Source organism: Amblyomma mixtum, chromosome 3, assembly GCF_055824585.1.
Source record: "Amblyomma mixtum isolate Tamu chromosome 3, ASM5582458v1, whole genome shotgun sequence".
Classification (NCBI taxonomy): Eukaryota; Metazoa; Arthropoda; class Arachnida; order Ixodida; family Ixodidae; genus Amblyomma; species Amblyomma mixtum.
This window is the reverse complement of record NC_143014.1, coordinates 245,623,990-245,757,257: the sequence shown is the minus strand read 5'-3', so window position 1 is coordinate 245,757,257 and position 133,268 is coordinate 245,623,990. Positions and strand designations below refer to the sequence as shown.

Here is a 133,268-nt window from a genome sequence, read left to right as displayed (position 1 = left end):
AGCGCATTTATCTTTCCGGCCGCAAAAAGAAATGCGTTCACAGGTGTGCAGGGAACCTTATCTTGCAGTAACAACAGTCGATACTCGTCTCAGGCAAGAAACTACAGTTGCGCAAATCAGAGAAAATCGAAGAAAAATTCTCTCGGCTTAACCGCGCGTTTGTTTGGGCTCAAATTTTGCACAGAGGTTGCATTTGGTGGTCAGTTTTGTTTTATACTACATTTAGGTGGGGTACTTGCCTGATTCAGTCAGAATTTTTTGGAAATCCCCATCGTATGTGGCGACGACGATCCAAAACTGAAAGACATCGCAGCAATGGTACCCGTAGCGCCATCTCGCACCCACCGGAGAAACCCAGCTGTGCTAAGTGGAGAGCTCGTTTCTCCGATGGCTGCGAGATGGCGCCACGCGTACCATTGCTGCGAAGTCTTTCGATTTTGGTTCTCCGTCGCCACAGACGATGGGGATTTCCAAATAATTCTGCTCGAATCAGGCAAGTACCCCACCTAAATGTAGTATAAAACAAAACTGACCACTAAATGCAACCTCTGTGCGAAATTTGAGCCCGAACAAACGCGCGGTTAAGCCGAGAGAATTTTTCTTCGATTTTCTCTGATTTGCGCAACTGTCTGTAGTTTGAATAAACTGAGAAAGAATGCGAACAGCCGATTACGCTCCGAAGAGTGAGACGTCCATCTTGGTAGCGTTGTTTATGAAAGCGTTTTCTTATCACGTCAACAGATGGCGCTAGAGTGCAAACGCATTTTGTTATAAAACCGACAGGTGGCGCCACAGGGCATCATATTTTGTGATATTATGGTATGCCAACTTTTTGAATTTGTTCACAACAAAGCGCAGATTTTTCTCGGAACGTTTAAAAGCGTAAACCCCCCATGCGTGCGTGCCGCGCCTGAACAGGTATGAAAGGTTGTAACAAGTGCATTCCATGTCGTACATAGGATAAAAATACATGTCAACATAAATTGATTTTCAGCATCATGCATCACTTCTGGCTTTCCACAAGATATAATTGGCAAAATTAAGCTAGTATCTGGACTACACCAGGTCCTGTCTTGTCCGCATGACCGTCCAACGAGGTTTAATAAATGTTTTACTGAATGACGCAGCCATGTATTGCAAAATTAGGACCCCACAGCACTGAGCAGTGTGAAATTCCTCTCTTCATAATGTTCCTGTCACTCAGTGCAGCAGTTCCTCACCATTCATTGCGCTTTGCAGCTGCAGGCTGAAGTGCAATGCGCAGACGAGTAAAAATAATGGTAACCATTAGCAACGAACAGTGCTGTATAAGAAGCATTGTACTGCTGTCACTTTTAACACATTTCTGGAAGTATGCACTAGTTTCAGCCAGAAGTCGCACAGCAATGGGCCTTTGGTAATGTATTTAACAGCAGCTCCCATGTTAACTTTTCACATTTTTACAAGTAAGTAATGCCTTTTGCAACAGCTGTAAGGAACACAAAGCAGCCTTGTCTGTAGTTGCTCACAGCTAGCATACCACTGCAGTGGCTAATCACTGAGGAGTCTACAAAGTATCTCAAAGTCAGAACTGTTCATTTTCCAACTCTATGTAGCTCGGTTCCCCAGAAGCTGACAGATGTCAATAGCTCAGGGGCACCAGAAGGATTGCATGAAAATCAGCACAAAACACTGCCAGGACCTTGCATATGTGGTGAATGGATACCATTACAAATGGTAAGACCACAGCACAGAGCAGAAAAGTAAAAAAAACTGCAACAAAACATGTAGCTAGCAGTAAATTAAAATGAAAGGCACCTGGCAACAGTACTGGGAGATGTGTAGTGATGGAAAAGTCAGCAAGGACCACGGCTTCACAACACAAAACCAGTCATGATTTCTTCATTACTACACACATTGACATTTTCCACATCTCTACCTTTCAAATTCATTAAAGCACAAAAATCTAGGGCCTTTGGGCACAATGAACATGCCATTTTGATGCTGAATTATCATACACAATAAAAGATGATGATGATAGTGAATTTTTATGGTGCAAGGGCATCTGCAGCCAAAGAGCACCATGGCACAAGGTATTTTTCATTTGCTCAAGGTGGGGTCAAAGACTCATTTCCCAAGCATTTCACCTTGAATAAGCTGAGCACCAGGCCAGGGGAAAGCTTGTGCCCATTGTACTACTGGTGGGTGTCCGGCAGCACAGGGGATCGAACCCTGCACCTCCCACATGTGAGGTGGATGCTGAACCACTAGGCCACTGCTGTGGTACAATAAAAGAATCATAACTATGTAAATGCATCACTAGTAGTGCAGTTACAGACTTGGAAGCATATGTATGCAAGATGTGCATGGGTGTAATCCCCATGTGGCAGAGGTCAAGACCCTGAAAAAGTGACTAGTTTCTCGATGTTGTCGATTCAGCTACTTTCACAAGGCATACTTGCCAACGGCACTGTAAATGCATACTAAGTGCTTGCCAATTCTGACTTGGGTGCCGACGTCACAGATGTAATAGGGGGATTTTGTTTTGAAACCGGAAGGCCTCAAGACAGACGAAGGACTCAAAGGGTGAACAGAGGGAACAGAGGAAATTTGCTCTACATACATAGAGCAAATTCTATGCAACTAATTACGTCTAAAGAAAAATGGTTGTCACAGATGTTCAGGTCGTGAAAGCTCGAAGGACTCCCCTATTGGGACAGGAGTTCTGGTAGTTAAAGCGCTGGTCATCACGCACTTTTTGGTCATCACACACAAAGACAACAATGCAAAAATGTTCCCAGGACTGCCTAGGAACTATGTGTGGAAAGTATACCGGTTCGTTTGAAAAGAAGGTGACCTCATGCAGAGTTTTGTTCCCCATGGGGCCAGCAATTGATAAAGAACTCCACTGCCTCAGAGCTCGGCGCTTATTATAAAAGCAGACAGCCATACATAATGGTGCGCACCCATGCAAAAGCCACCAGAAGACATGTGGCTCTGCATAAACCTGACCAAACTAAACCAGTCAATTCAAAGAGAATTACACGTCCTTCATTCAAGTTGCCAAGAATCTCTCCAAGCTTGATGCCAACTTTGGTTTCTACCAGATAAAGTTAAGTTCTGACAGCCAGAAGTTTACTTTAAGACCATGTCCATGCCTTCTATACCAACAGAATGGGCTGACATATCAGAGACTGCTGGTTAGGTGTCAATGGACCCGAAGCCAATTTGCAATCCTTTTTAACTTGAGAAGCAACAACTGCACAGAATCAAGGTCAACACCCTTGCAACTGCCATGAACATGTGCATGTGCCTTTAGCAGCACTGCATCTACTGTTTTCATATTTCTTCCCTGTATAAATTAACTTGACAGAACTCTTGACCATTAAACTTGACAGAACTCTTCACCATTACTGAGACCAGTCATGCAGAAGGCATCAATTGAACACTCTTAAAGGGGTCATGATAAGGTCTACCAACAAGTCATGCTTTTACATTGCACCTACTAGCCATGACATTATTATGCATACTTAAAAAAGAAGCAGGGCCCTACGTACAAGGTTGCACATGGAGTGATCTGCAGGCAAACTGATGTTGACTTTATTCTCGGTGCACAAGGGCTTGATATTAGAACAACACATGCCTAGAGGAGGCAGTGCGTCAAAATGTGCCAAGCCAGAGTGATGTCATAAACTGACAGCACCGTCATCTGCTGTAAAACTGCTGTGCACACGGTCAGTGAGGTGAGATGCTGCTCGCTTCTTGTGCAGTGGCTTCTTGTTCCATCTAAAAACTGTTTCTCGTCATTGTACTCTCTGTTGCACTCTCGCATGTCCGTGCAATCCTGAGGTCCACCAGAAGGTGCTCAATTACTGGAGAGCATAGCCAAGAGCAGTGCAATAGGAAACAATTCTTCAGTGCCACTGAAAAGCCACTGCACAACAGATGAGTTACAGCTCGTACTTTCTGAAATGAGGATGAGATGGTGAGTTCTTCTCCATCTCAAAAGAATAAGGAGAGACAACAATGACTACTGCATGCCAGGCAATGCCATCAGGGAGGCCAAATTCACTTACAAGGTTCAGGTTAGGATTCAGGTTAGGATTCAATGAACTGTTAGAACAGTTCACTGAAACAGTTCAAAGCACTGTTAGAACCCAAATCTGAATCCTTCACATTTGGTGTCCCTTGCCCCGACATAAAACACAAAACGGTGCTTGAAACCGGGCTGCAGCTTCCTCAGTCCTGTCACGATGCTCAGAACCAAAGAGGGCAGCCACTCCCCGGCTCAAAACAAATGCCAGTGCTTGTATGCCGCGAACACGACACACATAGTACCGGTCCACAGAAAGCACCTCCAGGTTTAGCTCTCACTGAGCTGTCAGGAAGAGGTGCTAGAAAAATAGGCACAATTTTGATCAGGTGGGCTGTACACGCCATTACCATTCATTCAACACCAGTACCATTACATCTATTTTGTAAGAGCTATGTAATTTTTTAAGGAAACAGGCACACAGAAAAATGGCAAGGTTTTTCAGGCCACTGGCATGCACCTGTCATGCATCAGTAGCCGGAGACAAAGCAGGCGCAGTTTCATCACATGCAGATGAAAAGAAAAAGTTCATTGAAAGAAATATTCCAAATAGTAACTGCGTGGGTGCAAAACTAGAGGGCGCAATCTTTCACCCATACAATGAGACTGCTGATGCATACAGCTGCAGACATGAGAATGTGAACAGAGTTGAAAAGAACACCAAGGTCAAAGTGAAGTATGCCTATATCGACTGATTACTATGTTCTAATAACAAAAACAGCAACTCTGACAGAATAGAGCTTTCATTAGTTGGAAATGGCAAAGAAACTAAATACAGCTGTCACTGCCACAGGCCATTTCCACCAGCCAACTGCAATGATATCGATCCTTCTTTTTTATATCTTCTTCAGGCACTGTGTCCCATATGCAAACGTGACCGCAACGCTATCAAATCTTGCCTATACAAGCAAAAATTTCCACAAACACGGAGGATGTAATTAAATGTGCTTAGATCATTTGCGTAGAGAGATACCACGACTTGTATACGAAACAAATGTCGGAATTCATTTATTTTGTTAATGGATGCCTCTGGTTACAGTAGCCCTGCGGCTTTTCTGGCGAGTGGCAATTTTAGTTTGCTGGTTTTGAAAGCATAATAGCTATAACATGCCTAAAATGCATCAATTTGTTTACATAATCACAGCTGGGTTTACTTCTAATCTATGTGAAAGCAAGAAAGCATGGAGTGGTGCCACAGCACATTCACAAAACCAACAAGGTTGCACATGGAGTGATCTGCAGGCAAACTGATGTTGACTTTATTCTCGGTACACAAGGGCTTGATATTAGAACAACACATGCCTATAGGAGGCAGTGCGTCAAAATGTGTAAAGCGTAATGAGGTCCCACAACAACAAAGGTTACTCAGGAATGCATGAACGATGCTAACCGATTTGAAATAATAATTTTTCCTCACAATATATAGGCACTTGGTAAGAACAAGCAAAAAAAAACTTAAAAGAGGGCTGTGTTGAGTACTAGCAATGTAATTATTTTAGTACCTTGATTAAACCTTCTGTAAAAGAAATTTAAAAATCCAGCTCCAGCTTACCACTGAATGCACCTCATATCTTTTTTTTTATTATTTGAGCTGTTTGCCATTAGGCATAATGAAAAAAGAAAGGAAGTTATAAAAAGGAGTGCAAACAAGCCTCGCTTAAAAAGCGGCAAAAGTTAGCGATAAAGCGGTTATCTTGAGTCCACTTGCGATAGTCGTCTGCAACATCCCATCGCAGGCCAACCTTTCTTAGGAAGTGTCGTCTCACGGAAGCTGTAGCCGGGCAAGTCCACAGCAAGTGTTTTTCGTCACACTGGTCGGGCGCATCTGCGTGCACAAAGGAAGCGAAAGTGTCAGAAGTGCTCCTGGAAATGAAGGTTAGGTACGCAATACTGCCGAGAAGAAGCAGAGGTATGTAAAAATGATGACATGTATAGAGACTAGAATCGAGTGGCTATCAGACAAGCAACATAAAACAAAAACGACAAGAACAACTCTGCAAAAGTCATGCAAGCTGTCCAGCTTCATTGCTGCCTGCTGGCAGTACACTGCATTGGTAGATCTGCAACACTGCTTTGAGAACAACATGAACCACCCTAGGCTATACATAGCTTGGACATGACGTCACGTTATTGAGATCGCTGCTACGACAGCCATGTTTACGAACCACTTGGCTGCCACGCATGCTTCAAGACGCAGATAAACATATGCGTTTTGTGCTGTAACCAGCTCCTTTGCTCTCTGTGCGTGGAATGCCTTCTCTTCTGAATGCACAGTCCTTTCACAAGGGCTAAAAATGGCAACTGATCGCTTCAGTGCACGTTCAATGTGAGGAAAAGGTTCGACAGTGCAAGAAAACTGGCCCCTCATGACTGGAAGCAGAGAAGAGTGCAGGTGTTAGCCTGTTTGCAAACATTAAATACACAAAGTCAGCAACTTTGCGACTGTCGATTGAAAGTACACAAATCACCGTAATCGCACAATTCCTATGTTAGTGCGCAGGTGAGAGCTTGTCAGCAATGCAAGCTCAAGGAAGGCGAAGTTCTACTTTAGAGGTCAGTGGAAAACTTTTACTTTTAGGCTCTTTGAGCTGGGTTAACTCATCTCGAGGCAATAATGTTGCACTGCCAGTAAATGTTAGTTCCTTTTTTGCTGCAAAAAAAAGACAGTTCACAAAAACATGTATTTCTGCTGTCAGCTGTGGGCGGGATGAAAAAAGATCAGCGCATGGCTAGGGTGCCTCGATATTGTTGCGGGAAAGACTATAATTACAGTTATTTACACAAGCGAAGGGAACAGCTCCGAGCGGCGCCAAGCGCACAGCCAGAACTTCGTTGTTGTCATCATCTCCTTCCACTTGTTCAATCACTCATTGTCATCGTCTACCTGCTTCAATATGGAACGATGCATCAAGGCACCCTACGCACGGCTTAATCGGCGTCCCTGCTATGTTGGCCTTTGCATGCTGTTTTTGCATGGGCCTCAGCTTGCCTCTTCTCACTGTGTATTGTCTCACTGTGTGCTGGCATTGTGCGAAATCTTCATGCTTGGCACCAAGCATGAAGCGATGAGGCCCAGTCAAGCTTTGTCTCCTCGAGCTACTTGGGTGGTGTAGTGCCGGCGCCCACATTTCGCTGGCGGGCCTGTCTAAACCAGCGCTGCGCGCCCGCCGGCGCTCAAAGCAGGCCCAGACTCTCGGACATGTCGCGACGTGCAGCGTGACTCATCCCGCTACACCGGCGCCGACACGGACCCTTCCTCCTTCCCTCCTCTCCGTCAGTGTGGGCTCCTCCGGCGCGTCGCCGGCCGGCGCCTCTCGACCATTGGTCTAATTTGAACGGTGGCCAGTGCTGTGACCTGATTGGAGGATTTGAACTGCTGGCTGCCGCAACCGTCAGCGGGTGGCTATAAAAATGGAGCCGCGCTGAGCCCGAGCAGCAGACGGGCAGCAGAAGAGCCATCACGCCGGAGCTACGCTCGCCGCCGGGGCCGCTCCTCTTCTTTGTGCTAGCCCGTGGTGCTCTTTACCCTTGTATCATGTAAAAGCCCTTGTACATACTGTACATAAAAGTCATTTTACTCACCGTCGCCTCGACCGTTTCCTGGCTCGGACTCCCAGTCTCAACAGTGGTCATCATTTCAACAAAAAACATCCGGTTAACCACTGGTGCTTTCCTTGCTTCACCATTGTCACATACTCGGCAGTTGAAATTGCGAATTTACCTGTTATGAAGAATGCACCCCATACTTGATGGTAGCTGTTCTTGTGGTCATAGTTGGCACGTTAAATGTGCACCACATGCAACCTCTATCACTCTGTTCAGTGCGCCTTCGTTCACTCACACAGCGAGAATATTTCTGTTCGTCGGGTGTTTCCTACCGCAGCTACTGCTGTGCTTGGACTGCCGAAATATAGCATGCCACCGTGCTGAAATGATGTGGAATGCATACTGCAGGAGCTAGTGGTTCATCAACATGGTGGAAGCATATCCTAGGATTCCTTTCACTGACATCAGTGCAAGCTATGAATAAGTAGTACAGGACAAAATGTAAAACACGCTTACGTCAACATTGAGAATTGTGGCACCTAGCCTGGAAAGGTGCCGTACCAGAAGCCTGTTCAGGTGAAGGCGGTCAGCCTCCTCCTCATGCCTCAGTTCATCCCCTCGGGGCACTATCTTGTAGGCGAAAATGTGGCTTGCGTGCTGCTTCACTTCTGCCAAAATCTCCTGCAGAGAAAATATTGGATCATGAGCAATGAACAACAATGCTTTGTTTTTGCAAGACCATTTTTACATCGGGAATGTAGAAGAATGCAAAGTGCAAGCACGTGTTTTCCACATCTGCCTCTTGAGCACTTTCAGACTGACAGCTCCCAGCTTTATTTGAAAGTTCTATACAGAGCGAGACCTACAGTTTTAAAGACAAGTACGACACCAAGCTGCACTTCCACAGCATTGCGAAAGCAAGCTCCCGCATTGTGGGTCACCAAACAACACAAGCATACGTGAAAAATGAACTGCTCCAGAAGGAAAAAGGATAGCCCTATCTGCACACTGTAGCAACTAGTAAACCAAGTACAATCGCGGACATAATGTGTACTTTGCTTTAAGGAATTTTATCCCCTGTCGTCGATTTTGAACAGCAAAGCAGCATGCCCCTAAACACAAAACAGATCCCACGCACTACCTAGTGCTTCACTTCCAGACAACAAAACGCGGCGTACCAAGACGAACATCAGTAACAGTGGCTTACCTCAAGGCGTGCAACGATCGTTGACACTGTATTGCTGTTTCGAACGTACAAATCGTTTCCGCCGACGTAAGCACCAATGAAATCTAATTGAGGCCGAAGGCGAAGTCCCCGGACAAGACCCGGCAGCGTCTCCGTCGTGGCTCCACCGAAGCTAAAGGTGACGGCGTTTACCGTGCTCTGCAGCGGGATTCGGACTCGCTCCAGAAACTTCACCTGGCTGTCGCCAATGGCAACACCGCGCACGCTGCCCGACATGTTGATCTTCCCGCTGTGCTGACGACAAAGGCAAAAGTGCCAAAAGAAAAATCTCTGCCTCTCCCGTAACCGAGAGTAGAGTAAGCATGAAATGTTTACGGGCATAACACATTGCTTGTAGACGGTACTAGTCAAAATCTTGAAATGGGTCTAGTGTTCGTTGTCGGCAGGGCAGGGCGAGCAGTCTTCTTCTGTGGCGTATCACTCGCAAAGCGATCGCTTTCCGCAAGACGCTTCCTACCTCTCGTTTTATCAGGCTCCATTGCTCGGCTTAAGCAGCTGTGACGGTGGCGGCATTGACATGCAGGATACAGAAGCGTACGCAGACACGACGAAACGCAGGCCTGACAAGAATGTATATGCAGCGCGTTCGAATACTCCACGAGCGTGTATATATCTGCCTGCCAGAGTGGGAAATGGCATGAGCTGAAGGCCCAACGGCCGGTCTTTTACATGCGCGAGTGTAGGACCGTAGCGCCATTCTTGGGGAGGGCGCGAAAGCAGTTTTCCGCCGAAAGCCCTTATCGCCCTGGAGCTCCCCTCTTTCTCTAAGCGGCCTTCTCTCAAAGCCCCTAACAGATCAAGTATGACAACGAAGTGTATCGTGGTATGTATGTGCTTTTTGCACGCGTTATTAGAAATCGGAAATTATAAATCCGTGCATTATCAAATGCGCAGCTCGAGTGATATCTTGATGAACATTGAGAAGACACTGGCAGCAGTTATTTTTTGTGACTCGTTTGGAGAGCAACCGGTGCTTGTATGCTGGTCCCGTAGGAGGGCCTAGAGAGTCTCGTTAAATCTCGTACAGTGCCCGGATGTTGGCTCTCGGCGTGACGTCACCGCACTGCCGACAACGGGAGCTAAAAGCATTTCATGCTTAAAAATCCTGGTGACAGGTTAGACCTAACTAGGGACATCTTCGTCTTCTTTTAGGTACTTTCAAAACACATGGAGTTCAATGCAATTAGGGAAACCTAGGGACAACCTCACATTCTTCTTGCCGGCGGATTTTAGTCTCGTGCTCCGTCCGTACGTCCATCCATCTGCAGTGCCCCCCTGCGAAGCTGCGGTCCCCTATTAGTCTCGTGTATGGCAGAGAGGCTGCTCTCGTTACGTTGATGCAAGGAAAATGGCAACCTTCCTACCAGACAGCACTTAACGACCACGGCACTGATAGACCACCGGTCACGTGTATGCATGCTCCACCCCAGCGTACTACTCACATTACGAGCACTAGACCACGTGTCCTGCGTGCCACGCTTACGAGCTGTTAAAATATTGCGCACTATAGCGTCGCATGGTACGAACACACTGGCGGTAAGCCGCTTGCCGCGAAACCTACCGCGGCGGCGTGATCTGCCGCGCAGCGAATGGGTCGAGGAGCCATTTTCGGCGGCTTGCCGCATGCCGCGAAGCGGGGAGACCAATGAGGGGCGCTCGGCTTTGTCACGTGGAGAGCGTCTGTGTCGCCACCTCTTGGCTCCTACTAAAGTTACATGCCAGTGCCGCGCGCGCTCCTGCAGAGGCATGGAGGGAGCTTTGCGCGGCGGCGCTTTCCCGCGTATCCCTTGCCGCCGGTGTGGCCGTCCCTTTCGCGGCGGGGGTGGCGCCGCCAGCGGCATGCCGCGCGTTTTTCCGCTAGTGTGTTCGTACCTTAGCACCGAGCTAGACACTCCAACTACAGGCATACAGTACAGTTGGTGCGCGGGTTGGCTTCGCCATACCTCTTGCAAGTTGTACACGAGGGATTGGTCAAGCACATGCAATAGGGGACCGCACCTTCGCAGGGGGGCGCTGCGGACGTCAGTGAAAAGCGCCCTCTCCGGCCGACTCCGCACTTTTGACCGGGAAAACTGCACGAGCGGCGCGCTTTCTCCTGAAAAAAAAAGGCAGTTCCGCACGTACTTCGCACGTGTTGGCCAGCCTGCAAATCTCTTTGTGCCGTCGCGAGCTTTCGTTTCATTTTGGCAAGAGGAGAAGTTGGCTTGTATCGACAGAATACCTGCTCCTGATTACAAAAACGCCACTCATGCTGACAACAAAGCTCTTGTAACGTAGAAAAGAGCAAGAACCAAAATACAGGTATCGCCGCCACAGGCCAAACTCGCAAGTACAAGCGTGATGACGTAATAGGACAAAACAGTGTTGCTAGAACCAATGGTTCTAGCAACACTAGACCACTAAAATCCACGAATCACTGAGGCGCAGCCAATGCCGTGGCCTCCGCGATCGCAGCTCGGCGTGCGCCGCCGCCGTAGGAGATCGCGGCGGCCACGCCAACGCATGCGCAAATCACGTCATGTTTCACGTCACTTAGTCCTGTGTCGTCACAGGAGAATCCCAAGTTTGAATCAGAGCGGCGGGAAAAACTTTTTCAACTTCGAAACCAAATTTCTTAGAAATAAATGCATCTTTCGCTACGGCCAAGTGGCAACAAAGCAATGACATGCCGAACTATCGGATTTTGCTATAAAAAAAATATTAATAGTGCTCTCCTCACTGTCCCTTTAAGGCGACACGCGAGGCAGAAGAGAAAAAATTGCTGAGGCTCAGCTTGGCTAAGCCTGGGGAATGCGAAGCATATTAGTGGCTAGGCTTGGTAATACATGGCTTTCCTTGGTTGAATACTTGGTCATTTTAATACAACCACTAGAAGCCTTCGTCGTGGGGGAAGACAACGGCATGGCTACAGCGGAACGCCGACTAACCTCGAGACGCGCGTTGGGTGAGCGCCTGGATTGCCACGGAAGCCGCGTCTGCCTGCCCGGTGGAGCGAGCGTTTCACCTACACCGAGTGTGAACGCGCGTTCGAAATGCGCGGGAATGTGTGACGGCTAGGGGTCCCACGGCGACGGCGCGAGGTGGAGGCCGGCTCTCTCATCCGATGTCACGTGGTGTGACGTCACTGTGTCACGTGGGGGTCCCACGGCGACGGGGTGAGTGGTAGCTCTAGCAATATGCTTCGCATAAAACGAAAACGCACGAAATGCGCCTACCAGCTGCTTGCTATATACGGCCAAGAGAAAAAATGCTCTAGTTTGGTCAATCGCTACAACGGAGATAAGCGGTTGGTATATTTATTTTAATGCCGATTACAGCGCACGCGCATCCCCAAAAACAATTTATTTGCAGAGCCATCGCTCATATGCAAACGCTCATTCATGTGCAAGCAAACATTTGGATTATTTTTATTTTTAGAAATTTTTACATGTAAAGCAACTTCGAAAATTGAGCCAGGCGTCACAAGTCGGAAGATTGAAGCGATCACTGACCTTACCTCACACGCGTCTGCATAACGCCGCAAGCTGTTGTTGTCAGCCTCCAAAATAAAAAAAAAATGACAAAAAAAATGTTTCGTTAGCGCGAGCTTTACTAAACACTGCATGCTTAGTGAATTACAGCAAAAACTGTTCAGAAATAATATTACGCGTGCAACATACCAAACGTGTTTAGCAACAGAAAAACTTCACCCTGCCCACAGCAGTTATCGAGGCCTGCCGTTTCTCGTTCTCATCCATTTCATACCCAACAATTCCGTACAAAAATATATTTGAACAGGAAAGGAACGCATTTTTTTCATATACTGGAAGATTTCACATAGCAATCTCCCATCGATAGGGTTGCGGCTTTTTTTTCGTACTAACGTTTTTCCTATCGTCAACTGCTCGATACGAGCGATGAAAATTTTTTAAGATTATGGGACCATTACCTTAAATATTTCCATTACTGTACGTTACAATTTTCCAATAATTTTTTTTCCCCCAAGAATATAGGCCGTCCAGGAAATCTGTAGATTTCCACGGGCAGTCCTTGGCCGTTGATGTTCAGAGAACTATTGTGGCTGGAATTCCGCGACGTTCTAAGAGCGGAGAAACTTGTGTAAGGGGCTGTCCCTGACACAAGTTTCTCCGCTCTTAGGACGTCGCGGAATTCCAGCCATGACTCACAGCGAGCAGCAACACCACTTTTGTGCGTCCGCGAGCAGCACGGCGCGAGCTCACAATTAAAGAGTGTGCCAGCGGCGCGAGCAGCACGCGCGTACCTGTCAGGCTGCTGCTCAATGCGGTCCGCCGGCGACGTGCCCGGACATAAACGCCAAAATGACCGGCAGGGGAGAAGTGGCGCTGGTGCAGTGGGAACAATCTTCAGGTGCGCTTCCCTATGGACGCTGCATTTCTACACGCGACCAGCAGTAACTAAAAGCACTATTTTCAAGATGCACAAACACATAGCCACATATCAGTCCTTTATTTGGAATTTGTGGCAGCTCAGCGAGTGGTGCCAACAGACACCTGCCAGACCCTGATCAGGTTGTCCGTGTAGCCAGCAAACAGAGTCTGGCCATCAGCCGACCATGCCATGGAGATGCACTGGGGCAGCTCTGCCTTGGCATTGGTTGTCATCACTTCAGGTCGCAGCTCATCCACCAGGCTCTTGCCTTCCAGATCCTGTGTGATTAACAAAAGCAGCATATGACATAAGCAGTCAGTTACTAAAACAGCACAGTGCAAGGTTTGACACTGAGGCAACAGATTGGACATGCACACGTCACATGGCCACATTAAGTTTAATGCTTTTGCGTGCAAGGTCAACGGTGCAACCCTCATATTTGCAGGACACAATGGTCAGCAGGGGCCTCCAGGAGGCTGTCAGTCAGTATCATAATCACAGGGCACACCTTAAGTCTTTTGGAATGTAACAAAAATCCAGCAGGTTGATAAACAACAGACTACAAGACTAACTTGGCTGCATAGTTAGGACAGCAGCCACAGGTTCGAGCCACCAATTATGAAGTCACAGATGCCAAAACCAACGTCAACCAGCTGACAAACTCACCCAGATACGGATCGCAGCACCAGTGGCCACACACAGCCAGTAGCGGTTGGGGCTGAAGCAGAGGTCATTAATGATGTCCTGGTGATCCAGCGTGTAGAGGCGCTTGCTCTCATTTAGGTCCCAGAGCATTGCCTGGCAATCCTACACATACCAGAAACGACTCTTTAGAGGAACACTGTGTACCACTCCAAAGCAAAGGTTCTGTTGACAGCACAGCCCTCATATTTGCAGGACACTATGGTCATCAAAAGCCTCCAAAAAGGCATTCAGTCAGTGTAATAATCATAGGGCTTGGATGTGCACAGCAGATAGAGCTCAGAATGAAACAGCGGCCATTCAACAATTGTCATACCTTAGATTCTGCTTCATGATGGAACCTTGATATATTGCTAGCTAAAAACCCAACAGCTTCTTTGAGACTCTTAGTCAGTGCTTCAACATACATATCATGGCAACGAATACAAATCTCGCACTTGAATGCTCTTCTTTAGTGTCACAGATCAATACCACATATTCAACAGCCTTGCCAGAAACGGGCGGTAGCCAATATGTATGATTATATCATCAGGCAATCCATATGCTGTTTCAGCTGCCTTTGTATTCAGCGCATACGCAAGCACACACATCAGTACAAAGGAAAAGGATCTCAAGCAGTTGTACCAAGGGCAATTTTCATGCTTTGTTGCAGGACTGAACCAGGCAAATATGGAAACAAAAAAAAAGGAGGCGGGGGGGGGGGGGGGGGGGGCACTATTACAGACAAACCTAAGTATCATCATACCTTCCCACCAGAGGCACACAGTGAGCCATCGGGTGACACAGTCACGGTGTTCAAGTAGCCCTTGTGGTCTTCATCATGTGCTTTCTTCAGCTTGCAGTTTGTCAGGTTCCACACCTTCACTTCAGAGTCCCAGCCACAAGAGACAATGATGGGGTTGCTGTTGTTGGGCGAGAAGCGCACACAAGACACCCAATCGCTGTGAGCATTCTCCTGCAAAAAAAGGCAAAAATGCATGAAAAGTTCAGCACGATGAACGAGTCGTCAACAAGTCATTCTCTATTATGCTTTGTCAATCCTTTCACATGCAGTCCACTGCTCAACCCAGCCTCACTGCTCTTGTCAAACACTCTGCCAGTCTAACCCAAAATTATTCAATAAGGCATCCTCTAAACCACTTCGTGCACTTCTAACCTCAACCAGGGCATGAGTGAATAACATGCAATAATTGAACTCTACAATGCAAAGTATGGCTTCTAGCAGCACTTTAAAAGACAGCCCACATCAAAACTTCCCCCATGTACTTCCAAACTGGTGCGGATACAGCCAGCTGTATGCATAGATAGAACAGAATTCTAAAGCGAATGAATCAAATCAGCTCATACACAAAAGCTTCGCGTTCAGCTCCACATAAGCATTATGAAGTGCATGGCAAGTGCAAGATCACCATAGCAACAAAAGAAACAGGACGGCACATGAGCACTTTGGCAAGCACTCATGTGCCATCCTCTTTGTTCCCACGGTTGCCGCTTTGCACAGATCACACAGTTCCAAGAAGACCAACAAGCCGAGCAAATGGCCACAGCTGTGGAAGTGTCAAGAAAGCAGTAAATTAAGCCCAGAAAAAGCTTCACATCAGCCGAAAGTAACCAATGCAGCCTCTCAATGCTAAACCTATCAGACATTAAATGCCACACCATCCACAGCACAGGAACACACAAGGAATACACCGAAGTGTTATATAAATAAAAGTGGATAGGCTATGAGAATTTTAAACACTCCAGCTGTAGTGTATTCAAATGCTATTCCACCAGAGTTACACCAGAAAAGCACAGGCCCACAACAACCACAATGTGAATACACCACCAAATAGCGGCATTGCAGCTTGCAGCACTATACTGCAGGTAGCCATGCTTGTAATGCATGTAGCAGGCGAACACTGGCACTGTCAGCCTGCTTTTTTTGCAAGTTGCATTTTCACTGCATGAAGCTGCAACGGTTAGATGTGCCATTTTTATTGCTGCTTAAGAAAGTGCACAGCCTAGAATTTGCCGCTGTTTGGGATCTTCTCAATCCAAATCCAAGGCTTGAACAGCAGTCCAAAACAGTGGTGCTTTTGCTGAAGCAGAGAGTAGCACGGTTGCAAGGAAAAACTACTTTTCAACTTCCTGCTGCATCTGCAGTCCACACTGCATAACAGGTGAATTAACAAAAACCACTTATTCATGCCTGTTAAGATCTGGTGGGGGCACACTGCACACCAGAGAAGCCTTGCTACCAGATCAGACAAAGCACGATGCCTGGTTGCCAATCCAGCTTGTGAATTTGGAGCACTGCGCTGTCACAGACCTAGACTGCATCGTCCAGGATGCGGTGAAAGGAAAGAGGGGGGGGGGGGGGGCAGGTCATCCAGGGAGCTTCTGCCTAATTAGCCACCACTCTACCAGGAAGTAAAGTGGATGTGCAAAGTGGTCACCCTACACGCAGTCAAGATGCAACTCATCCAAAAAGTATGCAGGCTGCCTCAAACCTAATATTTGTCCTACCATGTACAATCTCATGTACATAGCGCAGCTCAAGAATGAGGAGGAGGAGGACAACAAGGAGAAGCAACGGCAGGCAGGTTCCATAGAGATATCCATCTACCAGGTATGCAGCGCGCACTATGAATGCAGCAGCAATCCACCAAGTCACCACAGTCCGCGAGTGCAAAGTAACCATGCCACTCTTCTCTTTGAGCATCTTCCTACAGTTAAATTTTTGCAACTTCTTCAGCAAATTTCACAACCAGCTGGAGTGGCCATAAACAATGCAACAGTGTTTGTTTACAATTAATGCTGTTGTGCATACACAAGATGTGTTGTCCATACCTCAACCTGCCATATAAATGCAACTTGCAAAGGAAGCATGCAGACAATGCCACAGCTTGCCTGCCACATACACAAGCAATGCAGCCAGTCCGGGAGAAACCAATTCCAGGACCACTCCACAGTTTTGTAGCATAGACTAATAGAAATCAGTATGAAAATTATAGCCTTCAATCAATACACATCTCGAACAAATTTAGCCTTGTATCCACACTGATATGGCCGTTTCATTACCCATGCCAAATGCAAAAAAAAAAAAAAAAAACAACTAGGTACCGCATTTACTCGCATAATAGGCGCACCCCTAGTTTGGTCGCGAAAAATCAGATTTTTTTATTTCCGCGCACAACAGGCGCACCCCGAACTTGGCACTGTGATCAATACTGTATTTACACGATTGTAAGCAGACGCCCCCCCCCCCCCCCCCCCCCCCCCTTTCCCACAATCATTATTTTAACAAAGTTTTTGCTGAACTGACTACTAGTCCTCACTAGTGCTGCTGCCGTCACAGCTGCTGCGGAGCCACAGCACGTACGACATCACGCAGAACAGCTGCACACAGTTTTCAGGGATGCTCACTTAAAAAAGTCTGTTTGGAAAGCTTCATCTCCGGCCGGAAACGTTCCCGACTTAGGCCCATGAAAACCTCGGCGCTTGGAGTCGCTTACGAAAATTTAGGCACGCCGCACTTCTCGGCCACGTCGAATTTCCGACCTGCCGCAAGCTTGCCGTGTTCAAGAGCAAACTCCCAGCCGTGTAGCTATTAAGGTGCTTCGAGCTAAAACAGCAACGCTTGGCAGCAGAGCCACAACCATGATGAACTAACGCGCTACCGCAGATCCCAGCACTTGACAGCAACAAAAAAACTGGAGCTGGTGATGCTGATGGCGAAAGCTCGCAGCGGAGGAAAACGATGATGATAAGGAGCTTGGGCCCGGGCGCCCTTCGTGGGCGGCGTCTGGAAGCTCCTGTGCACGCGTGTGGCCTCCGCGATCAAGCGCTCGTTACGCGCAGCCAGAGCTGATCGCGGAGGCCTCGGCGCATGCATTTCGAAGGCTATTCCCACGTGAGTCGTGGAAAGTTTTGGTGCGGCCCTTACACGAATCTTTTTAAAAAAATATTTTCTTCGGGAAAATGAAGTGCGGCCCGTAACGAGTGCGTTTATGCGGTATGTTCAATTTTGCGAGTCGAAAAATTTCCGGAAATTTTACCCCGCGTAACAGGCGCACCCTGAACTTGGAGCTAGATTTTCTGGAAAAAAAAGTAGCCTATTATGCGAGTAAATACGGTAAATCACAGGTCTTGGGCTCAACAGACATCACAGTACAAAAAATTTGTATTATGTAAAGGCATGAAAGGAAGAAAAGGCACCAAATATTTCGCACACTGCAGAAACTAACAATCTTCAGCAAGCCAAAAGCTTCTAACACAGATGCAAAAATAATGCAGCAGAATCGTGCTTTTATATCAGCTGCATATGTGCATCAGTTTACGTGAACAAACAACTGCAAGTCAGCAGTAAGTGGTTCAAGGATCCCTTATTTATCCCTTAATTTCTTGTTGCCCCCATGACATTCCAGTAGAGCAACTGTTGGAAACAACCCGCCAGCAGCGGGTTGTTTCCGGAAATTTCCGGAAATTTTACCCCGCGTAACAGGCGCACCCTGAACTTGGAGCTAGATTTTCTGGAAAAAAAAGTAGCCTATTATGCGAGTAAATACGGTAAATCACAGGTCTTGGGCTCAACAGACATCACAGTACAAAAAATTTGTATTATGTAAAGGCATGAAAGGAAGAAAAGGCACCAAATATTTCGCACACTGCAGAAACTAACAATCTTCAGCAAGCCAAAAGCTTCTAACACAGATGCAAAAATAATGCAGCAGAATCGTGCTTTTATATCAGCTGCATATGTGCATCAGTTTACGTGAACAAACAACTGCAAGTCAGCAGTAAGTGGTTCAAGGATCCCTTATTTATCCCTTAATTTCTTGTTGCCCCCATGACATTCCAGTAGAGCAACTGTTGGAAACAACCCGCCAGCAGCGGGCACAGCTAACGAAAAGAACATAAGCAAGCATGCTCCAATGCCTAAAACAATTACCTTTCTGACCCAATTCTTGCAGTGTACGAAATTATCAGCAATTAAAAACTACTGCGAAAAGCCAATTATGATTAAGTGTAGGCATGAAGTGTGCAGCCAATAGTAACGGGAATTGCACCTGGCATTGGATAGGTGACAGACTAACACACTATACAGACCACAAGCAAGACTCTCAAGGGCTTGCACTGACATCATAGTGGCTCCCATGCTGCAGACCAAGGGCATGGCAAAAACCTGCACTTTACAAACCACCCCTAGCCCCGAACTGCGCTATGCAAGCTATGCTTGATGCACCATTAAGCCACCCATGACGTCACATGGAAGCACTTTTTTCCAATAGTACAACTACCACTACAGTCTCTATAGCAGCCATGACATTTTCTTCTAGCAGTGACAAAGAATGCTACCATGCTAACTGTGAAACTGCCTTAACAAATTAAGTTGGTCATGGACACATGAAATAACGATAAACACTGCCGACTACTCTCTGCAACCACATACCACCAGTCTAATGGCCCATGTTCTAACACAGCAGCCATTTTAAAACTATGTAACCACAAACAATGGTTAAAAAAGAAAAATGCACTGCTGTATGTCTGTTCACAATAAAAAGAATGACAAAGCTCAATTTTTGTTTCTCCAGTATGACCGAACAGAAGACTGGAGTCGATGCAAAACGAGCACAGACTGCCTCCTTTAACATAAAATTGAGACCATCAAACACAAATGGGTCAGACATTAATAGAGAATGTAGTGCCACTGCTCAATCATGGGCTCTTCCAACCCAAAATAAACACTGTTAACCTTATAACAAGGGCCATTTGCAACAGGATGAAGTGTGGCAGGTTTCTTGCTCAGTGCACTCGATGTACTGAAGTCACTTCTTTCGTAATTAGCAGTTTTCAAGCACACGAAACCATAACTGAAAAGAACAGTGCAAAATATGAGCACTATTCTTCACAGCTACATAAATCTAGTATACCACAAAACGCATCACGTACAATGGTGTACTTGCACTGTGCCAGCGTGTTCCACAGCTTGATGGTCTTGTCCCGAGAGCCTGAAACAATCTGGCGGTTGTCAGCAGAGAACGCCACACTCAGGACATCCTTGTGGTGGTCTTCAAAGCGGCGAGTTGTGCGTCCACTGCAAAGAATTCCATGCCTTTCAGAGGCGCCTAGCAGCAGCCGTAAAACAGCAAATGAACCTTTCATACTGCTCTCATTCAAATGCTGATATCACTGCCAGTCATCAGCTAATACATGCATAATCACAGAGCAGTGGACACACACATGCAATGTATACAGGGAAAGCCCACGAGAGGGCCGTAAGAAGTGTTTGGATGCACTTTGTCCCCATGCTCATTTCCAGGCGGTAGTAGTAGTATAAAACTTTATTCCGCAAAATGGGACGGGGTTGGGGTCTTGAGTGTGGTGTGCAGGTGGGTAACATCGCAAAAAAAGGGCCACTGCTGTCTCGACCATATGAACTTGGCACCATCAGCTATTCTAGCGACTATTTTACGTAGTCATGCAGTCACTGTACCAAACAAGGAGCGTGGCTGCTGCATGCTCCTGTGCATGAGACACCATTGAACAAATGGCATTTCTGTCGCTGTTCGAGTGTTCTCAAAGAACGCTTCAGGTAAAGTTGAGGACAGAACACTGATGACCATGCTTCCATGTTCAAAATTTTATCTCGTGTTTCATAACAGGAATAGAGGGGTTTGCTGCCTTTATCCACATCTGCACAAGCAGCATTTACTAGTGGAATATTAAACAATCATTCATCCTTGCTAAGTAACATGCTAGAAAAGTGACCACCGAAGCGTGATCCAATGACACTGTCCGCAACTGTACATGCAGCGTAGGCATCAACCCTCTCTGCCTGCAGCATTTCGTAGCACTTGCGAATACAGTTTCGAATGTGGCATGCGCTCTATACTGCACTCTGCCGTACATTGCAAGACCAGAAATAGGAGGTATTCAGATGACGTCACGGGCGCCATTTTCCAATGCCCAGCTTCAGCTGTGTAGGCCAGAGGTGGGGGAATAAGCCCAATTAGACACACACTATAGCCTTACTGGATCAACGCCAAAATGGCGACCACCATGGCTTGTCTCCTATAGTCTGATACAACTCGAACGCAGCAGCAACTGCCCCTCAAGGAGAGCTCTCCAGCCAATGGTGTCTACTGATTGTCATGCACCGCAGTTAATCCAATCACATGTGCCAGCCACCTGCAAAGTCGCAGTGGCAAGTGCAAGAGGACCAACTACAGTAGCAGGGATTAACCATGACGGCCAGCAGACTCAGTTAGCTGGAAGGCTAACGCATGCTCATGATTACACAAGTAAAGCTGCCAAAGCAAGCAACATCTCTAGAGTGCAAAACACAACTACACTGAAAACACACCGCTTTTAGTGTAGTTCTGCTCTGCACTTATTTAAATTTGAATGCCAACCAACTCGCCAGCTTTCTACCCCAGTACCTCAATATTAAGGCTAAGGAAAACATGCAAACACTGGTGTGAGAAAACGAAATTGCCCAAAAACAAATCGGGAGCAATACGGGGGTTCCAAGTCAACTCAGGCTCGCGCACTGCAGCGCCAGATGGCCCTCTAGTGTTATACCGAAGTATGCACCTCGTGTCCCGTGCCGGGCGCCATGGCAAGCGGCAGCGACGGCCCCGCTCGTCGCTCACTTGCTCTTGCGCGTGCTCACAAGGCATAAATGGCGGCGAATTCCTACTATTCCGCGCAGTCGAATCCCTCGGCGCAAAACGACTCAACATCGCACAATCACAGATGCGCGCTCGGGACGAGCATGAAGCCCTCCAACGACAGACGTTGTTACAGAACAGCCCGGAAACTGTGAACACCGTGACATGAAACGCTGAGGCACACTAGTCCACATTCCGAGGGTAAAACCTATGCACTTACACGATCAAATCCCACAGCCGCAGCGTCTTGTCCCACGAACACGACAAAGCATACTGGCCGTCCGACGACATCACGACATCGGTCACAAAGTGACCGTGTCCCTTGAGGCGCCTCTTCGGAATACCGTAGCTCGTCTCATCTTTGGTGAGCTCCCACAGAATAAGGGTCTTGTCTGCGAACACGTTGCAATCGTTACGCACTATCTCAGTTTTTGTTGTCTGCAACCAACAAGCAAATCGATCACAAATACATTACCGCGATCAATTTGAAGCAAACATGTTCTTATTGCTTTGCTTCAAAATTTTCAAAAAAAGTGGGGGGGGCTATTCCCTTAAAGGTTGCAACCATATCATGCAGCACAGGCACCTCAACAAATGGCATGGCGTCATACGTACCCCGCGACGCGGACAGGACCGTCTCAGGAAATTTCGGGTTCGTTGCAATTCGAGTTACCCATCCATTGTGACCCCTAAGGGCTCCCTTCAACTCCAACTGCTCAGACATTTTTAAAAAGTTGCTCCCGTACGGCGATGATGACAGATTTCAGAACCCCAGAAAGAAGTTCCTACTCCTCGGCTTCCACCACAGAGCCAGAAAGGACCGCACACCCGGAATCACGACTCAAATATAGCAAAATAAATTTATTATTTCACTATGCAAAAAAAATATTTTATATTTTTTTAATATTATATCTGAAGTTTTTTTTCTGAACTTTAATATATAATTCTTTTTTCAGAAGCTGCAGCTCTCTTGTTTTTCTTGTTTCGACAGCCATTTTGAAGCGGTCCTGGCCGGTGGTGTAGGATAATTAATAATTGTGTGTTAGTCTCTGATCGTTTACGGAAAAACGACGAAAACGCATAGCATATAGTGGTTCAATTTCAGGTATATTTTCAAAATGTCTATAGAAGATAAGGCAGCGTTAAAGGAGCTGGACGCGTGGATTGAACAGCTCAATGAGTGCAAACAGTTGACAGAAAACCAAGTAAAGACGCTGTGTGATAAGGTAAGTTGACGCAGTGTATTGAAATCAGTTTCGTTTATGACCCTGGAGATTTAGTGGGAGGTTTCTGCTGTATGGTCGGAATGTGAGCAGCGTGTCTGTTGTGCTCGTCGTAGTGAGCTTGCCTGCTCTCGTGCATCTTATGATTGCCCTACGCTGGGCGAAGAGACGCTAAGTCCGGCTTTCTTTGTGTCTTGTTGGAAGTAAGTTCTTGTATGACCTTTAGAGATGACAAGGCACTTTTAAATGTCCTCCTCTTAGGTGGTGCTGTTAGGGAATGCGGCCGATCTTGGAAAACGAGCTGTGCCAAAATGATAGGCCTAAGCGAGGCGGAAGGGACGGGCTGCGTGTGGCTTGTTTGCTGTAGGTGTAGGGTGTAGTTGTCCTTTACACCTCCTTTGGCTGCCGTTCGAGTCGGAATTTTACTATCAGTGCTTGACGTCAGCACTGCGTGCCTTGTGTAGTACGGGTGCAGTGAGCCTTCGTACGGTGTCTTGCCACCGATTTAGTTGGGGGGGCATTGATGTTACGCGGAGACTGGTGAGTTGCGGATGTTAGGCGATCCTGCGTGTGCGTCGCAGCGCTGCTTGCGTTGGGGACGAAAGCTGATGCTGGCTTCCTAAACTGACTGTTGACGTTCTTCTCGGCCCGGCGAGAATCGTCGGTAACCGGGCGTTGTAATAAAGTTTTAACATCTTCGTCCTCTTCGCCGGGACTGGAAGCCGACGTTCCATGGCCGCTCCAAGTGTTGCCCTTGCACGCGTCGGATGCCGAATGCTCTCGCGCCCCTGTGGTCGCACTTCATGGAGCGCGTTTTACTTTGAAAAATGAGTATTTTGTGAGGCGCGTGTGCGAATAAAGTCGAGGTGATGGTGCATGTAGGTACTGCACTGTGGTGTCATGGTTCGAGGATGGCATGAATGAATTTGAGCATTCATGAATGGGCCAAGTTGACATTTCAGTGTTGCCTAATCAAATAGTTAAATTTCTGTCCAAAAGTAGCTGACACATAAGGGTGCCGAGAGTAACCAGTGTCTCGAGGCCGTTTGGTGTGTGTTTAGACCGTTCGTAATGTTTCTTGTATTTTAAATCTTTCCGGCGAGTTTCTTCTTTTTTTTTCTTTTTTTTTTGTGCGGGGCCACGAAAGTCATGCACACTGAAGTGAGACTTTGCTTTTTGTGGTCGTGGGCTGCAGTAGATAAGTGTGTGCTGTGAGTACCTGTCGACTTAAGTTGCTTTTCCATTTTTCTATTTATGGCCTCTGTTAACAAGTTTGCGTCGAGTGCTGATCATGCTAGTCCGCTGACCTGTTTTAGTGCAAATGGGGTGCCCTGCTCCCGCATTTCATTGGAGTGTTTACGTACGGTCAGGGCCCGTGCCGTTTATCTTGGGCCCTTGGATGAAGGCTGTCATAGTGGTCAGTGTGAAATAAGTTGCAGGCCTTCATGCATTCGTTTTCTCTTACCCATGGAAATTAGTAAATAGTGTAAAATGAATGGTAAACGTGTATTCCTTGTAGTAACATGTAACAGCCTACAGTGCCCCTCGTGAGGTTTGTCACACCAGGCTGGATGATTTGGGCATGGTGGCCACAATTTGAACCTTGCCTCGTGAGAATTTCACCTCTTTGTGCACAATTAGCAAAGCTGTACCACAGTGGGATACAACTTTTAAAAAGGGAGGCAGTTGGCAGCAGCTCTTGGCCCGCATAGTGCTGTATTACCCTGCTAACCAATCACCACAGTAAACAGAATTAAAATTCTTGTACTGAGTATTTGGTCTTGTGATTAGCTTTTCGTTTTAGTAAGAAAAGCTGCAACAGGCTTTCCTTGTCATGAAGAAAGTGTGTGTAGTCATGGTTGTGGGCAGAGCTTCAGTGCAGACCTTGCTTATGTCTAATTACAGGTTAAAAATTACCTTCCTGTCATGTCTCAGCTTTCCTCCTCAACTTGTACATTGGGAATGTACTGTGCTTTGCAGCTTTTCCCCGTCAGAGGACCCCCTTCCTGCTAGTGGTGTCGGCCGATTCTCATGACCTTGCTAGGGTGACAAAGTAGGGAGTGGTAGATGAAAGCAAAGGGTATAATCCCTTCCCTCTATGGTTGGGGATAGACTCTTCTCCCTGCATTGTCATGCTAGCAGGGTCCTTTGATGGAGAAAAGCTGCTGTGTTCATGAGTTGTATCTGACACCAAGTTGTATCTGCAAGCACACCACATTATCGCATGATGCAAGTGTTGCCAACTTCCAGCTTAGTGAAGGCAAGTGCTGAACCAGGTGATTGACAAATTGGCTCCTGCAAAACTTCGCTCTGTGCAAGCGCATTGGCTGAAGACCTGCTCGATTCTGACAGGACTGTCATATGTAGTACCTAACCATCAACCCAGAACTAAAGCTTGACCACATAGTATTAGTGGGCTTTCAGCTGTTCATTGACTCATGACTTATCGCAATTGTGCTCAGCACTTACCGAGAAAACAGTGGTTTTCCAGGCAGATGAATCCGTCTTGCAGCCAACATCACAGCAAGGGTGGGTCTTTAGGGGAGTGCAGCCACAGGAGCGAACAGTGCATGTAACACCCCTCTGAACCTTCTGTAAAACCTCTGCCCAGCGGCATTTGAGAACTAAATAAATAAAATTTTGTGAGCGGGCTGGTTTGGTCCTCTGGCTGCAGGGGTTACCATTAAGATACTTGTTATTAATCTTTGTCTGAATGTATTTTTAATTTCGAAAAAATATGTCGATGCCACTTGGGCAAGCCCATGATGCCTCATGGCTAGCAGCAGCTGAAAGTAGGGGAGTTGCCTTAATCAGCTGAGCACTGTAATTTTCATGAAAGAATTGTAAACTATTGAACTCACGCAGAGCTCTTAAACTTGACACGAATACTCAGTTGCCTCACATGCAGATTCAGTGTGTTGAAGACACCTTTCCAAAAATTGGCTGGGGCTTAGCTAAGGTTAAGCCTGGATATCTCGAAGCGAAAAGCTGCGGTGATGCTTATGGTTATGCTTTATGATTTAGCCTATGGATGTGCTTCTCTGGCAAGCGGTTATATAGCCGGCCTCTGCGATAAACGCGCTTGCGGCGAGCGTCAAACGATGAGGCATAGCGCGCGGCAGCGTGCGCCTGTTCTATAGGCAAGCGCCTTATATACCGCTCCTTTCAAATGTGCACGGCTGTGGCGAAAGGTCAAACGGTGGCGAGGAGGAGAAGCGGCGGCGCACATGCGCAGTAGCCTGCGCCATGCGTGACGTCACTCGTACTCCGACATACACCGGCTCACGCGAAGCGCGGTGTTGACTAGCGTAGTGAAGCCTTTTGCTTCAAAAGAGGTCGATGGGGGCCATCATGTTGGGCAGTGGGCTGCGCTTATAGTACAGGAAAGAGTTTAGGGTTAAAGGGCAACTCCGGCGATTTTTCAGCCATTTTAAGTTAATGGCTGTTTCGGGTTCCTAGGAACCTCCTGTAATGTTTACGGTACAAGGTTTTCAAAAGCAACCGTAAAATAATTTTTAAACATCAAAAAACGCAAAACTCGAAACCGAAACCGCAAAACCGAAACCGGGGAGGGGCCTTCGTGCGGTATTGACTCTGACGTCACGAGCGGGTTCGCCGCGCTGTGAAGCCCCCGAAGATATCACAACTACCCTGAGCCGCGCTGTCGACATGACTGAAAGCGCGGAGGACAGCTTTTCCGAGACCAGCGAGTCTTTATAAGACGACTCATTCGACGATTTTGGACTGGACGAGTCGCCTTTTAGGTACGATCCACCGCCGAGCGAGCCAGCCGAGTCACACCACAGGCCGCGTCACCTGCAGCACGGAGACGGTCTGAACTCGGAGAATTGACTACTTGAGTCATTTCTCGTGCATGCATTTGTGACAGAGTCGTCAGGACGAAAGTTAATGAGATGCACCCGCCGACAGCTGTTCGTGTGGCCAGTGCCGGCCGACCCAGCCTGATGAAAGAATCTGCTGCCGGAACGTTGCCGCGGTGCACAACGTCCTTACAGGGGCATGCATCACCAACAGTCCTCTCTGCGAAGCTTTATCTCGACGGCGAGCTTTTCGAAGTGAGTTCACGCCAGCTACAGTTCTACAATCCAACATACCGCTTCTTGACGGCCGCGCTTCGTTCAGCTGGCCGCTGCGATAGACGGTTGTACTAGAATAACGTTGGCACAGAATATGCCTTCAAGCGCCAGTTGAACGAAGCCTTAGCGAGTCCAAAGCTCTCTTTGAAGTACACGCTGTCTTCATAGCAATCTGGCGCGAGCACAAGCGGGTATGCTTCCTCGGAGACCAGTTTACACGGCGAACAGCTCTCACCAACTTATCGCGAAGGTTCTTATCGCTAGGAAACCTACGCTAGATCACGCCCGTTGTCACAGATCAAGAATTCGTGCACCCCACAGCACAACAGAAGTTGCCGTGACCCATCTCTCTGGCGTACACATCACATCAAGCACGTTGAGATGGCGCGAAATTGCACAGGTGGTCGAAATAATTCCGGAGAACTCCACTACGGACCTCTTTCTTCCTTTCTTCTTTCACTCCTCCCTTACGTCGCGGTTCGGGTGTCCATTGCTGCGTCATTTACTTTCCTCAAAACCAATTTTCAGTTTTCCCCTGCACTGCCTGCGCCAGCGCGCGCCCAACCAGCTTGACACGCCGCCCCGCCAGTGACGTCACAGAACAGGGTGGCCTGTAGAAGTTGCTCGATCAGTGGGTGCCGCTCGCGTCGAGGAGCGCTTGTCTTCAAAATTTGCTTGCGGAAAAACTACGCCGGTTTCAGGTGCGAAATTTTACATGAGGCATCAGACTATCATAAAGCATACAGACTTAAAATTTCATTTCAATCGATGCACATCGAAAAATCGCCGGAGTTGCCCTTTAAGCTCCCCCTCATTCTCCCCACAGCCCAGAAAACCAGTTTTCCCTAGGGTCTTGAAAAGGTCTGTATGTCCATTAAAATTGGTTGAGGGTCTGTTTAAGCTGGCCACTACCATTTTAATGGACCAAGTTTCATAAAACTTATTGTTGGGCTAGTTGGTGACACATACTTGAATAAAAAGGTAGTGCAAAAAAAGACGACCTCAGGAGGAAGACACCGGAAGGAAAGGTTTGTGTTTGTGGTGTCTTCCTCCTGTGGTCATCTTTTTTCATTAGATCACTGTTGTTGTTTTGCACCTGTGGTGTGCACTGTGAAAATTGTGCATTTCATGCACGATTTAGGAAGCACTATTCAAGGTAGCCACACCCTTGGAAGCATGTATCCACAAAAAGGAAGCAGGAATTGCTTGAATTTTGGCTAGTGGCTGTTGAAACAGCAGCCCTAGCTATTTTGTTGACAAAGTTTGAGAGTATATATCACTCGTGAACATGTACAGAGATGGTGATTAAACAGTAGTGCAACGGTGGCTTGCTCATATCTCTTAATGTACTAGCATTAGGAACTCCGTTTTGAGCACCCGCCGGTGTTGGTGTATGTACGGTTGTGTACGCGGAGGAGCCACGGTTGGCAGGTGTCAAGGTGGAGAGAGGGAAATCAGCCTCTCCTTTAGTAGGGCAGAGGCTGGGAAGAACACCCTCCACCCCCCTTAAAAAAAGATATGCTGCAACCAGAACTGAGACCCCCCTTTGTGGTACTGCTCTGCAAGTTCATGCAAACACCACATCTGATATGATGTCCGTGCATTATTTATTGCATGTGTTGGTGGAGCTGAACTTTTTGTAAAAAGCTCTTTGCTGTCATGTGAATAAAAATATGAAGATGTTTTGCTATTAAAATGCAGGAATTGCACAAAGATGCTTGGAAAGAGCCTAGTGCATTTTAGCATGGCTGCTTGCATTGTTTCCCTATTGAATGCCACCTTTACATTTTAATGGTGTTGTTTTTCATGGACAGTTACCATCTCGTAGCACCTGCAGCCATGGCATTAACAGTCACCTTTCTACACTTGCTGATATCTTCCATTTGTTACATTTTAAAGTAGCTGCATGCCTTTGCTGCGGTTTTTTGCCAGGAAGTTTTGAGTGTTCGGGACCATCTTAAAGCGTGCACCTAAAGCCTGATTATGGAGCAGTGAGCATAGCGCAAGGTTTTACAGGGGCTGTGGTATTGGTTTTTAGCTAAGCTTACGTTGATATTATTATTTGCCATTAGTTGATTTAAAATCTTATTTCACTAATGCTTCCTGCTGTATGGCGAGAAGAGGAATTACTTGCTCACATGAGCATAATTCTTGGAACCCGTCACAGGACAGAGCTGTCAGCACCAAATGTTTATGGTACAAGCAAGCATAGGCTGAACCCCTGTGGCAGCATTGCACACCTGCTCTTGGTTCACACATAGGAAGAACCTCTTATGATGTTTGCTCACATCATACAAGCACACGCAGACACAGCTGTGTCGAACCACACATGTGGCTTGAGAATATGGTAGCACTTTTTGTTTGACTGTCCTGTGCAGATGAGGGAGTCTGTCATTCATTCTGGACGTCAAATCCATGGGTATGAAATGCGGATGGCAGCTAATGAGTGGTGCAGATATGGTTTCGCTGGAATATTTGTACTGCCAAACTAGTTGCCCTGTGAGATGCTTTGTAGTTTTGTGAGCAGTTCCATGCTGGCACATGGTACTGCCGGTGATTGTTTTGCAGGTCGCCTTTTCATTGGTACATTGTGGTTACTTGCAATGAATGCCACCAGGAATAAGGGATCACTCTAATAGCTGTACATTTTGATGGGTGAGGAGGGTCAGCTCTTATTGTCAAATAGTATTTTGTGACATTATCGTCGGTTGGTCGTGGCAGTGGCCGAGAGGACTGTGTGTAAAGCACCTGCTGCAGCATATCAGTGGTGATTCCAGTGCCTCGCTGTGCTAAAAACGTCAGAATAGATGCCCATAGTGTATTTGATAGCTTGAACTACATTTTTTGTCGGGTGCTTCTGCTGATGCAGGCAAAGGAGATCCTTGCCAAGGAGTCCAATGTCCAGGAGGTAAAATGCCCTGTAACAGTGTGTGGAGATGTGCACGGCCAGTTCCACGACCTTATGGAGCTGTTCCGCATTGGGGGCAAATCTCCGGATACCAACTACCTGTTCATGGGGGACTATGTGGACCGGGGCTACTATTCAGTTGAGACAGTTTCCCTACTGGTTGCACTCAAGGTGAGCATCATGTTGGTACTTTGATCAGAGATCTTTTATCAGTGGCTACGATGCTTACGATGCTGCTGCATCTGCTTAAATGCAGCAGCATTGTACTTTATATATACTTTTTGTGCGTGCACTTGGTGCTTAGTGTGTCGCTGTCCTTATTTTGGTTGCTTGCACACTGCCTGTTGTGTCACTAACTAGGTGCGGTACCGGGAACGAATCACCATCTTGCGGGGCAACCACGAAAGTCGGCAGATCACGCAAGTGTACGGCTTCTATGATGAGTGCTTGCGCAAGTATGGCAATGCCAACGTGTGGAAGTACTTCACGGACCTCTTTGACTACCTGCCACTGACAGCGCTGGTTGACGGCCAGATCTTCTGCCTCCATGGAGGCCTCTCCCCTTCCATCGACACCTTGGACCACATCCGGGCATTGGACAGGCTGCAAGAGGTCCCCCATGAGGTGAGGTCCCACCTCTGGGCCCTATGTTACTGTAGTGGGGAATGCGGGCTTTTATCCTCTGGTAGCTAGAAAGTTTAAATATTCTGTGATGACTGAAGACATCTGAATAAGTGCAAATTACTGCCAATTTGCTCTTTCTGAGCATTGGTAATGGGAAGGCCAAGGTACCAATTAGAAAGGTATACTGAATAAAAAAATTTTTAGATTGAGAACTTTTATCAGAGCACACCAAAGTGTTAATGCTTATTTTTTGCCAGATCACAGGCATTGTGGTCAGGCCTTTAGTCACACTTTCTGGAGTGCTGTAGGACATCAGGCACCCTTGCTGCTGTTGGCAAGCCTTTCAAGATATAGCTTTCATTTTTAAAGAATTTATTTGTACTTTCAGCCAAATTCTTCAGTATCCTCTTGGGATGAGCTCTGAGCTAGAGCTTTTGCTGTGTGTGCTGTCTCTTGGCCTTTTTGCATATCCCTGTTTGTGTTCACTATCATTGCAATGTACAGAAAATGCAAGGAGTGCATATTAGTATTTACCTAGGTTGAGGTTAGATGCCTATGTCAGTGTAGTTTGGGTGGCATAGAAATCAATTTGTGAATTTATGGTAAAAGTTCATTAATTCACACTTTCTTGTTTCGAGTTTTTGAATAATTCAAAGTGCTGCAGTGCTGCCAGGTCACACAGAGCTCCATGTGTAAAAAAACAAACTGCACATCGCTTCAGCCACTTCATGGTGGAAGAGGGCCTTTAGAAAAAAATAATTTATTAATGAAACCAGAATTATGAAATCTTCAGTAAACGTATTTCTGCATGCTGATTCAAAACATGTAATATGTTGGGTAACTTTTTGCCGAGAGCTTTCAAGAAATTTTGGTCGGGCGAACTTGCTAAAATAAGTGCCATTGGTTTCTTTTGGCGTCAAGGAATGCAATAAGGGTGAAATTATTACCTTTCCTATCATAGAAGTTGGTTTAAAGAGTTCTTAAGTGATAAACAGGAATACAGATTTTTCTTCCCATTTCTGTAGTAGCAACTTCAATACCTTTTAACTCAACTTCTATGATAAGGTGATAATTTCACCCTTATTACATTCCTTGGTGTCAAGAGAAACCAATGGCACTTCCCTGCAAGTTCTCTGCTGCAAAACTTTGTGAACGCTTCTGGCAAAAAGTTACTTAACACATTACATAAGTACGCAGGACTTGTTTTACCTGAATTTCATTTATATATTTGGGATCAGCATCGAAAAATAATGTTCCCTGAAGATTTCATAACTATGACTTCATTAATGAAAATTTTTTTTTTTTTTCTAAGACCCTCTTCCCCCTTTAATTGGCTTGTGCTGGCAGCAGCTGCCTTTTCAACCGAGTGGTAGTTGGTGCAGGTTCTAACTTCCAGATAATGCATCGCACCGGAATCTGAAGCTGCCAGGCCGTTGGCAGCTCGGTGCCTTTGTTTGCCACTCGCCAGTCTAGTTGCTCTGGACTGCAGAGCACACAAGTGTAGGAGAGGCATTGTTTTATCATCTTTGATGTCCGTTCGTCTTCGGCTGTTGACCTTGTGGTTACATAGCTAAGTCTCTGTTGCTTTGAGATGTCCTATCCCGCTTGCATAATACCACAGTGTCATCACCCAGCCTGGAGTACCTCATCAGACCTCAAAGTTAAAGAAAAGTTGGGGACTGTGTGGGAGGTAGATGAAGGGGAAAGTGGGCAAGCAGGGAAATCATTTGGGGTATGAGAGCCCCTTCGTAGCTCTAAAGGGGCTCTCTCTCTCCCAAGGCATTTGGAGGGCTAGGAGTGCTGTAACGAGCCACGTTGCAGTCGGTAAGAACAAACTGGTGACCTGGCGATTTTTGGAAAGCAAAGTATGTGAACTCTCATTTGGTGCAGTTGCGAATCAGAGTGCACATTAGACACTTCTAGTTGGGTATGCACAGTAAGCTTGCTTATGCACTCATCGCTTACTGCATTGTGTAGGGGGGGGGTAGAACATAATACATCCTACTTAAGTGAGGCAGCATGCCATATTCTCGCAAAATTTGCACATCGTCAGCCTGGCAAGGTTTGAATTCTGGTCAGTGCCTTTTCTGCATCAGTGCACATTTCTGCCTCACACGAATGCAAACAAAGCATGCCTTGAGATTAGCAGGCCAATTGGATAGTTCTCAGTTGTTGATTGCAATCGCATGCATGCCTTCTGTATCCATTGTGCTGAGACACCGTGAGGGCAGGCTACTGGGCTCCTTACTTGGCACCAAGCAGGCAAAGGTTCCTTTTAGTTACAGCCAAGATGCCACAAAGTTTATATGCACAGAACTCTTTGTTTTATGCCTATAGCACTTTATTTTTGTCAGGACGCTGTCATTATTGAAGTGTCCAGTGCAGTTTGCATAGTGTTTTCTATGCTGGCAACTTGCTATTGAATCAGGGAGCACTTACCTGAAGTGTCAGCATGTCTACCTTCAGGGCAAGCATGCTAATGCTTTATTTTTGAGTGTTCTGTGATACAGTAGCAGTTATCACCACAGAAGATGCTCCATGCCATCCAGGTTTAGCATAGCCTTAACCAGTTCTTAACTAAAAAGTTTGGAACGTTCCACTTGCATCGGTGCTTGTACAGTTGCATCTGTAGCAGTCCAAAAGGCAGCCAGTGGTTGCTGTATGGGGGCAGAAAAATGGCCATTTGGTGTTGGACGTAATTACTCTTTCACTCTTGGTTAAGAGGCGAGTAGGTTTCGGTTATATTTGGCAAACAAGGTGCTTAAAGCTGTTTTAGCTGCAGAGTAACTCATTTTGCTATAAAGAAATTAGTTTCAGGCTTTTTGTGTAGCAGACTTTTTCGCTCAAGGTGAGAGATGTCTTATCTTGCTGATTGGTTGACACGTGATACTGTCACTTTTGTTATGAGCTGCCAAAAAAAGTTTGGTGTACACATAAGCTCCGCCTTACGGGTATGGGATATGACGTGATTGCGTTACTGGCTTCTTTCAGCACTCTGGGGTCGTTTTTGGGTATCACTTCACAGACACGGATGCTGTTCCTTCTTTCACCAGCATGTAACGCTTAACCTCCTCTCATTGTACTCATCATCATGATTATGGTGATGATAAGAGTGCAGTACGATAGCATCAGATTCCTCCTGTGCAGGCATTCCTTCAGTCACCTAGGATCTGCCTGCATATCCATGTATACAGAATTGGTCATTCTTTATTTTGCATTCATAGCTCACAAAGAGTCCTCACACCACTGCTGGTGCAATGGTGCAACGTTTAAGCGATGCGCCACTGCCCCAGAAGCTGGCTATTTCAAACAGCCGCTGGTGGGGCATGTGAGACCCACGTGGCTCTTCTTGGGCAACCTCTCGCGACCAAACATTAATTTAGCTGCCACTTGCCACAGTGGGCCACTGCTGTTTTTTGTTCGCAACTGCGGATTTTCTGTGGAACAGGAGGCTTAATGCCATCTACAAGGGGAGGTGCGGGTCTTGAAGATAAAAAAATTTTGTTAGAGATATCATAGTGAAATTAGTTGTTGGTTGGTTTATTGGGGTTTAATGTCCCAAAGCAACTCAGGCTATGAGGGACGCCGTACTGAAGGGTCGAAATTTCCGGAGCCCTTCAGTACGGCGTTTCTCATAGCCTGAGTTGCTTTGGGACGTTAAGGGGGGACGAGGGTCTTAAAACTCACCTTTTTATTTGTGACTAGAATCTCGTGAACTTTTGCACACAGCTGTGTTTTTCTCTTCCGATTCCAAAAATGTAATCATAACTGAGCTGGTTGTCTTAGATCAAAAGTTATCTTGAATTATAGAGTGTAAGTAGGTAATTTTTTACGCAGCCTTAATGAACTTTCTCATTGCATTTTGTTGCTTTTAATTACATGAATTGATAGCCAGCAAATTCCCATACCCGATGACATTCTTACTTTTTTTGTTTAGGCCACGTATAAATAGCAATTTACAATTAGCTTAATGAGTTGCAGTGTCAAATACTGCGACCTTTTACTCTTGACACAGTATATCAGGATGACATGCCTTTAGAGAAAAACGAAGAATGTCACTGGGTATGGGAACTCTCTGGCTATCAATTCATGTAATTAAAAGCAACAAAATGCAATGAGAAAGTTCACTAAAGCTGCGTAAGAAATGACCTATTACATTCTAGACTTTTCAAGATTTAAGACCACCAGCTCAATTATAATTACATATTTGGAATCACAAGAGAAAAACACATCTGCGTGCAAAATTTCATGAGATTCTAGCCATAAATAAACAAGTTAGTTTTAAGACCCTCATCCCCCCTTAAACTCCAATAAACCAACCAACAACTAATTTCATTATGATATCTCTAACAAAGTTTTTATCTTCAAGACCCACACCTCCCCTTAAAGCAATGTGTATACCATATTTACTGTAGTAATTTGTGCACTCTTTTTCTTGAAATTAGGGCTTCTAAAAAGGGGGTGCACAAATTACGTGGAGATTTCATAAATACGTCCAAAAAAACACTACAGGGTCGTAATGCACAATATATACCCTCTATATGTATACCCCCCCCCCCCCCCCCCCCCCCCAACTCGCACCCCTCGCTGACAAGAAAAAAAGTTGACTCAAAATATAGAACACCTACCCCCTCCCACGCCCCACCCCACGTTACGTGGCTCCCCTTGGGATGGCATTAGGCTGCGTGTGTAGCTCCAAGCAATAAACGGGCAACAGTGCAGTCGCAGAGCCAGCAGCCACATGCAAATGGAGATAACAGGCACTAAACCAGCGCCTTTGTAAAATATGCGAGTAAAAGTTTTTAAAAAAGGTGATAAATTAGGGGTGCACAAATTATGCGCGGGTGCAAATTACCCGAGGTTGATTCCACAAAAGATCAAACGGCCTAAATATTTCAAGTTTTTGATGTTCTTGATTATTTATACAGGGTGTCCAGGCTAACTTTAGCCAAGGATTAAAAGATAAAATATTTGAGGAAGGCCAGGGAAGCCACTTACATACACCTACAACCGGCTTGCGCATCATAGGCAATTTTTTGTTTTGCAAGTAATTAATTAGTAATTAAGATAATTTTTCTAAATGCCTAAATATTGACTTCGGACAGCAAATGTGAATAGCAAAGTTGGAGAGCACCTTCAGAAACCCCCATTCCATTTATTTGCGATACAGAAAGCCTCACGTGTATCATTTTTCCGAGCTCCAAAGAAAGTCTGCGAAATACAAAAAACTCACGTGACTAGCGCATTCGCGTGCCATGATTGTGCTGCTCTCAATCTTAGCTTGAGTGAATGAATAAGCTGCTGGCAAGGCGCGACGACCTCATTGCTGCAGCAAGCCGATATGTCGACGGTGCAACTTGCAACTTGCACCGTCACGCTTGCAGACTGGCTCACGCGGGCAACCCTTGGCTAAAGTTAGCCTGGACACCCTGTATGTTATGCACACATTATTCAGTACAGGCGAAAAAAATTATAAAAGATGTCGTGGCAGATGCAGAGGTCAAGTGAACAGCTCAATTCTGCAACTTTGCAATGATGTAAGAATAGAGAGATTAAAGCCATGATGGATTTATTTTACGTGCTAAAAGTACATGTGAGAAAGAACATGAGAGGCTTACTTCTGCCATTTTTAGGAAGTTTCCGCTTCCTAAAAAGTTTCAAAAACTGCAGAAGGCTCAAATGAGGCAATTTTAAAGAATTTCTCCACAAATGTCAGTTCACGTTAAACAACCCCAGGTGGCAGAATTTTCCAGAGCCCTTCACTACGGTGTCCCTTATAGCCTGAGTTGCTTTGGGACGTGAAACCCCATAAATCATAAACCACAAATGTAGTGCACATCTCCTTCAGATTTGCATATTAGGCAAGTATCTAGGTTCTAAAAAAATGTGCTCACTTTCATTGTTGTATAATATAGGGAAGCACAAGTAAGATTGCCTTAAATCTAGAGTTTTCTAAAGATACAGTAGTGTTTTTCAAAAATGAAATGGAAAAAAAATCCATCAATAATTTTTCAACTTCAGAAACAAGTCTCTAGGAGGAGGAGAAAAAGAATATGAAAAAAAAAAATGCTTCATTATATTGTTTCCAACAATGTTATCCAAAATGTGGGTGTCTAAATGTGGGTGCAGAAGCAGCAAACACTCTCTTCGCTGCTATAAATTTCCCCAAATCCCAGGACAGACCTTTTCCGTGAAGAAAGAGCGTACCTAACTACATTTTTATGGCCAAACACTGATCTGTGACGTAAGCAGGATTAGGTGGTGCCGCTATTGACAGGTGCGGGTAACAAGTGGGTGTGCATGGAAATGCATGGAAACAAAAGTTTTTAAAGGGATACTGAGCCTAATTTTTGGAGCTGCTCTTTTACATGTAAACAAGAGCTTGACTGCTAAAATTGATAAATGCGACAAGTATTTTAGCGCAGAAAGGCGGATAGCACGTTTTTTTCGCGATTTATTGACGTATCGTTGCACCCGGCGGCCGCCTGTGGAAGCTGCGACTAGACATCATAACACCCGTGCGCCCACTGTTCCCGCAGGAGCATGATTGCTGTCGCTACTCGCGAGTTTTGCCAGTTTTGCGTCGGCAGTGTCGGAGGTTAGGAGCCTTATCGCTTGGTCTACCCAAACTGCAGTGCAACATCGCGTGTGATGCGACCGGTTGCCTCTCGGACAAGGGTGACATGACATAACGCTCTTCACCTCGTGCCGGCCGGCAGGGCTTGGCACGCGCTCATAAAACATCGAAAATAAAACCATCCACTGCAAAATATGCGAAGTGACGATTAGATTTCGGTGTAATCACATTCCGAGAACCTATCTGCAGTGTTTTTGTTCAATTTTAAGATTTTGCTTCAGTATCCCTTTAATATAATTCTCTGACTGCACAGTGCATCTGTGGTGCTGTGCGTGACCCCAGGCCCTCACTTGGTCGTTCCACTCTATATATGATTTGTTTCGATGCCTGGTCGCCGCCATTTTGCTGGTGGCACCCCGTGTAAGCCAAGCCTAAAAGCCAGCACTGGCGCCATCTTGGGCGTTGCATACGGAGGTGATGCAGCAGCTACCGCGTGGTGCTTGTGAAAGGCTTCCCGGCAGCTCGGTATTTCGCGGCATTCCTGAACTGTGAATACGGCTGGTTTTGTTTAAGTGAGGCCACAAACCACATGATTCGATTAAGAGATTGTTAGAGCTGCACGTGGAAGCGGTTGTAAGCAGCTGTAGCGGCCAGAGTGACGCCGGAGGGCTGCGCTCCGCTAACTACCGAGATGCCTATGATTTATCTTTTGTGGAGCCCACATTTTGAGTCATGAATTGTAACTGTAATTGCAACTGTGCACTCAAGCGTACAGTGAAGAAACCGCATGCACAGCTACTGATCGTGCGATGCAGATGTACTGCGGCTCACCACAGTAAGCTTGCATCGTGCACTGATCACCGCACAGTGTGGCCTGTTTCATGTATATATCTTCCGATGGTGCCTGTTACGACTTAAAGGTGAGCTACCTTCATATCGCATGAAGGAATTTTAAGTTAAGCAGGGCAGGTTACATTCGTATCGTTTAATGTTTGAGGTTCGCCACTCTGTCCCGTTGCAAGTAAAATCATATGTCCTGCCTTTTACCTCCTAAGCTATAGACCGTTTTCGGCGCGAGGAGGAAAATAGCCTCGAACCGGCGCGCGCGCGCCGCCGCTTCTCCTCCTCCTGGTATGCGCGTGCGGCGAGGTACGCGTTGAGTGACGTTCGTGTCCTGCTGTCTTTTGCGCGAGAAAACAGCTTTTACGTGTTTTGACGCTGACTGTGAACATGAATCGTGAGCCGAGGACATCAGGATACCACTGCGCGGTTTTGGCTGCACCAATAACTATCGCAAGCGGAAAAAACTAGCCGCAGAGCCATGTGCACAGCATCAACAGCCGCGGCGTCAGTGCGGCTGCGACCTGTTCCACCTGTATCGCTTTCCGTCAGATGTAGACGAGCGATGTCTTTGCCTAGCTAGCGTTAACAGAGAGGATTTTGTGCCTCCTTGATGTCACATGCTTTCTTCTCTAGCAAATAAAAAATCATGTGTGGCATCCGGACGTTTGGCCACTTCAGTCAGTGACAACACTGGGATGCCTGTACAGCTAGTGACCTGCAGACAAGTATGAAGGTCACAAAATCATCGCAATGGAACTCAGATAAGCAGAAAAAAGACCTCTCTAAAGTTTTTGTCGCATGCTAAATATGACAGCAAATGATATGCGATATTACAGCACTGCCGAGTAAGCAATGTTGTTGCAGCAGTGTTGTTACCGCGTACAACGGGCCTTGGAAGAAGCAGAGCGTGCTCACTGCACCAGTCGTCAAGATACCAAAGTCTGCAAAACTTGTGGGAAGACGCGTAGCGTGCTTAACGACGACCGCAAACGCGCTTGCTCACCAAAGCACAATCGAGCTGTGGGTGGCGTGGCGAATTTCTACTGCCGCGTGGCAAATACTCATGTAACCTCTCACCTTTCTGTCTTTAGTGCGGACATTTATTTAGGGCCGCAACACTTTTCTTTCGACGAGTGAAGAGTGTACACGTACGCGAAAAAAAGTGGCGAGGCAGCGAGAACGACCATTGCTCGCGCTCGCTCGGTGGCCGAGGCCATCACTAAACCAAACGGCGGCAGTCTTGCTCGAAAACCTTTTCCCGTCACCCAGGCGCTTTTCTAGCGCGCACGCGCGCACACACACACGCACACGCACACGCGCACACACACACACAAAAAATCAGAAGCTCCGAAGCGCCACTTTGCGACGCCGCCGTACTACACCGTGGGCGCAGCACAAATGCGCGCGCGCATACCAGCATGGCGCTAGGGACAAGAACAGAACATAGACGGCGCCACCTCCCCAAAATGGCGGCGCCCTAGATGAAATGGTCTATACACCTTTCCAACCTGAGCGCTGCCATATTGTTCCCTGGACTGCAGTGGGCACTGCGCTAGCACGGTGAAAGCGGCGGCGGAACCGGTTTCCAGCAGTCGAGAGAGGAGGCGTTTCGCCGCTTCCACGATGCTAGCGCAAGGTGCCCACTGCAGTCCAGGGAACAATATGGCAGCGCCTAGGGAGCCCTTTTTGGAAAGGTCTATACTGCAGCACTGGGCTGCTGATTTTCCTCGTCCATCTCGAGATGCTGAATGTACGCTGACGGGCATTTTTGCATCTCATCCCGATCTAAGTGAGTAATTGCGGTGAGAATCAGCAGCAGAAGTCTTCCATTTAACGATGTTGATGAGCAACTATCTGAGCATTGAGATCTTGTACTCAAGTCAGGTTATGAACGTTTCAGTGTACTATGGGAATGATCACTAGTGCTGAGATGTGACATGTGTTTTACAGACGGCTCATCTATACACACATCCACTGAAAGTTGTCGAATTGGTGGATAACATCAAGGAGTGACCAGAAATTTGCAGTGCCCATGTTGCTATTGCAATGTACAAACCGAGGTCGCGTTTGCGGACCTGCACACGCATGCGTTAAAAAGTCTTGGCACGGCACTGTGAAGGTCAAACATAACACAAAACAGAGGTAAATTTACCATTGCTGTTACGACATGGTCTCAATTTTTTCACGGTGATGAAAACAATTTGTTAAACAATGCGCGATGCATTAAAAGTAGAAAAATTGCTTGCTCTGCGCTTGTATCCCAGGTTCAACACCAGTACCGGACTATTTCCCATGCGCCTACCATCCACGAAATGGGTTGAACATATCCGAGAGTTCGTAATTGGGGCTAAGACTTTCCTATGCAATCTACTCCATGCAATCGACTGGCAATTCAATTTCAGGTCGGCGGGAAAGGGGGGTAGAGTAGACATGTCACAGCCGCATCCGGACTGTCTTTGCATGCTTCCCGCATGTGCTCTTGGCAATGCGCTTCCAATTTCTTGGATTATCTGTGCAGTCCACGATTCTGCAGTCCTGTCCCAACCACCTTGCAACTAAGAAAGGAATTCATGAAGGAATAAAAATCTTTAAAACGGCAAAGTCTGATGAAAAGGGCTGCTCTGCAATGCATAAAGTGCGCAAGGGCACAGCCCGCTCGAGACTGGCAACAACGGACCGACGGAAACTGAAATGGCTGTGGACGGCCAATGCATGGGGTTAGAGAGTATTTTCCTCCTCCCCGGCTTGCGTTCAGTAAAACGGTTTACAGGCATATAGTGGCTAACTTTCTTTTCTAATTCGCGCTTGATTTCAAAATGCGTTTCTTTTTTAGCCGCTGTTCATTTAATTTGACCGTTTATGCTGGTTATACAGGTATGCTGGATTGGTTATAGTTATGCTGGAGTAAACATTTCCTCAACTTATGTACAATTTTCTTAAAGGTTTTGCCTATCGCAGAGACTCCAAAATGAGTAAATGAGGCCCTCCTTCTTTAATAAAAGACTATATAATGATACAGAATGTGCGTTTGGAAAACGTCTCTGGCAAACACATCACGATGTTTTGAAAAAACATTGGCTTTGAAATGACGCTGTATGCTTCCATTTTCCTTTCTATGATGTAGTCTGCTTTTTTTTTTAAAATGAAAGACAACTTTATAGGTGCACTGTGCAGTCACAAAACTACATTGAGAGGTTTTGTTTGCGTTCATTTCTATGGGCCGCACTCCCAATTGTTACCCGCACTCGGCGATAGCGGCGCCACCGAATCCTGCTTATGTCACAGATAAGTGTTTGTTCATAAATATGTAATTACTCATGTTCTCGTTTGATGGAAAAGGTCTCCGTTTTGGGATTTGGGGAGAAATTAGAGCAGCGGAGCGAGTGTTTGCTGCTTCCGTTCCTTCATTTAGGCGCTCCTGCCGATGCTCAGGAAGAAGAAGAAAATTGTTGGAAACAAAATAATGCAGCATGTTCTTTTGTCTTCTTTTTCACCTCCTTCTGGAGACTTGTTTCAGGAGTTTAAAAATTTAGGGAAGGGGTTTTTTCTTCTTTTTTTTTTTTTGACAAAACACTACTATATTCAAAAATGCCTGATTGAGGGCAGTCTTTCTTGCACTTCCCTATATTACACTAAAGTGAAAGTTGGTACACTTCTTTAGAACCTAGATGCTTACCAAATCTACAAATTTGAAGATGTGTTCTGTATTTGCGGAGAATAATTCTTGAAAATTGCCTCATTTGAGACTTGGGGCATTTTCGAAAAATTTTTAGGAAATGGCAACTTCCTCACAGTGGCAGAAATAAGCCTCACGTATTGTTTCTCACATAAACTTTTAGCATGCAGAATGCATCCATCATGGATGTAATCTTTCATTCCCACGGAAAAAATTACTGATCTTGATAGGCCTCGGACATAATTTTTTCCTGGAAAATATGTGAGGTGTAAAAATGCTAAACTTATACGAACATGATAGAAATAGAATCTACTTTCAGGAGACATTTTTTCCAACACAAATACTTTGTGTGGATAATGTGAAAAAAATTGGCACACACAAAGTTGAATATTTTGAAAAAAATATATATAAAGAGAATATGTCTAGGAGGAAAAATATAAAAAACATTCTGGAATGTTCAAAAAGTTTCCAATTTATTTAGTTAGTAGCCACCAAAAGTTTGAGTTGATAACACAAAAAATTTTCCAGCTAGAAATTTTTTTTACTTTACATGAAGAAAAAAAGCTGTTTTCAAAGTGTGTTTGATATAAATTTTTCACAGCGAGTAAAAAGTTTTCAAAGTAAAATGTGATGTATTAAATGTACCTTGATAAACTTATTTTTCTACATTATTAGCTAGAGCTAAAAATGTTTCTAAAAAAGCAGAAAAAAAATTGCAGAAGCACAGAAAGTATATCTGCCATACCATTTCTGACAATCTACTCACATGAGAATTACAAAAGACAATACAGTGGTACCTTTTTATAGTGATTGATTAAAATGATCTGACATAGCCAAAATTTTTACTTAAAACTTCTGAAAACCGACACTTGAGAAGCAAAATTTAATCAGCCAAACAGTAACTGGGAGACACTTTTCCATAGTTTTGAAGCTGCTCGCGGTGACTGCAGAGGCCACATAAAACAAAGTGGCAAAGGGTGGTCTAAGTTGGCTTGCGTGGCAGGTCGAACGCCAGATAGGGTGGCTTCCCTGCATTGCAGTGGTAATGCGTTGTAAAAAATAGACACAAGTTATAGCCTTTGTCACTACCTCTGCTCCTTGACAGTCGACATGAGCATAGGATGGCTGCTGGAAATCTACGAGAACCTACCTTGTCGCTGGTTCCGAGGTACTCAAGTGCGAGAGACGCAAATGGGTGCTGACCACCTCGCTACCAGTTGTTTTCGCTATTATATCTCTTGTGACACTGTTGGCAAAAGTGAGAAGGGAAAGCCTGCCACCCTATCGAGCACTTGGCGTTTGGCAGTTCAATATATCCATTTTATGGCAAACCGCATTTAATATATAAAGAAATACATATGTTTGTTGAAAATGCTTAGGAACACTTTGATATAGCCAATAAATTCATAATATCCGTGTTTGCTATAAAGAGGCAGATATTTCAGATGATTTAGGACCAGTCTGAAGACATCCACAGCTTTCGCGAACAGCTTTTGGCTATTACAAAGCATTAATCCGAGGTCAGTACCCTGATTTATGGTGGGTCTGGAGTCTATTCTTTTTTTTTTTTTTGGCCAGGCGAAAGCAAATCTTACCCATATGATATTGATACATTACAGAAACCAGAGAGATCATTCATTACTTCAGTGCAATTCGTAAACTGGCTCCATGAGCAAAAAAGCAGAACAGAAACGGAAAATGAAGCCTACGAGTGAACAGGGGCCCACGTTTCATGCTGAGGTTGCGCAGTTTCTTCATCAGAGTAAAAAATTCTGGCATTGTAATTTCATCAGAGTCACTGCTGCAGATGCAACAGAATCGCGTAAAGCGGGATTTTTCTGAGCACGCTTTCCCTGCGGCTGACGCCGTCCCACGAGCGCGCTACTCCAGAGCTTCAACTTCAAAGGCGTCTCAAAAATCGCCACCTTGAAGGAAAAATACAAACTGTGCAGGAGACTGAAGTAGAGTGTCTAGACAACAAACTAGATAGCGCAAAAAATCCTCAAGGGCCTAGGCAGCGCTGAAATCTCTTCGAATCCGTCGATCACCGGTGATCGATGCGTAATGGTGTCGTAACAAAAGAGTTGTGAAATTGAGCTGTGCGCTAAAACTGCCTCAGTCATGACGTCGTTTATAATTTTTTTTCTCCTGAAGTATCAGCATTTTCACAGAATTAAACTCACTATTGCCCTACTGAATAAGTTTGCATAATATATAAAATAAGTGATAAAATTAAAAATCTGAATTATTTAGGCAGTTTCTCTCGTGGAATCATCCGCGAGTAAAAATTGTATGTATTTCCTCATCCTGCTTTCAAAAATTCAATTAGTTCCAATATTGTAAGAAAATAAGCCTACTTAAATAATTTCTTACGGGTCATTAAGGGAGGACGTGGCTTTTGGCTTTTCAAATCGCTAAAATCTTGTAAAAATTTGAATTTTTTAAAACTCCAGGTTTCATATATGTAATACCCCTCTCACACGGGCAAGTTTAGTGACACTTTAACGAAGTGCACTTCTCCAGAACGAGTGACACTTTCGGGGTGTGCTGCTACACGGAAAAATAAAGTGTCATTCGGAATTGATGGTGGTGACGATGGCTTTTCAAGTAAGGCACAAAAAATATTACTTTTCGCGCTTCAAAGCTTTAATGTACAGTTAATGTACAGTAGATTGCAAACTGCAAGCACTTTTTTATGATTATCAAGGAGCTTTGTGCAATATTGTGACTGTTGCACCATCACACCGAAACGGTTGCAGATGGTTGCTACCATGGTTGCTACGGTCGCCATGCTAGCCGCCATAGCCATACCGCTGCGGCTGCCTAAAAAATTATTGCAGCTGAAAACAAGAATGTCGGAATATGTGCAGTATATATATTTAATGGCAACGCAAATAAGTTTGCATGAACAAGAGGGCAAAAAAAAAATTAGCTGCGTTCAATAAAATGCCATTTTTATTGCCGACGTTGTATTCTAATTTCGAAACGCTGCTACCGAGGCTATACACTTCGCCCCTCGGGAAAAGTGAAGTGAGTTCCCCAAACTCACTTCTTGCCGAGTGCGTTCAGCAGCGAGTGTCATTAAAGTTCATCGTGTGACACGATGCGAATGACACTACAGGCGAGTGTCACTCGTTGAAAATGACACTAAACTTGCTCGTCTGATAGGGGTATAAGTCCTTTTTTGTTATATCGTAAAATTTTTCCCCGAAAAGAGCCCAGAAGCTACCTTAAAATAAGTTTTTGTAAGCGTAGTTAGCCTAAAACTGGATGAAATCTCCATGAAGTGCCAGGTTTGTTCGAATGTTTCTAAAGCGAAGCGAATAGTTCGAATTCAAAATGTAGTACTAAAAGGGGGGGGGGGGGGGGGGGGCTCATTAAAGCTTGATAGCATATGTCAGAAGACATGGTTTGCAGAATTTATTAAGGCGAATTAAGTAAAAAGAATGAAACAAAATAAAAATAATTGCTTTCAAACTTGCATTAGGCAATGATCGAACAGCAGCAAGCCATAGTTGTGGGGTTTAAAATTGAGGAGATAAATCCGTTCTCCCCGTTTAACCGCGGCTGACACAGTTCAAGACCACGCGGACCTCACCCTGTAGTCGCGAGCGCACGGCGACCACGGCGGGCCTTGCTCTGCGGGAACAAAGGAATGACACACTGGTTGACACAAACAAGGCATTTATTGCTATAACAACAATAACGCCAGCTAGCAACAAAATACACTGAGGAATCGAGGATGTCCGACTCACCAGCACGGTTACGAGCGAACGTTTGCCCACGCTAGTGCAAGGGAAAAGCTCCGAGGCCGGACGGGACGGGTTGGTGGGAGCATGTTGCGACCATGAGGTGCCCGCGGCGAAGAGCGGAGCGGCCCGCGAAACGTCCGCATGCTTCCCTGGTCCCGAGCAGAAGAGAACCGGCTATCCCCCGCACGCACGCTGCAAAACGCCATTCGTGGCACTGGTGTCACTGCGACGCGAGCGCCCTCCCCTGTTAAAGTAACACAACTAAGAGGAGTGCGTTTCGGGGGAGCTAACCACAGGGAACTAGTGCATTGCGGGAAAGCGAACTCAGGGGACGAAGGCGTCCCCACAAAGTGCACTAAGTATCATAGCCTCAAGCCCGTACCATGCAGTTTTTTACATGCTGCTGATTTTAAATATAAAGGTTTCTGACACATTTCTGGATGCGTCGCATCTGATGATGCAGCTTCTCCTACCTGATACTTCACGCATGTGATTGAGCGGTAGAACAGCTGCCGGAGAAGGCTATGGTCTGAGTTATTCGTTATGCGAAAGATCTCGGCGAAAGTAGTGCGCACACGCCGGAATCTGCATGCAACACGCCACCGTACGCCAATCAGAGGACGCTGTACCCACGAGTTCTGTGATGGGTCCTTCCGTAAAGCAACCTTGTAGCCATGCTCACAGCAATGTGCGTTGTGCTGCTCCGGACAGAGGCGCGTTGTCAGCATTGCCCAGCACGAAGTGTAAGGAGGTGCGAGCACACGGTCTCACACCGCTGCATTAAGTCGCGAGTGCACGTATATTTAGTGAGCAGGTTTAAATAGAAATTTTTACAAGGCGAGTACCATCGACTGCTTCATCCAGCAGCTTATTTTCCTGAATTCTAGAACTTCAAAATACTTAAAAATATCCTGGGTTTCTGAATATTGCTATTCGTTTTGAAGACTGAGTGGAATATTGCATCAGTCACTTCGATATTCGAAACGTTCGGATATTCGCACAACCTTAGTTTTTTTACCTGACGGCCCTACTTGCAGAAACCATAGCACAACAGTGGCTTCACGAATTTGCATGCAAATTGTAGCATTGTATTCTCTGATAAATTTTTCATGCAGTGAAGTTCCTGTATTTTTGAATTACATGCTCATTTTTTGTTCCGTCACTAATTTCACATGACTATAATGAATGTATTATGCAAGCATTGATATGACATTCTGTGTAGGTAAACTTATGCCACTAAAAATATTTGGAAACATTCACTGCATCAATCATTCCTTTGGGTAAAACTTAAAAGTAATGGCAGATTGAAGCCTGAAGGGCGGCCGGATTTTAATCGGCGATTACTTCACTATTTCAAGTGCTAGCCCAAAAAGACTTCGCATGTTTACCTGCAAGTTTCACACATTCGACCCTCTTAAGCTCGTTGATTTCTAAAATCTGCAGTTTCCCTTTAACTCTCTTGCCACTGCACCCTAGGCCATCTGTCATATAAAACCGACGTCTTAAACCTGCTGCCAAGAATTCAAGTCGGTGCTGCTGGACAATCTGCGCCATCTAGTTTGCTTCTGTAAGACCAACTGTTTGGTTTCAGTTTTTTTTTTTTTTTTCCCATTTTCTAGCGAAGGGAGGCGACGTAAAAAATTAAATTTTGGCCTGATGTAGTCAGACGGTCAACGATCATGGCGTCAGTTTTGCCGTGTGCTTCTCAAAGGCGAAGGGCTGCATCGAGCTCTTTAGTTGGTCCTGATGAAGTTTTTTTTTTTTCTAGAGCAGCAGTGGTGAGTTAGACAACAACTTGAAATTATCGTGTTTCAGTTCTGATAGCAAGACATTGTCTCAGGGGCCTTGGACATCGGCACGTGTTCTTTTACTGTTCACGGTCTGTTTTACGTAGTGCACTTGATGAGTGGTTTTATTTAGTGTTTTAGAGCCTTCGCAATTTACTGCAAAGACATTTTACCGGTTTGCGCCAGCAGAATTTTCGTTATGATGTCGAAGAAGACCATGCCCCCTTTTCACCCATAGAACCCATTCTCTACCAACTGAAAAAAAAAAGGGAACTGCAAGCCCTGCTACAAACGGCAACAATAGCACTCACAACAAGCGTAATGTGCAACACATTCCAGATCTATCTCCACTTCAAGACCTTGCGCAACTGCTTTCTCTTGTGGCACAGCAGTCATATTTTCCAACTTGAAAGGCCACGGAAAGTGCGGTGCATTATGTATGCAGCTGAAAAATGACGAGAATGGTAGCTAAGAACATGTGCAGTGTTTTGTATATTTCTTTTTTGTGTGTGTGTGATTGACTTCTAGCTCACTGCAGCGGCTTATTTTTGTTTTGCTTGTATTGTTTCTTGTTATCAGCATATATAACCAGTTATTTTTCCAAAAGTTTTGCATACACAGCTGGCATTCCCTTTTTTTTTTCGTTTGGAAGTATAATTATGTGCAGTGCATTCGACTCTCCTTGAATAAATAATTTTCAATTTAAAGCACTCAAAATCTTATCATTTTTTTGCAGCAGGGATCATTTTTTTGCAGCAGGGGAAGAGTTTATGTAGGCTGCCTCCTCTTGAAGTTTATCACTGTTGGAGTTTTGAGAATTTGCAACTGCGATCAAGACAATGGCCGAGTGACGAGTTTCTGTATGCATGCTTAAAACACCTGTGTGTTTTCACATCTGCAGTCATTCATTCTTCTGAAACTTTGTGTCAGTACACGAATGGACATTGAAATCATTATGTTGCTTTTATTTTCACTTAGTATTCATTAATTCGGGCTCCACTTCTTTTAAAATTAAGTTCTACAAGAAACCTTGGCTCTACTTGCAAGCAGAATTTTGCTTGAAATTGAAACCACTGAAAGGCGAGTCAGTGCAGAAGTGGTATCTTTTACTCATTGGAAAATGACTTTATCTTGTGTGCGAAGGGTCTCATGGTGCTAATGGATGTGTTATACAATTTCAGGGACCCATGTGTGACCTGCTGTGGTCGGATCCGGACGACCGTGGTGGCTGGGGGATCTCCCCCCGAGGTGCTGGTTACACCTTCGGGCAGGATATCTCTGAGACCTTCAACCACAGTAATGGTCTCACCCTGGTGGCCCGAGCACATCAACTTGTCATGGAGGTGAAAACTCTTCACGTGCTGAGCTGCTCACTGACTGGTTCTGTGATTGGGATATGCTTCAGCAGCAGACGCACACAGGCAACGATGGGGAAATAGAACAAAATCTCCAGCAGGCGATCGATATTGTTCCTAGAATACGCGGAATGGGCAGGGTTAAAATGCTCTCCAAGCAAATCCGAACTTCTGGTGATCCGTGGGGTGAGCAAGCGCGATCCCAATGCAGGAGACATTCTCATACAGGTAAATGAGACACCAGTAACCAGAGTTGACAAAATCAGGGTCCTAGGCCTTATAATGCAGGACAGTAAAACACAGAGGCAGTAAACAGACTTAAGTCGACATTTAACATGACAACCAGGCTCATAAGGCGAACAGATAACGGAAGACAGGGAGTCAAAGATCTCTGCCAAATTGTTCAGGCTTTTGTGATAAGCACAATAGTTTGTGCCATCCCCACTTCAAGCTAGGGCTGGTGGAACAGAACAAAATAGACAGGATCATTAGGCAGGCATATAAAGCAGCCTTGGGGCTGCCCCACTGCATTGTAATCACATTCCGAGAATTTATTTTCAGTGCATTTGTCCAGTTTTAAGATTCTCCTTCAGTATCCCTTTAAGGAGGCTTGCAACCTCCCGGGGAGTAAGATCCTGAGCGACCTAGGACTACATGATAGAATCCCGGGAAGAAACACACTGGCAAAATTATTGACTGAAGTGAGGAAATTATTCACTATTAAACCAATTCCAAAAACCATGCACCCTGCTTTTCACGAAGGCAGGAGGAGAGCCAGAGCAAAGGCCCTTGAAGCCAAGCTAGAGAGCTCGGAATACACAGCCTATGTAGACGCAGCGGAATACGAAGGAGGCGACTCCTTTGTGGTCGAGGGCGTGAACGACTCGAGTGAAACATTAACGGCCGGTTTGGCTAAAACAAAACTGGGACAGTGGAGGAGGCAGCTGTTGCCATGGCAGTGGCCAGCACCGAAGCAGTCACCATAATTAGCGACTCCAAGGTGGCTATAAACAATTTCGCATGGAGTATGATCTCCCAGGAGGCAGAACGAATCCCAAGACATCAAGACTGGAGCCAAAAAGAGGTGGAACTAATATGGGTGCTGTCACACTCGGGGGAACATGGGAAACGAGTTGGCTCACAGTATAGCTCGAGGTTATGTCAGCCGAGCAGTGAGCCGGGTTGAGTCCCCAAATTTCACAAGAGATGCATTCATATCCTTTCACGACTACACCAATCAGTTTAAACTGGAAAGGAGGCTCTATCCGCCACCAGACAAAAAGCTCAACAAAAGCCAGGAGGTAGCGTGGTGTCGGCTCCAGACGCAAGCCTTCTTTAGTCCTTCGAGACTAGCACACATGTATCCAATGCAATACAATCCGATTTGCAAATAATGCAGCGAGATAGCCGGATACGACCACATTCTGTGGAGCTGCAAAAAGGCGCCACCACCGGCGGACCTACTACCAGTCCCTTCTCTAGAGCGGTGGGAGGCTATACTGGCCAGCTCAGACCTGTTGACGCAAGTCCAGGCCACTGAGTGGGCTCACGAAGTCGCCGAGAGCCACGGGCTCGAAGCCATCTAGTATAGTGCCCACTAGGGCTCAGTGCTGGCAATAAACGTTTTCCAATCCAAATGTGAGCATTGCACCCTTATGCATGAACAGTTTCCATTGTTGCTTCATTTTCTTTTTTTAAGCTGTGCCTGCTCATAAAGCAAAAGAGTACTGAATCTTCCCAAGATCATATTACAAGCTGAGAGCAGATCATATGACATTCAGAGCTTCACACAGGGTGAGGAGCTAAAATGTTTATTGAATAGTCATAGGATAGAATATAAAGGGTGAAGTGACAATCTGCCCCCTCTCTCGTTGCTACAACGCATTCATGTGACCCCATTGCAAACTCCTTGCAACCTACAGAGGCATTGGATGCCTGCTAGACAGCGTCACAGCATTGTTATGACCTTTTGGCAGTGTTTATGCCCACAGTAAGACGTTGACCAGCCTTAGCACTTTCATTGAGCAGTGACCCCACTCTTACGCCAAACTGGTACGAACTCACTAATTTTTGATTTTGGCGGTGCCATGCGCTGGCTATCCAGGCGGATATAACCGTAGTTCTCGGCGTCATTTCAAAATGTTGAGGCCTGTTGACGCCCATTTATAACAAACATGACTGTCACTCGTCATCCGTTCCTTATGTCCCGAATTTTGCAGCTAATGGGGGGGGGGGATTGGACGCCGCAACACGGGCTTCCATGGTGTACCTGTTACGCCATATATGCGCGAGCCACCTTCGGTCCGGCGAAGTTTTGGCAAGCGTTTTTCAGTCGCTGCCAGTTTCTCTTTTACTTGCAAAACACGAGCAGCAGACACGTTAAGGGGACTGGGTAAGCCCCATCTTTCCCGTGTATTTTGGGGCATATTGTGGTGCACTTTTCTCGGCTACTAAAAAATAAAGCGGCAAGATATTTACATCATTTTCTTGGGAATTTCATCTTCTAGCTGCTGTACCAAAGTTATTTTGGTATACGAGAAATGAAATTATTAGTGATTTTTTACTTTCTAGACACTAATTTTGACCAAATTTTGTACATTTTTATTTTAAAATAAACAATGTTAATCGCACGCTGATAATTTTGGTGTAGTAAATTGCCACATATATGTACTGTATGCACAGAAAAAATCTGCTTGATATCTATTGTCATTTCGAAAATAATGGTACCGACATAACAAAAAATCTTGTTTTGAGAAAACAGTTTGTAAACAAAACCTTCGATCCCAAGATTTCAACTTAGCCAACTTATTTTGACCACTTTATTCAGTAGGCACCAGCTGCATAGTCATCGTCTAGGTCAGCTTGACGCTTCTTTTCCTGCCGTTTAGCTTCTCGTGCCTGTTTTGTCACTTGCTGCGTAGCTCGATCAGAGAAGTAAACTCTGCTTCAGCCAACGGACAGTGTTGCTGCCCGGTCTAAGTCCGCGTGCCTCAAGAATCTTAGTTCTTGCGATGGCACCATCATTGAAGGTCAGAACAGCATCTGATGTAGCAATCTTCAATGTCTTTAGGCCCACAAAGACATTTTTTGGAGCACACTCCCATACGACGTTGTTGAAGGAGTCGTTTGGGTTCTGGGTTCGTCCTTGCAGGCACTTCGATAGAAGCTCTGGCTGTGAAAGCTGCCGATAGATGGGTTTTAGGGCCTCCCAGACAGGTGAAGGAAGACTGTCTTTGTGCACAAAAGGTTTGCCTTCATGCACACATTTGTTATATGCACACCAGGTGCCAGGCCCCTTTGGACATAATCCGTGGCAAGGGTCCTTGTGAGATGATGAAATGTGAAAATATGTTGCCCAAACGGCCTTCCGCATTTCTTCCAAGTTGCCGATATTTCTTCTTATGGCCAAGCCATAGTAAGTTTGAAGCTTGTCTATGACTGCGTCTGTTAGTCTTCCTCGGCCGGCGAGTGTTTTCCCATCAGATAACTTTTCTGTCATCTTCTCTTTTTTTACTCGTCTCAATCTCGTGCCCATTCTCTTTTGCACCTGTCCCGTGCATTCTAGCTTAGTAATTTCAATGGTTTCTCCATATGGCTTTGCTGCCTTCTCCGCCAGAAACGCTTTACTGTCACCGTCTCCGAGATACTTGACGTATCGCACTCCACGGCGTTCTTCACTGCTGCCGAAAATTTTCACTGCATCTGAAACTTCCATGCCACCGCTGGTTCCTTGGTAGATACGCTGGCAAGCTTTTTCGTGGTGTGGATCACTACATCCCTTCATCGAGTTGCACAAACGACGGTGTTTTGCCATGACTGCCTCATCAATAACATGTCTGGAGTCAACGCTAGTTGCCGAAACAATGCCATTGTTGGAAGTGTGACCTCGTTTTTTCCAACTTCCATCTAAGGTAACTGCGATGTTGTCTTTGTCATTCAACTGCACAGCCTCTTTGGCAGCACGTTGCGTCAGATCCTTAGCTGCAGCTTCAATATGGACTACGAGCTCTTCATTGTATCTTGAAAACTTCGTTGGCGGCTTTGGGAGATTCAGCATAGCACATAGCACACTTCCAGCAGCTGCTCCTTTGCCAGTGCATCTCAAGGCATCATCATCATCAGACTGACTACGCCCACTGCAGGGCAAAGGCCTCTCCCATGTCTCTCCTATTAACCCTGTCCTTCGCCAGCCGCGGCCACCATATTCCCGCAAATTTCTTAATCTCATCCGCCCACCTAAATTTCTGCCACCCCCTGCTACGCTTGCCTTCTCTCGGAATCCGCTCCGTTACCCTTAAGGACCAGCGGTTATCCTGCCTACGCATTACATGCCGTGCCCAAGTCCACTTCTTCCTCTTGATTTCAACTAGGATATCATTAACGCGCGTCTGTTCTCTCACCCACTCCGCCCGCTTCCGATCTCTTAACATTACACCAATCATTTTTCTTTCCATAGCTCACTGCGTTGTCCTTAACTTAAGCTGAACCCTCTTTGTTAGCCTCCACGTTTCTGCCCCATAGGTGAGTACCGATAAGATACACCTGTTGTATACTTTTCTCTTGAGGGATATTGGTAAACTGCCATTCATGATCTGAGATAACCTGCCATATGCGCTCCACCCCATTCTTATTCTTCTAGCTATTTCCCCCTCATGATCTGGATCAGCTGTCACTACCTGCCCTAAATAGACATTCTCTTACTACTTCCAGCACCTGGCTACCAATTGCAAACTGGAGTTCCCTTGCTAGGCTGTTGAACGTTACTTTGGTTTTCTGAATGTTAATTTTTAGCCCCACCGTTCTGCTCTGCCTGTCTAATTCATTGATCATGCTTTGCAGTTCATGTCCTGAGTGACTTAGCAAGGCAATGTCATCAGCAAATCGCAAATTACTTAGGTATTCTCCATTAACTCTTATCCCCAACTGTTTCAATTTCAGGCCCCGGAATACCTCCTGTAAACAGGCAGTGATTAGCATAGGTGAGATCGTGTCTCCCTGCCTGACATCTTTCTTTATTGGAATTTTATTACTGACTTTATGGAGAACTATGGTAGCTGTGCAATCGTTATAAATATCTTCTAATATTTTCACATAGCACTCTTCTACACCCTGATTCCGCAATGCCTGCATGACTGCTGAGGTTTCTACTGAGTCGAATGCTTTCTCATAATCAATGAACGCTATATATAGGGGCTGGTTATATTCTGCGCATTTCTCTATCACCTGATTGATTGCGTTAATATGGTCCATTGTCGAATATCCTTTACGAAAGCCTGCCTGGTCCTTTGGTTAATTGAAGTCTAAGGTTGTCCTGACCCTATTAGCGATTACCTTAGTAAATACCTTGTAGGCAACAGACAGTAAGCTGATCGGTCTGTAATTCTTCAAGTCTCCTTTCTTATGAATTAAGATAATGTTAGCGTTTTTCCAAGCTCTAGGTACACTCGAGGTCACAAGGCATTGCGTATACAGGGTGGCTAGTTTTTCTCGCACAATCTCTCCTCAGTCCTTCAACAAATCTGCTGTTACCTGATCCTCACCAGCTGCTTTCCCCCTCTGCATTGCTCCCAAGGCTTTCTTTACTTCCTCCTTCGTTATTGGTGGGATGTCCCATTGCTGTGTTCTACTGCCTCTCTCAGTAACATTCTGATTGCAATCGCTACTGTATAGATTTGTGTAAAACTCTTTGACTGCTTTAACTATCTTATCCATATTGCTAATGACATTGCCCTCTTTGTCTCTTATCGCATGCATCTGGTTTTTACCTATGCCTAGTTTTCTCTTCGCTGCTTTTAGGCTACCTCCGCTCTTTAGAGCATGCTTGATTTTCTCCATGTTAAACTTCCTGATGTCGGCTACCTTGCGCTTATTTATTAACTTCGACAGCTCTACTAGCTCTATTCTATCTATGGAGTTAGATGTCCTCATGCTTTGCCGTTTCTTAATCAGATCCTTAGTCTCCTGAGATAGCTTCCCGGTATCCTGTTGAACCATCCTACCGCCTACTTCTACGGCACACTCCATTGTGATATCTGTGAGACGATTGTTCATTGTTTCACCATTACGGTCATCATCTTCAGTTAAAGCGGAAAATCTGTTGTGCAGCAAAATCCTGAATTCCTCTACTTTCCCTCTTAATGCTAACTCGTTAATAGACTTCTGCTTCACTAATTTCCTGCGCTCCCTTCTAAAATCTAAGCTAATGTGAGACCTTACCATTCTGTGGTCGCTACAATGGACCTTTCCGAGGACCTCCACATCCTCTACGATGCCAGGCTGAGCGCACAGTATGAAGTCTATTTCATTTTTAGTCTCACCATTGGGGCTCTTCCACGTCCACTTCCTGTTGGCTCGTTTGCGGAAGAAGGTATTCATGGTTTGGTTTGGTTTATGGAGTTTAACGTCCCAAAGCGACTAAGGCTATGAGCGACGCCGTAGTGGAGGGCTCCGGAAATTTCGACCACCTGGGGTTCTTTAACGTGCACTGACATCGCACGGTACACGGGCCTCTAGAATTTCTCCTCCAAAGAAATTCAACCACCGCGGCCGGGTTCGAACCCGCATCTTTCGGGTCAGCAGCCGAGCACCATAACCACTGAGCCACCGCGGCGGCAGAAGGTATTCATGATCCGTTAATTATTTCTATCTGCGAACTCTACAAATAACTCTCCCCTGCTATTCCTAGAACCTATGCCATAGTCACCTACCGCCTGGTCTCCAGCTTGCTTCTTGCCTACCTTCGTATTGAAGTCGCTTATCAGTATAGTGTACTGTGATTTTACTGCGGCCATTGCCAATTCCACGTCTTCGTAGAAGGGTTTCAACGATCTGGTCATCATGGCTCGATGTGGGCGCGTAGGCCTGAACCACCTTCAGCTTATACCTCTTATTAAGCCTAATTACAATAGCTGCCACCCTCTCGTTAATGCTATAAAACTCCTCTATGTTGCCAGCTATATCCTGATTGATGAGGAATCCCATGCCTAGTTGTCGTCTATCTGCTAATCCACAATAGCACAGTACGTGCCCGCCCTTTCAGAAGTATGGAACTTATGTGAGGCTGCACTGGCTAAACAGTTCAACCTGTAGGCATTGACAACACCCACACGTTCGGCAGCGTTCTCCTCAAGTTGCATGTCTCCGCCACATAATTTGCACGCAGAACTTTGTGCAATTATGCTGAAAAATATGTTCATGTCCACAACAGCATAGCCGGCATCACACACACTTGACGTTTCTTCTTGCAGCGATGCACCAATCTTTGATCTCGAGGAGCTGATTGGGTTCGCTGTTGGCATTCCAGTGCCTTGCGAAGAACTCCTTTGTTGACCTTCTGAAGTACACGCGGAAACGGCGCTTTTGAAATACCGTCGGTCTACCCGTCTTTTACCAGAGGTGGTTACCAGATGTACCACAAAACTCAAACACGGGCAATTACTGTTCCTTGTCGCAGAAGACGCCGCACATAAACGCAACCGAACGCTCAGCATATACTCAGAACAGCACCGCATGGCAAGATTTTTGTGCCGTGATGTAACGTTTCATCTTAATTCGAAGACATTTGCGGTCGAAGCATGCAGCTCGGGCAATATGCCATGGTACTTGAACAATGCGTTCTAACGCAGAATGATATCGCGTCACTTCACATGGGTGGATTGAGGCGCGATAAGACCTTTTATTGGCCACTGTGAAATAGAACATCTGTTTCTCTGTTTAAGGCCAGGGGCATAAGGAAAGACAGCAAGCGTTGACGCATTAGCATACGTCGCTCCTCTCAGATTCCCGAGATTCACTCTTAAAGACTGTTTCTCATGCAAGTGACTGAGTGCCGCGGCAAGGCGAAAAATTTTCATCTTGTTGGAACCTTATCGCTTTGCCCTCTCGATGGCCGTCACGGCCGCTCGAAATTTCTTTGCACCTGGCGGCAGAATTTGCCAACATTTGTTCGTGCAAGGCAGGACAATGCAGGGCTCGCGTGGAGGATTTCTTTGTGTGCTTTCTGTCGCATACATGTATCACCCATCATTTTCAGGTTATATGCAGAAAATTTTTGGCGCTTATTTAGAGCATTTGCGATGAAGATCGGGGCTGTGTGGCGCGTTCTCGCACTCTGGCTTCTGGACTTTGCATTCAGTGCAACCCAGCACTGCTTCCGGGCACGTTCGACCCATCCGAAACCCAATGCCATAGCCATAATGCGCATTTTACTGCCGCATCGACCTCATTCGTACTCGGTCAGTGGTTATTATAAATGGGTGACCCTGGTGCTCCGTCATTTGTAAAAAAAAAAAGAAATGAAATGCCATACATGGTGCAGGGTTAGTGTGATGCTTCAGCGAGCAGAGGAACTGATCGTGACTGGCCTGGCTCTCAGGGATATGGAAGCGATACGTCTTACTGCTTTTGACTAAGGAAAGCACAAGTGCCAAAGAAAATGTGGCAGGACTGGCTCACATTACTAAACTGGAAAAGTTTTAATGTGGAACAAATGTGGAACAGTGAAGCCTGCCTCCTACCATTAGAGTGGGCCCCACTTGGGACCGCCCGCCGCGGTGGCTGAGTGGTTATGGCGCTCGGCTGCCAGCCCGAAAGACGCGGGTTCGATCCCGGCCGCGGCGGCTGAATTTCAATGGAGGCGAAATTCTAGAGGCCCGTGTACTGTGCGTTGTCAGTGCACGTTAAAAAGAACCCCAGGTGGTCGAAATTACCGGAGCCCTCCACTACGGCATCCCTCATAGCCTGAGTCGCTTTGGGACGTTAAACCCCAATAAACAAACCAAACCACCTGGGACCGGGAAGTTTGAAATTGCCTTTTTTGTGTCCAACTACAGTTAGCTGAAGTAAAAGTTGCATGTGTTTGGACTTTGAAAGAGTGCAGTTTAGCCATTCAAGTAGCCGACTGATTTTTCGGACTCTCTGAAGACTGTGCAAAAAACGGAAGCATCTAGTAGTCTGAAAAATTGAATTTCGCCACAAAAACCACTTTACGTCAGCTGGAGGAAGGGGTCAGTAGTTCTGTGCACATTCTGAAGCTTCACAAGACTAAATCTCATTGCGCGTAGTTTACATAGAAGACTGGCAGCGACTGATTTACGAGCTCTTTACTCGATGGCTACTGCTGTTTGCATGTCATGGACGAATGCATGGGTTGGGATGAAGTTCAGATGCGAAAGTGAACCCGTCACTGGTAGAACTGCGCTGGACCTGCTGTACGGAGGGCTGGAAATGAAATGTCGAAGATTGCAATAAAGATAAAAGAAAACCAACCAACAGCCGAGGCAAGCGCTCTGTCAGTGTCTGCCATTGTAATTAGGCTTAGTGACTAGAGACAAAAACAAATCTTTGAACCAGCAATATTTTCTTTATGCTCTCTGTGGTGGCTTTCATATGAGGAGTGTTTTGCCTGTACTCAAACTGCCAGTGTTTTTACGGTGTTGCAACAGAACAGACCGGGGTTGCGGTGCGGTTTATTGTGGGTAATTGTGCCTTGCTTTGAAAAGCATCAACATTTTCTTCCACTCATTACCTTTGTGACGACGTATGCCTCGCTCGCGCTTTGCTGCTGCCTGTTCGCATAGTCGGTGTAAAAAGGACTCAACACAGATGAGTTCAGAACTCAAGTATGTGCTGTGGATGGCATCTGAGAACAGTATGAGCTCACAACCATGCAAAGAATATCAACCTTGACGTTTAAGAGTCTTAACTTTTGCTTGAATTCTGCATTATTTGGCTAAATTTTTGATCCTCCGTGAAGTCCGATTAACAAAGTACGTACTATGTACTAGGGCCGTGCGAACAGTGAAATTTTCTAATTCAAATCGAATATAAATATGAGGGAAAAATGGCTTCGACTGTCAAATATCTGTTGAGTAAGGAAAAAATATTTCAGAAACAAGATAAGCAGACAAATGTTGTTGCCCTTATTGTATTTTTTAAAATAGTGTATGGTCTTTGAAACTGAACAAAAACGACTGACCGAGCACCGTATAAAAAAAGATGTGCACAGAAATTTATACTACTTGATTGGACAGCGTAACAGTATGCAACCTGTAATTTGTCATGCGAAATGAAATCCATGAAATGACACGACTGGCAAATAAAAATAACATGATGGCTAGTAAAACCTTATTATTTTGGATTTCAAGGCACCAGAAGATAAGCTCGATTTATCCGAAGGTTGGTTTATAAAGGGGCCCAGAAACACAATCTTAGTTGACTGTACTGCCTGTTGATCGCATACAGTGAGTTACAATAGTGTTATTAGCGTTGGTAATACCGCATATATTCCGTTTTTTAATAGTTTAATGTCCTCCCAAAAACAAATTCATGGCTCTGATGATGTCCCCACACAGTGGCGGGTTTTAGCAGCGGATGTGACATCACCTGGCATGAGCTTGATGATTGGACAAACAGTTAATATACTGCAAATTGCGTGAATAAATAGAGACACATTTTGTCACCTGTCGGTGTTTTATACTAGATCAGCAAAAACAACTTGTTTGTCTAAGATAAAAGCCCTGCAAAGCAAGTAAAATAAAAATACACCACCAGGGGCTCTGGCATGGAAACAACGCTGCCAATCTCAGCAAGAACGAGTTACAGAGAGCAGGCAACCATGGAGTGCAAACTTCCGCGACGTGCTCTGGCAGGCTGTTTTGATTGGTTGCGCCAGGTGCCGTCATTGGGAGAGCGAAATAGGAAACAACGCTGCCAATCTCAGCAAGAACGAGCTACAGAGAGCAGGCAGCCATGGAGTGCAAACTTCCGCGACGTGCTCTGGCAGGCTGTTTTGATTGGTTGTGCCAGGTGCCGTCATTGGGAGAGCGAAATAGGAGTGGGAAGCCCGGCCAAAATCGAGTTGAGGGCAGCGTTTTGTTTGCTTGTATTTTGACATTTCTTCATTGAATAACTCCCGTTCCTGTGCATCGATTCCTGTAATTCTTTTTAAGTCAGCATCTGTGTGACATAAAGAATCCACCTGAAGTATAGCCGGTATCCCCCCAAGCAGTGTTTCGCAGCCCCTTTAAAAAATGAAAAAATGCGGAGGAGCCTTATGACGAGGCTCCATCACACTAACACCAGAAACGCTGTGACGAGCGCACAGTTTCGCTGTGCTGGAAGATCAGGGGGTACATAAGTGAGGGGAACGCACATTGGCGTCGTAACGGTGAGACCGCTTCTACAAAGGAAAAGGAAATGACCAACGACACAGCAGTCACCACTGGAAACCGGCGTAGAGCTGGGTTCGGACAGGCGGCGAATGCGAAAAAAATTCCTGTTTCGAAAAAAATTACTGTTTGCTTTGGATAACAAAATCCACTATTCACACCAGCTTACTTGCTCATCTTCCAAGCTCAACTGGATAACGCTTTATTGCTATCCAGGTCAGGTGAAGCCTCTATTCTTGGGTGGATGATAATTTTACAGACACAGAAATGAAAATGATAACGGTAATGCATTCATGCATTAAAACTGCAGTTCAGAATGTAGTCATCTATTACAGTTAGCTTTCGGTTGCTAATGGATGTAGGCGTCGCTTCTCAGCTCTGGCTATTGGTGGCACCTTACAGCTTTGGAGGATGCTGGGAGAAGTGCAGGTAGATATAGCACAGTTTAAGATGTGTGCGGGCCCAATTGTCTTGCAAAACACAGTGGCACGGGCTGGGGCACTTTTTCTTTTATTAGTCTCACCATAGTATTAGTCTTCCTCAACAGCAGTGCTAAAGCATTGGTTATTGTTCAGTCTAGGTAAAGGTTACCGCTTGGCAGCCCAACAGTTTCATGCTGTTTCTGTGTAGTCTCATTGCATGGTGATGCATTGGGTGATTGAAAACACCTTATCTTTTAGGTGTGTTTTGCTCGTGCAAGTCTGGAATTGCCAGTGAATCTGTTGGTAGCTGGTAACTGTGAAACAGTACAAATCTCTTGTATTTGCTAGTTCATCTTGAGAATGTACAGTCGGGGACAAAAGTCTCTGGACCACGCGTTCCTCAAACGAAGCTTATAGCTCTACTCTCAGACAACGGCTGGAGACCGCAGTTGTGGAGATGAAAGAACAAAAATTAAACTTTTACCTCCACAAGTGTGGTCTCCAGCAGCCGACTAATAGCAGAGCTATCAGCTTCTTTAGAGGAACACGTGGTCCGGAGGCGTTTGTCCCAGACTGTACACCCTCTTTTGGCCTTGAAAGGTGGATGCATGGTGGTCTGCATTGTATGGCTACTTGTGTAGTTGTAGCTCTGTTGTTCATTTCTTGTGTAAATTGTTTGTGCAGGGTTACAACTGGTGCCATGATCGAAATGTGGTGACCATCTTTAGTGCTCCTAACTACTGCTACCGCTGCGGCAACCAGGCAGCCATTATGGAGCTGGATGACCAACTCAAGTACTCTTTGTAAGACCAAGCTGCATGTTTTTTCCTCTCAGAAGCATTGACATATTATTTATTTAGGTATTTTTGACCCTTTACTTGATGCTCATAATTAGCATAATCACAATTGGAAAAAAAGGGCTGGTTATCGACTTTTTGCTGTTTTTTTTTTCTTGGTGTATGCAACCGATTCCTTAGATAAACCTTTACAAGGCAGTGAGCAATAAAACTGGTGCATGGCGACTTCCATGTGTAATTTTCCCCGATACTTGTATTTATGAAAATTTGAAAGTAACATTTAGATATGGTTTTGATGTACAAAAAAAATTGCAACATGGCTGCTTTAGTAACCTGTGTTTCTTTATTTATTTGAAGTAAGGCAGTTTTTCTTTTCAAGGTCTAACTAATGGAAGCACATAAATCAATTTGCTGGTTTTTTTGTTTTTGTTTTTTGTATTGCCTCTTGAGCATGTAGGGATGTGAATTTCGTGCATCATGGAGAAGTCGCGGCATGTATAACATGTCCTTCACTTGGCTTAGGAACATTTCTGGTCTGTCTCAGCTCAGTGCTGTAATGAAGTTTTATGCAGGGTAAAAATTGTGTTTTCATATCGTAACTTATTTTTACACTTGAAATTCTTGTAGATTCTCACAAAGTTCTTGCTACAGAAAACTTGGCTTTAAAAAGTGCACGTATTGCACATTTATTATTGCAGAGCACAGGAGGGCTTACCTTTTGTTTTGCTATTTTGTAGCTGAGCCTCAACAATCCTTTTTTTTTTTCTTCTTCTTCCTCCAGCCTCCAGTTTGACCCAGCGCCCCGAAGAGGAGAGCCACATGTGACCCGCCGCACACCCGACTACTTCCTCTAAGCCCCGTATTGCGCCTCTAGATCTTTAACAAGTGTTTTGCTTGTGCGCCGGCCTCTCCCACCCTTCTGCTATTGCTACCTCCCTTCATAAGCACTGTCCTTTTGATTTCAGTCAGGCAACTTTGTCACTTTCTGTCAGTGATTTAATTACCTGCTGCAGATACGCCCATTCTCTAGCAAGCCAACTTCTCTTGCTTCCCTAGTGGCTGCTGTTTTTTGCAGTCACTTGAGGTCTGAAGCAAGCTACCGAAATACGGTGTCTCCCTTGACGAACCAGTGCAAAGGGGTGGGGGATTACTTCCATTCATCCCTCTTCCAGGTCATATTTTTTGTTGTTCTCGCATTGTTTTCCTGTCTTTTTTTTTTTTTTTCCCCGTAACACTCGGCAGCATTTTTAACTATAGTAGTGTTATGATGTGTTTTCCTTAGTACTGTATAAGAATGAACTTTTGGGGACTCCTGCATGCCGTTTCCCATGAGCCCTTCCCACCATGCCACCACCACCACCACCACCACCCTGCCTCATCATGTTTATTTGTTCTGCCTGTCTCTCATGAAAGTGTGGGAGCACATGCTGGAAAATTGAAGATGTGAGTAGTGGAGGTGGATCGTGTGCTGAAGCAAGACGGTGCAGTTAGAGAACTGCTATTCATGGAAAAAGGACAGCAGGTGGGATCTGTCCTTTTGTGGGAAGCATTTTGACTGTGCATGATTGTGTAAAAGTTGTTCTCACATTGTTTTCCTGTCTTTTTTTTGCATAACACTCTGCAGCATTTTAGCTGTAGTAGTGTTATGCTGTGTTTTCCTTAGTACTGTATAAGAATGAACTTTTGGGGACTCCTGCACGTGGTCCCCCATGAGCCCTTCCCACCATGCCACCACCACCACCCTGCCTCATCATGTTTATTTGTTCTGCCTATCTCTCATCAAAGTGTGGGAGCACATGCTGGAAAATTGAAGATGTGAGGAGTAGAGGTGATAGTGTGTTAATTGAAGATGTGAAGAGTGGAGGTGATAATGTGTTGAAACAAGACGGTGCAGTTAGAGAGCTGCTATTCATGTAAAAGGAACAGTGGGTGGGGTCTGTCCTTTTGTGGGAAGCATTCTTGACTGTGCGTGATTGTGTACAAGATTCCTCCAGGGGCCCAATGGAGAAGGTTAGCTGCTTTGTGAGGCAAACTTTTGTTTGCTATTTTCTCGCATTCAGTGGAACTGACATAACCAATGGTTAAACACTACAATCTTGCTGTAATAGGCAAAATGACTGCTGGTGGCATAGCTTCTTGTCATATACATTGTAGGAGTGCCATTAATGGATTGTTTACTGCGGGAGAAGCCTTTTTATTCTTTTTTTTTTCTTTTTAGCAGAAAGTGCCTGGGATTATTTAGATTGTTTTCAAGTTATTTATAAAGATAGGCGTAATATTTTGCTAAGCATTTTCACATTTTTGTGAATCGGAGCTGTATTAGTATTTACCTTTTCTTAGTTTGAACTCTCATTTACCCTTCAAAAGCCAGCAACCGTGCGGGATTAAAAGGCAATAAGTGTGTAATTTTGGTGTTTTGTTTGTCATGCACCTACATGCTGCTGACTTCAGAAAATAAAGGTAGGATTTGTTAAATGTTTTTTGTTTGTGTTATGGCACAGCAGAATTGTATACATTACATTGTTGACAGTTGCGTAGGATGGTGCACTTTTGTGTGTGTGAGCGTGTGTGTGATTATAAAGTAGGCTGTAAAAAATGCAGCTGTGACCTGTCTATAAAAAAAAATGAACTTAAGTGATCTTTGCACTGAAATGTACCGACACCGTAATAATCGTGAAAATGAAGGTGGTGTAATATTTTGGCTGTGCAAGTAGATATCCTGGCTGTTCAGGTACTTGTTAGAGATGGGCTTTTCTTATTTTTTTTTTCTAATGCTTCTGGAACAACATTATGAAGCATTGTAATAAAGGAAATAAAATTGACCCCTCATCTGTCCCTATATTCGTTGTTCTGATTACTTCAAGCATGTCAAACAACATTGGGGGAAAAAGTCCAGTGCGGTGGCTCAGTGCTCGGCTGCTAACCCGGAAGACGCGGGTTCGATCCCGGCCGCGGCGGCTGAATTTCTTTGGAGGAGAAATTCCAGAGGCCCGTGTACTGTGCGATGTCAGTGGACGTTAAAGAACCCCAGGTGGTCGAAATTTCCGGAGCCCTTTACTGCAGCGTGTCTCAAAGCCTGAGTCGCTTTGGGACGTTAAACCCCATAAACCAAACCAAGATATCGGTAGCGGGGAATGATAGCTGCAGGTCATGGAGGATCTGTGGCTGCCTCCGTATGGGCAGCCTGGGAGCAGTTGATACCCCGAGTCAACACATGTCAAGTGCGTGAATCTTGAGATGACTAATCCAGGAGATTATGGCAGGGCTACCCGAGAGCCACATGAGACACGCTGGTCTCCTAGGCATGTGTATTAACAGAAAAGGGACAAACAACTATGCTGGAGAAGCACAAAGTGTAAGCTGAACTTGTCGTCAGAGCCTTCAGAGAGGTATCTAGAAGGGGGGAAGGACTCCCAAAGTCCAGCAAACTAAGACTCACGCAGGCCTTCATCGAAATAAAAACCGAAGAAAAGGCATTAGATTCAATCATCAAAAAATGTGTAAACGAGCGCTAGGGCTGCCCATTTCCACGTCCAATGATACTGGAGAAAATGGGCCTGCATAACAATATTGGAGAGAACTGACTGAAGCGGTTAGAACATCGCAAATCGAAAGGCTAACATCCACACCCGCAGGCAGGAAATACCTACAGCTAGCGAAATGGGTAATCGTAGATAACACAGTGAACACTAGAACAGATCTGGGAAGAGAAATAAGCGAGCACCTTATTATCGCTTCCATAACCAGAAACATGCATCCCATCCACGACACAGGCAGAAGGAAAAGCAGGGTCGCACAGCTGGCTGCTAAGCTATAGGCCATTGGGAACCGTGGCCTACACAAGCTGCAATTAGAAATTACAGCAAGGGACGCATCCACGAAATGGCGACTAAATATCTGAAAGACTTCATCCCAGTCCACAATATTCTAATCACCTGGACCCCAGCCCTCTCGGGTCTGGTTGGAAACGAGGCCGCCCACAGGCTCGCCCGCTCCTCTTTACGCCGGGGAGCCGTGGACACCTCATACGAATTCAGCACTAAAGAGGAAACCAATACCTTTAATAGCATCACAGACAATCAGAAAAAGAGCAAAAGGATCTATCCTCCTTCGGCTAGATCGCTTAGCTCGGCTGATGCCTATGACTGGAGAAGACTCCAGGCTAGAAACTTCGCGTCCCCGCTCTGGAGGAGCTGATAGGCGACACGAGGGAGGATATGCGGAGGTCTGCGAGTTCTGCGGGCATACCGCTACACTCGAACACATATTATGGAGATGCCCGAGTGCCCCAGGATATGGCAGAATTAATAATGCAGAGGAATGGAAGACCAGACTCAGAAGTGCCGACCTTAGCATACAACGATACGCTACCCGCCTGGCAGCAGATTGCTAGTCTTCCAGCTGCGACGCTGCCCCTCCCCGGACGCCTGCGTGCGGACCCGAAGGGGCACGGGTCTTCTTATGGCGGAAATAAAGTTTCTTCACCTTCACCTGCGCGTAGGCTTCTCGCAAACCGCTGCGTGAGCGCGTGAGAGCTGCTGCGCGTGTCGCGCTGGGGCCGACCACGGCTGTGCTCGTTTCGGTGGCGGTGAGCCGTTGGTCGGGCCTTGTGCCCCGAGATATGGTTTTTGGTCCGGACGTGGTGTCAACATTGGCCCTGTTCACGCTTCTTCTCAAGGTCGGTTTGCTACTCTTGCAGTTGTTCGCAAATAGAGGTGAGAGCTTGTAGAGCAGACGCATTACGGCGCGACAAGACGCGTGACGCTGTTTTTGTCTTCCCCCACCGCGCACGGCATCAGGTAGGCCATACACAGCTGCTGAGACGGAGGAAATCCTCGGCGGGCTTATCCGAGCGTTGATCCTGCTTATGTGCTACAGTAAGCAGTTTGTTTTGTCGCCGTCTACATCTGGTGCCGCTGTGCCGTTTTCGTTTTATTAATCTCCGTACTGACTGTTCCTTCAACTAACATTGCTAGGTCTGGTAAACCATCTGAGGCTGCTGTCTGAAGGGCCCATTGCTGGGCGAAAACTCGTTTCGGCAAGGTAGTACCTCCCGCTCCGCGCGGTTTTGTTTCTACTGTTTGCTAGTCACTTGGCCCTTGTGGCAGTAATCGATAATTCTGTCTTATTGCATTTCTACTGCAGCTGAGAAGATGTACATAGAAGACAGCACAATAGGAGTGTTTGCAATTGCAGCTATCATGCTCAGGATACAATCCAATCTCTGCTTAACTTATGGCAATTTAGGTTAGTGGCATTATCAGAGGCAAGTATAACCTCTAGTACTCAAATGTACTAGGGAATCGAAACATGCGCACTGCAAAAACCATAGCAAACCTCTCTTTACACTTTGCCACAGATGAAGAAGAACGTAAGCGATATATCCATCTCCACACGCTTGCTGGCACGCTGTGCGAGTTTTTTGGATTAGTGTACCTACTTGGTGAGCATTAGTGTCCAATTATTTTCTGAAGCAGGCATTTTACTCAACTGATCTGTCATTAATGTTGCTCAATCCTATTCCAGACTTTATAACAGCCAGGCAGACTGCATCCATGAGGTAATACCATTTATGTAATATTTTGACTATGTATGGCACTCAGAAATGCAAATTGCGCATGGAAATAATGTTTGACCACTTGCCATATTCTTCTGCCGACTTTTTCATTTTGATGCAGCATTCTGCAGTGTGCAGCACCCCGAATGACCTCTGCCCACCCTGCTAAACCAAGTGTAGCACCCTCGACCAGCCCAACTGCTAGCTATTAGCTGCTGTAGTTACGGCAGCACCAATGTTCATCGATGACAACATCATCTACAGATGTTTCAAGTGGTCCCTAGTAGCGAACTTTGTGCTGCTCATATTCACAGCCGTGCTTTGCCGGTCACATAGTAAGTAAAGTAGTTTTGTATTTAACCCGAGACTTGTGCGATTTACAAAACGGGCAGGTAGAACGAAAGCTCTTGGTTAGCTTGGTGGCTGCCATGTCCAACTCCACACCTTGGCCATACCTCAGTTATTGCGTTATCCTGCAGCTGCACTATGGCAAAATATATTAACTTCACTCAGTTAATTTCAGTAATGTGGTTTGCCTGCTGCAGGTTCCCATCTAGCATCAAACTTTGAGCTAGGAAAATGAAATTTGCTCACTGATAGCTTAACATCTCTAGTCTTGGGAGGCATTGGTGGGCATACCTTGGAGCCATGACGGGTGGCTCAATCACACTCACATCCACTCACTCGCACTTGCACTCACAACCACTCGCTCACATTCACACTCATGTCCACTCACTACATTAATGTTCACTAAGCCCTAGCATAGCCTAGGTCGCACGGATGGGGTGGTGACGTGCTTGGTGCACGGTCAGTCTCTTTGGCCAATTTTCACAGTTTCGATGCTCGAAGGAAGTGGTCACTTATCACGCATCTTCCATGTCCCGAACCAATGTTACACACACGTGCTTCCATGCTTGCTGCTGAGATGATAAGTGCCTGTTTAGAATCAGCTAAGATGCTTAGACACGTCTTTACGTGTCCGTGAGTATGCATGAACACCTTGGAGGTAAGTGGCGACTGTGAATACTTCCCGCAGTGTGGGAAATCGGATGTGTTTTTCAAAACCTCGAGCGAGTTCTTCATGCAAAGGAAAATGGCTGGAATGGGCCCCAAATACACATTTGCCCTGTGGAAAAAGGATCGAAAGGGGAATGGCCATTTTCAACCTCTTTACAACAGCCTTTTGAGTTAACATTAGGTCATAGTTAAGAGCAGGGCTGGCTTCGTCTAGCCAGAGCAGGTATGCATGACCAATATCTGGACACGCCTGCATTACAGTTTGTTGTCTGCGGTGCACATAATCCCTGTCTGAAGGAGGCTTGGGAAACCAGCGCAGTGTCCTCGCTTGAGGATGGCGAGCGCGGGTACCACGAGCTCATCTGCGTAGGTATAGGGAGTGCGCTAACGCTGCACCTAGTTATTCTCCCGTAGTCTGCTGCGTTGTTGATCGAGGAAATGTCGTTTGTCGAAGAATACATATGGAGCTAACTTGTGAGCCATTTTGCAGTGCATGCCTTTCTGAAACTGACGTTACCGAGAAAAAACCTTATCCAGAAGTTTTTGAAGGAAATCGTATACTATCCAGTTCAAAGGATTTCTCATGGTGTTCAGATATCAGTGGGGGTAGCATTGCTGAAATATGAGTGCGCAAACAAAAGTTATTCCACTTACAGTATTGAAAACTTCAAAATAAACAGAATCTCATTTCACACGACCATTTTACTCTCCCAGCGCCGAATATTGGGCCCCACAAAAAAGAAACACGCCTTGCACACATGCAGCGAAAGCTTGTATGCATTTTTTTACTTGGCAGGGCAGCCTGCATTCCGCGTGCATGATGCAGATGGGAGCATTGTCATGACCCTAAAAAACTTTTTTCTACTCTGGGGGAGAGCATGGGGGAGCTTAATCCTCAACTCTTCCCTGTTCAATGAGTAGTCCATTGTCCAAATGCCAGCGCCCTTCGACCTATTTATGAAAAGTTCCCCTGTGCCCCCCTCCTGCAGCCCCTTTCTACCCCTCGCCCCACCCTCCTGTTCTCTTTTCATCACATTTTTGGCTATGGTGTCCGTCGGTTTTTCTTTGCTGCCTTCTCGGTATCGGCAGTTTGAACAGCAGCACTGACTTGCAGGATACTTTTAGGCGAAACAAAAAGTGTCGCCCCTAGCTTGATTCTCATTAGCTCTAATTCGCTTGTACTGCTTTCCTTTTGTAGTCTTCTTTCGACCAAAATTTGACAATACTGACAGACATTATATTTTAGATTCCTTTCCCGAGTAAAGAAAAATTAAATTCGAACTATACGTCCATTCAATCGAAAAGGTTTGGTTCATGGGGGTTTTACACCCCAAAGCGACTCAGGCTACGAGGGACTAAAAAGGTGCGGCCAATTTGATGGCCACCACATATCCACTACCGAAAATCACCGTAACGTTTCGTCACCATCGGCACGAAACAAGCATTTCTGGAGCAGACTATAACACCAGATATTACCACTTCGGCTCTCTCCTCAGCATCAAGGCATCACATTGACTGACGATATGCATACAAGAAATAAAAACCACATGCTTCATTTGCGACAGAGGGCTCCTTCAAGTACATGAACCTCTGATGTTACCTAAAATGTCGCTTGGTTCTCACATCATTTCTGGGCTTCAGCTGCACTTGTGCAGTTCAAGAGCCGGTCCAAGTAGGTCAGGTTCTTCGCATCGGCAATGGAAGGCTCTGCCGGTTCCGCATCCGGTCCAATAAAAAAAATTACGACCAAAGCAGAGCTCTACAATGCACACACCCAGGCACATAAAAAACCTACGTATCCACTGCAGTGCTCAAGATACCACTTTACGCTAGTTATTGCTGAGAAGCGGGCAGTCATGTTTTCAGCATCAAGTATTGGAACTCTGCGTAGGTGAGCTTGACCCGTGCAGGAGATGTGACAAGAGACATCTACCTTGCTAGTAATGGCAATGCAAAATTCGATCAAAGAATCTGGCACAACCCGTAGCGGCTTATTGCACCAGCGAAAATCTTGGACCATTCCAATGGTGAACTAGTGAGGCAAACAGCAACTAAAGATTCCCACACCAGCGGAATCCTCTGCTTTGGACGTCCAAAGACACTGGCAAGATGTCATATGCTGTCTCAAGTGCACTCAGCAGTGAATATTTGCTTGGCTCAATGGTCAACATGAAAATAGCTAAGCAAATACCATCATCACGAAACACAAGTGGCAAACTTCAGTGTCGCGTCCACCCCCCCTCACCACTCACATCCATTCACTCGCACTCACACTCATGACCACCAGCACTCAATCCACTCACTCGCACTCACGTCCATGACCACCAGCACTCAATCCACTCACTCGCACTCACGTCCATGAGTGCGAGTGAGGTGATATAAGTGCACTCATGAGTGAGTGTGCAGACCTATGTTGGAGGGTGTGGATGAATACTACTTGTTATCTTGCTTCCATTACTTCCTCAGCTATAATTATTAAATAAGCAGCTCTGACTGAACTAATGCTATGTAACTTCCTTTTCAGCCTTTAAAATGTTATGCAGCTTTACAAACAGGGTATCAGTCTACCTGATCCTGCTTGCAATTTGTGGTAGGTGCTTTTTTTTTTCTTATAGTTGGTTCTTAGCCACATTCTTTGCCCAAGAAAAGTTTCTTGAACTCGGTGCACAAGCTTTCTTATTATTTCTGACTTGGCAGGTTTTAGTCCAGTGGTGTTCAGAGAAAAGAGGCCAACTTGCATGAGACGTGATACATGTGCATCACAGCATACACCAGACATGTGCACAAACTGTTGAGAATAGCACTCGCTTTAATGTTTTCTGCCAACTGTGCTAAAAGGAAACATTACGAGATAAAGTAATCAACTTTGTAGTGAGGTTACAAATGACAAGAAAAAAGAAAAAGCTTGACCTGAAACATTCCACTGTGTGCAGCTAGCTTAGCTGCTTGGTGCAGGCAAATTGTACACACAGCTTGTAATATTACTAAGTCACTTTTTTTTTCTGCATTCACATCTGACATTAGTGGAGTTCAGCAAAGAGCTTGAAGAGATGGGAGTGCATGAAGTGTGTCAACTGCCAGCAGCATAACTTTGGTAAGTTGGATAAATGGTGAGATGCTAGATATCTTGTAGATAATGAAGTGTGCTAGATCATCAGTTTCTACTACACAAGCTCACTTCAATGGCAACTGCACATTGCCATTGTCATATTTAGCCATGCAACTGTTTCACAAAGTGCAAACAGCATTTCGTTATCATGGAAGTTCAATAATTTGTGAAAACTGCCTTGAGCTCCAGGTGTTCCAACAAATGATGTGAATGTTGTATCAAATGGCATGTCAATTTATAAACAGAATGAGCCGCTGAGGAAAAAAAGATAGAAATATAGAGGCCCGTGTACTGTGCGATGTCAGTGCACGTTAAAGAACCCCAGGTGGTCGAAATTTCCGGAGCCCTTCACTACGGCGTCCTTCATAGCCAGAGTCGTTTAGGGACGCTAAACCCCCATAAACCCTAAACCATAGAGGCTAGTAAAAGCAAGCTACTATTTGTTTTGCAGTATGAATTTGTAACACTGTTGCTGGCACTCATCATTTGAAAATTTGGACTTTCCACTAGGGTTAAGAAATGTACAAGATAAATCTAAACATCATGTTTGACTCCAGGATCCAGAGACTTTAGTCAAAATGATACTTTGGGTCTTCCATTTTGTCTGTTATGCTGCTGGAACTACAGCAGTGTGATCCACCCGCTGCAGGCATTAATGCCTGGTGGCAACCCGTTGTAAAGGGCATGGCCACCATCACCATCTGGTATGCTTGTGAAATCACTGCAAAAGTTGCAGTTTGCCTGCAGTAGCATTCACAGACCTCTTTCTCGCTTGCAAACGTGATGTCAAGGGGTGTGGTGGCCTGGCAAGCAAAAATGGTGCAAGTTTTTGTCTCGTGTCTCGCATATGTGCATCTCCACCACTTTTCCCCGCATGAGCACAACAACCTAGCATGTGCTACTCATGCACATGTGCACCAAGCTTTTTGCCCCTACGTTAGTGATGTGTGCACCGATGACGGACACCAGGAGGGATCTGTTAAGCAGGGAAGCAACCAAGATATGGAATGTGAGAGTTGGTGCCACACTTCTCATTTCCCTTGTCCACTCAGTCTTGTGCTGGACACCTCCACTGCCTTCCAATGAACTCCTACATCTATGAACAATGTATTAAAAAAAATATTACCAGAGTTATTGTAATGGCAAGATGTAACGGTGCCAAAAAGGTGTACGTATTTATGTACACAGGCAAAACAGTTGTCTAGAACATCCAAGCTGCATGCTCTGGAGTGCACACATGGTATATCCCTAGGTTTGAGACAAGCTGCATGTGAGCAGACACTGATGCATTGGTGGGACTGCTCACATGCAACCTGTTTCGAACCAGCCTTTATTCTCCAATGTACTATCAGGCAGCGCGTGCCTGATAGTCTCGAACCCTACTCGTGGCGATACGCGGCGGCCGCCTTCATAAACAAAGTGGAAAGGGAAGTGTGTTCTTCGGCTTCCTGGAAGCTGGCAAAGCGGCATTACCCTTTCCACCACGATGCTAAAAGCAGCCGCCGCGTATCGCCACAAGTAGGGCTTGAGGCTATCTGCCACGCGCTCTCGTGTTCACGCTCATAAATTTCATGACTGTACCATGCGCATGACCAAAAGCACACGCACTGATGGCGTCTTCCTCCTTGTTCTTTGTGTTATGTCAAAGTGTGTGCTGTTTTTGTCATGATGAATCAATACCAACTTGCACAAACATCTGTTCTTCCATGCGCACTAAGGAGCACGCACCTCGAGTTTATAGATAAGTATTTTGAAACTACTGAGATGTATAGCATAAAATGTGTATCATTCGCACCTGAGTGGTATACAGCTTTCACTTGTGACAAGGCATAAAGCAAAAATTGCATTTGCTTAACCTAGACGCACATAAACACCAGCTGACTGAAAACTGCAAAAGCTGTGACTGTTTAACACCTTTATTTTTGCTAGACTTGACAGTTTAGATGAGAGTGAATATTTGCAATTAATCTAACTGTGTGGCTGATCACATGAATTCTTTTTCAGATGGTAACAACTACACCAAGTGCTGCAACTCACAAAAAATCTATGCTACAAATAAACAGAAAATTTTCATGTTCAAAACTAGCAAACTGCATCAGTAGTTTCATTTCTCCAACAAAATAGTGATTTATTAAACTGGTATAAGCTGCTCACTCTGAGCAAATAAAATGAGCGCACCTAAATGAAATCAAATGACCAACTCACTACCAATGGAGGGCTAGTCCAGAAGCAACAAAACGGCACATCAAAAAACGTGACGTGCCGTTATGTGAAACAAGCATTTGCCTATGTACACATCGACAGGCTGCAAAGAATGTGAGGAGAAAAACTACTTCTATTGCGGCATTCAGCAAACCTAGGAAGCTGAGCTTGGGCCACTGTGAACTGCAAAAGGGCATTCATCACGGTAGACCTGCCAGCCTCAAACCCTCAGGGCCAGCACATGGTAATGACTGCAGGTGCACCACTCGTAGCCTCAAAAGTACGCTAACCGATAATAAGTCCACAGCCGAAGCGACTCTGGTTCTTGGCATGGTTAAGCATGCCGCTGAGAGCAAAGGTGAACGGCAACGGCTGCAGTTTTTTCTCGAGAACGGCGCCGACGGTCCAGTTGCTGTCGACCATGCCACGAAAAACAAGGTTCGCCTTGGGCAAGTCCACTTGGTAGCCGATGGAGGCGACGCTCTCGCCCACTCTGAAGTTCGTCTCCACCTCGACACCGACTTGCGTCGTCTCGCTACCGCGGTGGTAGTAGCAGCAATGCGCTCCGGCCATGCCCAATGTGCCGCTGACTACGTAGTCGGGGCCGGTGTAACGTCCCGCCATAGACAGAACGGCAATCTCTCCGCCCGGCACTTGAGGTCCATACTGGTAGGCCAACTCTGCGCCAAGGGCTACGTTTGGAACCACGTTCTGCAGGTAGTGCGCGACGACGACTCCGGAGTTGTTGAGGATATCAATATTGCCTAGTGTAGCCGAAGCGGTGTACGAGGGACCTCTGTAGTCGGCCGTCAGCTGCGTCGCGACGTACCGGTTGTCCTGGACTTGCGCTGCTATCTTGGTGCGAATGCGAGGATTAAACTGATGAATAATGTTGGCGTTCAAGTTACCACTAGGATCGATGTCGCCGAGCAAAACGGGGTACGACTCGGCCGGGCCAAACTGCTGCGTGCCCACGTAAGTTGCTCCAAATCGGTATCCCGAAGGCGTGAGCGAGCTCATGTTCAGGGTATGGCTGATTTGGAAGTGGTTGCTCAGGCCCTTGTTCACCATCAGCCGGCCTCCCTCGAAGTTGGCCGGGAATATGTCTTTGCACTTTTTATGCAGGTCTTCCAGCGTGCCGGGGTTTTGTGTCTCGGCGTCATCTTGGGCTGGCAGTCCGCGCTGGTCCGGTGGCTCTGGTACAGACGGCGGAGGTGCCGGGGCCAGGACCGGCGGTGGCGATAACGGACTTGAAGCGAAAACGTTACCCATTGTTTCTGGTGGGTATTTGAGTGCCTGCGCTGGACGCTGAATATTCTTCTGGCCTCGACCAAACGGCAGTTACCTCTCGGCTGGCGATCTATGGAAGCACGTGTTACTGCAGTAGCGAAATGCTACCACTACAGGGCGGCAGGCGACGGCTCCAGCCGATGCTCCGGCCAATCCACTGGATTTTTAATGGCGGAGCCGGGGAGCGTGCAAACAACCTAGCTGGGAAAAGTTGGGGCAAAAAGAAGCGTAAAGACCAGCAATTTTGTTTAAAAACTTCATATTTATAACTTTTAATGAACAAAATGTTCTGATTACAATAACTTTATGTCGTAAATACAACGCAGACGGCAAGAAGCGACCCCTTGGTGCGGCACTTGTCCCAGTCGCCCAAGCCCAATATCGCCGCGCTAGCCGCGCTCGCCCCTATGCTCGCCCTCCGAACCGTTCCTCCACGCCTCTCCACAGTCTCCGTGTTTGTCGCCTGCTCACATGTTTCTTGGCGGTGCCAGAAATATGGCGGATAGTGCTAGTGAGAGTGATAGCAGCTCAGTGGACGGGGCAATGGTTGCCCCGTCTCCTCTATCTCGTGAGCAGATTCAGAAACGGGTTGAATCTCTCCAGCAAGAGAATAGGGTGCTCAAAATGGAGTTAGAAACTTACAGACTTCGTGTGAAGACGTTGCAGGAGGAGAACCGTGCGTTGCGGCAAGTCAGCGTCAACATAGTGAGGCCTAACATTATGACATTTTATGAATGCGGTTCGCTGCCAATTCTGTTTGTTTTGTTACTGTGTTAAATCTGTGTACCGGTAAATACCACACGTGATATCCTGCTAAGGTCGGTACTGCTATGCAAGTAAAACTAGCAGGCCATAACCTATGATTTCGAGAACTTGTGGGAAAAGTTACGGTGGTACTGCCGGCAAGAGCGTGTTGTTTGCCCATAATACGTGTAGTTGTCTCGCGCTGAAAGGGCGTGGACTCGAAAAGTGGTTAATTCCTTACCGCAATTTTGGTGATTTTACAGCAAGCGAAAGCCGAGCAGGAAGAAGAATTCATCAGCAACACACTGTTGAAGAAGATACAAGCTTTAAAGAAAGAAAAGGAGACGCTTGCCCTCAACTACGAACAAGAGGAAGAGTGCCTTACTAACGATTTGTCGCGCAAGCTCAACCAGGTTTGAATTCTCAATTATTTCATATGCCCGTTGTGAACCTCGGCCAGGGTGTATACACCATGCTGCCTGGTCTTCGGCGGGGCAAAAGTGGCCGGGTCTGTGTGTGTGCCGACCGTTCCGTGGAGTATGGGTTGCGCGACCCCTTGAGCAACCTTTTGCTTTAACGTGACGGTAACGTTACCCATACTGGAGAACGGGGCTGTTTCGTTATCCAGGTTACATAGGGGGCTTTCTGCAGGTATGACGCCTTGCAGTTTGCACTTTTATTAGTGATTGCCATCGTTATGATCTATACTTTCGGAATAGCGGTATTGAAAAGCAGCCCGACGGTAGTAGCTCTGACCCAGGGCATGCGGTGAAGAATGAAAAGCACCCTTAGGCCTTTGATGCCAGCAATGAATGTAGGTATTCACTCATCTACACCTGTTAGGTCTGCTTGCCGTTGCTGTATCTCCACAAATGTGTTATCTTTATCCAGCAGTGTGCTACATGCCGTAAAAGGAGGTGTTTGTTGAATCCGTAAATGACTGCATAAAATATGCCCATGTGCCCTTCTTGTGTGAAGTTGTGTACTTATTCACCTGAGGGTTGACCATTTGTGCTTTACAAGCTACACAGCATTGCTTCTACTCTGCTGAAGCATGCTCCATTGGCATATTTTGCTTCAACGTATTCTGAAACACAAAATACCCTCTGAATCGGGGGCGATTCAGAGGGTATTTTCCCTCGGCGTCTCTCATAGCCTTAGTCGCTTTGGGACGTTAAACCCTACAAAACCAAAACCAAACCAAACCCTCTGAATCGGCATGCAGTGGCTGCAGGTTGGTGTTTAAATGGATTGGATTGCTATACATGCCAGCCAAGCCAATTGAAAGAGGATGCTATGAAAATTTAAGCTTTGCATATAGGGTGTGCGTTTTGTGTCATAATGGGCAGAATACTTCTAAAAGTTCATCCACTGGTTGGGCTCTCTTCGTCACCTAAGCATGAAAGGCATCGGGACGGAGAAATGGACACGATCCAGCACTGTCTCTCTATTTTTCATCCTGGTGTCGTTTGTGCTGCCACCATAATGGAGCAGTTGTAATCAACTGGCTCATCTGTCTGGCTTTTCATACTTGCAGAAAGTTTGTAATGGATGGTTGCATATCAGAGTTCCTTTAACTGCCAAATAAAAGACAGCAGTGCTGGCTCCCACAGTCGGTCACATGAGTGTAGGTGCATTTGTAGGGTATAGGCCATGGTTGCATTTGTTCTCTTGCGTTGAAAATTTTTGTGCATTATGAGATGCGAAATTTTGCCTTTTGCATGCGAGTAGTCAAGAGATGTATTTTGTTTTCTGTCCGATTAATGTTTTGAGTTGACTCCTTGAATCATTTGTGCTTGCATCCCAACATTGTTGTTTCTAGTTATCAGATAATTTGGGGGGGGGTGTTCAAACATTTGAAATTTTCGAGTAGCGAATCGAATAACCTCTTATTCGATTTGCTGTTTGAATTAAGTCATGCATGTTCAAAATTATTCAAAACGAATGGAACGCGTTCTCAAGTTTTTCTGTAGTTTTCATATAATTGGCACAAAGATGTGCTATGCAGTAGTTTTCTTCGATGACTTCAAAAACGACTTTCTCCATCGCCGCACGACATGCTGCCCCATTTGGCCAGTGCAGGCATTCTGTGCCGTGACATGGTCCCTTCGTGTGGCTTTCAAGATGGGGGCACAGGAGGGTTCAGGCAGGCTCGGCGAAACCCTGCCTTCATGCCTGATATCAGAGTCCATGGCTTATAACCCTCATCCCGCTTATCAAATGATATCTGGCTCTAGCTTGTTTGCTGTCATAATCAGTTGCAGAAGGCATTTGTCTGATGCGTATGGCATGATGGTCATAGAGTTGATATGGAAGGTATTCATGTGATGCTACTGGTGCCATTTTGGCGTTCATTGCCCAGCTTCAGGGGTGCAGGCCAGAAGTGGGGGGGGATAAACCGATTGGGTATGCACTGTAGCCTTTCGTCGTGCTACATGGTCGCCAAAATGGTGGGCACTGTGGCTTAAGTGCATGCCTTCTATACTGGCTCTGTGTTGCGGGCCTTCTAGGGGAATTCAGTGTTGTCTTTCGACAGCAATGGCTTCAAACTCCATTAGTCATGGTACTTCTGTTCTGCATGAGTATTCGTTTTGTATGCATATTCACGCAAGTATCAAATTATCATGAATATTTGATTCGTATTCAATTTAGTCTCGAAGCTAGACTGTTCATATTTGATTCAGATTGGATAATTTGAATCATTTTAAATTCAAGGCTGAAGTAGGATGTTTCTAGGGCTGAAAACAGCTACAGTCTTAACTGCAGTTGTACAGGCAAAACTGTACAAGATGCAAATTATTGTATAGTGAAGTGTTCATAGAATGAAAAAACATGCTTTTGCATTACATTCAAGTAATGAACACATGCACACAAGTTGCATGCAGTGAGTGCAAAAATGAAGTTACAGTGTTCATACAATCTCCTGAAAACTTTGAATAACAAAGAGACTTTGAAGGTACCTACCTCCTTGAAAGTAGCAATGCAACTTGTGTTTCTTGAAAGTCTGGAAGTAAATGACATGTTTTCATAAACCACCATGGTTTGAAAACTGTGCCCAAAAATGTATGCAGAAAATTGAGTGCAATAGCATACAGGCGGCAAAATGTCATGGAGGGCTACAAGCCCACAGTAGTTCAATGCAGAGTGTCGAACTGAACAGATATTGTTGTCACCATCTCAGAACTGAACCCAAACTGGAATGAATGCAAAAAACGGTGCTAAACTGGGTAGTTTGTGGTGCTGTACGTGACACATGGTTTCAATGGAAGGAAAGTTATGCTGTGTATTCAAAGCACCATCTAATCTACACCCTGCTATTGATGTCAGTAGTAGTGTCAGGAAACTAAAGTTCACGCAGTCAGAGAATGCTTTAAACCTGGCTGTAGTTAAGAATTCCGATGCTGTTGATCACGAGAGTCTGCTCTATTTGCTTATTACAGCAGTGAGCGCCTGTAAGGCATTCCTGAAAGAAGTGATGGCTACAAATGGAAAAAAACACTATTTCAGAAAAATACAGTGAAAAAACAGTAATGGCAAATTACAAGGGCAGCATGTAAAATTAGTAGCTTTTTCAACACAAGTGGATTGATGATTGCAACAATGAGGCCTCAGGTGTTTCCACATATTAGTAGTCTTTGGGATGAATGAATAAAAAAATATGCTAGTGCGACAGTGAGGGAGGCCTGCATTATAACAGGTATGTGAAAATGAGAATGACAGCCCAGCAACTGATCCCCAGAGGTGATCAAAATCAAGCTTTACAGATTTCTATAAAAATAGACGCTGCAAAATACATCAGTTGTGTGGCCAGGACATAAAAGTGAGATGACTGTCACCGTCAGGCGCCTAATTACCTAAAATGGATTAATGAACATTTTAGTGACTGCAGCAAGAGGGCATGTTTATATTGGAAACTAAGAGGCAGTCGTATTCCCACACAGCTACATGTGGTAGAATTCTCCTGTCATGCATGTGTTCTGGGGTGAGTAAGATGTGGCGAGTACAGCAGATGTGTCCACCACACCAGTTTCAAATCCTGGATGCCAACATTTACATATGTACTCTGGGGTCGTGGATTATTATGAAGCAGCAAAACACCCAAGCTCAGAATTTGTCATTTAGTCATTTGCTCCTAGTAGCAGGATTAAGTATTTATACATCTGGTGCTCTGATATTGCCTCTTCATTATCCTGAAGGACAGTCCCATTGATGGCTGGTTCGGAAACTTTTGAGGTTTTGGTGGTGAAGTGGGATGTCATTCTTTGCTCGCTTTCTTAGTTGCTGTTTGTGCAAAAAGTAGTGAACACTCTGTGGCCTGGTGTGAAAGTGTGGTCCTTGTATTTGTTCTTTACAAATCCACAAACCAGTCTATCAAATTAGCTGCATATTGACTTTCCTTGGGCATAGTTCAATTGAACATGAGTTGAACAATTGAACATGCTGAAACCCAACTGCTATGTTTTTTAAAAAGTAAAGGGGCCATCAACCAGCTATTTTGTTGGGCTGCCTTGCTTCACTGCAGCAGGTGCAGACATTTGCTTGATGGCATTGGTCTTGTGTGGCAGAAAACTGCCATCTCCTGCCCTCTGTTTGGCCGTACTCTTTTGCATTGTATATGTGCACACTTGTACGTGCATTTTCTCCTGTCCTGTGTTTGGCTGCACTCTTTTGCATTGTATATGTGCACACTTTTACATACATTTTTCTTCAGTAGTTAACACAAAATTAAGTTTGCAATAATGTAGGCGTTTTGTTGAACCATTTCAGCTACGCCAGGAGAAGGTTCAGCTGGAGCAGAGCCTGGAGCAGGAACAGGAGGCACTTGTGAACAAGCTGATGCGCAAAATTGAACGCCTTGAGGCGCAGACTTTGGCCAAGCAGGCCAACCTAGAACAGCTGCGTCGAGAAAAGGTGATTTCCTTTTCGTTTTTCTTCATTTATTACAACTGTGAAACTTAAAAGCATGCAGTTGCAGAAAGGCTTTGCTGTGGACATGTTTTGCTTTTTGAGAATGTTGCAGGCACGGGTGCCTGCAGCAAGTCGTATACCTGTTACGCAGGCAAATTTAGTGTCGCTTTCAACAACTACATTGCCCTTGGTTCATTTGCGCAGTGTCACATGAACTTTTTTGGCACTTATTGCAGAATGCTCTCTCCTCGAAGGGAGTTCAGCGATCTTGCTTTACTCAGCCTGAAACATACCATCGTAGTAATATACTTTTACATACAACTATGTCTTCTAAGAGCTCTTTAGTAATGAAAAAATATTCTCAATTTAAAATTTGTACTGTTGAAAATTTTCAGTTCGTGTGCTAAGGTTTGCGGACTGCCATCAAAGTAATTTCCGAATGGCACTTTTTTGAATGTCGCTCCGTGCCGCCAAGGTGACATTTCACGAGGCAGAGTGTACCGCTAGAAGTGGCACTAAATTTTCCTGTCCAACTGACACCTATATTAGTGTGGGGTGCTTGTCCATGGAAACACCTTATTGTGTGCTAGAATGTCAAAAGAGCTAAGGCTGGGCCTTCCTTCTGGACAGCTAAGCCTAGCTTTATCGGAGCATAGTGTGTGGACCATGGTGTAAGAATATGTTCAGGTGCTAACACTGCGCCCAGTGGCACGACCAGATCTTGTTCGCCGTTCCTTGCGCTTCTCTTGAGCGTGGACAGATCTGCGCCACGCAATGGAGGCTCGTCTCGACGCCAAGCTGCAGCGGCCGTTATGCAGGTATTGCAGGATTGTTCGGGGCCGCAGCGTATAAAAAATTGGTAAATTGGTTTTTGAGGAAAGGAAATGGCGCAGTATCTGTCTCACATATCTCGGTGGACACCTGAACCGCGCTGTGAGGGAAGGTGGAATGTGTGAGTGAAAGAAGAGAGAAAGATGTGCTGTAGTGGAGGTCGCCGGAATAATTTCGACCACGTGGGGATCTTTAACGTGCACTGACATCGCACAGCACAGGGCGCCTTTTGCGTTTCGCCTTCATCGAAACGCGGCCGCTGCGGTTGGGTTCGAACCCGGGTCCTCTGGCTCAGTAGACGATCGCCTTAACCACTGATCCGCCGCTGTGGGTAACAGCATGTACGCGTGCTTCTTTAAGTGCAGCAGTGGGTTTTTTTATGCGCACACAAGTCTCGGGGACATTCGTGCATTTCACCTGCATCATGAATACTGCGTCCGAAGCCGGGAATTGGCCCCGCACTCTCGAGCTTGGTAGCAGAACTCCGGTACTATACGCGCGAGCGCTGAGAGTGAAGGGAAACCATCAGTATGACGCTTCAGTTGCGACATTTGCAACATTTTAGTGGCTAGAGCAGTGCACGTTTAGCTATGCGATGCGAAAATGCCCCTGGTGTTCCTCCCGCCGAGCTCAACTTTCACGCTGACACCGACGATGCTGAGAAGCTGACGATCTCAAGGAAAGCTAGACCGGCATGCACGCGAAAAGGTGAAATACTTGAGGCTGTAAACAGGACTTAGTGGATGTCAGTACCGAAGAATTGCAGTGCGCCTGCCAAAGTGGCTATGTTGCCCTTAATATTGCTCTACCACAAAATCCTCTGCCGATCTTTTGGAAGTCATGTGAAAATTATGGACCTGCATATTCGTTATAAATGTTGTCAAAGTATTTCCCCCCGCAGGGGCGTCTGATTCATGCAGACGATGGTGAGTTGCGACACCACGGGTACCTGAGCATCCGCAGGGACATCCCCGCGGGGGGATGATGGTGAGCAGTGCGCCACCACGGACCCGAGCACCCGCGCTTAGCTGTGCGTGGCATCGCCGTGTCCGGGGAAAAGGGGATCCTGGTGGTTGAGCCAATGCCAAGCGTTAGTACCTTTAAGGCCCCTCGGCGGAGGCAACACACCACTTTGGCCCCAGCTTCCTGTAGACGGCACCTCCGGCCTGACCCGACCGGGGGAAATTGGCAGTCGCCTTTTCCTATCCTCCCCCTCCATCTTTCACTTTCCTATCTCTTTCTTACAACTCTCCTGTCTCCTGTTCACTTCTTAGTTTTTCCTCTTTTTCCTGGCGGCTATGGTTAACCTTGTGTGGCCAACTACCCTGAGTTGCGTAATATTTGGTTATAGTTGAGGTGTACAGCTGGCGTGGGCAGGACTTGCTTGCAAGTTCCTGTCCCGTCCCCTCGTTGGGCTCCATGGTGGGTGGCTGGCACCACGACTGAAAAACCTCAATTTTTTATGGCTCCCCCCCTTTCAAAACCTGATCGCTCTCTCAAAATAGGGCGGACCGATGCAGGCGACTTTTTCCAGGAAAGAAAGATAACTTTCCCGAAATTCCATGTTGTACATAGCAATGCAGAAGAAAAACAAGCAAGACTGATATCCCCGTTCCTGGTAGCAAAGTGCTTGACAGATACCTTGGGCCTTGGGTACAAGGTATCCAAAATGGCCAGTGGTGACTTACTGCTCGAATTGCATGACACCGTCCAGTACTTTAAACTCTCAAACCTCGTGTCCATAGGGGAGATTCCTGTCTCCATTACTTCACATCGATCTCTAAACACTGTCCGAGGTGTCATATCTGAAATCGACTTTGTCCACCTCTCTGAAAAAGAAATGCTTGAGGGCCTTACCGATCAAGATGTCATAAATGTTCAGCGAATAAAGATCAGGAAGGACAACAAAGAAATTGACACGAAACACCTCATCCTCACTTTCAACACCAGCATACTGCCTGAAAGCATAGAAGTCGGATATCTGAAAATAAATGTAAGACCGTATATTCCCAATCCACGCAGATGTTTCAACTGCCAGAGATTTGGCCACGGCTCACAGAGTTGTCGCGGCCGCAAAACTTGTGCAAAATGCTCTTCGAAGGACCACCAATCCGAAGAATGTGTTGCTAACCCACGGTGTGCAAACTGTGAAGGAGACCATGCTGCCTACTCCAGAGCTTGTCCTTCTTGGAAAAAAGAAAAAGAAATAATTACTCTCAAGACTACACAAAACATTTCTTTCAAAGAAGCACGAAGGCAATATGCTCAGACAAACAAATTCTCCTTCACTGCACAAACAAACTTCGCCGATGTGCGTGGGCGCGGCACACCACACCAGGCTACGGCACCTGTCCAGGCCACACGCAGTGAGCCTGTGGCGGGGCCACCCGCGCCCCCGTGTGGAGCAGCTAGCGCTACTCTGCAAACCCCAAAGGAGGCAACGCAGACCCCCGGGTCGGCGGGCCTCAAGACCTCTTCCCACAGGTCGAGGTCAAACTCAAAAATCAACATGCCTCCTGCACGGTCGTCCAGCGCCTCCGCAGAGACGATGGACACGACCCAGGACAGCCCCGTGCCGTCCACGTCGGACGGTCGGCGGAGCTCCCTGGATCGGTCAAAAAAAGACAGGCCCCGAGTCACGGGGCCATCGACAACTTGATCTACCTTTTCACCCTTTAGAAACACAAAATTAAGATGGCTTTCATAATACAATGGAACTGTAGAGGACTTCTAAACAACTACAGTGATATAAAAGACATACTAGGAGCGTTGCCTTATGTCTACAAGAGACAAATTTAGGTCCCCAAAAAAATAACTTTCTTAAGAATTATACGGTTTTCCGCCGCGATCGAGAGCAGGCGAGCAGGCTGTCGGGAGGCGTAGCCATCATAGTGAAAAACGGTGTCCCAGCTCGAGAGCTTAAACTAAAAACAAGACTCGAAGCTGTCGCAGCCACTCTGCTTACATATAAAACCATTACAGTATGCTCTCTATATATCGATCCACACCTTAAGGTAACACTTCATGATTTAGAGGTTTTTGTAGACCGGCTACCAGAGCCATACCTGGTAGTTGGAGACTTTAATGTGCATTCATGCTTTTGGGGAAGCGAAAAAACTGACCTTAGAGGCCATCTTATTGAGGATTTTATTCTATGCAGTAGCATCTGTTTACTTAACTCGGGTAAACCCACGTACTGCTCCCCAACCTCAGGGAAAATGAGTGTTTTAGATTTGTCTTTTAGTTCACCGTCTGTTTTTAGCGATTTTAACTGGAGTGTTTTAGACAATCCATACGGAAGCGATCATCTCCCTGTCATAATAAGTCTCTCATCGTCACCAACAGTCGTTCCCACGAAACCACAGCATTGGAAGCTACATTTAGCTAACTGGGAATTGTTTTTGGAGGATATAATTTTAGAAAATCATACCGTAGATGAAATAAATGAAATGGTCACAACATGCATTCTTTCTGCTGCGCACCTATCAATTCCTCAGGAGTGGTCCACCAGAACCACAAATTGTGGTACACACAAGAATGCAAAGAGGCTAAAAAACAACAAAATAAAGCATGGGGAGTATTTCGCAGATATTCCACACACTAGAACCTTATGATTTTCAAAAAGGCAAGAGCGCAAGCACGGTATATTCGCCGCAAGGCCGAGAAAACATCATGGCAAGCTTATGTCTCTTCTATAAACAGCTCAACCACGTCAAAACAAATGTGGGAGCAGGTGCGAAAACTAAGCGGCAGGTACTCACCCTTCACAATCCCCCTTTTGACAACACCTGGTACACAAACAAGTATAGATGAACAGGCTGACATACTAGGACAACATTTCTCTGACGTTTCAAGCTCTTCACACTACACACAGTCATTCTTAAAACACAAAAACACAACTGAAAAGCAGAAACTTCCAACGACTGGCAGTACAAATGAAACATACAATACATTATTTACAATTCAGGAGATCCAAAACGTACTGTCCTCCGGTAAACAGACAGCACCTGGCCCGGATGATGTACATTATGAAATGCTTGCCCACCTGTCCGAAGCTGCAGTAGGGGCACTTTCGCAATTTTTCAACAAAATATGGATGTCCGGAAAGATGCCGAAGGCTTGGAAAAAAGCAGTTATCGTACCGTTCTTAAAACCTGGAAAGCCATCCACCTCCCCCAATAGTTATAGGCCCATAGCTCTTACAAGTTGTCTAGCAAAATCATTTGAAAGTGTGCTCAACGTCAGGCTAATGTTCATTCTTGAATCACGTGAACTCCTTGACATCCACCAGTGCAGATTTAAAAAAGGATGTTCGACAACTGACCATCTCGTCCGCTTAGAAAACGCAGTCCGAGAGGCGTTCATACACCAACAACACTGTCTGGCAGTCTTCTTTGACATGGAGAAGGCGTACGATACTACATGGAGATATGGGATTCTACGCGACTTGGCAGATCTTGGCATCTGGGGTAGGATGTTGAACAGCCTGAAGGATATCCTGTCAGACCGGTCTTTTCAGGTGCGCCTGGGTGCAACCCTTTCAAAAACCTTTGTCCAGGAGAATGGGGTACCGCAGGGCTGTATCCTAAGTACCACTCTTTTTGTCGTGAAAATGAATTCTGTAGCGAAAATAATCCCCAACTCCATTATGTATTCCGTGTATGTCGACGACCTTCAGATTGCTTGCACGTCCTCCAGCCTGTCAACGTGTGAGAGGCAGGTACAACTCGCATTAAACAAGCTAGCAATCTGGGCCGACAAAAATGGGTTCAAGTTCTCTCCACAGAAAACAGTAGCTGTTGCTTTCTCGCTTAAAGGGCAACTGCAGCACTTTTTTGAGAATTTCGCGATATTCAAGGATTCAAATCTATGTAGGCTGTAGATAAAGCATGCCAAGTGTTTTTGCACTAGTATTTAAAATAGTGACCTAATCGACGATTGAATTTTGCGCTTCTCCTCAATGCACCGGAGGAGTGCAGAAAAACGCAGCGTGACGTCACGAAAGGTATGAATTCAAAGTACCGCTGTTATCAGCCACACCATGCCCTGACGCGTTAGACGCTGCCAAACAACTCTCGGCAGGGTTCGCCTTCGGTGGCGCTAGTTCTTTTTCCTTCAAAGCAGGCGTTTGTGCGTTACAATTGTACCGATACCTTCTATGACGCCATCATGCGCCCCCCCACTTGGCGTTGTGCGCTGCAGAGAAGCTTGAAGGGCGTCCGGATTTTAATCGGCAATTACTTCACTATTTCAAGTGCTAACCCCAAAAGACTTTGCATGCTTTACCTGCAAGTTTCACACATTCGACCCTCTTAAGCTCGTTGATTTCTAAAACATATGCAGTTTCCCTTTAAAAGAGGCTTGCAGATCAATCCGAACTTGCACCTAAATGGAGCCACACTACCGGTAAAACAAGAACATAAATTTTTAGGAATAACATTTGATAAAAAACTTACATTTCTGCCGCACATAAACAACTTGAAAGTAAGGGCCTCCCGTGCAATGAATATCCTTAAAGTACTCTCAAGGAAACGCTGGGGATCTGACAGAGCATGCCTCCTTCATATCTACCGTTCTCTAGTGCGCTCATGTCTAGATTATGGGAGTATAGTGTACGGTTCAGCAAGGCCTTCATACCTAAAAAGATTAGATCCAGTTCATAATCAAGGTATCCGCCTTTCTTGTGGAGCATACAGAGCGTCTCCGGTAATGAGCCTTCATGTTGAAGCAAATGAGCCATCACTTTAAGATAGAAGAAAAGCACTTACATGCTCATACATTCTTAGAATTAGGTCGAGAACAAAACACGTATGTTATTCAATCGTCACAACATGTCCTTCTCGAATAATATTTACAAATAAGCCCCAAGCAACCAGGCCTTTGCTAACGCGGTTTGAGGAGATCTGCCGAGAACTTGACTTATCAGAAACATTACCAAATGTTGCAGAACGTTGCGACGCATTTCCCCCTTGGTACAGTTTTCTATCGGTCTGTGATATAAGTCTTACACAGTTCAACAAGAGACAAACTCCACCAGAACACATCATACAAGAGTTCCTTACATTAAAGGAAAAATATGATAGCTACACCGCGTTCTACACAGACGGATCGAAAACTACAGGTTATGTTGGAAGTGCAGTAGTGGAAGGGAACTGGGAAAAAATAGTAAGGCTTCCTCAGTGTGCATCAGTTTTTACAGCCAAGTGTTATGCTGTGTTTTTTGTTACGGAGAAAATAATAAGCAACAACATCGAAAACAGTATTATCTACACAGACTCCCTCAGTGTACTGAAAGCACTACAGTCCAGAAATGCAGTCATGCCATCAATAGGTAAGGTCTTACATAACATAACAAGGATCGTAACACAAGGGCATAACATAAAATTATGTTGGGTTCCAAGCCATGTTGGAATTGATGGTAACGAGAGAGCGGACGCATGCACTGCTCAAGCCCACAACAAGGAAATACAGAAAATAAGCATGCCACATAATGATTGCATGAAGCTAGCTCAGAGCAGACTGAGGAACAAATGGCAGAGCACATGGAATAGTCAGATAAATAACAAACTACACTTAATAAAACCGACATTAGGAGAATGGAATACATGCACACATCAGGAACGCTTTTTTGAAGTTATTTTATGTCGTTTACGTATTGGACACACGCACCTTACCCACAACTTTCTACTAACAAAACAAGACAAACCTACCTGTGAAAAATGCGGAGATGAACTCACAGTAACTCATATTTTAATCTCATGCATAGAACTTGAAACACTCAGAAACAAGTTTTTTACCCCGTTTTACAACCAACACATCCCTTTTCATCCGTCATTGATTTTAGGTGAAGAAGCTCTTATTGGTAAGTCAAGTGTTTTGAACTTTTTAAAAGAAGCCAATGTACTAGAAAAACTCTAAATTTTTACCCTGTGCTTTACAATTTATTGACGCACCTCAGCCACCCTCCCGTCGCGAGAAGACGGCTGAGGTCACTCTTACATCGGTTGGGGACCCCGAGATCCTTGCACAGCCAAGGATGGCTGCTGAGGTTGCCAACCCCTTTTAAAGCATTTACCATAAGTCTCTTCGAAAATTTTGTCATATTTTTACCAGCTTGCATGAATTAACTTTTTAGGCCCTTTACACCGCCGTTCATTTAGACTTTTGTATAACATCTATCTAGAAGAATTTTCTATACCCGGAGCTTGGCGCATGATAGCCTTAGTCGCTTATGCGCCAATAAACTCAACTCAACTCAAAGTATTTCCTGCCTTTCATACCGCAGTGTGTTGTGGCACCAAAATGCATAGAGGCTGTTTGTAAGCTGCTTGAGACCATGAGATCACCGACCGAAATTTTCTGTGCTCCCGTGCCTTCTCGCATCTAGTGTGCCTACATAGGAGGTTCAGAGACTGCACGGAGAGTGCAGACTGCCGTTAGTAGCATCAGTTTTGTATGCTGGCATCGTGACCTACATACTTTTGAACCCGAGATAGCTCAGCGGTCACAGTGTTCGGCTCAATCCTGGCTGCGGCGACTGCGCAAAAGGTGCCAGTGCGCTGTGCGTTGTCAGTGCACATTAAAGAATCCCAGGTGGTCTGAATTAATCCGGAGCCCTAAGCACGGCTTCCCTCATATAGCCCATAGCTTCGTGACGGTAAACTGTTAAATTCTTATTTATTATTCTACCGCGGCCTGAATAGTGATTCTGTACAAGAAACAAATTTAGTACAACAAACAGCCTTGCTTGGAGATGTGACTTTGTGTATTCACAAGATTAAAGCGCAAAACACATTTGGTTGTAGCTTGATGGGAAATTTTTGGATAGCCAGGAGGCCAGACCGGGGCAGCAGTTCTGACAAGCACTGTACCCATCTCCTTGGATGATGGTTGCATAGACTTCTCAGAAACATGCATCCACTCAATGCTGAACTGATAACTACATAACAGGTACAATCTCTCGGTTGCAATATCCTATCTGCTCTGGAGATTACTCTGCACAACAAGTCCAGGCAAAACCGCCATGGTGGCTCAGCGGTTTATGGTGCTTGGCCCAAAAAACGCGGGTTCGATCCCGGCCATGCAGGTCGCATTTGGATGGAGGCAAAATGCTAGAGGCCCATGTACCGTGCGATATGAGTGCACATTAAAGAACCCAAGGTGCTCGAAATTATCCGCCGCCCTCTCCTAACGGTGTCCTCATAGTCTGTGAGTCGCTTTGGGATGTTAAATGCCTTGAAACCAAACCAAACAGGTCCAGGTGAGCATGCACCGAAGGAGTTTTAAAAAGCGGCGTGCAATCAACGCAAGTTGGCTAGCCCAGACTTCAGTTGGGTACAAAGTACGCATGGCCCATAATCACACCGAGTTTGCTTTTGGACCCGGCTGGGCTTCATGGGTATGCCGCAGCAACAACCAGCACATCACAACCACCAGGCGCGTAGTCCGAGACAATTGCCCATGGGCTTCTGTAGTGGAGCTTCAGCAACATGATCAGTTGATGCGCCCGAGTGCCTCAAGGCAGTCCTCTCGATTATCTAGTCCAAAATGGGGTGCAGCCCTTACATAAGATTATACGGTATCTTGCGTGGCGCTGTTGGTAAAAGTGAGATAAAGCATGAACCGTGATGCTAACGCTTGTCACACCACCATTATGCACGTGTGTAGTGAGAGAAAGCCTGCCACCCGAGCGGGCAGAGCTTGGTGTTTGGCAGTTGGATTTATCAATCTTATGGCAAACCATGTTCGATATATAAAGAAATGCATTTGTGTGTTGAAAATGTTTAGGAACACTTTGATATAGCCTAGTCTATTTTGGGGGGGGGGGGGGGGGGGGGGGCAGGTGGAATTAAATCTTGCCCCTATGATGTCGAGATACTACAGAAACCAGACATACCATTCATTTCATCAGTGCAGTCTGTAAACCAGCTCCATGAGCAAAAAAAAAAAAAACGAAAACGAAGCCTACGGGTCGACAGGTGCCCACGTTTCGTGCTGAGGTTACGGAGTTTCTGCGTAAAATTCTGACGATGTAACATCACCATCAGAGTCACTGCTGCTTGAAGCACTGAAAAAAATCTGCTGCTGATGCAACAGAATCGCGCAAAGCAGTTATTTTTTCAAGTGCGTGTGATCTCTGCAGCTGATGCTGTCCCACAAGCACACTATGCCTAAACCTCAATTTCAAAGGAGTTCCAAAAATAGCACCTTGCGAAAAAAATAGACTACGCTCAGTTCATAGTGGCATGGGTAACACAAGAGAGTTAACTGCAGAACCCATTCAGCTGCACGCAAGTGTGAGTCTGTGTGTGATCCTTCATCTTCCTGGAAGGACTCCTGTTCTGTATTGGCTTCTGTTGCTTACCTTAGTGCTACCATTGGGCACGTTAGTGTCCTTGATTTTCACTTGTGCAAGAATGTTCAAAAGCAGCGTGCTGCCTGTCTGTCCAGGTGGAGCTGGAGTGCACACTGGAGCAGGAGCAAGAGGCACTGGTGAATCGGCTGTGGAAGCGCATGGACAAGCTGGAGGCGGAAAAGCGGATGCTGCAGGAGCGGCTGGAGCAGCCTCCGTCAGCGCCATCCTCCCCCCGAGACCCTGGCCATGATACCCCTGCTGCCCTAGGGGCACATGTGGCACGGCTGCGGGGGGAGCTGGCCCGTCTGCGGTCTCAGCTGCACGACACCCAGCAGGAGCACAATGAGAAGGTTGCTCACTTTGCACAGGAGGAACGGCAGATACGCGAGGAGAATGTGCGCCTGCAGCGCAAGCTGCAGATGGAGATGGACCGTCGTGAAGCCCTCTGCCGGCACCTCTCAGAGTCCGAGTCTAGCCTTGAAATGGACGAAGAGAGGTACAAGTCAGACTGCTGTGTTCTGAGGTTCTTTCTGGCCTGAGCAAGTGTTTGAATGCATAGGTTGCATTCCTGGGCAGCATTCTTCTGTTTGCTGTATCTAGCAAAAAGAATGGGTTGCTTGCACTTGTGGCTAGTTTGAGGTCTGGCTGCTGTTCCCAAAATGGTCTTATGAAATTATCGCGAAATTACCACATCCAAGAAGGATAGGCATGTGCGGAACCATGTCATTTGATCCTTCGCAAGTGCTTTGTCGGCACACATTCAGATATTGTAGAGGTTTTCGTGTAAAACGATGCCTTAGGAGTTCTGTTACATGGATATTTGCAAGCTAATGAGATAGAAGAGCTGCAAAAATGTCATGGCAGGAGTTTTCTTGTCCCAGCAATAGAGAGAGAGCGTGGGAATGGGAGGTTTTCCTTCTGTAGTGGAACTTCTGCGGTACCATTGCAGCACAGTTCTTATCAGGCACCGAGCCTATATTTCTAGACAGGTGATTTGCCTGAACTGGAAAGGCCTGTGTAAATACAAAGCACTGTTTGTGAACAAACTCACTGAGCGCACTACTAACGGGCACATTTCAGGTACAACCTGTTTTGTGCATGGCTGTCTGCCTCATAACGGCAAACATGTACGGTGATATGGTACTTTGTTATCATTGCGGTTCTTTTCATTCTAACTATAAATCAGTATTCATATCTAAAGCAGAACGGGGTTATTAAAATTTGAGCACAAAGAAACGCACCTTTACCAGTTAAAACTCAAGCGGAAATTACTTGCAAACATTCTAGTTTTTTTTTTTTTTCTGTGCAGGCAGCATGATAATTACAGTTTTGCTTATCTGTAGTGCTAAATGCAGAAAACTAGACTTCTATTTATGCCATTCACCCGCTGTACAAAAATTGTCATCAGTGTCACTGATTTTAAATTCTCTCTGAAGCTCGCATTGGCCATCCATGCTCCGCTTTCACACTGGCCATTTTCAAACGCCTGGCAGCAGTTTTTTTCGTGTCTCTCATTTACTCTTTTACACCCTCAAGAAACTGAAGACGAGCCGGCATGAGGTTGCCATCGTAGACAAACAGGAGTTTATTGTGAAATGCTAACCTAGGCTGCCCATAGGAGTCCTCCGTAGTGTCGGCATACTGGATTATCTGAGGCACAGCCCTCTAGGTCATGAAAATCGCTAATAGCTGCGGCTTGCACAGACTGTGAGATCACTCGGCTTGCTAGTCAGGGGAAGCAGTTGTATAGCATGTAAGAGGAAAAGGTAGAGGCCACTTATGGGTGGTGTTTCCTTCCTGAGTGCCTGTGTTCCCCTCAACCAAAGGACCCAACTATTATTATAAAAGTACCATATTTACTCTCGTAATTTGCGCACCTTTTTTCTTTAAATTACGTCTTAAAAAAAGGTGTGCGCAAATTACTTGAAGATTTTGCAAAAATTAACTCTCATTGTATTCTTTACACTGCCGCCTATATGTCAAGCCCCCCCCATTCGAGCCCCTTGCCATCAAAAAGGAAAAGTTTGCTCCAGATATGACTCGTACCCCCCTCCCGCCCTGTCCTGCCCCACGTATATTGTTTCACCCAAGACTGCACGTGCACAGTTCAAAGCAATAAGCATGCAATGATACAGTCGCGAAGCCAGCAGTCAGAGGGAAATTGAAATGCGATAAAACGGTGCCCTCACATGCCGCCTGACTGACTAGCAGCAAACCAAGCAGTGAATGGGATTCCGGTCAGTGCTGGAGATTACCGGAAGTTTGCTCTGAATGGTGTCCACTCCTCTAGATTTCACTCCTTAACTGGGCAAAACGGGAGCTTGTAATGTTTCAGAAGTGTGCCAACAAGCACCAGAAATTAAGTGAGCCAATGGCAGCACATATAAGTCGGTGTGAAGACATTCCATGCAGCAGCCAGTTAAGAGTGCAATGTTTTGCCATCACTTCATTTACAGTTTAAAAATATACCGAAGCAAAGTAGGGGGAAGAAAATTTACAGTTTTGCAACTTCAACCATGGTGTTAACCGCAGTGTGTAGTAAGTCGGAGTATTTTTATATTTTGTTCAATTGAATTTAAAAAAAATTTTAAAAGTTACCTTTCCAACTCTTGCATTTCCGGCGAAGATTTCAGTGCCAATTCTAGTATCCCAAAAACATTTGATTCATCAGTTTTTATTTTGATGCGCGCAGTTGATAAGTTTTTTCTGCATAAAAAAGAAAGCCTACAAAATATGAAAAAATTTGACATGTCGGCACTTTTGTGCCGCAACAGTAGTGCTCTCAAACATTAATTTGTGAATGTAGCCGCATTTGTGATACTGACAAGGCAGAAACATTGAAGTGGCCACTGGCAGCAAAAGTGAAAGTAACAACTGTGATTTGGCCTCGTTCAGTGTGGAAAACAGCACACACACACTGGTTCCCACTAACGATACACAGGCCGAAACAGTAAGCAGCGCTCCTAGTCGCCAGACGGCGTTTTGTGTCTGTGTCTGTGTTCCGACGCATTGCTTTGCTTTCGAAATTGGCAGTTTTTCTCTGGTCCGACAGACCAAACACCTGGAAAAAAAAAAAATGGCCAATTTGTGTAGTTAAGCCAAAAGCGAATTAAGTGTGCTGGCAGTTCGATTTTCCCTTCGGTTCTGGTGTTCAGATCCGGGGGGGGGGAATGGGCACTATAAGTGCTAGTGTACTAAAAATGTGGTTGAAGTTGCATCTATCTACCTATTGTGCCTGGTTATATTTTTAATCTTTGGCTAAAGTTAGTTGGGATATCCGGTATAATGAATGACTACAACATGAAGTTGAGGTTGGGAGCATGCTGGACTCTAGCGGCATAGAAACATTTGGAACTGTGCTGAAATCCACTTGTCAGCCTTTAATGCTTCTGTGACTGCTGTCTGCGGTTTTGTTTGTGTGTGCATGCACACATGCGCCTCGTATCGTATTTACTCATGTAATAGGCGCACTTTTTTATTTTTCCCCAGAAAACCTGGCTCAAAGTTTGGGGTGCGCCTATTACGTGGGATAAAATTTCAGAAAAATTTTCCACTCGCAGAATTGAACTTATTATAAACGCACACGTGTAAGGGCCGCACCCAAACTTTCCACGACCCACGGCAGGAATAGCCTTCGAAATGGCCTCTGCGATCACCTCCAGCTGCGAGTAACAGTGCGCTCGATCACAGAGGCCACGCACATGCACAGGAGCTTCCAGGTGTTGCCCACAGATAGCGCCAGAGGCCACTGGCCATCTTCATCGTCATCAACTTTTTTCTCCGCCGCGGGCTCCCGTTATCCATATCGGCATCAGTATCACCAACTCCGGCTTTTTATGGCTGTCAAAGTCACGAAAGTAGTGGTAGCTTGTTAGTTCACCGTAGTTGTGGCTTTCGTGCGCTGCCGCTGAGCGTTGGAATTTTAGCACGACAGGCAAGCACCTTAATAGCTACATGGCTGGGAGTTTGCTCTTGAACACGGCAAGCGTGTGGCAGGCTGGAAATTTGATGTGGCTGAGAAGTGCAGCAGTTGCAACTGCGGCATGCCTAAATTTTCTTATGTGACTTCAAGCGCTGAGGTTTTCATGGGCCTAAGTTGTGAACGTTTCCAGCTGGAGATGAAGCTTTCCAAATAGAAGTGTAAAGTGAGCATCCCTTAAAACTGTGCGCGGAATTCAGCATGCGCGGTTGTTACATGCGATGTCGTTGTACGTGCTGTGGGTGCGCAGCAGCTGCGACGGCAGCAACACTAGTTAGTGATGACTAGTAGTCAGCAAAAACTTTGGACTGTGGAATGTGCGCGCATATTTTTTATAAATTTTTTTCTCACCTGAGATGGGGGCTGGAGGGCGTCGGCTTGCGATCGTGTAAATATAGTATTGATCACTGTGCCAAGATCGGGTTGCACCTATTATGCGCGGAAATTAAAAAGAAATCTGATTTTTCGCAACTAAACTGGGGGTGCGCCTAGTATGCGGGTAAATGTAGTACCTTAACGCGTGTTGAGAGCCCATCATACACACTGACGTCTTATGCTTGTGAACCACTTTTTTTTTTTAATTATATTATAAGGCTGTTTTGTTTGTTGTTTGTGCATGCGTGTACATATCTAGATATTTGTGAGCCTACAATTTTTTTTACATGTGTGTGTGTGTTCTTATTTTAGGCACTTCAATGAAATGTCTGCGCATGGCATGCGGCAGAGGACAGTGTCAAGTCCAATACCATACAACCCGTCACCAAATTCTTCCAGGCCTCTCAGTCCAGGTACTGTTCCTAGTTTCTTGCTTTTTGTAGTAAAAGTATTTCTTCCTAATTTGTATTTTTAGAACTTGATGGGCCTGCTACATAACACACAACATGCCGTAAAAACCGGAATATAGGTTTAACTTTTTTTCAAAAAACCATGGCAAAAAGTCGACCCCCGTCTTATATACCGGTCATTGGCGGAAAAACTACGGGAGTCTTGCAACAATGGGCAGCTGAAGTCAACAGCCTCCATCGCCATCAGCAGCAGCGCGGTATGGCAACGTTGTGGCACCGCCGATTTGCGTTTCCGTTGTCGCAAAGTTATTTTCGTTTGTATCTGGATATCGTCGACGTGGAAATCTAGTGTGCAAGTCTTTTAGAAAATGCAGCATAAGCAACGCGCTAGACGGCTCAGAGGGTAATGTTCTATGGAATGTGAGCAGCAAGAAAGAAGCAATCGTCATCCGACTCGAGTTTGGGCGACTGATGACTCGCAGTAATGCTTGTGCACTTCGTGCCCTTTTCTGTACTGTACACCCGGCGCGATTCTTTAATAGTATCACACGCCTTTGCCTCGCGTGTTTGTCAGCACCTTATCAAGGCACCGAGGGACGAAAGAAGCTTGAGTAAGCGCATGTGTACACATGCGCGTATCTCGTTTGTTTCGCTGCTTAGCGCCGTTAATAAGGCGCTGACAAGCATGCAGGTCGATGGTTGCGCCAAAGTGTTAAAAAATTGGCCGGGTGCACATACGAGCAGCATCTAAGTGAAAATAAACACTGTCACCATTGTGCAACCGGTTTAGTCGCATTTGTTTCAAGGTAAGGGTGTCTGTCTTTCGGTACTTTTGCCATTGAAAAAGATTTTTTTCATTTTGAGAATTGGTTAGTTGGGGGGTCGACCCATATTCCGGTTGGACCTATATTCCGGTTTTTACGGTACATAACGTACACACTGCAACTATCTATTACAAAACCTCAAATGCTCATATGCTGTCATTAAAAAAAAAAGTTTTTTTCACAGGGAATTAACACCCTTGAGAATGGGAGTTGCGCCTAGAGAGCATCTGAAATATCCATGCTATCTAGCGAACAAAACCTCTGCTGAGACCATCAGCATTCTCCTTTTCCTTTCTCTTTCTACTTTAGCCAAGGGTTAAAAATTAAGATATTTGAGGTAGGCCAGGGAAAACACTTATATACAGCTACCAGCCGGCTTGCTCATCTAGGCAACTTTTATTGCGAAAGCAATACTGCTTGCACTTTTCTGCCATCGATGGAGGTTCATCCTTCGCTCCGGCGGAGCTGCGGCGCGCTACCATGTGACCGCGTGACGTCACGACAAGAGGAGAGCTGGGGGCCCAACTCGTCTCATTGATGGAGGCTCATCCTTCGCTCCGGCGGAGCTGCGGCGTGCTACCACGTGACCGCGTGACGTCACGACAAGAGGAGAGCTGGGGGCCCAACTCGTCTTATCGATGGAGGCTCATCCTTCGCTGCGGCGCGCTACCGCGTGACGTCACGACAAGAGGAGAGCTGGGGGCCCAACTCGTCTCATCGATGGAGGCTCATCTTTCGCTCCGGCGGAGCTGCGGCCTGCTACCATGTGACCGCGTGACGTCACGACAAGAGGAGAGCTGGGGGCCCAACTCGTCTCATTGATGGAGGCTCATCCTTCGCTCCGGCAGAGCTGCGGCGCGCTACCACGTGACCGCGTGACGTCACGACAAGAGGAAAGCTGGGGGCCCAACTCGTCTCATCGATGGAGGCTCATCCTTCGCTCCGGCGGAGCTGCCGAGTGAGGGCGCTCGCTGGACTGGGATAAAACGGGGCTGCGGCTGTGCTCCTCGCAGTGCTGTGCTATGTTGGAGGATGCGTATAAGGTGAGGCTGGAACAGTGTGCCGTGGCCAAGCGACGGTGCCATGCCGAAGAAACAGACGAAGAAAAGGAACAACAGTTGGCGAAGCAACGTGCGTATGCTGCAGAATTGCGAGCACGCCGATTTCATCACCGATGTACAGACCAAAAGCCATTTCTTTACGGATCACCAAAGCGTGTTCATCGGAATAAATAAAGCACATTTACAGTAGACCCATGTTGTGTCCAGAGTGAATCCATACGGGTAACCATATTAGCAGAACCAAGTCGTGACCAGAGTGCACTATACGGGAAACCATGTCCAACTACCAGCAAAGCCATGCGCAGCCAGGTATTATTGCTTTCTCAATCAGCCAGGCTCAACAAAGCTAAGCCTTCAGCCAATTTTTTGTTTTGCAATTGGCAATTAGGATAATTTTTCTAAATGCATAAATATTGACTTTACATCAAATGTGAATAGCCTGTGATCCTCAAGCCTGTTGATAGGTGTATGTATGTGGTTTCCTTGGCCTCCCTGAAATATTTCATCTTTTAACCCTTGGCTAAAATTAGCCTCGGCACCTCATATATATATATATATATGTGAGCCAATATTCAACGTGACACGAAGCGGAAATCTACCGTGTGTGACCAGCTGTGTGTGTCCGTCTCATTCACTGTCTACATGGGGTCGCGAGAAGTGAATAAAAATCTGGGGATCACTTTGACGATCTAAAGTGCGAAGAGGCGGAAGCCTTTAACCGCCTCTGTCGCTGCCGTATGCTTGGCAACTGTTAAAGATCGTTTTACGACTCTTGAACGCTTCCATTCGGCATCGCGCTCGCGTTTCGTTGCGGGCGACATTGGAGCACACGCGGGCGGCATCCTCCCTCGACCAACGTTCAGAGGGCAACTGAGAGAGCTCTGGGTGATATGACCATTGTGCAATCTTATGACGTCATTGCGCATGCGCTGTTGTTATATCACCTGAGGATTGTGCGTGGGGGCACTGTGCATGCACAGTGTGTGCGTTTACTGGGTGTCATTAACTAATTATCATTGCTGTTCGTACATCTACTACTACACCATTAACTATCATTACTGACTTTTCAACTAACCATTCTTACTATCATACTGATGATTGACAGGTGCCACGGACGCACCGATGGATGGAGACGCTGGTGAGTCATGAGCCATAAAAGGCTTTCGCCTTGAAAGTAGATCGAAAGCTCCAAGTGCATTAACGCAATATCCTGAGGCAGGGCCGCTCGCCTGATCGTGCATCATACAGGCGGTCGTTATGGACAGCGTTCAGGCATACACTAGAAGGGGGATTCCCACCTGCTGCGATCTACTACTACACCATTAACTATCATTACTGACTTTTCAACCATTCTTACTATCATACTGATGATTGACAGGTGCCGCGGACGCACCGATGGACGGAGACGCTGGTGAGTCCTGAGCCATAAAAGGTTTTTGCCTTGAAAGTAGATTGAAAGCTCCAAGTGCATTAACGCAACATCCTAAGGTAGAGCCGCTCGCCTGGTCGTGCATCATATAGGCGGCCGTTATGGACAGCGTTCAGGCATACACTAGAAGGGGGATTCCCACCTGCTGCGTTTTACTACTACACCATTAACTATTATTACTGACTTTTCAACTAACCATTCTTACTATCATACTGATGACTGACAGGTGCCGCGGACGCACCGATGGACGGAGACGCTGGTGAGTCATGAGCCATAAAAAGCTTTCGCCTTGAAAGTAGATTGAAAGCTTCAGGCGCATTAACGTAACATCCTGAGGCAGAGCCGCTCGCCCGGTCGTGCATCATATAGGTGGCCGTTGCGGGACAGCGTTCAGGCATACACCCCCCTGCTGCGATGATTTGTGACATAATCGGCGCTTTCAATGACTACTTAAAAATGCAGTCTTTAATGAGGAACTAGAAAGCTCACTGTTTACGCCCTCAAACAGTCAGCACCGGGTGTACCGACGCAGCTGTCACGGCGTTTCCCTGCGTGCAGTTGTCCCTGAGCAGTGGCGCCGCGGCGGGTGCACGGAGAACTAGGCCCAAGACGCTGTTTCTGTGCAACGTGGCGGGCCGCACCTCACTTTGCGCTTTGCATCAAGCGGCCATGACAAAACCTTCAAAGCGCCTTCATCAAAAAGTCGCCCTTAATAAGCTCCATTTCTCCTAAGCGCTATGCCCTCTAAGCTATGCGGCAGCTTTTTTTTTCACTAGTGCCCATGATTGATTGAACAATCGGGTAATCAAATAATATGACAACCGATGCGAATCAACATTAATGTTTTCTTAGGAAAAAATTATCCCCCTTAATATTCCCACTTGATTCTCGCAATGAAATGCGAGCATCTTCGCGACACATCTAAACAAAAACAAGGCCATAGTCCTTCAAAGGACTATGGCCTTATTTGTGTTATTCCATTTCATTTCGAAAAGCACTAAAATAACAACAAATACAAAAATCTACACTTTGGTTTCCTTTGCTGCAAACCGCAAATACAGCTGCAAAATAAGATGGTCCAAACTGCCCTTGCACTTTGACCATCTCTTGCAGAAACCATTGCAACCCTCGTGAACTTCGCAATACCCTTCTTCCCTTTGGCTTTCAGCTGCACCCTACTGGGTCGCGGTCTGACTGCTCCTACTGCAGTGCGGAGGTAACGGAAGGTACAGGAGCCAATCCTGCATTATTTTTTACAAACCACGGATGAGAGTGCTGTAATCGCGGCGCATCCGGGTGCACCGAGTGCGCTGTCACAGGGTATTTTTAACACTCTGCGGGCTTTTGTTTTTCCTGAATAAAAATGGCTACGCTAAGTGTATCTCGTCGGAAGTGCCTGAGTTGGACAATATTTGTGGAGCTCCACAACTTTCCTATTGATGCCTGAATGTTTCAGGCTCTATTTAAAAAGTTAATTTATTTATCTCGACTTATTATTCAAGAAGGATGAGCAAGAAAATGATACTGTAACTTTGGATAAACCCTAACAACTTCCACGTGATTTCAGTTCTAAAGAAGGCTTAGGTTTTTTCAAAATCTTGGTCCAAGTTAGCTGGGGCACCCTGTATATATGTGCCCCTGTATATGCCCCCGACCCGCACCCCTCACTGGCTAGAAAAAAAGTAGACATCAAATATACATAGCATGCCCCCGTCCTCCTTGCCCCACGTTTTGTAGTTCCCCACAGGATGGCATTACAGCGCGCGCACAGCTCAAATCAATCAACGTGCAACACTACAATCGCAAAGCCAACAGTCAGAGGCAAATGGAGATAACAAGCAATAAACCGACACCCTTACATGCGGTCCAGCTGACTAGCGGTAAATCGAACAGCAAACTGTTCAGTAGTGTGATTCTGGCACGTGCCGGCGGTTACTGGAAGTTTGCCGTCACAACTGGTATACAAGGTGGAACATGTGCTACAGAAGCACCAGTTTTCCTGCTACTAACTCTGAAATCGCTGTTACAAGATGCCAGTTGTCAATACCACCACTACATGCTGTGAAAAGTTTTAATAGCATTTATCAGTTTTGCCAACAGTTATTTAAGGGGACAGAGTGAACCCTCCCTTGCATTTTAGGACATATTCCAGTACACTTTTCTCAGCTAACAAAGAAAGATTGCATATCTGTTTATGAAGTCTTGTTCACTGATTTGTGCAATTTCAACTGTACAGAACTGTTAGCCCACAATAGAAATGTGAATTCATATCCCCCTGCCCCCTTTGGTACTGCATTTTAGGGTCAATTTTGTGCTGTATTTGTAAAATTTAATGTGCCGTGCACATGCCTAATTTTGGTTTATATTCCCACATGACTGTACTAAGTGCAGAGAAATTGGCTTTTTATCTTGCCGCCTTTAAAAGATAATGGTATCAGTTTTTTGTTGCACCAACATTTGCCAAGCCGTTTGTTCAGCAGGCAACATCTGTGTAGTCGTCATGCAACTGAGCTTTGCATTTCTCTGCCCGTTGTTTATTTTCCCAGGCGTGTTCTGTAACCTGCCATGTAGCTTGGTGAGCAAAGTAAATAATGTCTGTCAAACTTCTGCCAACCAGCAGGCAGTTATATGGCTTGGAGTTTACCCACAGGCCTCTAGAACCTTGGCTCTTGCTATGGTCCTCTCATTGAATGGCAGGAAAGCATCTAAAGGGGCTCTTATGCCTAGGATGTTAAAGGATGCCACTTCACGAATATCCTGAATTATTTTGATGCACTTTGTAGAAGCTGAGTTATCTGTTGTCAGAATTTGAATTTCAGCGTCTTTGCACTTTTCCTCTCCTCCCGTCACTTTTTGCACTTGAAAATTCAGCGCTCCTCCGCCGGCTCCACCGCCACAAGCGGAGCTACGCCGCTTATTGGCCGCAGCCATGGTAGCTGCTGACAAAATCTGCTGCTGAAAACTATCCAATAGCCATCTCTGAACTGGTATGCATAGGAGCGTTACGGCAGGAAGGTGCGAGCATGGAAATGTCACCGGAAAGGGCTCGCCAACTTTCGCGCGTGATTGTGGGTCGTCTGCTGTGTGTAGAAGTATTATTTGGCTCACGTTTTCATTACAACACAGTGCAGTGATTGAGCGAGTTGATGTGCTCTCCTCGGGAGGTGTTTCAGAGCCCCTTTAACACCATCCTTGGTGCCTACAGTCCTACAGAGACATGTTGTTGGAGCATACTCCAAGGTAACACTGTTAAAGAATGAAGTGCCTAAGAGCACTAAAATTGTTGCCCGATCAGTGTTCACTTCTGGTAAACTTCGAGAAACTTCTTGTTTCATTCACAGAATGGTGTTCTAAAAGGCAACAAAAGTATTGCGTCCACAAAAAGGGGATATGGTCAGTCGCTGTAGCCATTTTGTAGTATCTTTGCATTTAGTGGGCTATTATTGCACATGATCCAAGCCCTAAATGAGTTCCCAGTTGTGGGGACTGGTGCCAGCGTAGGGTAGGTAGGGGTGCCATTTTGGGGCTTAAAAAAAAAAAAATGAAGCCGGGCTTTTTTTAGTGCCTTGGTGTGAAGCTCATGTCAGTTTAGCCGATTTTGATGCTTGCAAATGGTGCAACCTTGTGCAGGTCTTCCTGTGAGTGGAGGCCCTGGTGGCACCCTGGGCAGCCTTCCACGGGAGGCTCTGAGCCCCTCTGGCTCGCTCAATCGCTGCCAGACATGTGGACAGCCCCTTTTTCATCCAAGCGGAGCTACAGTGCCTCCACCTGCATTCCTGCTGCCCTCCCCGTCTCCGCCTACTGTCAACATGCTGCCCCCACACCCTGCTGTGAGTGAAGTTCCCGCACGGTTTGGGTGCATTTCTTAAATTGTTGGCAAGCTGACATTGGTGCTGAAATTCGCTTTTGTTGGCATTATGCAGAGCTTCCCTTCATCAAATCAGGCCCGTGTCCGCACATCATCTCAAGAGCGGTTTTCTAAGAGTGGGGCGCCCTCTCCAGCAGCGGCAGCAGCAGCGTCTGCACCAATGTCACCAATAGCACCCAGCCACCTGAACCCGGTGAACCCAGCCCCTGCAACTCTTCCAGCATCCCCCATGATGGAATGACTGATGCCTTCTCAGCAGGTCGCCATGACGGAACTTGGGTGTTTTCCTACTCTTATGGACGTAACAGTCACTTTTCTGTCATAACTACTGCTTGTGAGGCAGTGTCCCAAGTGAGCTGCAAGGCTTTTTACAGGGCGTATAACTGAAGCCAGGGGGCGTAATGTGCTCACCAGTTTTGGTGCATGTAGCTGCAAATAGTCTGCATGCTTCTAGGTTCTGGGTATGGCTGCAGTGGGCTCATTCACTATCATTGCTTGGCCACACTCAAGGGCAGTGCCACACAGCATGTGCCCTCTGATTTTCAAGCAGTTGCGTTGGTAAAATTGAAGTGCGGCCTTGTCTTCACTGTCATCCTCTTTTTAAACTAGTTGTAAATGTACTCTTTGTTTCAGAAGTTATGAGTACGGTTTTAAAAGGGAAGCAGCATACACTTCCACCACCCCCCCCTTTTCCTTTATTTTTTCACTGATTTTATCTGTCCTTTTCTCTTATCTTTCGTATTCTTAGCTGGATAAGTGTTGTGGCATGGCCTAAAGCACTTGGCCAAACTAGCTGGTAGAGGGGGTGGGAGTGGCCTTTATTTATTCAGTGGGGGAAGTCACCCTTATTAACAAGCACAGCACTTGATGAAGGGTGCAGCACTGCTCTGCGATTTTCTTTTGTTGCCTTTCTTTTCATGTGCATGCATGCACTTGTTGAGGCAGCTTGCCTTGGTGTTATCCGGTACTGCACAACATTGCAGTGCAGTGCAGTGCAGGTGGCCAGGCATTTTATTGAGCGGACTTGTAATGCACGGCCAGAATTAACACTGTCAGCATATCTGTGCCATCCAGCGAGCTTAAGTGTACTGGAAGGGTGTGGAATGTGTAAGGGTTTGTATGGGGGGAGAGGCAAGCAATGACTCCCCAACAGTTCTAGTCACTTCCGGTAGGTTCATTTGCTTCCCTGATTAGGTTATAAACATAAAACTTGTAAGCTGCTGACTGCTCAAAAATTCAGTGGTGTAATTTGGCTAACAAGCGTTAAAAGTGCCCACTGAGAAGATATAGCCATTTTAACATTATTATAGTAGGTTTGGCATTGGAAACGTGACTGTATTTGTAATGGGGTATATGCTTTTTGCCAGATTACATGCAGGTGCGTGCATGTGAGCTGTGCTGTGCTTTTCATGCGACAATCTGTCTGGCCTACTAGGAATTTTGTTTTGGCAACATTTTGTAAATAGTTTATGGACTTCCTAACTTTGTCGTTCGTTTAGTTTGTGTGTAATGCACATAGTATGGGCATGTCTTAAAGAGTGCGCATGCACGGGTTGTGTATGTGTGGTTATCTACTGCAGTTCAACTAATCTTCACTTTTGTTCTCTTGTTGACTGGAAATGCGACGTAAGCTAGTGCATCCAGTGCTGTCCATGAACTTATGACCTAGCCCACAGCAAAGAGGCAAACAGGCAACTTGTTGAGCAGCTGGTATGAGAGCCACTTCAACAGGCTGCCAAACTTGTTTCATGGTGTGGTCTGGCTGATGTTTAGTGTTAACAGACCTATGTTTCCAGTCTGTCTGCCTCGTTGTTCTTGCACCGCCTGCCTGTTCTTTAAGTGTATTTCGACGCTGTTGACTCATACCCTGTGGGTTTTATACATTGAGGCTTCCATTACATGACTGCTGAAATCTGCAGTCTTGTCTTTTTTTTTGCTTTATTTTGAATGTTGCTGTTGTGCACAGGAGCTTCAGTGTTCAAAGTCACTAAGGAGTGACAGTGTGCCGAAGGTCCCAAGCAAATTTGCAGTTCATGAGTGTTTTCCTGTATGTTCTGGTTCTCATCTTTGGAAGATGTTGCTGTGGCTTCTGACTGTGATATCAGTTGAATGCACCCATTTTCCATGGGCTCAAAGAGGTATTTGGGTGCTCTAAAATAAAATAAAAAAATAGCCAAACTGATCAATTAATGGCACTGATATTGCATATTCGAGTGTGCATTGTGTATGTGCGTGTGTGTGTGCGCGCAAGTGCGTGCGTTTATAGGTTGTAACTGGTGTCCGTTGTCAGTTTTCTAACCATCTTTGCACACAGGACTTAAGGTTTGTTTATTGGTTTGGTTTTGGAAGCATTTCATTACAATAAAAACAATGTTGTGCCTTTCACCTGTGGCCATTTCTTCTATGGTTCTGAGCTGCAGTCAGTTCTTTTCTTTCACATATGACTGCGTTTAGGTGGATTTTTTTGTGAAGAGTACAGGTGTAGCATCTACTATGTCAAGGGAGGATGAGGGAAAACTAACTTTTTTATTTATGGCTAGAATCTCATGAAATTTTGCGCGCAGATGCATTTTTCTCTTCTGATTCCAAATATGTAATAATTGAGCTGGTGGTCTTAAATCTTACAAAGTCTAGAATGAATTAGTTAATTTCTTACGCAGCTTTAATGAACTTTCTCATTGCATTTTGTTGCTTTTACTTACATGAATTGATAGCCAGAGAGTTCCCATACCCGATGACATTCTTCGTTTTTCTCTAAAGGCATGTCATCCTGATATACTGTGTTGAGAGTAAAAGGTCACAGTATTTTACACTAACTCGTTAAGCTAATTGCAAATTGCTATTTATACGTGGCCTAAACAAAAATAAGAATGTCATCGGGTATGAGAATTCGCTGGCTATCAATTCATGTAATTAAAACAAAATGCAATGAGAAAGTTCATCAAAGCTGCGTTAAGAAACCTAATTACACTCTAGAGTTTAAGATAACTTTTGATCTAAGACCACTGGCTCAATTATGACTACATTTTTTTAAATCTGAAAGAAAAACGCATTGGTGTGCAAAATTTCATGAGATTCTAGCCACAACTAAAGAGGTCAGTTTTAAGACCCTCGTCCCCCCTCAAGCTCTCAACATGTCAGCTGAAAGCATTAGCTGGGGCATTTGTGTTCACCGCAACCAAAAAGAAAACTATGAAGGTTTGGTTCTGACCATTCCTAGACAGCACCTCTTTGAAGGTTTCGCAAATATCCTATAAGCACTATCACAGGGAAAGACCGATTCTGTGAGTTTCATGTTTATCGACTAGGCGCAGAAGTCATGCCATTGGGTTGGAGTTCGGAACTCGTTTTGCTTGCGAGCAGAGCGAAAGGAGAGTGGTCAATCCCCCCCCCCCTTCTGAACGAAGATAGCTTCCCACCTCAATTTCAGTGATCATTAAAGAGTGCCTTCTCATCTATACACAGTTTCTAACTGCAACGTCGGAAATTTTGATGTGGTCTTGCAGGCAAGATTGGATTTAAAAGGTGTGGTTTGATTTGCTTTCTGCTGGTTATTTTTTTATGCACCCATTACCCACATATGCATGCATATCGTATGATAGTACCACTGACTTGCCTGAGAATAAAGATGTGTTTGCTGGTACTCGATAAAATGGAATTGCAAGAACTGTTAGGGCAAATCGTGGCAAAAGTGGATGTCGTTGGTGAAAGGGGTATGCCAGGCATTTTAGCGAAGCCCGCCACTAATTTCTAAAATGGGCTTTTTGAGGTATCGGCATGGCCATTCTGGCTTTTGCGGGATAGTAATACCAGTGTTGGCGGACACTGGAAGACCGCTGAATCGCTTGAAAGGACTAGACACCTATTTTTTTTTATTTTTTTTTCAAAGATGTGTTAGACATTAGAATACATGGATCACCTCGTGGTGTTATGGCTGAATTTTTTCTCTTATGCTGTTTCGGTATCAGCCGAACAATGGCAGTGACTTGTAGTTGACCTGTAGGTCATATGAGGCACAAAAAAAAAACCTGCAGTGTAGTTTTGATCCACTACAGCACTTAAACTGGCCTGCTTTAAGAGCTGGAATGACAACAAACGACGTATCAGCAGTTATATTGCCGCTTTTTTCGTGCCTCACATGTCCTAAAGGTAAACTTAGCGTTCAGTAGATGAAACCGAAGCAGCATCAAGAAGAAATTCTAAATTATTTAGCGGTCATAGGCAATTACTACGCTGAACCATGTATGTAATGTCTAACGCAGCAGTTTGAAAGAAGCTAACACGCAAGCGAAAACTTGGTGTCTATAGTCCTTTAGCTAGTAAGCTGGTTAACTAAATACTAATAGTTAACTCTATTAATTAAGCCCGTTTCACATGCTGTGACTAGAACGAAAATATCTGGCATATAGTTGGTGACGCTGCAGTGCGATTTTCGGTCAGTGACTTTGTGTTTTCACATTCAACGCCTACCCAGCAGTCGGAGGAGCACGCAAGGTTTCTTGATGTGTACACAGGCAACCCATGATTAAATGCGACAGAAACGCTACATGGAATATGTTGATGTTATAACCAGCGCACTTTAGATGCTAGGCAATATTTCGCATGTTTTCATTAGATTTGAGTCTTTCTTCCGCCGCGGCTACAGCTCCCTAGTGACCCCCATGCCGTATCGGCAGTATCATTGCTCCCCACTGGTCAATCGCAGAGCGAGCACACTGACACTGCGATTGAATTCTAACTGGACGGAAGCCCGTCGCAGGCCATCTGCGGTTAGACACAGTCACAGTGAAGAGTTTTTAAGTCAGAGAAATGCCGCGGGTCTGCATGTTCTGCTGTGCTTCGCAACGGGGGGGAAACACAGCCGTGCCAAGCTTTCTGTGGCCCTGTAGCCAAGGCTAGGCAGGAAAGGGCAGGAGACAGACTTTTGTGTCTGCGCAGTGGGGAGTGGGTAATTGTCATCCGGGAGTATAGGCGCATGCAGGGCATAAGACTTGCAATAGATGTCTCCAGTGCTGCACCCAACTTCTGCCTGCAGGAGAAGCCGCACTGCCATATCAAAGTGTTTTTGCTTTATAAGGAAGCTGACTTCTGTATTTCTGGAACATCGCTGTATGTCGCATGTACACTCAAGAACACGTCCACACGCAGCTCAGTCGTTCTAAACGAGTTTTGCCTTCTGCGCTGTCCATATGTGAAACTTAAGTCCTGTAATGCTTTTAATCATCATGAAGCTTCGCCACAAGTTCGAGATGGAGACAGAAGCTGTCGCTATGGGCATCTCGGGCCATCTAAGGACTTGGGATCAACGCCAGCACTGCCTTATGTGAGACGTGATAGCTGAGAGTTATAATGCTTTTCGAGCGAAACTGCGTGCAAGTCATTTGCGTGGAACACACAAGGGTCGGTCAGAAAGTATATGCACAATCCACTTTAGCACGGTAATGGCAAGCACTCGAGAAAATAAATTTTGTAGCTAGAAGCATTGGTCTTTTATGCCCTAACCCATATCTAATTTTTGTTTCTTGTTTCACGTAAGCCACCATGGATCAACATGACACCTTACTAAGCCGAAGTGCAGTGACCAAATTCCTCTACAAGTGAGCGACAACTCAGCAATATCAATTCACTGGTTGTTGCTACTCTATGAGCAGGACACAATGAATTGAAGTAATGTGTTTCGATGATTGCAGATTTTTCGGTGAGGTGTTCGCAGTATCCAGGCGCTGCCACGTTCAGGTAGACCGTCAAGTGTCACAGCCGATAAAAATGCATCATCCATTCATGAACTCATTCAACATGACAGATGCATCACCATGAGACAGATCATAGAACAAATAGGTATAAGAAAAGGACCAGTCTTGACACTAATTGAACAACTGGGATGCAGAAAAGCTCCTGCGCGCTGGGTTCCATAGCTCTGGCAAGGGAGATGATGATCAGGAGCGAAGTATTTGATGATCTTCTGCAAAGCTTCTCTGGGGATTGTCCACAATTCTATGACGCATTATCGCATTTTTATCTGCTCAGACCACTGAAAGATCACCTGCGCGGCAAACAGGTTCGAAATTATGACAGAGGTCATTGCGTGAAGTGGCCTAATGACCAACCTCAATTGTTTTACTAATGTACATTCGCGTCATGGAAACAAAGCTGCAGTGCAGTGATTCAAATGGACCAAATATTCAAGGGCATTTCCAAAGGACCAATGCTCTAATGCTTCTACCTAAAAAATTTCATTTCCCTAGTGTTTACCGTTACCGGGCTGCAGTCAATTGTGCGTTACTTTTTGATCAATCTTTGTACAGGTAGTGGGACTTGGCTGCAAAATCAAAACCTGGAGGTAAACTTCTCGAAACTACAAACAGGTGCCATATCTGAGGTGCAATATAGTGATGGCAAATCTATTTGAGTAATGCATTTCTTGTTATTTCTTCATAGGAAAAGTGCTGTTTTTCATAGTTTTTCCGTAGAAACTTCCTCAACAAGGGGAATGGGGATGGGCAGAGGGAGCCGCCCTCCTCTTAAAACTGCCACCACTGGACAGCAGTCATGCCCAAGTACTGTGTCCGATGGCTGTAACGTTGCCCTTCCACATATATGCCTTTTGTAGAATGAATTCTTCTGGGAAAATAGTGTAAAAGTGAAGCAGCTATAAGAAAGTAGTAGTGCTTTATTATGACAAAAATACAGAAAAGAGGGAAAAGATGTTGCCAGCTGCGGCAGTTACTATCTAATATCTTAAGCACCCGAGGTGCGTGCGTGCGGCCGGCGGAAAAAAAAGACGGAGAGGATAGCAAGGCGAAGTACAGAGGTGAGTCAGTGTGAGAAAGGACAGGGAGAGAGAGAGCTTTACACACTATGTGCAATATTTACAAAAGCAAAAAAAAAAAAAGATGCAAACAAGTTTGTGTCGCGCACGAGTGTGCAGGCACTGGACGTATTATAACTGCGCACGAGCGACCACTGCACATATTTATAAAAACATAGAAGCATAGCCGCGGGTGAGAATTTCGCTCCAGCCTGGCGATGCTGTGAACGAACACGCACGCAACCAGCATGCAGTCATCTTGCATAAACTGTATGCGGCACTAAAGTACAGCGGTCGCCATTCACGAACGCACATGTCTAGCTTTTCGTCTCTAAAGCGGACGTTTCTGAAGGAATATATGTGACAGAATCGGATTGATTGGTATACAATGTGTCTCGAGTAACTGAAAGCTTTGCAACTACACTTTACGAGCTGTACATCGCATGGGCAAACGTATACGTGTGGCATTCCACTGACGCTTAAAGAAGAGTACTTGCAACTGACCTGAACAGCCTGAGCTTGTATGCTACGGCGCACGCAATTCATTTAAGGCGTGTTTGTAGAGAACTTGCAACTGATCTGAACAGCCCGAGCTTGTATGCTATGGCACACGCAATTCATTTAAGCCGTGTTTGTAGTCAATACAACTGTAATGAATCAATTTCAGTGAGTAATTTGTTTTCCCCACACATGGGTGTCCGCAGCTTGTATGCTATAGCTACAAATTTTATGTTAAATAGCATCATTTCTGCACAGTGTGACTCATAATGAATCTGAATGAACTGACCTGCCTGCCTATATGGGTTCAGCTCAGACCTGCAGTGAAGCTCCACCCACATTCAGGACCACCGAATAGAATTCCTCTGTGACAAAAAAGTAGACCATTGTTAAAGCTTTTCTTGGTCAAATGCTTAGTGGAGTAAATTTGTAATAATGGAATAATTACTCACTGGGATCCACCCGAGCACAGCCATACGGCTACAAAGGAAAGCTAAGCAGCTTTCTTTAACTGCGAAGTTTCTGAGAAAGCTGCTTGGCTTTCCTTTGTAGCCGTATGGCGGCACTTTGGTGGGTGCCATTGAGTAATTACTCCCTTATTATCAAGCTTTTCTTGTTACCTAATTAAGAAGCTAACCACGAGACAAAATTATGAACTCAAGAATTTTGATGCCTTCAGCTTTTTTGATTCAGTAAAACATTGACTGATTTCGTTCACTGTTGTGATTGGTCAGTGGAGTAATACAGGATTCCGCAGACTGCCCCACTGTTACCATCTGCTGTTTTTTTTTTTAGTTTTATCCTTCTATAATGTCTATTTCTGAACACATTGTCCCACAAATTGCCCGTTGTATACATTTTTCTTTCCCCAAAAAGCCACCACTGCCCCATGACGCGTCAGGAGTGCGCAGGCTGAGCTATAGGGTAAGCTCCCTCATTGGAGACGCGGAAGTAGCGACGGTAGTGCCACCTTCGGTGAGACTCTTTGGGATCCAGCCATTGTCGTGCGTGGTTATGGCCGTTAGGGGCCGCACACTCTCGTTGCCTCCAGCGGCAGGCGCATGGGAAGGTCCGTCACGCCCTGCCGCTGGACTTCTGGTTCCGGGCAGCGGAACAAGCCGAGAGAGAGAGAATAAACTTCATTAATATAGAGTAATTACGCGTGTGGTTCACCCAGGTCCGGGAAACGATTGGCAAATACGGCCCTCCAGGCCTGACCAATCAGCTGGCACTGAAAGGGGAGCTCTGTGCGAGTCAGATTCGCCTCACCCAGCTAATGGCTGAGTTCCTGTAGACGGTATGCTTTACGTTGCTCGGGGCAGTTCCAAACCACGTGGACGATGTCTGAAATCTCTCCGCAGGCCGGGGGTCAAACATGCTCTCACCATATCTCCCGGCAAACGGCCGGGGATGGCTTTGCCCCAAGAATGCGGAGCGCCCAGGAAGACTCGGCTGCCATTTTCGGCGCATGTAAACATTAGCTGCTGAAGTCACGTCCCTGCCCCAGCTAGCAAGCCAGAAGCCCTTCTTTGTAGCAAAGCCATTGACTGCACTAACAGCAAAAAACACTGACTTCGTATGGTTGGATGACGCACAGGCGGCGTTCGGGGAACTAAAGTAAAACCTGGTAATGGCCCCATTGCTGAGATATTCAGATTTCAGTCAGCCTTTCATCGAGGCGGCCGACACTTCGAAGCGAGCGCGGTACTGTTTCAAAGACCGCAAAAAAACGCGCTCATCTTCGTCTCTATCTCGAGACGTTTCAGCACTCGACGGCTGTCGTCGCCCTCCAGAAATCTGGAGCGGCGGTTAAGCTGTCGGGATATAGCACGTACCAGCAAGACCGCTCCACCCGTCTACTTGTCCACAAAAGCTACACAGCGCAAGAGGTCGATCTCGAATTAAATCTGCCCTACTCATACGGAATGATATCCGTCTTCCCCCTGAAAAGAAGTAACCCTTCCGTACACATTCGTAATGTTTACTGCCCCTCTAAGCTTAAAAATAGAATTTTTTCCGCCATCTTCAGTAAGGCACTGAAGGTGGCAGGACGCAACCCCCTTCTGATTGTGGGTGATTTCAACGCTGCCAGTCGGATGTGGGGCTACCGCAAGGAGGAAATGCATGGCAGAAAGCTGACGGAGCTTATCTCCACGCGAGGCATCACCCTCCAAACCGACCAATCTCAACCAGAGTGGGTAACTTTGTCAATTGGCACACTTGCCCCGATTACCCACACTTGCAACATTACACACGCAGACTGGATCAACACTGAGGACACCCTCAGCAGTGACCACTGCATCATCAATACCATTCTTAATACCAGTCTCCTAAACCGACCCCTAAATCAGGCATGACTCCCAGACTGGACAGCTTTCCGGCAGTCCTTGCCCTCGTAGAGTCTGCTACAAAACGACTACTCCTCTTGGGTCCACACCCTTCTACAAAATCTTCGCAAGCACGAGAAGCAAATTCACCTTACGGATAAGGTGACAAATGTGGATAACCATCTCCTTCATCTCTGGGAGGCTTGTTGTAGTCTCACAAAGAGAGGGCGTCGCCAGAAACACAACTGGAAGCTTCAGCTTCGAATTCTCGACATTACCCAACAGGCGGCGGACTACACTGCCCAGCTCGCTGACTCCAACTGGGTGGATGGTTGCAATTTGGCCGCTAGGCAAATGTCTAGTCGCAACTCATGGAGGCTCATCTGTAGTCTGATCGACCCCACCCAAACATGCACCGAAACCCCAAAACATTTTCAAAAAACAATTCACAACTTCAAGGGCAATACGGACCAGCTGGCGCAGACATTACGGGATCAATATCTGTGCCAGTAACAAGACCCCCCCCGTGGGTCGGAACATCTCTATGCAGGCAGAGAGAATCCCGATCTCGATCGGCGATTTTAACTCCTTGACCTACGGGCGGCTGTTGCCGAAATGAAATGAGGCATGGCGCTGAGCGGGGAAAAGGTAATGGTCAAAATTTTGGCCAACCTGCCGGATCCAGCATAAGAAGCACTCTTAGAATACATAAATGCCGTCTGGCAAGGAGACCACAGAATAAAAAGCAGTGCTTGTCACCTTTTTTCCCGAAGGCCGGCAAACCAATCAATACAGATGACCTCCAAACCATTTCCCTGACATCTTGTGTGGGCAAACTCATGAAAACTATGGAATACTTAGAAAATCGCAACACCTTCGCAGATACTACGTTTGGTTTTAGGCTGCATAGTCAGCTCAAGACATACTCCTACAAGTAAAACATGAAGTGCTCACTCCCGTCGAGTGCCCCCATAACGACAAGGTAGTCCTAGTCTTGGGCCTTAAGGGGCCATTGACAATGCAAAGCACAGAGACATTCTAGCTCACCTGAGTGACAATGGCTGTGGCACCAACACCTTCAACTACACTAAACACTTTCTCACGGATCGCCAGGCCTTCGTTCGTATCCAGGATGAAGAGCACGGCCCCTACACTATGGGCACGAGGGGTACACCACAAGGTGCTGTACTTTCCTCTCTGCTCCTCGACTTAGCAATGCTTCACCTCCCCTCTAAACTGACCAATGTCAAAGGCATCCAGCATACGCTGTATGCCGACGACATCACTATTGGGGCCACCCAAGGTCAATGTGTGTCGCATGAAGGAATGCCTGCAAGCAGCCGCTGACATAGTTGACGACTATGCCACGTACTGTGGCCTCCAGAGCTCGCCACAGAAATCAGAATTTGTGCATACTCGGCCATCGCCGAAGTTAGAAATCCCCATCTCCCTCCCCCTTGCCAGCGGTCCCATCCGCGAGGTGTCAGAGATCAGAGTTCTCGGGCTCTTTATTAGCAGAACACGTCGCGCCGATACAACACTGGCCAAACTGCGCAAGGTTGGCAACCAGGTGGGCCACTTGGTCCATTGGTTCTCCAACAAACTCGGAGGTCTATGAAGCAGAGATGCGCTGCGACTCGCACTTGCTTTCATTACGAGTAGAATACTCTATTCGACCCCCTACCTCCACTTGCGCAAGCAGGATGAAGATGTCTTGGAGGTCACCCTCCGTAAGATCATCAAACGGGCACTCGACTTGCCGATCTCCATATTCAATGCGAGGCTCCTCACGCTGGGGGTGGTAAACACCTATCAGGAGCTGCATGAAGTGCACCTCACCAACCAATACACATCTTGCCCAGACTGTGTCCACTCATCCCCTTTTGGACTGGCTATACATTCAACACAACTCACATCAAGGAAAGGGTACGAGTGCCCGAAATGTGGAGGTGCACCCTCCATGTTCGACCCCTTCCTACGAAAATGTCCAAAGAAGACCATAATGGCCGACGGCAGGTGCGGGCAGATGCCCTCCACCGCCATTATGGCAACAAACTCTGCATCTTTTATATGAACGTGGCCGGCCTGCACCGCTCCAGGTGGGGGTGGTACACGGCGGCGGTCATACACCAGCAGACAGGTGGGCAGGCTCACTTTCAGAGCCATAAGAACAACTGATGCTGAGGAGGTGGCCATCACCCTGGCGGCCTCTCACCTTCAGGCACAATATATCCTACCTGACTCGCAAGGAGCTTGTCGAAATTACGAGCTGGGTTGGGTCTCCCTCACAGCTTATCGAATATTTCGCAACACAGCACGGGACCGAGATCCTGTGCTCCACTACTTAGTCTGGACTGCGGGCTGCCAAGGCCTGTAAAAAATTTTTTTGAAAAAGAACAGACATTTTCTGGAAGCTGGCCTGCCAGAAAATGCCTGTACAGTTCTGTTTTCTGTTTTTCAGTTCTTCACTTATTTTACAGTGTTACTTTTTTAATATTTACCGATAATCTATGCGAAATTTCTGTACAGTTTGAGTCAAGTCAACTTTACTTCAGGCATGTAGACATCACATGGCTAAGGAGAAGGGAAAAAAAGCAGCAATATAGCGGCTTGATGACGCTCCCTTCCCCTAAACTACATCGGCGGCAAGGATAATGAAGAGGTATGTAGTTTCATACAAAGCACTTAGTTCACAATCTGAACAAAAAAAGAAAATTGAACAATATGAATACACAGCTTATCCGCAACCGAAATGAGTATAATAAACATAATATATTTTGCATTACACACACAAAGAAAAACATTCCAATGCAAAGACTTTCCAAAACAAATAGCAATCAAGGCATCGCAAAGGCAAGGCTAGTGGGTACAGAGGCATATTAATGAACGCAAAAAGAAATATTACATACGGTGAAAAATGCTATTATGAAAATAAAGTTTTTATCTGTTGGTACGAAGGCAAACAAACAGAAGAATTCGGTAGGCCAGATCGGTTACGCAAAGTAGGAAATCCATAATTAGTATGAGGACGTGGAACATACCAGGGTTCATGATGGTGAGTTTGATGGGTGTGTGTATTTTCACGCAAGTTGATAGTTTCTTCTAAGAACAGCATTCGACGTTCAGAGAAAGATTTGTACAGTTGGAGGAGGCAGAAATCATAAAACGAGGAAAGTCTGATTATGTGATATTTTGAGTATAAAGCACCAGAAGATGAAAAAGAAGGCACATTTGCTATTGCTTTCAGCGTGCTTTTTTGTAGCCGTAAGAGTTTGTTACTATTGGTGGCTGTAGTGCTACCAATAGTAACAATATCTTATTTTGGATTTGAATAGCGCAAGATACAAAAGAAGCTTGGTTCTCTCAGGTAACATATATATTGCAGTTTTCTAAGAATTCCGACTGTACGAGACAGTTTGGTCTGTAGATGCTCAATATGAGCATCCCACAGCATGTATTCATTAAAGTAAACACCCAGGGATTTTACTGCCTCAGCTATTTGAATTTCATTCACTCCCAATCTCAGAGCATTTTCTAGGTTACAATTCATGTTTTTGGCTCTGAAAAATACAGCTTTTGTTTTACTTGAGTTAACTAAGAGAGAATTTTTGATAGACCATAGATGAAGTTTACCCAAGACTTCATTTCCTTTTGCCACTAAGCCATTTACATCTAGGCTAGTCAAAAAGAAGCTGGTGTCATCTGCATACATTACATACTCAACTTCTTTATGTGTATTAGATCATTAATATATATATATATTGAATAGCAGAGGACCCAGCAAGCTTACCTGGGGAACTCCATGTTTAACAGGCTCATGAGCAGACTGAAAATTATCAACAGTGACAGACTGTTCGCGGTTACTGAGGTAACAGGAAATTAAATTAAGCATCTTATTCCTAATACGATACGCTGAAAGTTTTAAGAGAAGGGTACTATGGCTTATTCTGTCGAAGGCTTTTGAGAAGTCTACAAATATTCTTAAAAGGACGTCTTGCTGGGCAAGTTACAAGTTGCTACAAATATTCGTAATGTGATCATTTTGTTCTTGATGTTAGTGAGAATGAGTTCTTCTTGTCAGAGCAGTGCCAGTTCGGTGAATGAGTGCTGCCTAAATCCGAACTGTTTCATTGCAATGACATTGTATTTTTCAAGGAAATCAGACAGGCGTACAAAAATTATTTGCTCTAAGCCCTTGGAAAATATTGGCAAAATAGATATGGGCCTATAATTATTGAGAACCTCTTTAGAACCACCTTTGTGTAAGACAATCACTTTTGCATTCTTCATTTCAGAAGGAAATACACCTGTATCTAGGGCTAAGTTACAAATGCAAGTTAAAATAGGACAAATAATGTCTATAACATGCAAACTGGTTGCATTTTAATTCCAAACGAGCCTTCACTTTTACTAGTTTTCATATGCCTGAAGACTGACAGCACTTCCGTGTCATCACACGAACTAAGAAAGAGAGTGTTGGACGTATAATTATCTATGTAGTCAAGAGCACTAGGATCATGTTCAGAATCTACAAGCGAAACAAAGCAGTCATTGAATTTGTCAGCTAGTTCTTCCCCAGCAGATGTCTCGTTATCAATAATTAAATTGCTAGGCACATTTGATTGCTCCTTGCACAACAGTTGTTTAATCTTTTCCAAACGATTTTTTTCTCTGTGATGCCATTGATGTGGTAGTCATTTTTCACTTTCTTTAGGATAGCATTTAGTTTATTCCGATGTTGTTTGAAGACTAGGAAATCTTCTGAGTCGCGACTTTTAAGGAATTTCTGATACAGTTTGTTTTTCTTTGAAATCATTTTAAGGATATGGGACGTGACCCAGGGCTTGTGAGCATTCTTAGCTGCTTTAACCTTCTTGTATGGAAAACATTCTCTATGAATTGAAATGAACTGTTCTAAGAAGATATTAAATGCTTTATCAGCATTTGTATATTTGAGTACAGACCCACAGTCGAACCTCCTAATAGCGCTTCTGAAAGTATCTAGCGTATCATGATTAATATGCTGCATTTTCTTTTGTATTTTCATGGTAGGGTTGGTATTTTTGACATCATGATTACAAATTGAGTAAACTGGAAGATGGTCACTGAGGGAACTGTCAGTGACATCTGCTGATATAAGTGCAGTCGACTTGCTAACAGTTAACAGGTCAAGAATTGTTGCTGACGGGCGGTAACACGTGTGGGCAATTTAATGACATTTCGGAGGAAATAAGATTCTAGAAGAAGCAACACACGAGTTTGTCGAGGAGAATTTTCATCTATATTAATGTTGAAATCGCCACCTACAAAAACAGTGTAACCACAAACATGTGCAAAATCAAAGACATTCTCTATACATTAAAAAAATTCATCAATATTGCCATCTGGAGGACGCTAAACCACAACAAATAGAATTCTGCCAGTGCGCACGGAAAGGAGCTGTTGACACAATTATTTCATCTTCTTTCTCACAATGCATGCTATCCAACACTAGCAAGCAAACGCCCCCGCCCTGCCTACTAACTAAATTCAGGTGAAAAGTATGATAACCGCTAAGAGAAAAACATTCATGATCATGAAGCCATGTCCCTGTGATCATAATTGCTGTGTAATTAGATTGAAATTCATTTAGAAACTCATGAAAAATTTCTTGTCTTCCTCTTGCAGATTGCATATTAATATGCAAAAGTGACAAAGCAGATTCTTTTGCAACAGTCGCATTCAGGTCGCTTGGTTTGGAGTAACCGTTCATGCTGGTTAAGAGTTTTTATATTAAAAAAGAAAAACACTTCAAGTGAAAAAGTGCTCTCACGAGACAAGCTTTGCCAGGTCACCTTCCACATGGACAACATGTGCGGATTCTTCATTAGTTCGGACTAGAACTTTACCACTGCAATACCAAGCGTATTCAAATCCATTCTCTTTAGCCTGTTTTCGCCTGTTTTTTCAACCTTCATTCCTCTTTCAGGGTTAATAGCTGCAATAACTCTGAAACAAAGAGGCACGAGCTAAGAATAACAACGAGGCACAAGAACTAAAAACTTACTTTACATAGTTGAAAGGCAAAAATAGACATGTTGCACACTTGTACAACCACTCCGACACCAGCGAAATAAACTGAGATGTGTTAAAAAAGTCAGGTTTCATGTATGATCCACTATGTAGCTCCGCCATGTATGATCCACTATGTAAGCAAAAAAAAAACACTAACTTTACCTGTCCCCACCTGGAAATAAAACTCTAGCTTTCTGAGGTGTCACTTTTCTGCTCGAACCTCCTTGGCAAGCTCCTCATAACGACAGAGCAGCAAGGTTCATTTTATCGAAAACTGTACATCAGCATGAGTCCCAGGTACTGCAAGGCGGAAAAAGCATATGATGCTTCTACATTCTCATTGTTTATGGGGCCCATGTGTTTGTGGAGTTTGCAGCCATACACAAACCATCGGAAAGAGCAGTCTCTAGGACTCTAGTAAAGCCATTTAAGCGCCATGTTTCTCAGTGACCACATCATTTTACTACTACATATTAAAAAACTTGAGATTGACTTTCATTTCCACAAGTGAGGTTTTGATACGGCTGGTAATAATAAAGCTGTCGGCTTCGTTCGTAGCTCATGCATCCTAGGAACTTTAGCCCCGAGAGTACATGTGGCCGCATGAATGAGGAGGATTGAATAGATAAAGCAAGGTGCAACGTGCTTTATCAAAACATTTCATTTCATTTATTTTACCCTCAGGGCTTTCGCATTACAGAGGGGGCTTTTTCTGCCTCTCTTCTTGCTACAACAGTATCCCAAGACAGAACGCACCGCTCTCCAATCAAAAAACAAAGCCTGAATGCCGTATCCTAATTCCATTACCTTAAGTGTGTGCGTAAAATGCGGCGGGCAAAGAGCGGGACAGATATATGTTTTTCTTCTCATTGACAATTTAGGCACAGGGTGATTTTTGTAGCTTTCGCAGATTTTTATTTTAAATACTAAGTTACGTCGGTGCGGTCTGCTGAGCTGGACTGTACAGCAAGAGAGACGTTATGTACCTCAAATGTATCAGTAGTTAAATGATCAACTTCGATAGACTTTTGTACTTTTGATCTTAGAGGCTAGGTTATAGTGCAATATTGATTGCTGTCAACTTCCAATGTCACCTGTTTTTAAATTTTTTTAATCGGCAGTATGGTTCAAGATATTGACCGTCAAAAATACGCATCTGAAATCTCATTGAGCTGACTTTTCAGAATTTTATATTTATAAAAAATCGCTTCTCGCACTTCTTATGCATACATCAAATACAGGCACAGTTGGTGTATTTGATGGTGTATAAGTTAACTTGATTTCGGCGGCAACACCACACACAGCGACGGCATTGTATAGTTAGGTAATCGAATCTCAGACCTTGATGTTTGCTAGACTGCATCCCTGTCTGTATGCTCTTGCATTAGCCTCCCAGTAGAACTAATAAACGGCACACAGGTGTGACCCCAAGCTGCTACTGTACTACTTACTAGAGATAAGAGGTTTTTTTTATGATGTCTCGCACTGTGACACATATTTTCAAAAATGAGACTGGATAATGAGAGCATGTTATTACATCAGTCAATGGTAAATCAATTATTCATTTCCTGTACTACAATGTTGCTAAAACTCCCTACCTAAAGGCAAATTTCTTACTTCGGTGCTGCTTCTATATGACAGCACACTGCCTAAATATTTTTAGCGATTACTGCATCCGACCATTGCCGAATTGGTCATTGCCGAATTGGAGAAATTTTCAAAAGCACAATGTTAACTTTCACCTTTATAAGCGAACTTCATGGACAGTTGAACTTGATGAACGCGCGAAACGTTCAAAAAGCTTTTCAGCTGAAGTGGTTTTTCTTCACACACTCTGACTTAGGCAGCGCAGTGACCAATCTTATAAATAAGGTTTCATGAGATTGGTAGACTGCACTATGCATTTGCACAGGGCGTGCTGTAACGTCAGTCAAGTATACAAGTGAGTGAACATTGGCTTTGATTCTTACCTCTGTGTGAATTCCAAGCACAGGCTCGTCTCCTTCCAGTACTGGATGTTGAAAGTGAAGTGGGAAAAGAACGGCAACTTGAAGGCCTCTCCTGGACTGGATGCATGAAGCACTGGATGGCTGTCCATGCAGACTGTGAATGCTTTGGCAGTAAGAAACGTCCGTCCTGGAAAAGAGTTGGAAGGAAGATTTATTATTGGCCTTGTTCCTCTGTTTTCATGATGTCTGTCAGTTACATGTACAGTCCCCTCATTCCGGGGGGTGGGTTCACGACCATTAGGTTGAGGAGGATAAGTGAAAAACAAGGAAGAGATAACAAATACGAAGATGGCATTGGCCTATTGTGAGCACATCGAGTCCACAGTCATCACTGAGCGTTTAAGTTAGCAGCAAGCATCTTTTAGTAAATTCTATATATTTGTCTAATATTATAAAGATTTTCATTTTGGACAAGCTAGCATCGTTTAGTGCATTCTGCAGCATTTTTTTCTGAACTAATCCTTCATTCAGTAATCAGCTATGTTACCTTTTACGCAGATGAAAGGACAGCTTGGCAGATCCCCCAAGTTATCGTCACTGGCCATTTCGTAATATGAAAAGTTCAGTTCAAATGTGTATAAGCGTTAGGATCGGTCAGTGATGTGTAATGAAAGAGCAATTGCATTTGGCCCTGAACACACGCGGGAATTCACTTAATATCAGTTAGCACTGCATCAAACGCTAAAACGCACCACAGCAACTCCACTGGCTTTGATGATAAATTTTCTTTTATGGGCAAGGTTGAGATAAACCTTCCAGCTTTTTCTGTTACCCAAGTACAAATGCCAGAGACGTGGTATTAAAGCAGTCACTGGACTGCCCTTATAAAACACAGTGCTCACTTCGTTACTGAGAGCAATAAATTAATGGAACATTTCGCATTGTGCATTAACGTGCGGCGACTGCAAGGCAATGATAGACGCAAAGTGCATTTGTCAGTTTTTACCTCTGTTAGCTTGTAGACCAGCTCTTTGTCTTCTCCAAAGATTGCTAGCAGTAGTAGTAGCGTGGCTTCGTATTCAACTGCTATTGACTTCCTGTTCATTTTACCAGCTTCTGTTTCTTGAAGACATGCCTTCACATATTCTTTCTTTACTTGGCTGTGTGTGTAACAAAAAACTTGCCGTCCAGCAGTCTTAAGTCGGTCATCAAAAGTCTGTGCAACACTTGAGAGAACGGACGCGTACTGGTGACCGACGGCCCATGCCCAATACAACATGCATCTCACCAACCAGAACTGTGCGTAATACATGATATGGTCCAGTATGACCATACTGGATAATATCATGTATTGCACAGTTCTGGCCATACTGGATCATATCATGTATTACGCACAGTTTTGGTTGGTGAGATGCATGTTGTATTGGGCATGGGCCGTCGGTCACCAGTACGTCTCCGTTCTCTCAAGTGTTGCACAGACTTTTGATGACCGACTTAAGACTGCTGGACGGCAAGTTTTTTGTTACGCACACAGCCAAGTAAAGAAAGAGTTCTCATTAACGGGCAGATCGAGCAAACAGGATATTCAACATTAAAATTTTTAGATTATACCGTAGCAAAAGTCGTGTCGAATCTATCTGACGCATAAGCTGGTACAACGGTAGCGGTGGAGCATGTCTTCGCCTCAGTAGGCTCGGCGACCAGGCCGCCGAACCTACTGAGGCAAAGGCATGCTCCACCGCAATACACGGGGGAGCGCAGCCGCGCAGCAACCGCAAAGCGGGAAACTGGACCGATCCCCTTCCGGGTCGACGTATGAAGCACATCTCCATGGGCCCATCCGAGGCGTACGAGCGCAACGCCTACGCGGCCAGCGCCGCGCCGCGACAAGCGTCGCAAAACATACGCTAGTCAATGGCCTGTCGCCTCCTGTCGCTGGTACTCGTCATGGTACTCGCGCTCGCGCTCAGCTCGCGAAGCCGGAAGCCGAGAGAACTGCGTTCTGATTGGTGTACACCGACCGCAAACCAGTGAGCCGTTTCCGGCGCCGGCGCGAGCGCGGCGCAACCAAGTAGACCAAGCGCCAGCACGCGTCTGCGCCTCGCGCATGTGCAGACCGTTGGAACTAAACAAACGACGCTCGCCGCTTCGGCGACAACCGCGGCGGCAAGGGAATCGCGCGTCAGCACTCGTCCTGTTCTGTTTAGTTGCGTGTCAACGCTGCACCTTCAACATGAACAAGTTATGGAGCATAGGCAGCTTGAAACCACAAGGTGGAGGATGAAAGTTGTACACAGCTCGCCACAGCAATCCATTTCCATCGCACGCAACATCTACAATACACCTTTGAGACCACGTTAGGTGGCACAAAGCAGAGCACAGTGTCTGTTTCAAGCGGTAGAGAATGTTTTTTCACTAACCTGTCCAAATAAAGCGATGCAGTAAACGCAGCAACAAATCCACTCATACTCACTCCGCGTCCATCTTGCGAAGTGCAGCTCCGCACTAAACACGACCCTCGCCATGCGGAAAATTTAGCGTACGCTTCCGTTTACTGTACTCATGGCTTTAAAAAATAAGCGAAAGTTTTTAAGGGTTTCAGGTGCATTATTCGTTGCTTATTTCTTACTAGAAATACACATGACTATAGATCACGATGGTCACGAACACAAAATGTCTGTGTGCGCTCGGGCGCACACAGCCGCCCGAGCGTCTCTCCCCCGGAGTTCCACTGAGTTCCCAGACTCTGTCGGGACTCCTGAACAGAATCCGCTTTCGACTTATGCGGACATCGCAGCTTATCTGCTCCTCAGTAAGCAAACGTTCCTAAGGCCGCCAAAGCCCCAAGATAGATTTGAGGAACGACACCTCACAAGGCTGCAAACGGGGTCATTTCCTTACCCCGCGATTTTAAAACACATAGACCCGACTTTTTCGGGGTACGGTAAGTTTTGTGATATGTGGGCAGGCGCATATTATATGGTAGGGACCTGCCAGGAAAATCCGGGAATGAATAGAATAAATCAGCCAACGAGAGAGGGCTGGGAGGCGATCCTGCCCGCCTGCTTGGACCTGGAGTCCCAGAGGGCTCTTGTTCAGAGAATCGGAGAGCGCGGGCGTATACAAGGAAACGAGGCTGCAGACTCAGGCGCCCGCGCACTCACTTCTCGGGCCCCTGTCGACGACCTTACCGATCAGGATCTGGACAACGAACCCCTTCTGAAATTTAAAGACATCGTGAATCACTACCAAGACTCTCACCTCAAGTACCCGACCCCTCTCAAAGGGCTGGGGAAGCCGGCGAGCGTCTTCTGCTAAGACTTCCCCAAGCAACCACAGATATCCGTCGGACGTACGAGCTAGATCCGAACGTCCTTTGCCGAGATCGGACGTCCATCGGACGTACGAACTCAATCCGATTTCGGATATCCGTATTCGTACATCCGCCGGACGTACGGACAGTGTCCACTTTTGTATATCCGCATTAGAGACGAGGTATATCCGCATTAGAGGCGCATGCCCGGATGCTACGCGCAATAACCCTTGCCTGCCTTTGCTGACAGATACAAAAGTTTTGAGGAGGAGCCGTGACCAGGTGGCGCGTGAGTTGGCGGAGGCGTTCTGTATCAAACAGAAGGATAAAGATTGCGTAAGTGACCCGTCTATCAAACTGTATCAGAATGAAGAAAGGTTTTTGGTTTCCACATGTGTGTGATGTGACAGTTTGAAACTATAAAAGGAGTATCGTGTTTTCAAATAAAGTTAGTCGCGAGTCTGCGCTTGTTGTGTTATCTTCTTGTCCTTGTCTTTTTGTGCGCAGTACCCCCCCTTGTATTCACCATGATTGACCGACTAGCCCAACAACGTACGCTCTTAAACGAGGTGGACGTCCGAAGGATGTAAGGTCGAGTATTTTCCCAGGCCATGAGTATGGACGTTTTTTATTTCACAGAAAATTCGAGTCTTTCGTGTATGTATACTGTCTTATTTGCATCAGTTGGAGGGTTTGACGCGAAGACGTTTGTAAATTGGTACGATTTCACTCCTACCTGCAGTGCAAGAGCCGCCAACGAGCTAAATTTATCTAAGAGGAGAAGCAGGTGTTGCAGATTTTTGCAAGAACTCAATGACTAGTTTTATATTTATAAAACTTCTCTAAATTAGAGGAGTTGCGCGACATGTCCACTGTTTTGCTAGCTAAACTTGCCATTGAAACCATTCGTAAGCATCAAAACTCCCGTGCATTCTGCTATCACCATCATCATAGATGTCAGTTCGCGGTCAGACCAATCCAATCCATCAGTACGGCTCCGTAGCGCTGTTGTTGATATGTCGCGTAGTGTTGTCGCGCAGATCTTTATAGCTCTGTTATTATAAAATGTGGCTTTGTTCGGTCTGTGGACGAAAGTTGTATGTAACTTAAGCAATTCGAAAGATACGGGAAGCGCCTGAAGCTCTTCTGGAACACCGGAATCCCGTACTGCGTCGACCTTGGTGTAAAAAGGCTTAGTGCACATGCGATTGCCTACGAAGGTATGTATCCAGTACACTTCTTGGAACTTTGCTTCTAGGACAATGCAGCATGCTCATATAACATTCGTTCACAGGACAGTGGGAGCAGTAAGCGCGGGGAGATGAATTCCCCAAGTGTGTGCTGTTCTCACACTTTCGGGAGCCTACATCACACAGCTGCGCGAGCCCTCAACTCGCGCGACTAATTCCCACTCCTCTTCAAAGTTGCGGGACGGAGTGTTTTCGCATCTTGTTAATTTTTAAGGCATCGCTATGTTCACTGTGCCTATATAAAGAGTGACAACGCGCGAAAGGCAGACCATAGGAAGCACTTGAGGTCGCAGTGGTTCGCAACGGAAGCTTTGCGGCTCTCTGTGCACAGTCGCGTACAGTGCTGCGCAGGTTAGTGCCCTAACGCCCATGGAAATAAATAAAGAACAGATACATTGTCAAATATGGTGTGGAAAAGTGAGAACTGTTATTGCCTTATACTTATTGAGGTGTTTGTTAAAGTGCATTGTCTGTTATACTTGCAGCATTAAACACTTCTATTAATCGGTTCCAATGTTTTTACTTGGGCTACTGCATTGTGCCATTTGTTTCACATGACTGATGTTTGCCACGTTCTTTTGTATTTCAGAAATCCTATCGGTGGGAAGATTACGGATGTTTGTCCCAAGCTTGCCACATTTGAAGAGTCACATTTAAGAAATTTTCCGAATGTAACCCATTGCTCTGCTGGTGTATCATCAACCACAATAAAATATGCGTGCTATGCATCAAATTGTTTTTGGTTTTATTGCATTGCGCGGAGTGAAAAAACCACGCATGCACCATATATGCGAATATTCGAGGAAGATCCGCCAATGGACGTACTCAAATGGACGTCCGTCGGCGGGCGAACCGTATACCTTTGGCCACCTTTCGGACGGCCGACGGACGTCTACGGGCTATTTGCGGATGTTCAGCGGACGTACAGAACATCCGAAATAGACCTCTGTCGGCCGTCCGAAGGATATCGGTGGTTTCTTGGGTCACTAATACACTATGTGCCCGGCAGTGCTGAAACACTTCAACAGTTCCTTTTCTGGCCTCTGCTCATACTGTACGAAGGTGGCTGACACCTACCATATGGTGTGGGCATGCAAGAGCTATCTTTCCCTCACCCCCCACCCCAACCCAACGCGAGAGGACTGGGAGGTGGCCCTGCTCGGCTGCCACAACCTCCCGGCCCAACAGGCCATGGTCCGGCGTACCCGAGCTGCGGTAGAGTCAAATGGGGTCCCGGAATAGGGACCCCACCTAGTCTTGTGAGGGGGGTGGCCCACTAGGGGTCACCTCCCAAACGACCTCTCGTACATATAATAAATGCTTTTCCCCACCACCACCATCCTATCTCGTTCGCGAACAGTTCAGCCCAGTTGAGCAGCAGTGCAGTGCCACTGAGCGCGAGGGCCTTGCGGTAGTTTGGGCCGTACGGCACTTTCGGTCCCAAGCAACCACCGATATCCTTCGGACGGCCGACAGAGGTCTGTTTCGGATGTTCTGTACGTCCGCTGAACATCCGCAAACAGCCGGTAGACGTCCGTCGGCCGTCCGAAAGGTGGCCAAAGGTATACGGTTCGCCCGCCAACGGACGTCCAGTTGAGTACGTCCATTGGCGGATCTTTCTCGAATATTCGCATATATGGTGCACGCGTGCTTTTTCAATCCGCGCGATGCAATAAAACCAAAAACAATTTGATGCATAGCACGCATATTTTATTGTGGTTGATGATACATCAGCAGAGCAATGGGTTATATTCGGAAAATTTCTTAAATGCGACTCTTCAAATGTGGCAAGCTTGGGACACACATCCGTAATCTTCTCACCCACAGGATTTCTGAAATAAAAAGAACGCGGTAAGCATATGTCATGTGAAACAAATGGCACAATGCAGCAGCCCAAGTAAAAACATTGGAACAAATTAATAGAAGTGTTTAATGCTGCAAGTATAACAGAAAATGCACTTTAACAAACACCTCAATAAGTATAAGGCAATAACAGCACTCACTTTTCCACACCATATTTGACAATGTATCTGTTCTTTATTTATTCTCATGGGCCTTAGGGCACTAACCTGTGCAGCACTGTACGCAACTGTGCACAGAAAGCCGCAAAGCTTCCGTCGCGAACCACTGCGAACTACACGTGCTTCCTATGGTCTGTCTTTCGCGCGTTGTCACTCTTTAGGCACAGTGAACCTAGCGATGCCTTAAAAATTAACAAGATGCGAAAATACTCCGTCCCGCAACTTTGAAGAGGAGTGGGAATTAGCCGTGCGAGTTGAGGGCTCCCGAAAGTGTGAGAACAGCACACACTTGTGGAAGCCATCTCAAGGGAGTGACACTCTCATAGAGCCAATGGGGACGTTTTTTTTTTCGAAGGCGATGGTGGCGGCACCTGGGAGAGGCGGTAAACGCATCAAAAATCCAATATGGCGGCGCGCGTTTAGGCGGCTCATGGAGGAAGGAAAGAACTGAGGCGGCTGGTTGTGGCCGGTTGCTCGCGCTACAGTGCACTGTACTCGCGCGTTCCTGGTGCTGGCGGCCGCTAGCTCGATCCAAGCTTTGTAAATAGTGGTGATTAACTGATCCCGCGCTGCATTCACGCTTGATTTCCTAAGTACTTACGGAATCTGCTCACTCGCTTTTGTATTTCTATGTGTCTGTTGATGTAGCATGGTGTATGGTGGCGAGCGGCGCGACTGCTTAGCACTGCGCTCGATCGAGAACGAAAAGCGTAAATGGTTTTGTACAAAGAACAATTTATTAAAAGAACATCAGCAGTGACAATCGATGTCCAAAAAGTGATTTTAAGTATGAGTGACATTGCAGTATCAGTAACAGGCATCCTAAAAATCAAAATAAAAAAAGCGCCATTATGTAAACCTAGAAGACATGAGCGCACAGAGAATATATAGGGGATAAAAAAAGGTATCAAGGTACAGTATACATAATAAAATGCTACATGACTGAATATACGTTTGTACGCGACTTTGTAAGAGATTTAGGTAAATAGCAGGGAAGTAAAACATCTGACCTGTATTGAAACGCATCAGTCTGTGGCTATGAAAAACACACGCAGAGAAAGGCAGAGAAAATTTTCAACCTTTGACTCGTGTAGAAGAAATCACAGTGCGTTGGGCTAGGGACAACATAATATGCTGCAGTGCTAGTTCTTAGTATAAAGACTCCAAGAAAAGCTCACTGTGTGACTCGACATGACGCCAATGACGCTGCTGCAGTGCGAATATCGCCGACGTCCAGGGTTGCCAGGTCCTAAATTTTAAAAGTAGCCACAAAAAGCTGAAAAGTAGCCAAAAAAGTAGCCAACCAGCTGCCGAAGTGTCAAAAGTAGCCAAAAGTAGCGCCAAGGTTGCAGAAAAGCGTCACCAGAAGCATAAAGGGAGCAAGAAATATATAATTCCTGCAGGACGCAGGGCAATTTGTGAATGCGAATAACTCTGAATTACAAAAGCATCGCAAATCAAATGAAAGGAAATACATGAACACCATGGTACAGAAGCTCGGAAACGAAGGGAGAGTGTGGGAAAAGTAATCAGAACAGTTTTTCTTCTTTTCAGAGGAGAAATAATTGGTGTTCCATGGCAATTTTAATTCCCAGATATATATATATATATATATATATATATATATATGGCATGCCTGGCAATGTTTTTTGCATGAAATTTCTTCACTGCTCCATAAACAAGGGTTTGATTTGATGCGCCCATTTCTTTTTCCGTTTCTCTCCTGTGATCTTTTTTCAGTTTTATATTGCAAAACTAGACTGATCGCCACATGCAGTTCATATGTTCTAAAGACATAGAAAGCATAGCCTTGGTCAAATTTTTTCAGGTCACATGGCTTCCTTATCAGCCGTATACTAGGGAACTCATGGCTCTCAGGATATCGCTGTACGATACGATGAGCCTTCGTCATCGTGTTTCAAAGCATTTTGCTCTTCCCCGTTACCCAGTAATTGGCTAAAAGGAAACCGTATTTGCCCTGAAAAATTTTAACCAAGACTGTAATTCTCAGCATCATCATGTGTGGCCGATCAACGCGCTTTGAACGAGTATCCAACTGAGGAAACAAGGTATATCAGCTAAGTAGCAATTCACATCCTTATTTAGCTGAAGCGCATTGAGTGCATGATTGAGTGAATGGAGATGGGACATTTCTTATTGCTGGTTCCAAGGAAACCTACATATCAGCATAGCATAGCGTAGGCGGAATCTCGCTTGGGAGAACACAGGAGCCAGTGGACACAGGAGCGAGAAGTATTTTAAGTCTAGGACATTATTACAGGCAAACTTTTTACAAAAAGACTGGCACCGCAGAATAAAGGTGTTCGCGTATGGCATTCTGACGCACTCAAGCAAAGATGTATGGATCATTGGCAGAAAAAAAGGTCCATTACAGTCCTAACTTCGATTTCAAAAGTAGCCAAAAAGTAGCCAAGTAGCCAAGTTCAAATGTTTGTCGCCAAGCGGTCCTAAAAGTAGCCAATTTGGCGCAAAGTAGCCAAACCTGGCAACCCTGCCGACGTCGCCGTTTTCGCTTGCGCGGCTGACCGGGCGCCGTCTGCTTGTCTGCTGCCGCGTTACCCGCGTCGTCATCTTCGCAACTAATTTGTTTGATGTATTATTTTTGATACCTATGGCTGGTTATAATTTAGTTCATAAGCATGTTTTTATTATTGATAGTGGTCGAAAAATTTCACTTTTATTAGGCTTAACTGCGGCCCCGTTTACCGCCGATACCAGGATCGCTGCAATCGTTTCGACCGGGGCGCCACCCTCGGCGCGGACGCGCAACTTTCAACATGCCACAGCCCTGGCCATCTCCTCACGCTTACTGCTCCCACTGTCCTGTGAACGAATGTTATATGAGCATGCTGCATTGTCCTAGAAGCAAGTTCCAAGAATTGTACTGGATACATACCTGCGTAGGCAATCACATGTGCACTAAGCCTTCTTTAAACCAAGGTCGACGCAGTACGGGATTCCAGTGTTCGAAGAGCTTCAGGCGCTTCCCGCATCTTTCGAATTGCCTCAGTTACATACTACTTTCGTCCACAGACCGAACAAAGCCACACATTATAATAACAGAGCTATAAAGCTCTGCGCGACCACACTACGCGACAAATCAACAGCGCTACGAAGCCGTACTGATGGATTGGATTGGACTACACCGTGGATTGGACTGACCGCGAACTGACATCTATGATGATGGTGATAGCATAATGCACGGGAGTTTTGATACTTACGAATGGTTTCAATGGCAAGTTTAGCTAGCAAAACGGTGGACATGTCGCGCAACTCCACTAATTTGGAGAAGTTTTATAAATATAAAACTGGCCATTGAGTTCTTGCAAAATTCTGCAACACGTGCTTCTCCTCTTAGATAAATTTAGCTCGTTGGCGGCTCTTGCACTGCAGGTAGGAGTGGAATCGCACTAATTTACAAACATCTTTGCGTCAAACCCTCCAACTGATGCAAATAAAACAGTATACATACACGAAAGACGCGAATTTTCTGTGAAATAAAAAACGTCCATGCTCATGGCCTGGGAAAATACTCGACTTTACATCCTTCGGACGTACACCTCGTCTCTCATGCGGATATACAAAAGTGGACACTGTCCGTACGTCCGGCGGATGTACGAATACGGATATCCGAAATCGGATTGTGTTCGTACGTCCGATGGACGTCCGATCTCGGCAAAGGACGTTCGGATCTAGCTCGTACGTCCGACGGATATCTTCAGTTCAGGCTAGCGACCGACTGCCGACCCTTAAGTGGCTGTTAATGTAAAGGACCCAAGCTCGCGCCTCGCCTTATGGAATCTGCAACTGCAGGATTATGATTTTGAAATAGAAAAAAAGTCAGGGAAAGTGCACACTAACGCGGACGCATTAAGCCGAGCTAACTGGGTGCGCACCATGAATGAGTTTTGTCCGGCTATAGATGTACTCGTAGAAGATGTCCTTTCCGAACAGCGAACGTACAAAGGGCAAGAGAAAATATTTATGCCATTTCGGACGGGATCGCCCGGGACCCTGACAATTGTTACTTCGCTGACAACTAGGGAACATTACGCATATATGCGGTCAGGAAGGAAGGCTAGTCAGGTATGGGAGAGAGTGGCGGTACCAAAGTCGATGGTTCCGCACGTCTTGGGGGTTTTTCACGGCGCCATTTTGGAGCAATAAAAACTCAAAGGTGGTTGAAACGCTACTACTGCTGGCAAAGCATTAAAGATTACTGCGCTAACTGCCGTTCTTGCCTGGAAAGAAAAACTGCGAAAAACTGCAGGTGGGCTTCCCGTCAGAAATTCGAGGAAGTCTCGACGCCTTTTGAGAGGGTTGGCGGGGATATCCTATAGGCCCACTTCCAATTACGACAATAGCAAACAAATACGTACTGGTGTGCGTTGATCACCTAACGAAGTACGCTGAGATAACTGCATTCCCCGACCAAAAGGCTCAAACCGTGGCACGTGCCTTTGTAGAAACAGTCGTTCTGCGGCACGGCGTCCCACGGCAGTTGTTAACTGACCAAGGATCAAACTTTGTCTCGAGGTTGATGAAAGATGTCTATGGGCTTATTGATATAGACAAAAGGCCGACCACCCCTTACCACACGGCTTGTAACGATGCCGTGAAGCGACTTAAAGGCCTACTTGACCGAAAGTTTACTTCGGCTAATTTTGCGCTGGATAAAGTGTGCATGTTATGAACAATATTTATATTTAATATTAGGGCTGTGAAGCGTCTAGAATTTTAGTTAGAAGCGTTCAAAAACCTCTGTAGCAGACGACGCAGTCCCCTAGCGGTGTGCTGGACAACTAACAAACCTGACCAGAAATGACGCACAATTGAGACACCGGCATCGCCGGCTCGCCAGTTTCAGGCGTTCAGCAGAAGTGAGTGCGCGCTCCTTGTAAGCTCTTCTTCTGGCGCGTTTTTGGCTGTTTTCACCGCGAAGCTCGATGGTCTCCGAGAAAAATAAACTGCTAGCATCATGTTAGGAGAAGGTAAGTGACGCCAACCAAGTAAAATACAGGAAAAACACGACGTTTCGGGACCGGCTCGGCCCCTTCTTCACGGTGTGACTACGGGCGAGCGCAGCTTGGCTTTTTAAGCCCCTGTGTGGAGGACCTGCGGGTCAATGGCCGCAGCCCATGGACGTAGGATGAGGGGAGAGTCCCCAGGGAACGATTAACATTCTCTCGTGTTTGCTGTATGTGCCACGACTCGAGTAGAAGCCTCCTGCGTGGGTTAGCTTCCGTTTCCAATACAATGGTGCTGTCGAAGTCAATTGGGTGGTCACACCCTTCACAGTGTTCGGCCACGGCGCTGCGTTGACGATTCATGTGACGGACGTCCGCTTTGTGTTGGTTCATCCTTTCCGCGAAGTTCTTCGTTTCCCCTATGTACGACGCCGGGCAGACGGAACACGGAATTTTGTACACGACGCCCTGGGCCTTTTCTCTGGGCTGCCGGTTTTTTGGGCGGGGGAGAAGGCGACCGATAGTGCTGGTCGGTTTGTGCGTTGTCAGCACCCCTTCTTTTCCGAGAATGCGACCGAGCGTCTCGCTCACCCCTCTCACGTAGGGGATGCAAACACGTTTCCGCTTCTGGCATGCGTCTGAGGAAATAATAGACCGGATTTTGTTTTGCCTTTCTTGCTTCCTGATAATGCGCCGGATGAATGAGCTTGGGTAGCCGTTCTTTTGGAGGTCAGAAATGACTCGGTTCTTCTCCTTCCTTTTATCTTCACTTGAGGAACATATGGAGTCGGCTCTCTTCAGTAATGACGTCACGACAGATGCTTTGTGCGGGATGGGATGGTTCGAATCGAAATGTAGGTACCGTCCTGTGTGGGTTGGCTTCCTGTGCACCGAGGACTGCAGGCCTTTGTCGTGCCTTGTAAGTAGGACATCCAGAAAAGGCAGGCTGCCCTGCTGTTCATGTTCAACAGTAAATTGTATGGCCGGTTCAACTGAATTTAGATGACTCTGGAGGTTTTCTATCTCTGAGGTTTTCACCACACAAAAACAGTCGTCTACATAACGGAGGAATAACTTTGGCTTGGGATTAAAGGAGGAGAGGGCCCGGCTTTCGACGTCTTCCATGGTTAGGTTAGCCACTGTGACTGAAATTGATGCCCCCATAGCAGTTCCGGTTGTTTGCTTGAAAAATTCTCCGTTGTAGGTGAAAAAGGTACTGCGCAGACAGAGGTCGAGAAGGCGACATACCTCATCGACGTTGAGTGGAGTTCTCTCGTGCAGCGTTTGGTCGTTTTCGAGTGCGCGGCGAGCGACGGACACAGCAAGGGGAACCGGTACGCAGGTAAATAGCGACACCACGTCAAATGAGACTAGGCTTTCGTCTTCCTCCACGGTAAGGTTCGAGACAAGTTGGACGAAATGCCGCGAATTCTGTACATGCGTGGGTGTTCTGCCGGCGAGCGGCGCCAGTACCTTGTGCAGGTAGTCAGAGAGACGTCGCAGAGGAGACAGGGTGAAGTCTACAATTGGCCGAAGGGGGACGCCAGGTTTGTGAGTTTTAGGCAGCCCGTAAAAACCTGGAGCTGAGCCGTTTCTGGAGATGAGGCGGAGGTAAAGCCATTTGAAATCAGGATGCCGCTTGAACATCTCTGCCAGGGTTTTGTTGAGTGTTGCCTGAGTGTTTGAAGTCGGATCCTTGCGAACCTTCTCATACGCCCCACTGCTCAAAAGGGCTGACGCCTTCTCCTCGTAGTCGCGTCGGTCCATCACCACTGTAGAGTTGCCCTTGTCTGCCGGGAGTATGACGATGTCGGTGTCGTCCCTGAGACCGCGTAGGGCTTTTCGTTCCAGTTGAGACAGATTGCTCGGAAATTTGGGGGGTACCTTGGCGATGACACCAATCGCTTTCAGGCGGACCTCTTCCCTGACGTGCGGCTCCAGGTGCTGGATCGCATCTTCAACAGCCGCGACTAGTTTTGGGAGGGCGGGACCAGATGATATGTTGAATCCATGTCCTTTTGCGAGAACAGAGGATTCGGGCGGTGTTAAGCGACGGGAGGAGAGGTTCTTTACAAAGCCAGAGTTATGGGGGTCAGGCTGTTTCTTCTGCCGCTGCTGTAGGGCCCAGCCCAAAAAACCGGCAGCCCAGAGAAAAGGCCCAGGGCGTCGTGTACAAAATTCCGTGTTCCGTCTGCCCGGCGTCGTACATAGGGGAAACGAAGAACTTCGCGGAAAGGATGAACCAACACAAAGCGGACGTCC

At 45.8% G+C, this 133,268-nt stretch overlaps 6 protein-coding genes, 1 long non-coding RNA gene and 1 pseudogene across 13 annotated transcripts; 4 read left to right on the top strand and 4 right to left on the bottom strand.

Moving 5' to 3' along the window:
• Positions 1–13,316: 13,316 nt before the first annotated feature.
• Positions 13,317–22,424, bottom strand: LOC149354241 (small ribosomal subunit protein RACK1-like). The gene is made up of 6 exons (XM_089583213.1): positions 22,226–22,424; positions 21,831–22,002; positions 19,890–20,034; positions 14,701–14,910; positions 13,920–14,060; positions 13,317–13,531 (listed from the first exon to the last, which is right to left on the bottom strand). Exons 1-6 carry the CDS (start codon positions 22,332–22,334, stop codon positions 13,352–13,354), a joined length of 957 nt encoding a protein of 318 aa, XP_089439339.1. The 5' UTR covers positions 22,335–22,424; the 3' UTR covers positions 13,317–13,351.
• Positions 22,425–22,586: 162 nt separating this feature from the next.
• On the top strand, positions 22,587–63,678 carry mts (protein phosphatase 2 catalytic subunit mts). The gene is made up of 6 exons (XM_089583207.1): positions 22,587–22,836; positions 29,800–30,009; positions 30,199–30,462; positions 48,279–48,440; positions 60,727–60,845; positions 61,621–63,678. Exons 1-6 carry the CDS (start codon positions 22,729–22,731, stop codon positions 61,691–61,693), a joined length of 936 nt encoding a protein of 311 aa, XP_089439333.1. The 5' UTR covers positions 22,587–22,728; the 3' UTR covers positions 61,694–63,678.
• Positions 32,903–121,938, bottom strand: LOC149354235 (uncharacterized). Of its 5 annotated transcripts, XM_089583208.1 has the most exons (5): positions 121,855–121,932; positions 119,456–119,621; positions 77,723–77,762; positions 69,014–69,120; positions 32,903–33,119 (listed from the first exon to the last, which is right to left on the bottom strand). In XM_089583208.1, exons 1-4 carry the CDS (start codon positions 121,899–121,901, stop codon positions 69,038–69,040), a joined length of 336 nt encoding a protein of 111 aa, XP_089439334.1. In that variant the 5' UTR covers positions 121,902–121,932; the 3' UTR covers positions 32,903–33,119; positions 69,014–69,037. The 5 variants fall into 5 exon arrangements, 4 of the variants coding, with proteins under 4 accessions (XP_089439334.1, XP_089439335.1, XP_089439336.1 ...); XM_089583209.1 differs by lacking the exon at positions 69,014–69,120 and having other exon boundaries at positions 121,855–121,938; XM_089583210.1 differs by lacking the exons at positions 32,903–33,119; positions 69,014–69,120 and adding an exon at positions 45,055–45,502 and having other exon boundaries at positions 121,855–121,938.
• LOC149354240 (uncharacterized) lies at positions 50,686–52,680 on the bottom strand (annotated as a pseudogene).
• On the top strand, positions 65,370–70,507 carry LOC149354238 (uncharacterized). The gene is made up of 7 exons (XM_089583212.1): positions 65,370–65,554; positions 65,639–65,716; positions 66,199–66,282; positions 66,366–66,399; positions 66,518–66,731; positions 69,938–70,003; positions 70,438–70,507. Exons 1-5 carry the CDS (start codon positions 65,461–65,463, stop codon positions 66,606–66,608), a joined length of 381 nt encoding a protein of 126 aa, XP_089439338.1. The 5' UTR covers positions 65,370–65,460; the 3' UTR covers positions 66,609–66,731; positions 69,938–70,003; positions 70,438–70,507.
• Tom40 (Translocase of outer membrane 40) lies at positions 72,421–74,176 on the bottom strand. Its single transcript, XM_089583206.1, has one exon. The coding sequence runs from the start codon at positions 73,994–73,996 to the stop codon at positions 73,010–73,012; it is 987 nt and encodes a 328-aa protein (XP_089439332.1). The 5' UTR covers positions 73,997–74,176; the 3' UTR covers positions 72,421–73,009.
• LOC149354236 (coiled-coil domain-containing protein 6-like) lies at positions 74,203–104,183 on the top strand. 3 transcript variants are annotated; one of them, XM_089583203.1, is made up of 9 exons: positions 74,203–74,719; positions 75,022–75,171; positions 79,526–79,669; positions 89,948–90,348; positions 94,519–94,619; positions 97,607–97,639; positions 98,157–98,189; positions 101,561–101,760; positions 101,854–104,183. In XM_089583203.1, the coding sequence occupies exons 1-9, from the start codon at positions 74,486–74,488 to the stop codon at positions 102,037–102,039; spliced, it is 1,482 nt and encodes a 493-aa protein (XP_089439329.1). In that variant the 5' UTR covers positions 74,203–74,485; the 3' UTR covers positions 102,040–104,183. The 3 variants fall into 3 exon arrangements, with proteins under 3 accessions (XP_089439329.1, XP_089439330.1, XP_089439331.1); XM_089583204.1 differs by lacking the exon at positions 98,157–98,189; XM_089583205.1 differs by lacking the exons at positions 97,607–97,639; positions 98,157–98,189 and having other exon boundaries at positions 74,206–74,719.
• A 1,413-nt stretch (positions 121,939–123,351) lies between the features above and the next one.
• LOC149354234 (uncharacterized) lies at positions 123,352–124,730 on the top strand. The gene is made up of 2 exons (XR_016289638.1): positions 123,352–123,967; positions 124,587–124,730. It is a non-coding gene; the product is annotated as an uncharacterized LOC149354234 (long non-coding RNA).
• The last annotated feature ends 8,538 nt before the right edge of the window (positions 124,731–133,268 follow it).

What these genes read in the sequence shown, in the direction of transcription:
- LOC149354241 (XM_089583213.1), bottom strand. Translation starts at nt 22,334, where the DNA reads ATGTCTGAGCAGTTGGAGTTGAAGGGAGCCCTTAGGGGTCACAATGGA. An exon ending in CGGCTGTGGGATTTGATCGT is followed by an intron (nt 20,035 to 21,830) that starts GTAAGTGCATAG and finishes AATTCTTTGCAG; the next exon opens with TGGACGCACAACTCGCCGCT. An exon ending in GTGCTGCGATCCGTATCTGG is followed by an intron (nt 13,532 to 13,919) that starts GTGAGTTTGTCA and finishes TTAATCACACAG; the next exon opens with GATCTGGAAGGCAAGAGCCT.
- mts (XM_089583207.1), top strand. Translation starts at nt 22,729, where the DNA reads ATGTCTATAGAAGATAAGGCAGCGTTAAAGGAGCTGGACGCGTGGATT. An exon ending in TAAAGACGCTGTGTGATAAG is followed by an intron (nt 22,837 to 29,799) that starts GTAAGTTGACGC and finishes CTGCTGATGCAG; the next exon opens with GCAAAGGAGATCCTTGCCAA. An exon ending in TGCAAGAGGTCCCCCATGAG is followed by an intron (nt 30,463 to 48,278) that starts GTGAGGTCCCAC and finishes ATACAATTTCAG; the next exon opens with GGACCCATGTGTGACCTGCT.
- LOC149354238 (XM_089583212.1), top strand. Translation starts at nt 65,461, where the DNA reads ATGGTTTTTGGTCCGGACGTGGTGTCAACATTGGCCCTGTTCACGCTT. An exon ending in GCAGTTGTTCGCAAATAGAG is followed by an intron (nt 65,555 to 65,638) that starts GTGAGAGCTTGT and finishes GCACGGCATCAG; the next exon opens with GTAGGCCATACACAGCTGCT. An exon ending in AGGCAGACTGCATCCATGAG is followed by an intron (nt 66,400 to 66,517) that starts GTAATACCATTT and finishes ATTTTGATGCAG; the next exon opens with CATTCTGCAGTGTGCAGCAC.
- Tom40 (XM_089583206.1), bottom strand. Translation starts at nt 73,996, where the DNA reads ATGGGTAACGTTTTCGCTTCAAGTCCGTTATCGCCACCGCCGGTCCTG.
- LOC149354236 (XM_089583203.1), top strand. Translation starts at nt 74,486, where the DNA reads ATGTTTCTTGGCGGTGCCAGAAATATGGCGGATAGTGCTAGTGAGAGT. An exon ending in TGTCGCGCAAGCTCAACCAG is followed by an intron (nt 75,172 to 79,525) that starts GTTTGAATTCTC and finishes GAACCATTTCAG; the next exon opens with CTACGCCAGGAGAAGGTTCA. An exon ending in AACAGCTGCGTCGAGAAAAG is followed by an intron (nt 79,670 to 89,947) that starts GTGATTTCCTTT and finishes CTGTCTGTCCAG; the next exon opens with GTGGAGCTGGAGTGCACACT.
- LOC149354235 (XM_089583208.1), bottom strand. Translation starts at nt 121,901, where the DNA reads ATGAGTGGATTTGTTGCTGCGTTTACTGCATCGCTTTATTTGGACAG. An exon ending in GCATCGCTTTATTTGGACAG is followed by an intron (nt 119,622 to 121,854) that starts GTTAGTGAAAAA and finishes ACTCTTTTCCAG; the next exon opens with GACGGACGTTTCTTACTGCC. An exon ending in GCATTGCTACTTTCAAGGAG is followed by an intron (nt 69,121 to 77,722) that starts GTAGGTACCTTC and finishes CGGAACCGGCAG; the next exon opens with AGCCTTCCATTGCCGATGCG.